This window comes from Pan troglodytes, chromosome 14, assembly GCF_028858775.2.
Source record: "Pan troglodytes isolate AG18354 chromosome 14, NHGRI_mPanTro3-v2.0_pri, whole genome shotgun sequence".
NCBI lineage: Eukaryota > Metazoa > Chordata > Mammalia > Primates > Hominidae > Pan > Pan troglodytes.
In genome coordinates, this window is record NC_072412.2 from 68,341,175 (window position 1) to 68,485,353 (window position 144,179).

General features: G+C 33.5%; 1 long non-coding RNA gene across 1 annotated transcript; it reads right to left on the reverse strand.

Moving 5' to 3' along the window:
* Positions 1 to 54,854: 54,854 nt before the first annotated feature.
* On the reverse strand, positions 54,855 to 120,633 carry LOC104001857 (uncharacterized). Its single transcript, XR_001708941.4, has 6 exons — positions 120,494 to 120,633; positions 118,430 to 118,505; positions 65,353 to 65,535; positions 55,777 to 55,846; positions 55,408 to 55,478; positions 54,855 to 55,311 (listed from the first exon to the last, which is right to left on the reverse strand). It is a non-coding gene; the product is annotated as an uncharacterized LOC104001857 (long non-coding RNA).
* Positions 120,634 to 144,179: the final 23,546 nt, after the last annotated feature.

A 144,179-nucleotide genomic window follows, 5' to 3' on the forward strand; every position in this document is an offset into this window, starting at 1 on the left:
TCATACTAGTTGTATGTGCAACATAGTCAGGATTCAAAGCCAAGTGGTCTGACTCCAGGACTGAAAATATTAATCACAATGTGGAGTTAATTCCCAAGTTGTCAAAATTTGAAAGTTTTTTATTTCTGGTTTTCTAAGTTGTAAAATTTACACATTTTAATTCTGATGAGCTTTTTAAAAATATGGACAATATTTTGATTGGTAGTTCACAGACATAAGGGGAAAATACATATTTTATTCATTGAAAAATGTTTTCATGTTTTTGTTCTTTCAAACATGTATTGTAACAACATGAGTTTGTTGGTTTTATGTCTCAATTTTATCATTTCTTACTTGTTTTCTACATCTTTCAAACCATTTAAATGAGTATCACTATAAAGTTCTCTTATATAATAGTATTTATATAAAAATCTCTTTGAGTATTTACTGTTTTGTATATTGGTTGTTATACTGCCTGATGAATACATTTTTATGGATTAATATTTTATTTGTAAATTGTACTTTTGTTATCACTTAATATATCACTTTGTTCTAAATGGTAATTTAACCTTTAAAACCATCTTTCACTAACTTAATATATTGTCTTGAATTTTAAGAAATATATCTGATAATGCTTTGAGGAGCTACATTAACTGGAATATTTTTCAAAGAAGCCCAACTCTATTTTCACAATATATTCTTATTATTCTATCTTCAATTTTTTTTTCCTTTCTTGCTTTGTGTTATATTTTGGGAGTCAAAATGTTTTTCCTATTAATAAACAAGAAGAGTTTATCTTTAAAAAAAAAAAGCAAAGCAAAAATTTGTCCTCACAGAGAATGCTAGCTGTCATTTATCCTATACTTTTCCATTTGAATTATTTTTTAATCTTCTTCTTATCACTTATTGAGGATGAAAATGTTACGCATAATTGCTAAAACAATCTCCAGTACCTAGCAAATTTGCATTTAATCTAACAGTGCTAAACTAAAATAAATATTTATCTAGCTCCCTGCCAAATCCTGCCCATGTGTGCAAATAATTTTTAGGCCATACTGCCTACATTTCTGATGGTGGGAGCCAGGGTACTTTGAACTGAAGCAAAGAGATGCTGAAGGGATAGAGACTTCTTGTACCAGTGTTCACATAGACCAGATGAAACACTGTTTCCCGGTCAGACAAAAACTCCTCACAAATTTTGGAATTAAGCTAGTCATCAATCTAAATTTCTTGGAAAGAAACTCTTCCTATGTCATTAAAATCATTTTCATGGAAAACTAGAAAAAAATATGAGATTGATTTTTAAAATCAGTGTCATCTTCACACATTTTAATGTTTATATTTTCAACTGATTTATCTCTGCTCTTCTCTTCCCTGCCATTCAAGCTGAAACTATTTTAAAATTCTGATTTTATATAAAAAACACATTCTTCGTTAACTTCTTCATGCATTATACCTTGTAGAACATGTTCTTCTTTATAGATTTTCAGATAAGAGGGCGTGTTAAGAGAACAAGCACAGGTTTGGGATTTGAAAACATTAGCTTCTAGTCCTATCTGCCACTTGTGAGTTCTGTGACATTTTGCCTCAGTTTCTCTATGTCTAAAATAAAGATAAGAATTACTGCAGCATCAGAAGAGTTCTGAGACTTAGAGAAAACATATAGTTATTGCCTGCCACATGATTTGAACCTTTACTACCTAGAGCATTATTTTTAAAGGTATTTACATCTGGAAAATTTCTAACTCATATTTGATAAATTTAAAAATATTTGTAATCATTATTTAAGATTTTGAAAAAAAGAAACATTCACCTCTCCCCCCCTCCAAAAGTTAGGGCAAAGTAAAATATGTTGAAAATTGAGATATTTTAAATTACACTATGTGATAATGAAACAGTGGTATGTTATACACAATGAATAAATTATTAATATTAACTCTGCATCAGACATAAATGCAGTATTTATTATGTTAATAAGTTATTTTAAACTGATCTAACACATTTTTCTTGAGAAAAAGTCAAGAAAATGAAAAGCACTTTAAATATAATTTAAATTAATTTATACTTAAGGAATTACAAAAGTTCTATATTAATTCAGCTATCAGTTCAAAAATTTTAAACGTAAAAAATCACAATGCATTATAAATTACTAAATTGTAATGATGCTGCCAATGTATTTCAATATTAATAGTGCCCTTAGTGTTGGGGCTGAATAGACCCTTTATTCCAAATTTTATTCTAATACTTTGACGGATCTTATAAGATAGCTTACTCCCAAATAATTAGGACTTCTATGAAATTTTGGAAATAAATATGAATACCTAGGCACAAATCGTTGACTTTGAAGATTATATGAAGACTAAATGCAGATTAATGTTAAATTTGTTTGTTCCAAATAGTCAAACACAGTTTATAAACCAAGCAATTGTTTATAAAATAATTTTTAAAAATAATATTTATCAAAATTATTTGAAATACTAACATTTTTTATCCATGTAATAATAGTCTATTGTCTTGAGTATGCTTTTCTAAAACTAATTTTAGGCCTTTCTACAGAATCATCAGCTGCAACCTGAAAGGTAAAAAGAGAATATAGAAGTTCATTTTAACAGATAACCTTGCTGTTTCTATAATTTTATTAGCTACAGAAAAACAAAAACAAAACAATAGTAATTTTAAAAAGCAAGAATAAAACAATGACCTAATTTAATTTAATAACTCAAGTAATAAACTAAAAATGAAACAAGCATGACTTGAAAGGATGTTTCATAGATTCCAAGAGCAAGAATATAGTTAGGCTTCAAGAAACGGACTACCAGTAATCTTTTTTTTTTTTCTTTTCTTCTTCTGATTTTTCTCTTTGCCTTTCTCTGTGTTCTCTCTTCAGTCATTTATCCTTTACTCTTCCTTCAAGGTAGACCACTTCACAACTCCTGAAGTTATACAGGTGACAGGATAAGATGATAACCTGTGACTTTTCTATAATTGTATTTTGTCCAAGGCCCAAAGGCTGAAAACCATAGATTGGATTCCATTCACCTGAACATTCAAATGGCAGAAAGAAATCTTTCATTGCAGATGTGTTAAAACTATGAACGCTTTTTTGCCAATGTGATCCATCACCTGCTTCCAGGCTATTTAGAATTCATCAGGAGAAACTATTCACTAGGAAAGAGGATTCAATAGGGTAGAAGAGATGGGAGAAGAAAAACTTTTGAAAAAGATTCAAGGAAACTCTTCATAAAAGAACCCAACAATGAAGGCTCACTGTGATGATTAATATTGAGTGTCAACTTGAATAGACTGAAGGATACAAAGTATTGTTCCTGGGTGTGTCTGTGACAGTGTTGCCAAAGGAGATTAACACTTGAGTGAGTGGACTGGGAGAGGTAGACCCACCCTCAGTCTGGGCGGGCACCACCTAATCAGCTCCGGCATGGCTAGAATAAAGCAGGCAGTAGAGCCTGGAATGAAGAGACTTGCTGAGTCTTTCATCCTTCAACTTTCTCTCATGCTGGATGTATCCTGCCCTTGAACATCAGACTCCAGGTTCTTCAGATTTTGGACTCTTGGACTTACACCAGTGATTTCCCAGGGGCTCTGAGGTCTTCAGCCAATGACTGAAGACTGCATTGTCGGCTTCCCTACTTTTGAGGTTTTGGGACTTGGACTGGCTTCCTTGTTCCTTAGCTTGTGGCTGGCCTATTGTGGAACTTCGCCTTATGATCATGTGAGTGAATTCTCCTAATAAACTCCCTTTCATATACATCTGTGCTGTTAGTTCTGTCCCTTTGGAGAACCTTGACTAATACACTCACCAAATAATGAGGAGCATCTAAATCCCACAAGGGTCCCACAAGAGAAAGACAATTAGGGGATATAGATTCTAGATAACCACCACATTAGTCAGTCAGACCTTTCTTGATCCTCATCTCCTTTCCCCTGTTCTAGCTGAGAAGACTCCCTTATTTCCTTGTGTATATATAAAATCTTATTAAGGATATATATATAGTGATATATATAATATCTTATAAAATTGTATAAGATATTAATTATATGTAACTTATATAATTATATATAATATCTTATGTATATATAAAATGTGAGATTATATATAATTATAGAACATATAAATTCTATATTTAGGATATAATTATAGAATATATAAATTCTATAATTATACATAAATATTATATAATTATGTTGCAAGAATTTTCCTAGTTCGGCCAAAGGTGGGGTTCTTAGCTATCCCACAATCATGAAAATTTAGCCTTGCAGATGGTTTAAAGGATGAGTAAAGCAGGGTTTTATTGGGTGAAAAGGGAAAAAAAAGGAAAAAAGGGATCCTGTGTAAGGCCAGAGTCCCTGCTAGAGTGCCTCCCACCTGCTGTTTGAATCTCAGTTTCCACACAGGAAGAGGAGGGGCCGGGCTCCTCCCACTGCAAATGGCGCAAATATCCCAAGCCTCCATCTCAGTGGGCAGGCTGGTTGGAGTTTTACCAGGGACTGGGGAAACTCCGAACCCGGCTGTCTAATTCCCCCTCCAAAGAAGTACATCTAACTGCTGGTGATTAAAATAAGGACAAAGACCAATCTTATATGCTTCCTGCTGACATGGGGTGCTGTTTTGGGGAAACCACAATCAGAACTCCCTCAGAGGCCTATCTAAGGGTTTCCAGAAGGAGCCATCATCAGAAGCCCCAGTTGCATGAACATTGAACAAAGCTGGTTATTAGAAAACATGTATCAAAATGAAACAAGGGGAGGGGTAAGGACAGCTCAAAAATTTTGAGGCTTTTTACCAGTTTGCACAGGGAGAGGGAGGTCAAAACTCAACTGGCCAAAAAAATACTTTACCTTTTTGCCGGCATGTTGGGCTCCTGGGTTCCCTTCCTCTAAGCCCAATCCTGAGCCAACCAGTTTAAGGTTTGGGAAATTAACTCTTTCCAGTTTGAATGACGGATCTGAGGGGAGTGTCTCATAATACGGAGACACAGTTACTTATCAGTGAAGAGAGAACTGAGAAGAAACAAACAAAAAAAGAGAGACTTTTTTCAAAGGAGTTCCAGGGGTTTGGGGTGCATTTGAAAGGGGTACAGACTGAGGATGAATGGCTACCCATCTAGAAACAGGGGAGCAGGCATCCCTGGTTCCCTCTTCTTCCTAGCAGATACCTGGGGTATGTGAGGGAGAGAAGGAACAGCCTCCTCCTTCCCTCTTCTGTCCTTGCATCCCCGAGTTCCAGCGACCTTGGCAGGCACCTCCTTAAGTTCAAAAGGGGCTTGCACCTATGAAGCAGGGAGGCCTAGAGAATAGGAGTTATCTGCTCTCACCTATGTCTCTTTCCCACTTACTGTCAGTAGTCATGGAGTTCCCTAGACCTCATTTATGCCACAGATATTAATGTGGCCTTTATCCATAAAACAGGAAGCTTAGGGTTGGCTTAATCATCAGGAATCAGCCACGCTCACCTGCGCTTGGCCTCTTAGCCTCTGTTATCATTTGCCTCTGGATCCCTCAGCTCCAGTTTTCCTTCCTAGGTATTTGACCTGAAGCTTGAAATTGAGTTTGGGACAAAAATATGTTTCGGGAGGTTGCATGGACTCCTTATCATAAGCCAAATGCTAAGGTGAAACTGTGGAACTGAGTCCTACTCCAACAAGGGAGAGGAAAGGATGGCTTGCAATATACCCAGATAACTGGTGTCTATAGTCATGGCTGCTAAGATTTGGGTGCATGGTGCTTGGCTTTGGTTTGCTCCCTTGGTCTTACTTTCCTAAAACGAAACCTCTAAGTGATGGGCATCCTATTTATTCCCATCACCTGGCAGGATTTGCAGGACAATTGCTCAGAACTAGAATATTGATCGGGATTCTACATCACCCATCCCTCGTGTTCTTTCTGAGCTGCAGCCAGAGGTTGCTGTTGGTTCACAGGAACAAGCAGGGTTGGTCTAAAATGTAGGTGAAAACTTAAAAACAAATAGTGAGTTTAGAATTTAACGCGAATATATGATAAGTTTTGAAACATGATTTTCCTCTCTCCAGTCCTCATGTTTGTTAAAAAACAAATCATCATAGGACTGAGTGGTTTGCAAAATAGACTTTAGTTTTATACTTGGCCTGATTATTTGCATAAAGTGCAGCAAGAATAATTAGTTCTACATAGGCCTTTTGGATTGGCTTTTGTGGAATTCTGTTTCACAAGGAATCTCAGATAAGACCTTTTAAAGCCAAACCCAACCATGGGTTTGTATCCTCAAATACCTGTGAGTTGGGTGGTCCTCTCCTCTTAAGGTACCAAGATAAACTTGGAGCTCCTCGACCTGTTAGAAAGAGACATTCATTACTGACCTCAGGTCAGGAACTGTGTACAGGGATTGTGTAGATGAGGGTATGAGGCCAGTTTCCCCCTTGGGCTTTTATTGGCTCTGCAAATCGAGATTGACTCCTTAAAGGGAAGCATGTCCTTCCAGTCAAAGCCTTGATAAAGTAACCATTTTCTCCAATTGTGTCCCGCTGCAACAACAACAAAAAAAAAAAAAAAAAAAAAAATGGACTCATTGCACTGATGCAAGCAACTATATTGCCATAAGTTAAGAATACTCACAGATAGTTTACAAATTCTATAGGAACCAGGCAGGGAAACAAACATTCTCCAAATTTTGATCATAGGGATATATCTTAATCAATTTTTAAAGGCCACAAATAGTTCAAAATAAATTTCTTTGACTCTAAAAAACTAAACAAGGATCAGCAATATTCCAAGCAAAAGTCAAAAAGTTGCTTCAGTTTCCTGAGTTCAGTCCATTCAGTTAACCCTGGTTTTGCTTGATATTGAGCATTTCAGCTCTGCGTTGTTGTAACCAAGTGACTTATAGAGAAACGCCACACTTTGAGACTAATTCAGGAGTCCTTTATTGCTGGCGACCGAAAGACGTCTAGAGCTCGAAATTCTCTTGGCCCTGAACAAGGGGCTAGATTTCTTTTTATACCTTGGTCTAAATAAGGGAGGAGGAGTCTAGCTGAAGCAATTTTTACAGAAGCAGAACAGGCAAAAAGTTGAAAGATAAATGGTTACAGAAACAGTTACAGGAAAATAAACAGCTCTGGGTGCAAGGGCTTAAGCTATCACAAAGTGATAAACACAGGGGCTTTGGGTACCATCAACCGAGCGTGTTTTCAGGAGCGGCTGGTACAGCTTGCCTTAGTATCTTATCAATAAGGGCATTCCTGGATGTGCTTGGAGTCAGTTTGCACCAGTTATGTCCTTAAGGGAGGGGGACAAGGGGCTGCAAGCGAAGGAACCAAAATGGAATCTGTCTGGCTCTCTCAGCTAAGAGAGAGTCAATCAGATTAAAACAAGGTAGGGTATCACAGCATGAGTCCTGTACATCTTCCTTTATTTCAATGTTACAATCTCTAAAGTTATCAGAAGGCTGTATTTGAGAGCACATGCTAACATTTTATAAGTCATTATAAACCGTCTTTGAAAAGGATTCAAACAAGACAACAATTGTCTGTGAATAGCAAAATGTCAAGGGTAGTTACAGCTAGAAACACTATTGACCAAGAAGTTTGGTTATCTCTGTGGTTTACAATAACCTAACATAACAACCTTAATTATGGTTGATAGCATATACTCTGACATTAGAATTTTAGAAATCCCATACAACTTTGGAACATATATTAGCATTATTCACAAAAATATAACCTGAAGAAGATTGAACATCATTTTGGCAATCCCATGTACCTAAATATGTCAAATAATTCTGTTTACCTGTCTTCTGGACACTTCAGCGGCCCTGTGAACTATCTGAAAAGCTGGGTGTCAGAAAAGACAAATTTTGAAACTGAAGTTTGATTTTGGGGAGGCTGTTAAGTGTTCGAGGTTTAAAACACTTGATATTATTCTTATATGTAAAAATGTTTATTTAGAAATGGAATGCTTGTTCCCTGGTGCTTCAAAGAAATAGCACTCGAACATAAATTTAATTCTCTCGACAAGGCCATTTTTACTTTCTGCAGAAAAGGGGCTCATTGTAGATGGAACAATGGTGAGAGCACACCTGAACAAAGGAGGGAAGCAATTTTTATCCCTTACCCAGTTTTTTCCTGCTACTGTATCCTGTCTTCATTGGCTAGGGCCAGACCTCACAATCTAAACTAAAATCCAATTGGCTAACAGTTTAAAACTTTTCTAAATAAGTAAAAGTAATGGAAAGACAAAGGAAAAGAGGAAGTTGCTTATGCCAAATAGGGAAGGGGCCTAGGCTGTGAGCTGGAATGTGCCTGAGCATGTCCAGCACAAACATCTTGGTTAAGGTACAAGGACATAGAATGTACAACATGCCTGTGAGTATGTTTAACAGCTACATAGGATAGGGCTTAACAAAGAGTTATTAGAACAAAGCAAGGAGGCTTCAAGGAAGTTAGTTTTTAAAATGAACTATTATTTTTAACACTTATGATTTATTCTTTAAAAAGAAGGGAAACTTCGAAGAGGAACTTTTACTTTCTACATTATGAAACAGAATTCCAGATTACCTTAAGTTATATATTTTGCCAAAATGATGACTTAGTAATTTTAAAGATGCAAAAACATTTTATGGCCTTTTACAAATTTTGCCAAAGAGCAGAGTAGCACCTTAAGAAAACCTTGTTATGCTTTTATTTCAATGCTCAATTTACAGAAAAGCTATATATTACCCTTTTTTGAATTTATGTTCACACAGAGAACCTTTTCTGCAAGATCAATTTCCACAATTCTTCCATCACTTCTTTGAACCTTCAGCTTTTTCCTAATTTAACTCATAACAATCCTTTAACCCTAGGCTAAAGTTTACATTTCCACGCCTTCTTATAACCTTTTACTAAAACCCACATTTTACTGTTCTTACTCCCCTTGCATGTAAATCTATTTTCAATAGTTTCAATTACATGTTATAAATGGTAACTCCTAGCAATTTTTAACTTAAAGATAAAACTTGGTAAGTTGCTTTAATTGAGTGCTAAGTGTAGCCAAGTTTTGCCTTCTTAATTAAGGGTGTGTTTAGTTCCATATGTCACTAGGCCTTACCAGTTGTGGAGCTGGCAAGTCAAATAGTTCTCAAAACCCCAAAAGCTGTTTGTAACCTCAAAACACTTAGCAAACCTTGCATCTGAACTGCATTTTCCCAAGTCTTTAGGGCTGTTTTTATTCCACAAAGATTAAAGTCATGTGAACTGAAACGTTCCACAGCTTTTAATTTCCCTTTAAAAAATATTAGATCCAAGCACTTGTCTTTAAGTCAAATTAATAAAAGCTCTTTTTACAGACATCACACTCGGCACATACACAGACAGGCAGAAGAAACCCAATCACTGGGTGGGGTCCTTTGAGAGACACAGCTAGGAAAACATGCAGATATCCAAGCAGAGAGGGCTCATCTCCTAAGGCAGGATTGCTAAACAAAGCCTTGCCAAGCATTTCTGGCCATGTCCCCAGGATGTAAAACAAGATGGTGAGAGGTGAAGCCGGCTGGGCTTCTGGGTCTGGTGGGGACTTGGATAACTTTTCTTTCTAGCTAAAGGATTGTAAACACACCAATCAGTGCTCTGTGTCTAGCTAATGGTTTGTAAATGCACCAATCAGCACTCTGTAAAAATGCACCAATCAGCACTCTGTGTCCAGTTAAAGGTTTGTAAGCACACCAATCAGCACTCTGTAAAAATGGACCAGTCAGCACTCTGTAAGATGGACCAATCAGAGCTCTGTAAAATGGACCAGTCAGCAGGATGTGGGCGGGGCCAAATAAGGGATTAAAAGCTGGCCACCTGAGACAGCAGCTGCAACCCGCTTGTGTCCCCTTCCACACTGTGGAAGGTTTGTTCTTTCGTTCTTCACAATAAATCTTGCTGCTGCTCACTCTCTGGGTCCGCACTACCTTTATGAGCTGTAACACTCACCATGAGGGTCTATGACTTCATTCCTGAAGTCAGTGAGACCACGAACCCACCAGGAGGAAAAAACAACTCTGGACGCGCCACCTTTAAGAGCTGTAACACTCACTGCCAAGGTCTGCGGCTTCACTCCTGAAGTCAGCAAGACCATGAACCCACCAGAAGGAAGAAACTCTGGACACATCTGAACATCTGAAGGAACAAACTCTGGACACACCATCTTTAAGAACTGTAACACTCACTGCGAGTGTCCGTGGCTTCATTCTTGAAGTCAGTGAGACCAAGAACCCACCGGAAGGAATGAATTCCAGACACAATGGAGGCTTAGAATTTTGTTAGGAACTATACAGACATGCAAAGCACACCAGACTGGCCACAGCCCAGGACTAGCCCCACAAAGACTTTTTCACAATGAAAACTTTATAGAGCGTACAAACAGTGGTAGTTGGGGGCCTGGCCCAGTAAACATGTCTTCTAAAAGGAAAAAAAAGGCAAAACTTTTAACAGTTAATTGCTGAGTAGAGAAGGGAAGAAAAAAAAAAAACAGTTTAAAAATGCCTTTCCGATAGAGCTGAACCCCTTAGCAGGAGAAGGAGAAAGCTCCCGTGCCTGGTGGGAACCAGCCAGCCGGCTGTGTGGGAGCCTTGAGCCATGTGTCCCAGCCCCAGCACAAAGTGGGGAATGGCTAGGAGCTGCTGCTTGCTGGTCCAGTCTCAAAAAAGGAAGGAAGAGCCTATGAAAAGGCAATTATAGGATATAATAAATTCCTCTTCAAAGGTTTTAGCCTGTAAATTGTTAAGTACAATGAATTCTGAGATCCTCTTCAAAGAAGCAATATATCAGTATGTTCAGCTCTCCTGTTCGTTCTTCATTTCAAAGTTCAAATTACTAGTTCTCTTCATCTCCTTGCCCCTAGTGTCAGTACACAACCTGCTCCTAGCCTCTATTACCTGCTCCATTCTGAGTCACCCCGGTCACCCATTCTGTAACCATCCTTCCTGCCAAACTACTCACCCCGCCACTCTGACTCTACCCCTGCTCTCTTTAAAACAGCCAATTGGAATTAGCTGAGACTGTGGGGTCCAACCCTAGCCAATAGGGGAACCACACAGCAGTAGGGGCTACCTGCGTCAGGACTAAGAACCCCTTCCACCTTCCTTGTTCATATGTGCTCTCGCCATTTCTCCATCCATGAGTTGCACCCTTCTATAGAAGTAAAATTGCCTTGCTGAGAAAATTAAATTTATGTTCAACTTTCTATTTCTTTTGCGGCACCAAAAATTTATTTCCAACACCATGAAAAGGCTCCTGACCCCTGGGAGCAACACAGGGAGGGGGTGCAGTTTCTCGTAAACTCAGAAGTCCGAGAATGAAAAGGCTTAGAAACCACTGTGAGAGGTTTTGAGTCCCCATTTCACTTACTGCTTCCCGAGCCTCCATGTTGCATGCCAAAAATGTTGCAGGACTTTTTCTAGTTCAGCTAAAATGAGGTTCTTGTCCGTCCCAAGCCATGAAAATTTAGGCTTGCAGGTAGTTTAAAGAGTGAGTAGAGTTTTATTGGTTGAAAATGGAAAAAAAAAGGAAACAAGGATCCTTCCTATGGCCAGAGTCCCTCCTAGAGTGCTTCCCACCTGCTCTTTGAATCTCAGCTTCCACACAAGAAGAGTAGGGGCCAAGCTCTTCCCACTGCAAAGGGCACAAACATCCCAAGGCTCCACTCAGTGGACAGGCTCGTTGGAGTTTCTCCAGGGCCCCCTCCCACCTGGCTGTCTCAAATATAAATAATTATATATAATTATATATAATTTGATATATAATTATATTATGCCTATAATAAATATTATAAATAATATATAAATAATATAATATATAATATATAAATAATATCATATATAATATAATATATAAATAATATAATATATATTATGTTGTATATTATAATATATAATATAATATATATTATGTTGTATATTATAATATATAATATATAATATAATATATAATATGTTGTATATTATAATATATAATATATAATATATATAATGTATAATATAATATATTATATAATGTATAATATAATATATTATATAATGTATAATATATAATGTATATATAATATATTATATATAATGTATAATATAATATATTATATATAATGTATAATATAATATATTATATATAATGTATAATATAATATATTATATATAATGTATAATATAATATATTATATATAATGTATAATATAATATATTATATATAATGTATAATATAATATATTATATATAATGTATATATAATATATTATATATAATGTATAATATAATATATTATATATAATGTATAATATAATATAATTATAGGCTATATATATCTAAAATCTGTCAGTTGGAGAAGGAGGAGGTGGAGAAAGAGAAGAAATTCACTGTTAGTTTCTGGCCTATGGTGGGATCAATCCGGATGAGGGAAAGATGTTTAGGTTAGATAATATTTAGATTTTGACATTACATTAGCTTGAAAAACACTTCCACTAAAAATAAAAGTCACTCACTTTTTTTGTAAATCTAATTGAGAGTGATTAGAAAAGCTATAAATTTTCACAAAATTATATCCTAGGGCAAATTTAAACACAGTTAACCAGTTAACCCTCTGTATCAATGGACTCTGCATGTATGGACAACCAATTACAGTTCAAAAATATTCAGAAAAACAATTTATGAAGTTCCAAAAAATAAAACTTGAGTTTTTACATTGCATCAATGAAATAAAATGTACAGGTGAAGTGTATAGGTACTATACTTAATACTATAAATAATCTAGAGATGACTTAAAGTATATAGGTGGATTTTCATATTAATTGCAAATACTACACCATTTTATATCAGGGACTTTGGCACCCACAGAGGTTGGTATCAACCCTCAATGGAAACATAGGAACGACTGTGTAACAGTATCAGGTGAGAAGGTGAGAAGTTTGAGAGTCTCTGTCTGCAGTCAGATGGATTCAGTTTGTTCAAAAAGCTAGTTATGCATTTGAGAACTCTAACCACATTCCATTTTTCATTTGCTGCGTTATAATTTGAAATTCTTGGAATTTGATTGTTTTATCTTGCCTTAAGTATTTTCATCAGTAGTATTGTGTGTGATAAAGATAATATGGCTGCTGGGACTCCCATACTTTATTCAGGTACCAAAAAACAGATACTATCTCAAATATGGTAAGTACATTCCTTTAAGTTATCATTTTACCTTATTTTGCCATATTTACAACTACAAAGCTCATAAACAACATAGTCCTGCTGGTACTTAAAATTAGAAAACAAATAAGCATGTTCCATTTCCCATTATCTTTTCTTATATTTTTGTATTGCTGTTTCCTGATTCTAAATAAAAATAGACTATCATATTGGCAGGAGATAATTAGGACATTGTTATCTAAAATAAATTTGAAAAAGCTATGCTTAATAAAAAAAGGAAAACAATCAAAATGTTTATATAACAAAATATCTGCTTACTGTCTTGTACTTTGCTAAATGCTCCACTTGTATTACCTCTTTTAACTCTGACAACTATCTATGTTAGGTTATGTGTGTTTTGTGTTTTCATACTTATTATACACATGATAAAATAAGACTCAAAGTGATTAAATAACTTGTGCAGAGTTACATAGTTAGTTCAGTCTTTTTCATCACTTGATACTGCCTTCTAAGGGCTTTGCAATGCAGGCTTTTCTTTTATAATTTACCAAACATAACTTGGTCGGTGCAGACATGCCAAGCAATTTTAGCACTCAGGGAACCCTCATTTATCTAGTGTACTACAAGCAGGGTTGTTCTCCTCTCATCTTACTGCTCTGATAAATCACTGCCCAAGGATCCTTGGCAGTTTTTTTCTGAAAAGAAAAGGTTTCACATTCTGGCTAAAGTGTTTAATAGAAATGAAGCACCACATATAACTATGAAGGGCTACATCAACACTTCTAAACCCAAACCTTCTTCTCCTCAGTGCATACATAGGTTCTCATCTGCTAAATAGGGAGCTACACTTGGACTTTTAGCAGCCCTTACAGGCACCCATCACTAAAATAGAAATCTGACTGTAAACTGCCTGATTGTTCCTTTTCCTTAGGACTCTTACCTAATCAAAGAAATTCTTTGACTCCACATCTAAAGTACTATTCAATACCAGCAAGGCAAATTAGAAAGAAAAAAAAAAGTAAATTTACATTTCAAGTGAAAATTTACATGTGTTTTTGTTTCAATCACCTGAAATTTCTTAAGCAAAACTGAGCTCAATTGTCTAAATTCTCTCAGCAATGTAATGCTCAGGCTATCTTTTATGATAGTTCTGACTGTAGAATTTACTTTTCGTGATTCACACAGCATCCTTCAATATATTACTCCAGTGACTTTAAAGTCTCTCAAGAGGATCATGACACATAAATTTGATATTTCATACTGTTTAGAAAATTAGTTTTGCCTGAAAATGTTTAAACTTAATTTCTATGAAAGGGACATTTGTTTCTAGAAAGCCCCCTCGAAGTTTAGCATTTTTCACTTGTGATTCGATAAATATAAATTTATTGCCATAAAAAGCAAGAATTTTCTTCGAGAATTATATTGCTATCACCTACGTAAAAGAAGACAAAATTATCGATTTTGTCAATTGTATCCATCAACACTCCCTATCTAGTTGATACCTCGGTTGCGAAAATTTCCTGTTTATTATTCAATTGTTCAGTAAATACTTCTTAACTCCCAAATGTGTGGTACAGAAGACAATATTAAAGGCTTTGTCTTTGTGAAATGGAAAATACATAGCTCCGGGCCCCACATATTCTCTCTTTTTTAGTGAAATAGTCCACTAAATTTTTATCATTTACAGAAAATCCTTTAATCATTCCTGTCCTTCCTGCATCTTCCCTTTGTTTCATCAGCACATCAAATTGATTTATAAATTGTGCTTATTATATCTCAGGAATTTTCTTGAGTCTAGCCTATTTGATCTGTTCTTATTCAACTGTATGTATACAGTTGTGTATATATATACACTGAGAAACAACTGTATATGTGTTATGTATATATGTATATATGTGTGTATGTGTGTGTATATATATGTGTATATATATATATATATACACACACACAGTTGAAAACACATATACATATACAGTTTCTCAGTATAGGGTGGGGGATTTGTTCCAGTAATCTCTGCATATACCCAAATCCGCATACTCAAGTCCTGCTGTCAGCCTGTGGAACCCACTTATATGAAAAATTGGCCCTCCATATACATTGGTTTTGTATTCTTTGAATACTGAATTTTTCCCTCCGCAGTTGGTTGAAAAAAATGAACATATATGTAGACTAAGGCAGTCCAAACCCATGTTGTTCAAGGTTCAGCAATATTTCTTTCTTACAACAAAATCTTTTTAAAATTGATATCTCCATCTCACCTCTTTTTTTTTTTTTTGAGGCGGAGTCTCACTCTATCACCCAGGCTGAAGTGCAGTGGCATGATCTTGGCTCATTGCAACCTCTGCCCCCTGGGGTTCAAGCAATTCTCCCACCTCAGCCTCCCAAGTAGCTCAGATTACAGGCATACACCAATATGCCTGGCTAATTTTTGTATTTTTAGTAGAGACGGGGCTTCACCATGTTGGCCAGGCTGATCTTGGACTCCTGAAGTCAAGTGATCTGCCTGCCTTGGCATCCCAAAATGCTGGGATTACAGGCGTGAGCCACCGCGCCCGTCCCATCTCACCTCTTAAATTTAATATACATTCCACCAACCACTAATCTTGCTGAAAAAGTTTTAATCACACATTCTACTTGGTGAGAGGCAAGAGACAGGTGGATGTGGGAGGAGGGGGGAAACAGATGACTTGAGAGGTGAGGGTGGGGCTTCCCATTTCAAATGATAAAAAAAAGTCCATCTCTCTCTGTTTAAGGTCATTTACAACCACATTCACTCTTTTCTGTTTTCTACACTTGAGACAGAATGGAGATACCTTCTGAAACTATAATATCAGGATATCTTCTCACTGTCTCACTCCTATATACTATCTCTTCTAACCCCTCTTTTTTCTTTTTTTTCTATAAATCTAATTCTTTCTCTTCTGTTCAACTTTTTTTCATTACGCCAAGCCCCCTTCCTTTCTTTGTGAGACATTCTTAAGAGTGGATTCTAGTCTCCTGTCTACTCACTTCTGAATTGACAACATTTGGTCTATTTTGGAAGTGAAATTACTTATAGTACCTTTTGGCCTTCAGTTCTTGCCTTATTACAGGTTAGTCCGTAATAGCTAGAAATTGAATGAAATGATGCAGGCACAAGACCTTTCCTTTAATTTTGGAAGGTCTAAAACACATTCATCTCTGTACTTCTTTTTTTATTAATTCTTTTTTAAAAATGTAGTAGAGGCTGGGCATGGTGGCCCACACCTGTAATCCCAGCACTTTGGGAGGCTGTGGCAGGCGGATCACTTGAGGTCAGGAGACCAGTCTGGCTAACATGGCAAAACCCCATCTCTACTAAAAATACAAAACTTAGCCGGGTGTGATGGAGGGCACCTGTAATCCCAACTACTCGGGAGCCTGAAGCAGGAGAATCAGTCGAACCTGGTAGGCGGAAGTTGCAATGAGCCAAGATTGGCCACTGTACTCTAGCATGGGCGACAGGGTGAGAATCTGTCACCAAAAAAAAAAAAAAAAAGGTAGTTGAAATTACATACAAATTACTTCAAGATAAATGGTGGTAGCATACAACTTGCACTAAAATATATAAATGCTTGATTGCTCACTGGTTGACTCTTGTTTTCAAATTTTGAAAACAGAAACACTGCCTTTTCTATCAAGGTATACAAAAACTAACAAGATGCTTTAGTTGAATCATAATTTTTTTAAGGCTTCAAATTTATCCAGCAGCTCACTATTTTCTTCATGGAATATTTGTATGCATTTTTTTTTCATTATCAGTGGTGTAACATATCAAGCTTAAGCTCTGTAGTACCATTTTGTATACCTTTTAAAAATATTCATGGTAAAACACTTATTTGTACTTTTTTTACAAGGCCCAATAAAAAAGATAAATCATTAATGGAAAAATTAGAACTATTAACCTGTAATAGTCATTCCATCACTGGCACTATAATTGAATTAAAATATGCATCCATGCATCACAGACTCTTCCATTTACTCAACTAGCTTTTTTTTCATGTAATGGAAAGATTAGGTATTCTCAGGCATTAATGTCGAAATCACTCCTTTGGATAATGAATCTTACAACTAAAAACAGTTAATGTAATACTAAAGCTATGAAATAGAAAGAAGTATATATTTTTTGAAAAAATTTGCTAACTCATAAAATGGAAAATATGATCCCAAGAATTTAGAGCTTTCATTTTAGGAGAACTTTATGGAGAAAATGGTGTTAGGACCCCAGCTGTGGTTTTTAAAAAGACATTTATTTCAATTTAAATTCAATCTATTTTTACTTTAATGACAGTGCCGGTGGCTATTTTATGAACAGTTGCTTAGATTCAAATTACAATGTAACTTTCTAATTGAGAAGTTTAATTTCTTTTTAACTATAATAAAAAATAATTACATTCTGTGAGTGGTTCAAAAAAATTCTTAGTTGTTTCCCATACAGTCACTGTTTGTTAAATTCTCATTTTGAGAAAAGCTTTGATTAAAATGACTCCAAGGGTGTATATGTAGATTTCTTTATTGAATAAAAATTCTCATTTTTTGTATGCTCAAAGAATATTATTTTTGAAATTTTACATTATTTTACAAAATAAAACAGCTTGAAGGGGGATATATGTTCATTTATTTACATACTTTTGGTGATACCATGAGCTGTTATTTCTAGAACATTTTTCAGTATTTTTGAAATTTCCTTGAAGTTGTATTATTGATGGAGCTCAATAAATTTCTAGTAGAAAACTGGCTCTTCTGGAAGGATAACATTTAGTCCTATTAATCGAATATTATCTATCATACTTACAATGACAAAAAATAACATCAATCTGGACTAATATATACAAGCCTCCTACTTCCTAAAGTGTGTATTTTTTTCCTTTGGATTTGAGATCTCAATCTAATAGTATATTTTGTACTTTTAATGAGAATACCTTTAGCATTGCCATTTATTAATAAGCATACTCTCATATTTAGCTGTTAAACTGTATTTTAATTGTATATAGATATGATTTTTCCATTTTTACATGGCAATTATAGTCAATTATGACCCTGATTATTAAATGTGTTGGGGCAGACCAAATGGGTACATAATAAAGAACTGAGGCTGATCGAATTGTGTGAGGTATTCCCTTTATGAGGGCTAGAACTGAGTATAGATAATGGGGAAGTGTTTAAATCCAGAGATTTCACATTATATTTACAAAAACAGGCAACTGCTAGTCTTGACGTGAAATAAGAATATGCAAGATCCAAACCGAAGTAAAAAGGGTATCCGAGACTGCTACACTGTAGCACAGTAACAGTGAGCTAGAAATTGATGATATTAGATTTAATCAGACAGGCAGTTTTTTCTACTATGAATTCATTAGCAATTAGTAGCATACCAAGCAGTCTTAACCTGAAATTGGCTGCACAACAAAACCCAATGTCCTTCAAGTGAGAAGGGAATTGAGGATACCTCTGAAGCAAGGATTCAAGTATTAAAAACAGAGAAAAGGACACAAAGTCATGATAAGCCAGTAACATTTATGGTATTAAGATAAGCTCCATCATAGTGATACCTTACTCTATGGATTTGCACACATACAGTGAGTGGGTCGTAATTCAGTTGTAATTACTTCCCAAAGGCAGTAGTGAGAACTATTCAGCTGTGAGATTCAAAGGATGAATCTGATACAATTCTCCATGCTTTTTACTGAATATAATACTGGACCATTACACCCAGTTCTTACTGGGATTTTTCATTCTCACTGGCCATATTCTTTTTTCCTAAGTACTATTTAGTTACACACTTTCACAGTAATCCTTGTTTTTTATTTTTTATTTTAAGTTCCAGGGTACACGTGCAGGATGCGCAAGTTTGTTACATAAGTAAACGTGTGCCATGGTGGTTTACTGCGCCTATCAACCCATTACCTAGGTATTAAGTCCCGCATGCATTAGCTGTTTTTCCTGATGCTCCCCCTCCTCATGCCTGCCACCCCCACAGACCCCAATGTGTGTTGCTCCCCTCTCTGTGTCCACGCGTTCTCATCATTGTTCAGCTCCCACTTATAAATGAGAACATGTGGTGTTGGTTTTCTGTTCCTGCGTTAGTATGCTGAGGATAATGGCTTCCAGCTCCATCCATGTCACTGCAAAGGACATAACCTTGTTCCTTTTTGTGGCTGCATAGTATTCCATGTAAGCCTTGTTATTATATTTCCTTTTGATTTTGAATAAAAATATTAATATAATAATGTGTCTGTATGTTAAATTAATCTAGTTGTACATGTATAAAACATACCAACTAATCAAATGCAAGTATAAATATAGATGTAAATATTTAAAATTAAACGTAAATATAAATATTTTTGTTGTACTTAGACCATGTTGCCATACTGTTAGTCATTTTGCTTCTTCCTCTGAAAAGTTCCAAATTAAATGTATCTATTTACCTGGAATGAAGTTAACACATTCATTTAGGATTTACAGATTATTTCACATAATTGATGTGCCACAATTTGTTAAAATTTTCCCCTCTGATTGGTATTTACTCTTTAAATGTTTTCATAATACAAATAGCATTTCACTAAACATCCTTTATCATGTATTTACCTTTATGTATTCATGCATTTATTTCTATGGGTGAGAATCCCAAGAAGACTGTTAGGTCAAAAGTTTGTTGTTGTTTTCTTTTTAAGAAATACATATGTTCAATATTATCAAAAAAGTCTAATGTGGCAAGCGAAACGACATCTCTACATTAATGTAATTTGCGCTTTGCAAAACAATAGGAGAGTTGTTTCTTTTATTTGTTAATATCCGTTAGAATTTGTACTCTTTAGAAGTAGCTTTTTAAATTCTTTGTCCATTTTTGATTTCAAGTTGCAAATTTTTAAAAAAAAATCACAGTTTTTTATTAGTCAGAATTCTTAGAATTGAACAATGAAAAAAAATGGCCGAAATTAAACTGAAAGGAAATACATAGAAAGTATATTGAGTAGCCTAGAATATTTAACACAAGTCTGAAGAAACAGGCTAAGAGAGAAGGGAAAGGACAGGAGGAGCTAGACATCTCAGTAGCTATTTCACCATGATCTGTCAGGCAAAAACCACGCTGCCACTGCCTTTAAACGGTGTGCTCAGAATTCGCTCTAGTGCCATATGTGAAACTGGGCAGTGGTCATGCTGCCAGCACAACTTCAGGTACTTCTGCCATAGCTACTAATGAAAATAAGATTTTGATGTCATCACTATCCTCCAAGAGAATCCATGTATTCATTCTTTTGTTAGCTTCTTGATCGGCATTGATTAATTCAGATTGCTCTACTCTAATTCATACTCTTGTATTCACACTTCCTCGTCGGTATTTGAGCTTCCAAGTAGATGGTGATTACATTTTTTAAATATAGTACTCTCTTTACTGGAATACTGGCTTTATGATCCACCAAACTAACTGTATAGGGGAATCTCCAATTATAGAATGTGTACTCAGATACAGTGCATTCGATATTAAAAAATATATGTTAACCCTAGTTATATTAACCTTACCCGTGCTTCTGAATTGTAAATTATTTCTCTATATTCTATGCTAGGCTTCGTTCATGGCATATATCAACAAATTCACTGTGAAAGCCCAATTCAAAAAACTGAAAAATAATCTGTGCGAAAAGAGGCAGAATCATGGCTTCCAAGGTACTTCTAGGTTGTATATGAGCTGCTAGATTGTATGTATCTTATGGATATTATTGACCTTGCACCAATTTATAACTTGGTACTATAAAAACACATACAACTTCAAAATGAGAAAAAAAAAGGTACTTGAGCACTTTGAAAATTTATTTCTTTTCAGTGTATTTTATTACTATTACTATTATTCTAGATATTATAATGCAAAAGACAATTTTTGCTTGGTCATAAATAAACTTATGCAAGTTATTTATGATTTCATCCAAAATAAAGTGGCAAAACTGTGAGAGGCATTTTGGTGGATTATTTAGTGAGTTTAGGAGAATGCTTACCACACAGAATAGAAGAGAATCAAACTAATTTTTCTCTGGCCACTGTCACTTCGAATCAATTTTTCTGTTATTTATGTAGGGCAGCACAATGTTTTAAATTTGCCACTAAAAGGTAAAATCCATATCTTTTTCCTTAACTATTATGGATCACCCTACATACCTGCTTTTAGCAGATACCTGCTTTTCAAAAAGTGAGCATTTGCACATTTGAAGCAATGTGTCACATTTCTGCTCCACCGACTAGCATTGCTTTAAGTCTCTTGGATCCCATCATCTTGTGTTATGTCAAATCACATTGGCTTTTCTATGCGACAAAATATACAGTGATGGAAGGTGACAGAAGAAATGTAATGCAATATGACACATCAGAAATTTAAAGGGTAAAGAGATTAGCTATTTGGTGTCAAATTAGATAGGGAATGTCAAATCCAAAATGAATCTGGCAGTCACTAATGGAGTGAAAGGTACAGTATTCACCCTGTCTATGAAACAATGAATTCTGAACTTCATCAGAACGTATTAAGCTAACTCAGAGATATGGTCTGGAACATCAGACAGTATTTTGGAAGATCATAGGCCTGCACTGCACTTCAAGGTCATAATGACATTGTTTACATAGATTTGATCCATATGATTCTTTTTTATAGAAAATATGCAATATTGAATTTCATTGATAATGTACATGTTGTATTTAATAAATTATGAGTTTTAATTATGATTTTCAAAAGTTAAAGTAATACAATGGCATCCTGCCATGTTATACAGGATGGCATTATTTCACACAAACCAGCAAAAGCATTTTAAACTATATGGAATGGAATAAGAAGAACCCTTATGATCATGATAATACAAATTTCTGAAGATTTAGTTTGTACCTTTTACTATGTAGATTAAAGTTTTAAAATAGACATGGTATTAGAGGATTTTAACTTGGAAAAGAATTGGTAAAAAGTTATATAGATTTATCTTTCCCCCCTCAGTGAGATAATGGTAAGTGAGGATAAAATAAAGGCTAAAAGAAATTACCCATTTCTCTTGTCTCCTGTTGGTAATATTTAGTGATTAAAGATTACCATTTATCTGTTTTTTTCTGCACTTGGCACAATAATTTTCCTTGCTTACCTCAATATATTATTTTTTTAGAAAATTATATTGTTTTCTACTTATCATGTTACAATTTACCATTTGCAACTGTCAGCTCTTTTCACTAGTGCATTTTGGAATAAAGATTATTGAGGAGAAAACTTCCTACTGTTCAATTGACATTCACATTCAAATAATAATTTTAAGAAAAAAAGCAAACAACTACTAAATTTGGGAGAAAGTAGTTTATCCTGTTCATCTTTATTTCTCTTCCCCCTTATCTCTTTCTCCTTTATCATCTTGGGATTATTGAGCCAAAGCAAATGATTCCTAATGTTGACATTTAACCCTTTTTAAAAGACATGAAAACATTGAAGCTCTAATACGAGGCTGGGGCAAACTCTGAACTATTTTAATTTTATATTACTCCATAGATTAAAGGTGTAGGGTTATCTAATGAGAAAAGTAAAAAAAGATCTAAATGTAAACAACACACATGGATTACTTGCAAATAAGCTACTTCTGCTTTCTATCTTTTGTTAATCTAAAAGGTATTTTTTTTTTTTTTTAGCAACCAGTGAATTTCTGAGGGAAGGCAGGAATATAAAGAGATCTAAAGAATAAGTAACTGATTGCTCTGCAACTCAGAGTGAATTATTATTTGTAAGCCTATTAGGATAAATTTATCAAAGATTAATGAAGGGTATTTCGAGAATTGGAGTTGAGATCATTAGACCATTCTAATTTGTCCTCCCTTTCTATCTCAGAGTAAAAATATCCTAATGGAAATAGAATGTCACTATATTATTAAAACTTGTCCTATACATTTTTCTGTTTGTATGTTTTTCAAGGCAGTTTATCAAACAAAATTCACTAAAAGGAGTTTAAAAACTATCACTTAAATGGTCAAATTTAAACATTTTCAAAAAGAAGATAAAAAATCTCTAAGCCAAACTTTTATTTGTAGCACTTCCAAATACATTTCTGCAATTGTGGGAACTGCAATCTAAGCAACTTACTTAAAATTTGGGAAATTGTTAACATACTTTTAATGGAAATTTAAAAAAACACTAAATATCACTCAGTGTTGTAGCATGGCCACTTCTTTCTCAGCCTCAAGTTATAGTGAGTCAGTATTTTTGTTCATGCCCACATTTATAAAATTTTACTTTGAACTTACCTAAATTAACTCTTCAAACATTGTTTTATGATTTTGATATATATAATTAACCTATTCTATTAACATGTACACAAAAGCTATACATCCATTCTTTTAGTAATTTGTAACCAGAAAAATATTTAAATAAAATCCAGTCTTTGGACTATGTTTTGTGTGTTTAAACACTTATGAGTATGCAATGAAAAACAACAAGAGTAAAATTCTCTCGATAAAGTCACATTCTCTGCAATTAGGACTAGGAGAAGCCCCTGGAAAGTCACATTCCTCCACAATATAAACTAGTGTGATGTCTTGATTCTGATTACCGAAGTTTATAGGCAGAGTTATTCAGAAGACATTTGCGAAGGTGGAACACAGAGATGTCCTGGGATACTCACGCTCACGTGATATCCTGAAGGTATTTGGCAGCTAGGTTTGCTTGATTGGTATGCCTCATTCAAGCAAGGATGATGGGCCTACATAATAGAGTTAGGGAGTGCCTCCATGCTTGTTAAATCTATGGCTTTTTCAACCTGTAAGTATCATCTCATCATCTACCCCTGCAAATCAGAAGGGAAAAGAGAAAAGAAGAGTAATATAGACCTACTTTGTAAACCCATAAATTGGAAGAGGAAAAAGACAAGTTGTAGAATGTGAAAGCCCTTCTTAAAATGTACCTCTGGCATACACACACAAAAAGGTACATGTTAATTCTCTTAGCCTTCCTTTGATTAAAATAAATTAGAAGACCACACCAAAGGGAAAAAGAATTTAGAAATAGAGTACCTGGCTGGGCCCCTGGACCTCCACACAAACTGCCTACTGCGGACAGAACAGCATTGCTTTGGTAGAAATTTGGACATCCCTCCTAGACCAAACACATTCATTAGAGAATTATTTCTAGGCTCCACAATGTTATTTAACAAATGCTAATGGAAAATTTTGGATAATTATATTTACACTGATTAAGTAATCACCTTTGTTCTGTTTATCCCTGCTATATTTCAAAAGCTATCAACTAGTGGACCATATATTTATACACAAAATAATTCAAATCAAATAACTGAGCCTGGAATATAGATAAAAATAATATACATATTTCCCACTATGTATACTGCCGTACTTTTAATGTAAATTACATCAGACAAGGTGACAAATAGAATATTTACATACAATGTGCTTTTCATCTAAACCCTTTAAAAATATGCTGGAGGTATTCAATAAATAAGTACTATTTACTTATCTTTCTTTAAACATCATAATGGAAGTGAGAAAGACAACTATTAGCATGAAAGAAATGAAGGAAACTTTTCTTGCAGAAAAAGGAAGCTTTGGGTAGTAAATACTACATAGTAGCTTCTGTATTTCCAGGGACAGTACAAAAGAAAGGATTCTCTTAGGTAGAGCTTTGTTTATAAGGTAATTGACAAAAACTCATGAGACTTTTTAAATTCTACCATATTCCCAATCCTTACACAATGAACTGAAATTTGAAACTTATGGCAATGCTTGGAATTTAGTTTGAAGTACAGCATACAAATCTCAACTGAAAGAGTGAATTCCTCCAAGTATATCATTACAGCTTGATCCAAATTATACACTAGTTGAGAAAAACTGCCTTTCAAATGTTTTAAAAAATACATTATTTCTTTGCTTGTTCCAAGACAGTATATGATTATCAGATAGTATTTGATTAGGAAACTCTGTTAAAATCATTTCAGCCAAACCCAGGGCAAAGTGTTTATAATGTTTGTTCACTGTCATGTTCTATACTGAACATTATTCTCCCTACCCCAGGGTTCTCAACATTTATCACCAAATTTTGAACCATGTTAACAACTTTGAGGTTCAAGGTAAATTAAAAATGAAGAAAGCCAAGTGATAAGTTTTATTTTACAGAATTAAAAGAAACGAATATCAAAGGCCAGGCTTAATGACTCACACCTGTAATCCCAGCACTTTGGGAGGCCAAATTACGCAGATTGCTTGAGCTCTAGAGTTTGAGACCAGCCTGGGCTGTAACATAGTGAAACTCTGTCTCTACAAAAAAAATTAGCCGATATGGTGGCATGTACCTGTGGTCCCAGCCACTTGGGGGACTGAGGTGGGAGGATCGCTTGAACCCAGGAGGCAGAGGTAGTAGTGAGCCGAGATCACACCACCCAGCCTGAGTGACAGAGCCAGACCCTGTCTCAAAATAAATAAATAAAATAAAATAAAATAAAATAGAAAGTCATACAGCAAGTGGTCAAACTAAAAATGGCAACAAAACTGAACCAAAGGACAAAATTCACATTATCACAATGGGAATAATTAGTCCATCTCTGAATAAAAGTATAAAGATAAATTCTTTCTAGAATTCTTGCAAGTCGGCTTTCTATCTAATAATTTAAAAAATGAGAATAAACTAATAAACCCTTTACTTAAGGCTTTAAAGTTTTATTTTCAGAAAAAGTGGGTGAATTAAATTGAAAGTCAGAATTGCAGCTATATTTTAGTGCACAATATATTTTTTATTAAAAAACACATATATTGAAAAATACTGCATGTTTTTGTATGATTATAATCAAAATAGATAAATATAGTTAGGAGGTCATTTGAGGATACCATCTGAGATAATTATAGCAGTATTTGATAGTTGTGATCCATGTGAAGTAGTGAGAAGATTACACTAAAAATAAATATGCTAGAACAAATTTGGCTAAAGTGTGCTTTCAATAGAATCTATCTTAGAATGTATTTTGTGTGTATATTCTAAAATTTATAATGACAGCATCTGCTATTTATTCATTATCAGATTATTTCAACTTGCTTTGAAAAGGTTCTTGAACAGCCTTTATACCATCTGCCAGCAGGATGGGAATGTTTGCCTACAAAATTATCATTTTATGCACTCATTACAAAGTAGATAGTATGTCACCCTTATCACTTGCATGAGGACATAAGAGGCTGTTAAACTAGACTCTGTTGCAAATATATGTAATTTACATAATGTGATAAAGTATAATATTTAAGATACACAGGGCTAAGATGGATTTTAAATCATTTTAATTTTCTATTATTTTGGCCACTGTGGTCATCCTAAAGGGCTTGGAGCCCTTGAAATTGATTTTGATTATAATCATTATGGTTTTACAATGAAAAGTGACTTGGTGTGAGAGCACACCATCCATCATAACTTTAATGTAATTCCAATATACCAGGACAAAGCAATCCTAATTCAATCAAATAGATATTTAAAAATATATTATACAGCATTCAGAACTGCCAACTAAATATATACTAATGGATTTTCTGTTTCCACTGTCTAAATGACATTTATAAGGCTATGGTGAAGATGCAAAAATGATAATTTCTGAGCAATTATTTATTTTAAGAAACCAGTAAATCAATTAAGCTACCTGACACTTTATCATCTGATGAAAAATTTATAAGCTCGTTTGATTGTCATAAAAATAAAAGGATGTTGTCTTTGAAGATTCTAAAAGTCTTCTCAGAGCTAACATTACTGATAGTACACTGTTCAGACAGTGAAAAGGACATTTGAAGTTCACACCAAGGAGAATCAAGGAAAAGTTCAGTGTATACTTCTTGTAGTTATTGGATATACATTTTTTACATTTTTTAATAGAAAGAAATGCAAATATTAATGGTATGACTCTGTAAAAGGGAGTTATATTTTGTTCTTTGCTTTAACATTTCTGTTGTAATATTTAGTTATTGTTTAGTTGATAATTTGTTTAGTTAACCCAAAAGAACGTTCACAAACATATTGTTTTTTACTAAGCCACTTTTAAAAGATCCATTAACAGAATTGCTTCTGGCAGTTTCATCTGCAGATCAGCAATTTTAAAGCCTTAGTTGTCACCAAACAGAAGAGTCCGCAGAAGCTGAATAAAATAAGGAGAGAGAGATATGAGAAAGCAGTTAGAGTTCAACACTGGGATTCAATTTATAAAGACCAAGAAAAGCCAAGTTTTTGTTTATGGTATTTGCACCTAGTTCCTCCTAGACTTAATCTCTTTTAAATAAATTTTCTAAAAAGCTTATGTTGAATTCCTGCCTTCCGTTAGAATTCAGATAGTATTGGATGTAGCTAGTTTTGTTGTGCTATGCAGTGGTATATTTTAATTCATCTTTTTTTAGAGCACTTTTTTGAAAAATTAAGACCTTAGAAAATAAATTTCTATCCCAAGTTTTTGTCTCCAAAGTAAATTTAAATGTACTTTTATAGATGACACATTGCCTACATTATTTTTATAATTTTTTATACAGCAGGTGATACTAATAATTATAATTTATTCAATACCAGAATACAGACCGGAGGACATTTTCTAATATTTTAAAAACCTGTTTATTATTAGTAGATGTGAGATTAACACATATTGCTGCATTACAGAACCTGTTCCATGAACAATAACATTTTAGAACAAATCATAATCTAAAAATGATTCACATTATATTTGTATTGACTGATTTATTTAATAATGAAATAAAATTTATATTTTAAACATAGTTATATTTATTCAAACAATACTCAGTATAATCATCTTTCTCAGAGGAGTCAGCTCCCTTGGTTTGCAGCACAGTAGCAAAAATTATTGCTAATATTATTGAAATCCTCTCATGGCACTAATAAAATGTACAGCTAGTCTTTTCACCAGTACTGTATCTGTTTTATCATATTGTGTTCTGAGCTGAAATATCCCATTACATTTTTTGACTTAAAATATTTTAGCATATACATTCACCATAATGTAAAAAATGTCAAGAAGGTATATATACTATTATTTTTATTTATGGAAATGTTTACTTTTAGGAACAAGTACACTTAAATATTTACATACATAAAACTTAAATTTCAAACTATTTTGTTTTACGTATTCTGATTTCATTGGCTTGGATTTCCTCTTCACATATTTGAATTACAGTTTTCATGATTCATTCATTTTTTTTCCATTTATTTTGTAATATATTCTTTTCAGCTCAAAAACATGTGATAGCATGAATGAAGGTACAGTGTATACATCCATAAGAAACCTAGGCTGCACATTTTTTAACATCAGTGTCCTGAGTTGCATTTTCATAATATTGACAGCTCTTGTTGCCATTGTACTGCACCACACTGAGTGTGCTGACCCTGCTGTGAAAGACCTTCTGTTATCAAAAATTGATGCTAAATCCAAGCTGTTAGCAGCAGCTTTTTATGTAAGTGCAGTAGATTGAACAAACAGTTTCAGTGCCCTAGAGTCATGGAAAGGTTAGAAATAGCTCTGACCATTAAATGATATCTATTAATTTTGCTCTGGAGAACAAGCTGCCCAGTTAGGCAGTGATAGAGATAATTGCTTTGACTGTGAAACCATTAAGCAAGTTTCAAAGAATTTCATCAGTGGAAAGTATGATAATGCCTACTTAATGCTTTAAGGTAAACATTAAGAGTTCAAATGAGAATGAGAAAGACGTGTGTGTGTGTGTGTGTGTGTGTATGCATGTATAATTTTTCTATGAGATAAACTCTCATAGAAAATTAAAGTCCAGCCGTTGAAAATATTTGGATTTATTTGCCTAAGAAGCTATTTTGTTTGGGTTTTAAAAGTGTGAAATAATGAATTAAAAACAATGCCAACTGATTTAAGACACATATTTTCTAATTTAAGGGATCTTTCCATGATCGAACAGAAATAACCTGATGAAAGTATAAATAATTAAAATTTCTTGGGTAAAACTTTTAAATTTTTGAATACACACAAATCAAAATATATAGTTTTTGTCTTTCTCTGAATTTCATGACAGAGCTGTTAAGTTAAAGGGCAAGGACACAGAAAGATGAAGCCTAGCCTACAAATGATGAGAAAATGTAGGGATATATCATCTTGGAGTTTCTCAATATTTTTAAGAGGGAATTAGAAGCCAATGTGCATTGACAAGGAAGAAATTCAGGGCATCATAACCGAAATCTCTAGGATGATGGAAGCTACTGGCTAACATAAAGGCTGTACAGGTATACATATGTGTGTGTGTGTGTGTGTTGGGGGAGTGTACTATGACTTCTAAAACTGAACATTTCTGAAACTGAAATTTAGTCTCTATGTCCCAGTGTTTAAGATGCGCTCTCAATATATTAAATGTTAAAACAAGGTAGTCAAACATATAGGCAACCACATTAAATAACATTCTGTAAAAATGATTGTATAACAAACAAAACACAACGATAAGATGATCATGGAACATGCTACTCCTGATCTAATGAATCACTCTTAGATGAAGGCATATCAGATAAGTGAAGGTAGGAGGTTGTAGAATGAAAGAAATGTGCATTAGAAGCTTTGAATATCCCCTGACAAATGATTCATCTTTTCTACTTCTCTATCCAATCGTGTGTTGTGCAGGTGCATGGAATAGTCATTCAGTTTTCTGGAACAGAGTAAATTGAAATGAATCAGTGTCTATGAATCATCAACAATCAATCAACAAAAACCTTCTGATGTATTTGTGGCTCAAAGCTAGTTGAAGGATTTCCTTCCTCAGGAGCCCATGGAGTGTGCACATTTGTGTGTCTATATTTAATAATGCTCACCATAAAGTAATAGTGTACCTCATTTTTTCTGTTTAAATACAATTTTCAGTTTAAATACAATTTCTCATTTTTTAAATGAGAAAGATGAAGCAAGAGAAAGTTGAAAAATATCTCACTGTCTTTTTAGTCATGAAGCAGTGAAAATTTGATGTGAACAGCTAGTCTGGTTTTAAAATCTATAAATTTAAACATAGTATTATACTGTATAGTGTGAGTAGGTGTCTTTTCTTCCCCCAACTCTTCTCTCACCTTTCGTTCATCTGTTTCCTGTCTCTTTTTCTCTCTGTTTATCCCACACTTTCTCCTTCCACCTCCACCTTCTTTTTCTCTTCTCTGCTTTTCTTTCTCCTTTTCCCCTCTTTGATTAATATTTCTTTTTCATTTTTCTATTACAAATTCCTAATAAATTATTTTAGATTTGTGGAATGTTAGCAAAAGCTACAAAGTAATACATATATACCTCAGAAACTCCAAAATGTAAGACAGGAAATTTTTTTTAATATACAAGTTCCCTCGGCTTCTTTGAGAAAATGAAAAAGAGAGCCCTGAATGTGCTTCAGGGCACAGGAATGAAGACCCTTAACCCAGGAAAGGAGAAAGCTGCCAAGCCCTACAAGAGAACTACCCTAAGTAAGATGGCAAAATACCTCCCAGATGTGAAGGAGACAATAAGGACAATTTACTGAATATGAGGAGGAATAATTTTCAGTGTTCTCCTGGTAATATTGCACTGATTATTGTTTATGAGAGTGGAAGGGACGTAGTGAGAAGAGGGAAGGTAGCTTTTTGTTTGTTTTGTTTTTGTATGCTTAAGAATATATAAACACTAATAGGGGAAATTATTCTCAGTGACATGTCAAACCATGTCACCAAATATGTCAGCCACAAAACTGCTAGGTGGGAAGTAACCCAGTTGGAAGTTACATCCATTAAAATGAAATGTTTGCTAATAACACTCAGTGAGACCTCAGGGACCTGATGGGGAAAGGGAAATGCCTTTTATGACTTGGATCATTAATTTTAATTAATGAGGAACCTTTTGTTAAAGGTGTTTTAAGAACATTACTTGAATGCCTACAACAAGAAAAATGTATAATGGGAAGCAAGACTTACATTGCATAAACAATTCTTCTAATGGGACACATGGAATGAATAAATATTTCAGAAAAATAAAAAATGCAGCATCCCATACTTGTAAGGTTTAATCTCTAGAGAAATCAAAATGTAAAATACCATCTGATAATGTTAAATTCATAATTTGCAAAAATACAATCAACTTTATTCCCCACAGTTTAAATAAATTATCAAATAAATCTCTGTATGACTACTTGGCAGAATGCATTTATCTTAATATTTATGTTATAGATTCTATATGCTTAGTAGCTACATACTTATGCATAGTAATCATGTGTTGTGACTTTTAAGATCATGGTAAGAACAACTTAGCATGGGGTTGACCCGTTTAACAAAATTTTAAATGCCCAATACAATATTGTTAACTATGGGCACAATGTTGAACAGCAGATCTCTAGAACATATTTATCTCACATAACTGAAACTTTTATACCCATTGAACAGTAACTCCCCATTCTCCCCTCCCTCTAGTTCCTGATAGCCACTATTCTACTTTCTGTTTCTATGAGTCTATTTTAGATACCTTAAATAAGTGGAATTATACTGTATTTATCCTTCAGTGACTGGCACATTTTTTCTTAGCATAATTTTCTCCAGGTTCATCATTTTTGTTGCATATGGCAGGATTTTTTTCCTATTGAGGCTCAATATTATTCCAATGTATGTAAATACCACATTTTCTTTATCCATTCATCCATCTATAGATGGTTTTTATTGTTTTCATATCTTAGCTATTGTGAGCAATGATACAATGAGATGGAAGTGCAGATACATCTTAGAGATTCGGATTTCAATTCTTTCGGATATATACCCAGATATAGGATTGCTGGATCATATGATAGTTTGATGACTACTACAGTTACTTTTGAAATAGTTTTTAATTTCTTCAGTGGTTATACCATTTTCACATTCGTACCCACAGTATACAAGAATTCTAATTTCTCTACATCCTTAATAACACTTGTTATATTTTGTTTTGTTGGGGTGGTAGTTTTTGTAATAGCCATTTTAACCAATGAGAGGTGATATGATGGTTTTGATTTGTATTTCTCTTATGATTAGAGATGCTTAGTTAAACATCTCTTCCTATCTCTGTTGACTGTTTGTATTTATTCTTTGTAGAAGTGTCTATTTAAGCGATTTAGCTATTTTCAAATCATTTTTGTTTTTGTTTTACTTTTGTGTAATAGAAGTTCCTTATATAGTGTAGATATTAACCACTTACCAAATACATAATTTGAAAATATTTTCTCCCATTCCAAAGGCTGCCTTTTCACTGTTGATTTTGTGTGTGTGTGTGTGTGTGTGTGTGTGTGTGTGTATGCGTGCTGAAGCTGTTTAGTGTCCTATAGACCTACCTGTCTACTTTTGCTTCGGTTGTTTGTGCTTTTGGTGTAATATCCAATAAATCATTACCAAAACCGGTCATAATTTTTTTCTCCTTTTTTCCCCTAGGAGCTTTATATTTTCAGGTCCAAAATTTAAATATTTAATCAATTTTGAGTTAATTTTGTGTACGGTAAAAGTTATGCATTCAATTTCATTCTTTTACATGTGTATATCCAGCTTCCTCAGCTCCATTTAGTGAAGACACTAGTTTCTTCATTGTGTATCCTTGACATCTTTGTCAAAAATCAGTTTACTGTATATGTGCGCATTTATTTCTGGGCTCTATATGTCTATATTTTTTGCCAGTACAATACTGTTTTAATTATTGTAGCTTTGTAATACATTTCTAAATCAGGAAGTGTGATGCCGCCAGCTTTGTTCTTATTTCTTAAGATTGCTTTGGCTCTTCTGAGTCTTTTATGGTTTTATATAAATTTTAGAAGTGTTTTTTTCTTTTCTGTAAAAAATGGCATTGAAGTTTTGATACACATTGCTGGAATCTGTGATCACTTTGGGTAGTATGGACATTTAAAACATTTTAAGTCTTCCAATCCATAAATACAAATGTCTTTCCATTTATCTGTATCTTCTTTAGTAAATGCTTTGTAGCTTTTTAGCATACAATTGTTTCAACTCTTTGCTTAAGTTTATTACTAAGTATTTCATTAATTTTGAGGCAATTATAAAGGGGATTTTTCTTAATTTCCTTTTTGGATAGTTCATCGTTAGTGTTTAGAAACACAACTGATTTTTGTATATTTATTTTGTATTCTGCTATCTTACTTAATAAGTTTATTATTTCAAATGGTTTTTTGGTGAAGCTTTTAGAATTTTATCTGTGGAAGATCATATCATTTGCTAACAGAGGTAATTTTGCTTTTCCTTGACTATTTTGATGTCTTTTATTTCTTCTTGGCTAATTGCCCTTGTTAGGGATTCCAGTACTATGTTGAATAGAAATGGTAAGAGTTCTTGATGTTAGAGGAAAAGCATTCAGATTTTCATCCTTAAGTGTAATGTTAACTATGGGCTTTTCTTACATGGATTTTACTGTGTTGAGATAAATCCCTTCTACACTTAGTTTGTTGAATGATTTTAATATGAAAGGACGTTGGATTTTGTTAAAAACTTTTCTGCATCTATTGAGATGATAAAGTGATTCTATCCTCCATTCTGTTAATTTAGTGTATCACAATAATTGATTCACCTATTTTGAACCATCACTGAATCTTAAGGATAAATTCCACTTAGTCATGATCCTTCTACTTTGCCATTGAATTTGGTTTGCTAGTATTTTGTTGAGGACTTTTGTATTTATATTCACCAGGGGTATTGGCCTATAAGTTTCTTTTGTTGCTGTTGTTTTTCTTGTAGTGTATTTTTCTGGGCTTGGTATTAAAGTATGTGATTGTTAATTATATTTTCTGCTGACATATTTTATTATTGGTTTCCAGGTATTTTACTAGGAGTTAATTATTCTGTAAAAAGGTGGAAACTTCTTGGATAATACTGAGGAAACTATCAAATGCTAATACAGAAAAAAAATCAGTTTTTGTTCCCCTAATTGAATTCTAGTTGTCACTTGGGGTTATAGATTGCAACATCCTATCTCAGACTATGGTACAATTATCTCTGTGGTGCCACACAGAGTTCCCATGAAAACAAATGAGGTTGTTAAGTTTAGTAGGAAAGAAGAAGAAACAAGTCTTTGTTCTTTCTATTTCAGACTGCAGTACAATAAATGAGTTATCAGAGTTCCCCTATTTTCAGCTTCTTAGAAAAGAAAAACATGAAAGTTTGAAAGAAAAAATGAACTCATTTATTAAAATCTTAACATCTTCTTATAGGTTTATATCTTTGTTTTATTTATTGTTTAGATACAAAGAATTTTCTTAGCCATCTGATTTAAAATTCTCATCTAATAAACTCAATTTCATGAAGCTTGAGCATGACTAAATGCATTTTGTCAGCATCAGGCTACTTTCAAACATGTGTTCAGACTTCTCACCCTGACAGCTGTTCTCTTTGCATTCTGCTTTTTATGTAATACACTTGAGGCAGGGTGACATCAGTCAAGCCATATTTGAACAGAAGAGAGAGTTTCCTGTGTTAGAATTTCTAGGATGCATCATTTAACTTCAAATGATGCATAAAACATAGTTATAAAAAACAATCTTACGTTGTAAAATCTGTGAAATAGTTTCCTTATGATATCAAGGTATAACAGCCATGCCAGGTAAAACTTGGTCTTCTAAATGTTAGCTCTAGTACACAATACTTTTTAAAAAAGAAAATGAAAGCTATGTTTTTTTAAACTATCTATTTTGATCAGCTTATAAAAAATAGGGTAGAATCTCTCTCTCTCCGTTTTACTTTTTCTCTCTTCCTGTTTCTTCTACTCTCTGTGAACTAAGTCAAGGCCTATTTATCTGAGACAAAATAATACATATTAGTCCAAGTTGTACACAGAAGCACTAAAACTCCATTTCAAAATTTATCTAGTGTGTGAAAAATCAATATTATTACATAGGAGTGAGACAACTTATTAATATTTAATAATAATGACTAATCTTGTTTATTTCATTTGTCCTTTATTTCTTTTTTTTTTTTTTTTTTTTTTTAGACAGAGTTTCACTCTGCCACCCAGGCTGGAGTGCAGTGGTGTGATCTAGGCTCACTGCAAGCTCTGCCTCCGGGGTTCACGCCATTCTCCTGCCTCAGCCTCCCGAGCAGCTGGGACTACAGGCACACGCCGCCATTCCTGGCTAATTATTTGTATTTTTAGTAGAGATGGGGTTTTACCATGTTAGCCAGGAGGGTCTCGATCTCCTGACCTCGTGATCCGCCCACCTAGGCCTCCCAAAGTGCTGGGATTACAGGAATGAGCCACCGCGCCCGACCCCTTTATTTCATTTTTAATGTATAAGTTTTATAGTGATAGAAATATTCTGATCAAAAATAGAGATAAGGTCAGAAATAACCCAATATCCATCAATAATGGAATATTAAGATGAATAATGAATCTGCATATTATTAGACAATTGAGATGCAAAGCTGGCTGGGCTTCTGGGTTGGGTGGGGACTTGGAGAACTTTTCTGTCTCCCTAAAGGTTTATAAATGCACCAATCAGCACTCTGTAAAAACGCACCAATCAGCGGTCTGTGTCTAGCTAAAGGTTTGTAAATGCACCAATCGGCACTCTGTAAAAATGCACCAATCAGTGCTCTGTGTCTAACTAAAGTTTTGTAAATGCACCAATCAGCACTCTGTAAAAACGGACCAATCCGCATTCTGTAAAGTGGACCAATCGGTGCTCTGTAAAATGGACCAATCAGCAGGACGTGGGTGGGGCCAAATAAGGGAATTAAAGCTGGCCCCCCAGCCAGCAGCGGCAACCTGCTTGGGTTCCCTTCCATGCTGGGGAAGGATTGTTTTTTTGTTGTTCACAATAAATCTTGCTGCTGCTCACTCTTTGGGTCAGCAGTACCTTTATGAGCTGTAACACACCACGAGGGTCTGCAGCTTCATTCCTGAAGTCAGTGAGAACACCAACCCACCAGAAGGAAGAAACTCTGGACACACCATCTTTAAGAACTTTAACACTCACTGTGAGGAACCAATTCCAGACACACAGTGAAACATAATGGGGTAGATATTTACTGATATAGAATTCACATTTTTAAAAGAAAAATTAAAAGATTAAAAACAAGTATGAGAGCACTTTGTAAACAAAATAAAACAAAAAGTAGATATTTAGGCTTGTGAAGATTTATGCTAAATTGTTGAACATACAGTCCTATAATTGAAGAAAGAGTGAAGTTCTGGCTAGGCGTGTTGGCTTGCACCTGCAATCCCAGCACTTTGGGAGGCCGAGGTAGGCGGATCACGAGCTAAAGAGATCAAGACCATCTTGGCCAACATGGTGAAACCTCGTCTCTACTAAAAACAGAAAAATTAGCTGGGCATGATGGTGCGCACCTGTAGTTCCAGCTACTCAGGAGGCTGAGGCAGGGGAATCGCTTGAACCTGGGAAGTGGAGGTTGCAGTGAGCCGAGGTTGCAGTGAGCCAAGGTTGCGCCACTGCACTCCAGCCTGGCGACACAGGGAGACTCCATCTCAAAAAAAAAAGACTGAATTTCTGACAAAGGTCTTTGCTGTTTTATTTTCACCTTATTCTTTAATGTAAATAAAAATATTAAGAAACAATGTCAGAACTACATCTGCTTATCACTTCCAACAATATAATTGCTGCAGATATAAAAGTTTAGCAAAATCAACTCACGTTTTCCAGAAAAATAGATACATGGAATTCACAAAAATGTTTTACATACACATTATTTGTATCAGTAAAATGTATGATTTGTAGATGTATATTTCTTGTACTTCATGAACCTCCTTATAAAATGAAAATTCAGAGTCACAAGACGAAAGATGGAGTCTCAGGCTCAAATCATTTTATTTTCCTCAATAACTTTAATTGCAATCCTGTTTTTTTATTTTTTATTTTGTGCCTGCTGTTTATTTTTTATATTCAACCCCTCATCACAAAACCAGACACATCCAAAAGTTGTTTGTTTCTGTAATTTCCAATTTATTTTCTACTACCTAAAACATGGTAATGCTATAGTGGAAAGAGACTTCACATAGGATCTCTTTTGCTTTTCACTGTTTGTTGATGAATGTATTCTAGTTCCCATCCAAATCAACCTCATACATTGAAAGAATCCAGGGCCAGTAGCTTGCAGCAAAAATCTTATGTAATGGTCACAATCACTTGTTCTAATCAAACTTAGGTTTTCCTTTTTATCTAGTCAATAGAAATCTACTTAATTGCTTCCTGCAGTTTTCTATATATCTTATCACGTAAAGAGGTAATTCTTCTTGTTAGTATATAGTAAATAACAACAACAACAAAAAACCTGACAACTGGTTGCTAGTTAATTTTCAGTCTGCTAAACCATTTCATTTTCTGTTAGGTAATTGACTTCAGAAACTTTGGACATGTTTGAGCCAATTGTAACTCCTTGGGCTATACTCTAAACATCCTATTAATATAATTTGTATATTTGCTATAATTTATTGTGGCTAATTAATAAATATATCCATATTTTATTCTTCCTTAACACCTTGCAATACTACAGTCACAGCACTTTGCATTTAATTGGAGCCATATGACTCTTTCTCAATAACTGAATTAGCTGAGTTGTTTATTTCGGTGCATGGAGTACAAAGAGGTAAAGACCTAAAACTAAACAATGAGGAACTCTGAATAAGGATTAGCTAATCCTACAAAAGATGACTGAAATTAAGTGGCCAGTTGGGAAAGAATCCAGGTGAGCAGTGTGCATCACAACTCTGAGCAACATATGTTTAAACAAGAGCGTTGTCAACAGTGCTAAACACAATTGAACCTTGAGAAACATGGCTTTGAATTGTGCAGGTCCACTTATGTGTGGATTTTTAAAATAAATATATGGGAAAATTTTTTGGAGATTTTTGACAATTCGAAAACCTCACAGATGAGAGTTTGCCTAAAAATATTTTAAAAATAAGAATAAGGCATGTTATAAATGCATAAAATGTGTGTAGATACTAGTTTATTTTATGACTTACTGGCAGAAAATATACAGAAATTTATTATAAAATGTTAAACTTTATCAAAACTTATGCACTCACATACACACCATTCATGGCTGCATTTGTAATTGAGAAAAATGTAGAGAAACAAAAAAATGAAGTATGAAATTGTAATGGCATAAAATTAATGGTATTACATAACGTACTACTGTGATAATTTCATAGCTACCTCCTGTTTCTACTGCAGTGTGCTCATGTGTTGCTAGTATCTACCAAAAAGGCCATGTGATGCTAGTTGTCTACACGTGAGCAGTTTGATATTACATAATGTACTACTGTGGTACATTATGTACCACATATGTTATTAGATAAGGCAGTACTGTGATAATTTCATAGACATCTCCTATTGCTATTGCGGTGTGCTCATGTGTTGCTAGTATCTACTGAAATGCCATGACAACATGCTAGTTGTCTTCATGTGAGCAGTTTGTCTTTCTAGTAATCATATATTGCAGCAAAAAGGGATCTCTCACAGCACTCATGTATTTTTCATTACGTTTAGTGCAATACCATAAACTTTGAATAACACCATGGGACTCATATGAAGAGCCACTAGTGATGCCGGAAGTCCTCCCAAGAAGCAGAAAAAAGTCATGACATTGCAAGAAAAAACTTGAATTGCTTGATAGGTATCATATATTGAGGTCTGCAGCTGTGGTTGTCTGCCATTTCAAGATAAATAAATCCAGCATAGGGACCATTGTAAAAAAAGAAAAGAAAATTTGTGAAGCTGTCACTGCAGCAACACCACCAAGCATGAAAATCTGATGCTTTTTGAAAATATCTTTTCATCTCATACTGAAAATGCAGCTTTTATGTAGGTATGGGATTGCTGTAAGAAAGGCATACCTATATACTTTAATACAATTTGAAAAATAGTGAAGTCCTTTCATGACAATGTAATGTAAAAGGAAGGTGAAGGATCTAAAGTTGGAGAATTTAATGCCAGCAAAGAATGATTTGATAATTTTAGAAAGAGATTTAGTGTAAAAGATGTCAGTTAACAAGAGAAACATCTTCTGTTGACCAGGAATCAGCAAAGTCCCCAGACACCGTTAAGAAAATGATTGAGGAGAAAGGATGTCTGCCTGAACAGATTTTTAGTGCAGATGAATGTGTGCTATTCTGGAATAAAATGGCACAAAGGACATTTATTAGTAAAGAAGAGAAACAAGCCAGGATTTAAGACAGAAAGGGATAGGCTAACTCTACTGCTTTGTGCAAATGCAGTCGGCTTTATGATCAGGTTTGACCTTACCTTATAGCTGCTGACCTCTGAGCCTTGAAGGAGAAAGATAAACATCAGAGGGAAGTCTTTTGGTTTGACAACAAAAAGCCCTGGACAATGAGAATCTTTTTTCTGATTAGTTTCATCAACACTTTATTCCTGAAGTCAAGAAGTATCCTGCCAGTCAGGGACTTCCATTTAATGTTTTCTGATATTGGACAATGCTCCTGGACACTCAGAACCCCGTGAGTTTAACACTGAAGGTACTGAAGTAGTCTAGTTGCCCCCAAATATAGTATCTCAAATTCAGCCTCTAGATCAGGGACTCATCAGGATCTTTAAAGGCTTATTACGCATGGTACTCTATGGAAAGAATCATCAATGACAAAAAGAAGAAACCTGATAGAGAGAACAGCATAATAATCTGTGAAGATTACCCCATTGAAGATGCCATCCTTGTTATAGAAAAAGATATGAAAGCCATCAGGCCTGAAACAATAAATTCCTGCTGGAGAAAGCTATGTCCAGAGGTTGTGCATGACTTCATAGGATTTACAATGAGATAAGCGAGGAAATCATGAAAGAGATTGTGGCTATGACACACACAAAAAAGAGATGGGGAATGAAGGGTTTCAAGAATGCTGTTAGACACCACAAAAGAGGAATTAACAGAAGATGACTTGATGGAGATGAGTGCTTCCAAACCAGTGCCAGACAATGAAAAAGAAGGTTGTAAAAGAAGCAGTAGAAGCAGTGCCAGAAAACAAATTGATGTTGGACAATCTGGCAGAAGAGTTAAGATTATTTAAGATTGCTTTTGACCTATTTTGGGACATGGACCGTTCTATAATATGGACACTAAAACTAAAACAAACAGGGGAAGAAGGATTGGTGCCATATATAGACATTTTTAGAGAAAAAAAGCAGAAGAGTCAGAAAGAAATCATGATGTATTTCCATAAAATTTCTCCAAGTGTGCCCACCCCTCCTACCTCTCCTATCACCTCCTCCACCTCTTCACTTCTACCACTCCTGAAATAGCAAGACTAGTTCCGCCTTTTCCTCCCCTTTATCATCCTACTCAATGTGAAGACTGTGAAGACACACACCTTCAAAATGATCCACCTCCACTTAATAAATAGTAAATATATTTTCTATTCGTTATGATTTTCTTAGTGATATTTCCTTTTCTCTGACTTACTTTATTTTATACGGTATAAATACATATAACATACAAAATATATGTAAATTGACTATGCTATTGATAAGGCTTCTGGTCAACAGTTGGCTATTAGTAATTAAGTTTTGAGGGAGTCAAAAGTTATACACAAATCGTTGACCCTGCAGGGCATCCATACCCCTAACCCCTATGCTGTCTAAGAGTCAATTATAATGCTTAGAAATCAAATAAAATAAAGTCTAAAAAACTCCCATTAAGAATGACCAAGGAGTCACTAGGATAGGATTTTATACGTTTCTAAGATTCTACCATGTTGCAAACCTTTATTTCCACTGCACTTTGGCTCTTTATCTTGTGCTCTTTTCATCTCTCAGAGTAGAAATGCTTTACTCTCATTAAGGGAAGCTATATTTATCTTTTGCCATATCTTTTGACACTTGATATCCTACATAATCAGATTTTCAATTTTTATTTCAAATTTTATTAAGATGTTTTTGAAGACAAAGTTAATACCCTCAGCTGTTAAATTTTTCACCTACAATTATATCTACCATACCCCATAAAAATTTGAGCTATAAAAGGCATGGCAATTTTTCCTACATAACTTAGAAATGTAGACATAACAAATCAACAATGTGTTTGTAACTATGTTCTTCCTAGAACTGTTAGTTCTTAAACAGAGTCAAAATGTTCAGATATTAGAAAGTAGTAGAACCAGTAGAAACTATTTTTTTCATATAGATGTCAAAATAACTGACTCACACCTTAGCTCCCCTCAATCTATGGCAATTGCCCATTCCATTTCAAAGTGCCTTTGGAAAGTCTACCTCCACAGTGACTGAACTAAATGCCATAATATTTAAAGGCAGAAATTAATTCAATATGATTGTAAAGCAGTAATATTAGCAGAACATATTTATATATGATTCCTTCAAGAGGACCATAAGAATGACTACTATGGGCTCTTATACCATAAATAGAAAGGTATTCTTTTATATTTTCATAATGCAAAGCCTTTAATAATGCTCTAGAAATAGAAAATAAACTTTCACTAGTCAATGTGTGAGAGAAGTTACAGATATATCAGATATATCAAAAGTGTGTTCCTGCTTCTCATATATCAATATATATTTTTTACCTTTAGCAAGATTAACAACATTTTATCAACTTTAAGCCTTACCTTCTCGTGAAAGTCTTCTTTTTTTCCGTTTACTCTTTACTCCCAGTGCAGAGCTCATAAATTGTAATAATTTGAAGTTAAGCAATTTATGATTGCCATTTATTTTCAGGTCTCTTCTTCTATTCCAATACATGTGTAGGAGAATCGTATGTGTCCACCTCAATTCAATATGCTCATTTCAAAAGTCTGAGTTTAAAATGCAACCTCCCCCTTCATTTCTTATTTCTGTTTATCTGAGAAATTACCCTTCTTTACAAATTTGGAATTAAAATATTCCTACAAAAGTCCAGATCTCAAATAAGGAAACAATCATCACTAATTTAATGAGGAGAGAAAGAATACAAATATTCTTTAAATGGTAATTACTATTTATATGTTTCATTTAGAATGAAAAATATGGAATTTAGATTTGAAAACCATAATTAATCTCACTTTTGCCAATTATTTTGTGATTCAGAAGTAAGCTTTTAATCACTTAACCTCAGTTACTAGATCTGCATAGCACATGATTTGCTACAATTTAGGCATAAAGATTTATGGAAAATATTAGAGAAACATATGCTGTTATTGTTATTATTGATCTTTACATATCCTACTGTGTAAAGTATTACTACATTGTGATTTTGTTAAAATTTAATTGACTGCATTAAGTTTTTATTTTTAAAATTATAATAAAAGTGTCTATACTTATGACACAGTCTAAACAAGACTCAGTAATAATAATACTTGCAATGCTTAAACAGCTTACACCATGAAAGACATCATTCTGTATGCCTCATATATAATTTTCCAATTAACATTCGCAACAATTTTCTAAGGTATGTATTTTTGTTTTTAATTGACAAAAATTTTATATATATGGTGTACATAATGTTTTGATGTATGTATACATTGTGGAATGGCTAGATCAAACTAATTAACATATACCTTGTTTTTAAAATGGGCCATGGACCTGAATAGACATTTTTCAAAAATAAAAAGACATATACATTTGACCAACAGGTACATGAAAATGCCCAACATCCCTAATTATCAAGTAATTACAAATTAAACTATGAGATATCACCTTACATCTATTAGAATGGCTTTTATCAAAAGGTCAAAATTTAAAGTGTTGAACAGGATGTGGATAAAAGGGAACCTTAGTATATTGTTGGTGCAAATATAAATTAATAGAGCCATTATGGAAAACAGTATGGGTATTCCTCAAAAATTATAACTACTATGTGATTCAACAATTCCTACTGGGTATATATGCAAAGGATTTGAAATCAGTGTGTTGAAGAGATAGCTGCACTCCCATTTTCACTGCATTATGTACAATAGCCAAAATGTGGAATCAACCTAAGTGTTCATCAACAGACGAATCTATAAAGAAAATGTGTCACATGTATACAATGGAATACAATTCAGCCTTTAAATAAGAAGGAAATTTTGTCATTTGAGACATCATGGATGAACCTGGAGGGCATATGTTAAGTGGAATAAGCTAGGCACAGAAAAAGTAATACCACATGATGTCACTTATATAGTCTAAAAACCACTAACTCATAGAAACAGAGTAGAATAATGGTTCTCTGGGGCTGTGGGCTGGGAGGATTGGGAAAATAATGAGAAAGGGGTACAAAATTTGAGTTAGACAAGAGGGATAAGATTGAGAGATTTGTTGTGCAACATGGTGAACTCACCATGAAAAAATGAGGTATATGTTTTATCATCTTTTTGTGAATAAACCAATGCAAAAAATGTTTAAGTAATGTGCTCAAGACTAGTAATTATCGTACATAGGTTTGGCATATATAGGCTGAAATAAAATTCTCTGCTTTAAGTTACAGCATTCCATTCTCTGACTATTATAAATATTGTTGTGTTTGCATAGGTCATTTCAGAAAAAAAATTAAAGTACAGATTTTTAAAACCTTTTTGCTGCTCAATTGAGAGGAAAAAACAAACTTGTTTTCAGAGCAATTTGTTTGCCTGAATAAATATTTTATTTCACACAGCCAGCTTCATTTTTAAGAGTTTCATAAAATATGTGTTAAAAAATAAAATGCCCTAATTTTTTATTTACTTGCTGTAGGAACAGCAGACATCTTTTAACTGTACCTCACATTATCCTTTCAAGAAATAGATATGCTATTTGAAATAGAACTTGCTAGAGTAATTAAACATTAATTCTAAATTTTAAAACAAATCTTATAATAAAATCTGCTTACAGAAAGGATCTTTAGCCTATTCTGCAAAATTATCCTGCTTTTAATAAACAACAAATTTGTGAGATAATATAATACATTATGGAACAAATTTACTTCATTTTCTCTGCCAAGCTTACATTTACAACTACTTTATTATATAAAGAGAAGAGATTCATAAGAGGAGAGAACTGGCAATAAATTTTCTTCCATAGAAGGGATGCACTAATATGCCATTTAAATGCTGCATTAACATTCTATGAATTGGGACTAAGACAATTATTGTCTGCCAGCCACAACAAAGAAGACAGGCCAATACTGTTTTTTCCCTTTGAGTTTTGTTTTTATTGTCTTGTATGCTGGAGTTGAAAAAACAAGCTTTTAAGAAATTTGTTAGCTCATTAAGCATAGACTATTCTTGTAAATCAGAGTTAAAAAAACCCTGAAATATAAAATTCTTTGAGCCATAAATACATTATGCCCTTAGGAAATTTGCTTTGTACTATGTATACTTCTTGTTTTTAGTGAAAATATAACATGGAGCTATGGTAATTTCAACACCTTAGAAAGGTTTGATCAAAGATTTTAAGAAACAGCAAATAAATCTGAGTGCAGAAATATTCCTAACATGTCAACTAACATTTTATGCTCCCATGCATAAATTTAGAATTCTATATCTTTCACTTTAGACATATTTATCATCCATTCTGAATGCTGGTGTTTTCCCTTCAATTGCCATTTTTAATAATTTACATTTCCTTTGAGTATTACTATATCTATGAATCCACAATTGCAATCTCATTATGAACCAAGCATATTGTTAGGCAGTGGAAAGACAGCAACTCATTAAAGACAAATGTCAAGAACCTAAAAACGTAGAAAAATTGGAAAACAACCATGATTATCCAATTTGCAGTGTTATGACAGAGACATGTACTGAGTGCTTGGCGAACACACATGTTGACTACTCCCTGTCAGCTTATTCAATGATATAATGTGTGCAACTGCATCGATGTCTTTTTGGTCATTTTAATGAATTATGCAAACATGTATCATTATTATTTATTATTCCCTATGGTAAAGATAATTCTGAGATGACTCCTACTGACCCATATCTTTGTGCAACTCACTCCCCTTTAGTGTGGCAAGGACTTGTAACTTTTTCCTAAGCAATAGGACATAGCAAAGCTGATGGGCTATCACTCCTGAAATAATGTTATATTATATGGCAGAGGTGAAAAGATTTTACTGATACAATTAGGACCTCTAATCATTTGCCTCTAAGTTATTCAAAAGGCAGGTTTCCTGGCTAAATCTTATCTAATCAAATGAGCACTATATAAGAGGGTCTGGATATCAGAGATAGAAGATATTAAAGGTTTCTTCTTCCCTGCTGTCCTGAAAGAGCCAAGCCATAGGTTATAAAGCTGCAAGAAAATGAATTTTGCCCACATCCACATAAGCGTGGAATAGAACTGTATTTAGGATCACAGTTTTAGTAGACACCTTGATTGCAGCATAGTTAGACCCTGAACGTAGGAGCACTTAAGCAGTTTCTAGACTCCTGACTATGAAATAATAAATGTTATTTTAATCTGCCAAATTTGTGATAATTTATTAGGTAGTAATAGAGATCTAACACGTTTACCAACTTATTTTTAGTCCATGTTGTAGAGGAAGTGTACACTAAGAATTAAGAAAGAAGAAAGGTAAATAAGGCACAGTTCCCGACCAGGATGACTTTATATTCTAGTTGGGCAAATAAGACAGTACTTGTATATAATGTGATTGAATAAGTGGATACAAAGATTAAAATGGATTAATTTAAACAATGTGATGAATGCTTTAAAAGCAATGCAAATAAAGTGGTTTGATAAAGCACTGGTAAAAGAGATAACTTGGATACCATGGGAAATCAAGTGAGGTATCATTTTAACTAAGCACTGACAGGTGGTACATGCAAAGTCTGTGCTGGGGAGAAGAAAGAGTTCCAGAAGGTCACAGTAAATTGAGGGCACTCTTAGAGATGAGAAATCTTTTCTCAAGCTCAATTGGAGCGGCACTGAATTAGACTAGGTGACCCACATATGTAAACAAGAAAGGTTAATGGTGGAAAGGAAAAGGGCCCCAGATCCCTTATGTTCCTAAGTGAAAACCTAACAAAGATAGCTTTTATTACATAGGTAATGGAGAATATTAGAGTTAGCACTCTCCAACATAAATTGTATTACAGTAGAGTGTCCCATTCTTTATTCTGAAGCCTCAGTTCTACTTAAGAGTTAGTTCACCACCCTTTCCTTCTGGTTATGATATTCTCCTCATTTGTCAAAGTCATGCTGCAAATATATGATGATCAAGTGATTCTATGGTGAGTCTTCCTCCTCTCAATTCCCTTTTCCATTAATTTCACCCTTAAATACATGATTGGCACATAACTTATTTTGTTTCAACATGAAACAACATTACAGTGAATATCTGTACACCCACAATCTAAAATCTAGCATTCCATGATACTTGTTTTATTATGTATCTATCTATTCCAATGTTTATTCACCAATCCGTCAGTTTTTTGATACATTTTAATGTAAATTGCAGCCATTATGACTACCCCACCTCCACCAATATTTTAGCTTCCACGTCTTTAGCTAGGGTTTAAAAATTCTTTGCTGTCTTTTTTCTTTTCATATAAAATATAAAAACAAAAATGCACTGTGGTGGATTTAATTTACATGAATCATTTTATGTGTCAATCTGCCTAGGCCACAGTGCCCAGATATTTGGTCAAATACTACACTGGATGATTCTGGAAAGGTATATTTTTGATGAGATTAACATATAAACCAGTAGACTTTCAGTAAAGCAGGTTACCCTCCTTAATGTGGCTTGGCCTAATCCAATCAGTTGGAGACCGTAAGAGAAAAAAGACTGACATCAACTGAAGAGGAAATTTTGACAGTAAACTGTCATCTTTTAATTCTAGCTGCAATATCAACTCTTCCCTGGGTCTCCCACCTACCAGCCTACCCTACAATTATTTGAGTGTATTCCTTAAAATCTCTCTTTCTCTCTCTCCGATATATTTGTGCATATATTATTCAGGGTTCTCCAGAGAAACAGAACCGATATGATGGAGAGAAATTGGTTTTATTTCTCTGGTGAATCTTGACTAGTCTGTGCACAAATCTTACATTCCTTTGTCAATGGTGTTGAAGATCTTTTCATGCACTTATTGCTCACTTGTTTTTCTTTGAAGTGCCTACTAAAATCTTTGACTATTTCGTTTTCTTTTGTTTTCCCTGACTTTTTATTGAGTTGTAGGAGTCCTTTGTATTTATTGGATACCAGTCATTTGTCAGATGTATATTTTGCAAATAAATTCTTCCATTCTGTGGCTTGATTATTTATTATCTTTCTGGCAATGTGTGATGAGGAGAAGTTTTTTCTTTGAGTAATTTTAATCACTGTTTTCTTCCATTATCTTTTGGTTATGGCACTATGTGACCTAACTAGAATCTTTTCACTAGCCCCAGGCTACAATAATATTCTCTCATGTTTCTTTTTAAAAAGTTGTATGGTTTTAACTATTATAATTAGGTCTATGATCAATATCAAATTATATTTTGTATATAATATGAAATAAGGAGTTCAAATTTCCATTTTTGCCCACATAGACATCCAGTGATTCCAGAAACATTTGTTAAAAATTTTGCCTCTCCCACTGGATTATTTTGGCAACTTCTTAGGGAAAAAAAAATATTGTATGAGATAATTGATATATAATTTCTGAGTTCTCTTCTGTTCATTTCTATATCTGAAATTTGTAAAGCTAATTCTACATTGTAGTAACTATTGTACTTTATAGTCGGTCTTGATGTCAAATAGTTTTCTAAATGTTATTGATTTTTAAGGTTGCAGAGGATATTCTTCAATGCTGTAAATTTTATATACATCTAAGAATATGCTTGTATTAATTTTAATAGATTGTATTTTGCCAGAAATTTGTCCATTGTGACTAAGTACTATTGGCATAAAGTTGTTCCTAATATTGTTCCAGTATCTTTTTAATGTTTGCAGTTTCTGTCTGATAACGCCTCTTTTGTTCTTGATATTGGTGGCTTGTGTTGCCTCTCTTATTTTCTTAATCCGTCTAGTTTTGAGGTTGTTAATTTTGTTGGTCTTTTTTCATAGAACCAGGTTTTGACTTTACTTTTGTTCCATTATCTATGTTTTTGAGATGTTAATTTAAGATCTTATTTTATTAATCTCCTTTCCTATATCTGTTTTGATTATAGTTTGCTCTCCTTTATCTAATCTTTAAATGTGGAAGATTAGTGAATTTATCTTTTTAATTATAAAAGACAAGCTTATCTTTTATAAGACAAAAGATTAGTGAATTTATCTTTTGAAATGTAATTGTAAAAATAAAACAAAAAATATCCTCTGAAGCACTAAATTAGCTTTATATCAAAAACTATGATATTTATTTTCATTATCATTCAGGTAAAACTATTCCTAATTTCCCTTCTACTTTCTCCTAGATCCAGGGATTGTTTAGATATTTATTATTTAATTCCTTAAATGTTTGCTATTTTGCTAACTGTCTTCTCAGTTAGCAACTTGATCATAACTAATCAAGTTATGATGTGGTATCAAAAAGATACTACCTTACCTGAAATAGTTACTAAAATATTCCTCCATTTATAAGCATCATATGTATCTAAGCCAAGTTTTTCTTTATACACAACCAACGAAACAATGTATTGCAACAGATTAAATGCAGAAGCTGATATGATAATCCATTCATCCTTTTTTTTTTTGTTATTGTACTTTAAGTTTTAGGGTACATGCGCACAACGTGCAGGTTTGTTACATAGGTATACATGTGCCATGTTGGTTTGCTGCACCCATTAAGTCATCATTAACATTAAGTATTTCTCCTAATGCTATCCCTCTCCCTGCCCCCACTCCATGACAGGCCCTGGGGTATGATGTTCCCCGCCCTATGTCCAAGTGTTCTCATTGTTCAGTTCCCACCTATGAATGAGAACATGCAGTGTTTTGTTTTCTGTCCTTGTGATAGTTTACTCAGAATGATGGTTTCCAGCTGCATCCATGTCCCTGCAAAGGACATGAATTCATCCTTTTTTATGGCTGCATAGTATTCCATAGTATATATATGCCACATTTTCTTAATCCAGTCTATCATTGATGGACATTTGGGTTGGTTCCAAGTCTTTGCTATTGTGGTTAGTGCTGCAATAAGCATACGTATGCATGTGTCTTTATAGTAGCATGATTTATAATCCTTTGGGTATATACCCACTAATGGGATCACTGGGTAAAATGGTATTTCTAGTTCTAGATCCTTGAGGACTCACCACACTGCCTTCCACAATGGTTGAACTAGTTTACACTCCCACCAACAGTGTAAAAGCATTCCTTTTCTCCACATCCTCTGCCACATCTGTTTTTTCCTGACTTTTTAATGATTGCCATTCTAACTGGTGTGAGATGGTATCTCACTGTGTCTTTGATTTGCATTTCTGTGATGACCAGTGATGATGAGCATTTTTTCATGTGTCTTTTGGCTGCATAAATGTCTTTTTTTGAGAAGTGTCTGTTCATACCCTTTGTCCAGTTTTTGATGGGGTTGTTTTTTCTTGTAAATTTGCTTATGTTCTTTGTAGATTCTGGATATTAGCCCTTTGTCAGATGGGTAGATTGCAAAAATTTTCTCCCATTCTATATGTTGCCTGTTAACCCTGATGGTAGTTTCTTTTGCTGTGCAGAAGCTCTTTAGCTTAATTAGATCCCATTTGTCTATTTTGGCTTTTCTTGCCATTGCTTTTGGTGTTTTAGTCATGAAGTCCTTTCCCATGCCTATGTCCTGAATGTTATTGCCTGGGTTTTCTTCTAGGGTTTTTATGGTTTTAGGTCTAACATTTAAGTCTTTAATACATCTTGAATTAATTTCTGTAGAAGGTGTAAGGAAGGGATCCAGTTTCAGCTTTCTACATATGGCTAGCCAGTTTTCCCGGCACCATTTATTAAATAGGGAATCCTTTCCCCATTTCTTGTTTTTGTTAGGTTCATCAAAGATCAGATGGTTGTAGATGTGTGGTGTTATTTCTGAGGCCTCTGTTCTGTTCCATTGGTCTATATATCTGTTTTGGTACCAGTACCATGCTGTTTTGGTTACTATAGCCTTGTAGTATAGTTTGAAGTCAGGTAGTGTGATGCCTCCAGCTTTGTTCTTTTTGCTTAGGATTGTCTTGGCAATGCAGCCTGTTTTTTGGTTCCAAATGAACTTTAAAGTAGTTTTTCCAATTCTGTGAAGAAAGTCATTGGAAGCTTGATGGGGATGGCACTGAATCTATAAATTACCTTGGACATTTTGTCCATTTTCATGATATTGATTCTTCCTATCCATGATCATGGAATGTTCTTCCATTTGTTTGGGTACTTTTTTATTTCCTTAAGCAGTGGTTTGTAGTTCTGCTTGAAGAGGTCCTTTGCATCCCCTGTAAGTTGGATTCCTAGGTATTTTATTCTCTTTGTAGCAATTGTGAATAGCAGTTCACTTATGATTTGTCTCTCTGTTTGTCTATTCTTGGTGTATAGGAATGCTTGTGATTTTTGCAGATTGATTTTGTATCCTGAGACTTTGCTAAAGTTGCTTATCAGCTTAAGGAGATTTTGGGCTGAGACGATGGGGTTTTCTAAATATGCAATCATGTCATCTGCCAACAAGGGCAATTTTAATTCCTCTTTTCCTAATTGAATACCTTTTATTTATTTCTCTTGCCTGATTGCCCTGGCCGCAACTTCCAACACTATATTAAATAGGAGTGGTAAGACAGGGCATCCTTGTCTTGTGCCAGTTTTCAAAGGGAATGCTTCCAGTTTTTGCCCATTCAGTATGATATTAGCTGTGGGTTTGTCATTCATAACTCTTATTATTTTGAGATACATTCCATCAATACCTAGCTTATTGAGAGTTTTTAGCAGGAAGGGCTACTGAATTTTGTCAAAGGACTTTTCTGCATCTATTGAGATAATCATCTGGTTTTTGTCGTTGGTTCTGTCACTTGCTTTGTGAACCTGGGTGCTCCTGTATTGGGTGCACATATATTTAGGATAGTTAGCTCTTCTTGTTGAATTGAGCCCTTTACCATTATGTAATGGCCTTCTTTGTCTCTTTTGATCTTTGTTGGTTTAAAATCTGTTTTATCAGAGACTAGGATTGCAACCCCTGCTTTTTTTTTTTTTTTTTTTTTTGCTTTCCATTTGCTTGGTAGATCTTCCTCCATCCCTTTATTTTGAGCCTATTTGTGTCTCTGCATGTGAGATGGGTCTTCTGAATATAGCACACTGATGGATCTTGACTCTTTATCCAATTTGCCAGTCTGTGCCTTTTAATTGGGGCATTTAGTCCATTTACATTTAAGGTTAATATTGTTATATGTGAATTTGATCCTGTCATTATGATGTTAGCTGGTTATTTTACTCATTAGTTGATGCAGTTTCTTCCTAGCATCGATGGTCTTTACAATTTGGCATGTTTTTGCAGTGGCTGGTACCAGTTCCTTTCCATGTTTAGTGCTCCCTTCAGGAGCTCTTGTAAGGCAGGCCTGGTGGTGACAAAATCTCTCAGCATTTGCTTGTCTGTTAAGGATTTTATTTCTCCTTCACTTATGAAGCTTAATTTGGCTGGATATGAAATTCTGGGTTGAAAATTCTTGTCTTTAAGAATGTTGATTATTGGCCCCCACTCTCCTCTGGCTTGTATAGTTTCTGCTGAGAGATCTGCTGTAAGTCTGATGGGCTTCCCTTTGTGGGTAACCCGACCTTTCTGTCTGGCTGCCCTTAACATTTTTTCCTTCATTTCAACCTTGGTGAGTTTGACAATTATGTGTCTTGGGGTTGTTCTTCTCGAGGAGTATCTTTGTGGTGTTCTCTGTATTTTCTGAATTTGAATGTTGGTCTGCCTTGCTAGGTTGGGGAAGTTCTCCTGGATAATATCCTGAAGAGTGTTTTCCAACTTGGTTCCATTCTCCCGCTCACTTTCAGGTACACCAATCAAACGTAGATTTGGTGTTTTCACATAGTCCCGTATTTCTTGGAGGCTTTGTTAGTTTCTTTTTACTCTTTGTTCCCTAAACTTCTCTTCTCACTTTGTTTCATTCATTTGCTCTTCAATCATTGATACCCTTTTTTCCATTTGATCAAATAGGCTATTGAAGCTTGTGCTTGTGTCACATAGTTCTCGTGCCATGGTTTTCAGCTCCATCAGGTCATTTAAGATCTTCTCTACACTGTTTATTCTAGTTAGCCATTTGTCTAATCTTTTTTCAAGGTTTTTAACTTCCTTGTGATGGGTTTGAACATCCTCCTTTAGCTCGGAGAAGTTTGTTATTACCGACCTCCTGAGTCTAATTCTGTCAGCTTGTCAAAGTCATTCTCTGTCCAGCTTTGTTCCGCTGCTGGCAAGGAGCTGCGATACTTTGGAGGAGAAGAGGTGCTCTGGTTTTTAGAATTTTCAGCTTTTCTCTCTAGTTTTTCCCCATCTTTGTGGTTTCATCTACCTTTGGTCTTTAATGTTGGTGACCTACACATGGGGTTTTGGTGTGGATGTCCTTTTGGCTGATGTTCATGCTATTCCTTTCTGTTTGTTAATTTTCCTTCTAACAGTCAGGTCCCTCAGCTGCAGGTCTGTTGGATTTTGCTGGAGGTCCACTCTGGATCCTGTTTGCCTGGGTATCATCAGCAGAGGCTGCGGAACAGCAAATAAATATTGCTGTCTGATCCTTCCTCTGGAAGCTTCATCCTGGAGGGGCACCTGCATGTATGAGGTGTCAGTCAGCCCCTACTGGGAGGTGTCTCCCAGTTAGGCTACACGGGGGTCAGGGACCCACTTGATGAGGCAGCCTGTCTGTTCTCTGAGCTCAAACACCATGCTGGGAGAATGACTGCTCTCTTCAGAGCTGTCAGACAGGGACATTTAAGTCTGCAGAAGTTTCTGCTGCCTTTTGTTCAGCTATGCCCTGCCCCCAGAGGTGGAATCTACAGAGGCAGCAGGCCTTGCTGAGCTCCGGTGGGCTCCACCCAGTTCGAGCTTCCATGGCTGCTTTGTTTACCTACTCAAGCCTCAGAAATATCAGATGCCCCTCCCCCCACCAGGCTGCATCCTCACAGGTCAATCTCAGACTGCTGTGCTAGTAGTGCTCAAGGCTCCATGGGCATGGGACCTGCTGAGCCAGCACGGGATATAATCTCCTAGTGTGCCATTTGCTAAGACCAGTGGAAAAGCACAGCATTTGGGTGAGAGTGTCCCGTTTTTCCAGGTACCATCTGTCACAGCTTCCCTTGGCTAGGAAATGGAAATCCCCTGACCCCGGGTGAGGTGATGCCCTGCCCTGCTTCAGCTCACCCTCTGTGGGCTGCACCCACTGTCCAACCAGTCCCAATGAGATGAACCAGGTACCTCAGTTGGAAATGCAGAATTCACCCATCTTCTGTGTCGATTGTGCTGGGAGCTGCAGATTGGAGCTGTTCCTATTTGGCCAACTTGGAATGGAATCCATTCATTTTTTATTAAATTACATAATAGATCTAAAAAAAGTGTAAAATAATACCAAGCATCTAATTTTCTTTTCTGAACAAATAGTTATGTTTTTGTAATGATAAGGTATGTATTTAGCATGTGAGAATTTGTTTCAATAAAATATTAATTAAATAATAAATTAATAATATTAAACTTTTACTCATTTCATAAAATGGTAACATTAGTACATATAACCTAATGAAGAAAAGTTTTAAAAATATAAGTGATTTGAGACCAAAATGTGTAAAAATAGATGGACAAATTTTTCTAGCAATTTATGAGAAGAATATTAAATTGTCCTACAATGATTGTGATAGGCACATACATGTTTGTGACTATTATGATTTCCTGATGAATTGGCCCTGTTATAGTTGTAAAATGGCTCACTTTATTTTTGTAATAGTCTGCCTGGTTGTATATTTTATCTGATATCAATTTAACCACCCTAGACTTCTTATTGCTTGCTATTTGAATGATTTTTTTAATTAATGTATTTTGTTTTTATATTTAATCTTTGTCTTTATATTTAAATTTTTTCTCATACAGGCAGCTTATAAGTCATACATAAACAATATATTTTTGAACATATGCTATAATTATTAAGGAGGACAAGTTAGAGTTGGCCATTATTTGTATTCTGCCTGATCCTTATGATTATTCCTCACTGTTTCCCATGTTGTTTATTCCATTGATTATTTGAATATTGCTTGGAATAAATTTTTAAGTCATTCATTGGCTACTTAGCTATACAGTTATATATTTTTGCTTTTCAACTTAGGAGCCACTAGTCATATATCTTCACTGAGAACTTACAATGTGGCTATTGTCACTGAGGTATTGAATTTTTAGCTTTATTTAATTTTAATTTTAAATATATATTAAACATATTTAAGTTCACTATTGGAAAATTTTTAAATTGTTTGAACAACTTAGGCATGTTATGCTACCTTTCTACCTGTAAGTTTTAGGAATTTAAATGCAGATAAAGTATTTCTACTTAAAAAATTATCAAAATTGAAGTTTGTTATAAGGGTCAAATACAAACTGAATTTCAAAAATTAATTATAAAATAAAAGAATATATAATATTTTATTTTTATCAATTACATATTAAATAGATAATGCAATGATTATATTGGATTAAATAAAATACATAAATTCACTTGTTTCATTTTGCTTTTTCAAACGTGGCTATTATATATTTTAAAATTACATGTATGTCCCACATTATTTTTCTCTCAGATACTGATTCTCAGGTATGATATTTATTCTTAACATTTCTCAGCCTACTTCAATGGATGTTATAGCATTACTTTAAATGTAGAAAACTTGAAACACACATGCCCATTTAACACATCTTCCAAAATCCTCTAGGCTTTAATCATAATATATTTCACAGCCATATACATTATACACTACTTTCTTTAGCATTCTTGTTCAATATTTTTTTGGGGTGACAAATTATTTTGGTTTTCTTTTCATTGACGTTATCATGTCACATTCATTCTTGAAGTATAATTTTGCTAAATATGGAATTCTGGATTAACTGTTTTTTGAAAATCACTTTCAAAATGTCTTTCTTTTCTTTCACCAATCTTCTGAGTGTATTGCTGCAACGGTTCAAGTATGGCCATTAGAATTCCTCTCTATGAGTCTCTAACATCCTTAGAACTTCTATAGTTGTTAGGGGTGGCAGATTATCTTGCAGTTTTACCACCATATTCCTTGATGTGGCGATCTTCTGGATCCATCAAAGGAACAAAGTCTGCTGTTGCTGAATTCCATGCATTAACCAGTGCACATCCAGAAGAGCTGTAAACTGAAAACATTGTGTGAAGTACATCTGCGTCTGGAGCACAGGAAAAAAAGTCTTTAAATATGTAATATCAGCTGACGAGAAAGGAATATGAATTACCTGGCAATCCTGAGTTGCTTCCCAATGTCCTCAGCTTTGCTGATTATCCACATAGGAAAGGCATGGTTTTTCTGGCAATGAGACAAGATAAATGTAAATTACATGGCACTTCGGCTTGCTTTCCTGTGTTGACATTCCTCAGCTTAAAGCCTTGTTTGTTTACCATTTTCTAAACGATTAGAATATCTACTCGCCATACTGCTGTCTTCATATGGAGGTAGAGTATTTTATCCTAGTTCTCAATTATTTCCAGATTAATTATCTTTATCAAATCTGCATTTCAAGTGTATTTGTCTGTTCTCACACTGCTGATAAAGACATATACGAGACTGGGTAATTTATAAAGAAAAAGAGGATTAATGGACTCACAGTTCCATCAGGCTGGGGAGGCCTTGCAATCATGGCTGAAGGTGAAAGGCATATCTTACATGGTGGCAGGCTAGAGAAAATGAGAACCAAGTGAAAGGGTTTTCCCTTATAAAACCATCAGATCTCATGAGACTTATTCACTAGGATGAGAACACTATAGGGGAATCCACCCCCATGATTCAATTATGTACTCCCTGGCCTGGACCCTCCCAGAGCAAGTGGGAATTATGGGAGCTACAATTCAAGATGAGCTTCAGGTAGGGACAGAGCCAAACCATATCACCGAGATATAGGTTGTGAAGGTGTTAGGGAACTCTTGGAGGTGGAATCTGGGATAGCTCTAGAGGAACCTGTAATTATATCCTCAGAGTAGGTAATTTGTTAATCGCCAAATAAGTTGTGATTCCTCATCCATTTTTTCAGGGAAGTTCACAAACAAAGGCAACAACCTATACAAACATCATCACCTCCCTCTTTTCAGGACTCTGTCTGACGGAGAGAAGGAAAGTGGTAAGGGAAGCAGAGGGATTTATTGAAGACAGATGAGAAAGAAGACAAGAATTCTGTGAAAGGGAAAGTGTGTTTAATGGTGGCATTTTCTTTTTCATTTATCTCAGTTTTTTTTAGTAATTCAAATAATTTTTATAATGATATTCATCTCATAAGTGCCAGTAATTCATTTGCTTGGGATAAGCTTCTGCAAACACATTCATTCATCTAAATCAAAAGAAGCACTCTTTAGCCACTGCAAGAGTGGATTCTCATACACATTTCAAATATGACATAAAATATTAGCTCTTTAAGAGAAAGACCTGGAGGCAGCATTCATGGCTTCCCATATTTTCCAACCACATGGTGATCCCAATGGGTTATTAGAGCCCATGTTTTCCACACTTATTCAACAGTAATATTTGGATTTTGAGAAGTTTGTCAGATTCATATTCCCAGAAGCAGAGAGCACTTGGAGGATCTTTTACCTGGTTGTTGTGCGAAAATAAATTTTTAGCTGCTCCATTTAATTTGGGAAGTCCTAGACATCCTGTCCTTGTCACCAGGCATATGGAAATATAAGTGAAAACAAAATCTCCTGTGAACTCAGAAAATCTTCCTACCAAGTTAGAAAAGAAAGTGAATAATGAAACCAGGATGTGATGAGCATCACAGACAATCTGCTTGAGCATCACAGACAATCTGCTAGGAAACTGAAAAGACAGAAATAAATTGTTCCCTTTTATACAGCCAAGCAGACATAACCCATTAAATGTTCTCAAGATAAATAATAATTAGCTCTCAAGAAAGAAGACTTGACAGCATAATTTGTCATGTATAGTTCATCTTAAATTCACTTTTTCTTGGAATGTCTTTGGTTATTCAAGCTCTTTTTTGGTTCCACATAAATTTCAGGATTGTTTTACTAATTCTGTGAAAAACGATGTTGGTAATTTGATAGGAATTGCATTGAATCTGTAGATTGCTTTGGGCAGTATGGTCATTTAAATGATACTGATTTTTCTAATCCATGAGCGTGGGTTGTTTTTCCATTTGTTTGTGTCTTCTGTGATTTCTTCCATCAGTGTTTTGTAGTTCTTCTTCTAAAGATCTTTTACTTTCTTTGTTAAAAGTATTCCTAGATATTATGTGTGTGTATGTGTTGGCTTTTGTAAATGAGATTGAGTTATTGACTTGGTTATCAGCTTAAGTGTTATTGGTGTATAGAAATGCTACTGATTTTTGGATGTTGATTTTGTATCCTGAAACTGTACTAAAGTCATATATCAAGATAAAAAGTCTTTTGGGGGAGTCTTCAGGTTTTTCCAGAAATAAGGTTGCATTATCAGTGAAGTGAAATAATTTTACTTTCTCTTTTCCAAATTTAATGCCTTTTATTTCTTTATCTTACCTGAGTGCTTTGGTGAGGACTTCCAGTACTATGTTGAATAGGAGGGGTTAAAGTGGGCATTTTTGTCTTGTTCCAGTTCTTAAGAGAAATGCTTTCAACTTTTCTCAATTCAGTATGATGTTGACTAAGGTTTTGTCATGTACGGTTTTTATTATTTTGAGGTATGTTCCTTTGATGCCTAGATTGTTGAGCATTATTTATCATAAATGAATCTTGGATTTTATCAAATGCTATTTCTGCATCTATTGAGATTATCATATGGTGTTGTTTTAAATTTTGTTGTGTGATTGGCCACATTTATTGATTTTTGCATATTGAACCATCCTTGCATAAATCTGCTTTAACATTCTTGTTTGCAAGTTTCAGTGTCTGAGTCATCTTTGTATCCATTTCTTTCAAGTTTTAACTATTTCTTAAATATGCCTGCTTTTTATTCACTCTCAGGGACTTTAGGAATGTTGTTTTGCTTGTTTATTTTGCTGTTTTCTAGAGCTCATAGTCATTGTTCATAGGAAAATTTATTTGGTAAGAGCCCACCCTTTCTTATCTGTTTCAGAAGCAGGCAGGATTTTCTCCTATTATTTCAATGTTAGTAAACATTTTGTGTGTTTTCTATTTTCTCAACCAGATAAAAAAACAGAAATGTCTTAATATATGTGCCTGGGTTTCACACAAAGCATTGTTCGTAAGTTATTTGTGAATATTTGTCAAAAGAACTAAATAAATATGAGAAATTCAGAAGCAATTTAATTTCCTATAACAAATAGAAATCCTAAAGTCACCAATTTTTCAGATTCTCCTTATTTAGTTATGTACTTATTCATTCAACAAGCAGACACTGATAACTTGATTAACTTGTTTCCTTATTAGGCCCAAAAATTCAGCTGGGATGGCCACTACATACAAGACCAACTCAACTTGAAATAAAAAAAAAAAGCACAAATATTTATGTAATGATTATTTTCTCAGTAGGTGTTTAATGTCTTTCTCCAAACAGAGCCACATTAATCAGATGGGCACAAGTTGCACTGTTCACACTGCTATCTTCCTACACGAAAGATTGTTTTGAGAAGTATGTAAACATTAATTTTAAATATTATTTACTATAAAATAGCTTAAACATGTAGAAAAATATAGATAATAATAAACAGCCATGTACCCAAGCCATCTTTTAAAAGTTGTTAATGTATTTTACATTTGTTTCTCGCTTTTCTTAACCAAATACATTGAACAAAACTTTCTTTCCTAACATATAGTAGTTTGAGGCAAGAATAAAATGAGAATCCATGGCCTTCAACTCTTATTCCTTTCTTTTTGTCCTTGGCTCTCTCTTTAAGCATTAGGACTATTGTGCACATGTACGTGTCTGTTCACAGCTAATCACTCAGATCCTATCTCTGTCCAAACCTTTTAAAATAGACACCATTTGGCTACTCCTTGAGCCTAGGGTGCACAAAATCAGAACTGTGCCTTTATTTCATAAAAATTGGCCTGGGCAAGTGGCCCACATAAGACATGGTAGGTTAAGAAATTTTAGAGTTACAGAATGTGGTCTAGAAAGAACAGCTGGAAAGGGCTCTAGTGGTTCATGTTCTTTATCTTTGCTTTGTCCTCTGGGGATGGGTGCTGACAAAAGAGGGTCTGACAGAGTCCTCTAACGTGCGGGAATCAGAACAGCAGCTCTTATCTCCCAGCTCAGAATGTAAAACTGAAGCCTGCAACATTATGGACTCAGTTCTAGTACCATTTACCCTCTGCTGCAGATCTAGCCACTCCCCTAAATGTGTTTATAATTTGCTAGACATTATTTTAGTACTATATAGATATGCATTACAAAATGATATAATATTTAGTTTTCTATTTTCAGGCTTTACATATTGATTAATTGTACTAATTAAATTACAGCACTCATATTTAAATGTACTTTTCTTCACTCAAAATTTTGTATTTTCTTTCTGAGTGTAAATGTGTAGATATATGTACTTTTACTTCTTTCATTTAAACTTTAGTATTGTCCACCATAATATGAATATATTGCAATTTAAATATATCCCTTAGCCCAATGAGTTTAAGTTGTTTCCAAATTTTAATATTAGATATAATGCTATAATGAACATTCTTTCCACATTTCCTTGTGAACATTTGCTAAGTTGTATACCCTGAAGTGGAATTCATATGGCTAACTTGTGCTTTAAAGTTGTAGACATTTATGCCTGAAGTATAAATGTTCCCATTGTTTCATGCACTCACCAATAGTTGATATTATGAGTTTTCTAAATGTTGCCAATTCTGGTAATTTGCATTTCTCTGATTACTTGGAGGTCCCAAATATTTTTAAATGCCTGTGACCATTCAAAATTTCTCATCTGTAAATTAGTTAAAACTTTTGCCTTCTTTTCTGTTTTCTGTTTTGTTTTTTCTTGATATGAGATCATTATAAACACATAATATTAACCATTCGTTAGTCATGTATATTATAAATATGGTTTTACAAATGCATGTTTTGCTTTTAATTTTGCTTTCTTATTAATAATTTTAATTTACATTGACTTTTAAGTTCACCTTTTATTTTTAATTGTAATATAGGAATTTTGCTTAATAAATCCCTTTCTTATTTTTCCAAGTGTTTGAAAGTTTTGGTTTTCAGATTTAAGTTTTTTATTAGATAAAATACTAGGTAAGGGTAAATAACTCAGATAAAGGTTTTACTTCTAAATATGATGTAAGAAAGGATTTTAATTTTTTAACTTTGTTAACTAATTGCCCCATTACCAATTTTTAAATAATTAGTTTATTTCATATTTATTTATAAAACAGCTACTGTCACATGTCAAGTTTATGTCTTATAGATTCAGTAGATTTGACCTCTTGTCTATTCTGTGGGAAGACCACAGTGGCTTAATTACAATAATTTATAAGTAGGTTTGATACATGCTCATCTTGTTCAACTTTTAAAATAGGTTAACCCTTCTCAAATAAATATGTTGAGAAGTTTTATTGGTATTGTGTAAAATTTTTAGGCTTCTTTTGGAAATTGTGTAGTGTTATGAAATAAGTATTTTAATCTGTGAACGTGCCATATTAGCCATTAAATAAGTCCTTTTTACATCTTTAATAAAGTGTGTATATTTTCAACATTAATAACTTCCAAGTACTCTTAGATTTAATCATAGATAACACATTTATTAACCCTTTTAATTCCATTTCTAATTATTTTTCCTCGTATGGAGGGATTATTTTATTTGTTGCTTATGCTGCAATTTTCTTGAACGCTCTTCAGTTCATACAGCATGTAGAGTCTCTTGGATTGTAAATGGAGATAATTATGTTGTCTGTAAAGTATGAAGTGTACTAGTTTGCTAGGACTGCTGTAATAAAGTACCTAAGACTGGGTGGCTTCAATAACAGCAACATGTTTTCTCACAGTTTTATAGGCTAGAAGTAAAGAGCAAGGTCTCAACAAAATTCATTTTCTTTCGAGGCCTCTCTCTCTTTGGCTTGTAGATGGCTATCTTCATCCTGTGTTTCCACCCCACAGTCTTTGTGCTGTACATGACTATGTCTTAATTTCCTCTTCATAGAAGAACACCATTTATATTGGATTAGGGTCCACTCTAATAACTTCATTTCAGTTTAGTTACTTATTTAAAGACCATTTCTTCAAATAGAGTCATATTTTGAAGAGTTAGGAATCAAATTTTAGTGGAACTCAATTCAGCCCGTAATAGACGGTATCTATTCAGTTCTTTTTCCTAGCTTTTTTTGTTGTGATATGCTAGTCTGTTATTTGAAGATTAGAAGCATATGACAGAATACACTATAGTTATTTCAAGCAAATAAGTATTTACTAAGGGTTGTAGATATTAATAGAAGACATTAGAAGACAAGACACAAACATTAGAATGACATTTCAGAAATCACTCCTAAAATAATTCTTCTAGATGTAAGCTGTCTTTAAACAGTTAGAAATGATGAAATCAGGATACTGCCCCTCCAACTGGTGACTTCTTCAGAATTTTCCTTCTTGGCACTATTCTTGTAATGATTCATAACATTTAGCATCCTATAAGGATTTTTATAAAACTCTGTATAAATATCCTGATTTAGCAAAACCATGTGGAATCTTAGCTGTAAGGAAGACTGAGAAATAATGAATTTAACTGTTCAGCTTATCATGATAGGAAAGCTGTTATTCAATGCTACAGAATTTCTGCACAATAGTGCACAGACACACACTTATGTACACATACATATACCCTTGTATGTACATAATTTTATTAAAAAATCCTGTTACTTAATTTTGTGTGCTTTGTACACACTACACAGCTGAAAGGTTATATTTTTTTAAATCATGGGTAAGTTAATCTATTTACATTTTTGGTATTTATATATTTGACTTATTTCTAACATCTTATTTTGTTCTGCTTACATTTTTGAAAAACTTTGTGTTCATTTTTTCCTTACTTTATCTCTTAATCTTTTCTTATTTTCTTCCTTTCCACCTGTTGATGTATTTAATTTATTTATTTAGAGTTTACATTTGCAACGCTTAGTAAACATATTTTTAAGAATACTTTTCTATATATTTCTATAAAATAGCCTTTTAAGATCTAATTTGATTATTTTTATCCTCTACCTGATATGACATAGAATTTAGCCTATTGTGATCACTAGTTGAACTCTTGAACACAAACACACATAGATACCCCTTACTGTTTTTGTCAAGGGTTTTATACTTCGTCTTCTTTAAATACAAACATTTAGCAATTAATGCTAACAATTTTTATTGATATGGATTATGCAAGCAGAATATTTCACATAAGTTATCTGACTTACAACAAACAACAGAATGGTGCTACCAACATCCAGAACAAGAAACACACCCTTCTCAGCTTCTTTTTTTTTTTTTTTTTTTTTTTTTTAATTAGATGGAGTCTTGCTTTGTTGCCCTGGCTGGAGTGCAGTGGTGTGATCTTGGCTCACTGCAACCTCTGCTTCCTGGGTTCAAGGGATTCTCCTGACTCAGCCTCCTGAGTAGCTGGGATTACAGGCGCATGCCACCACACCCGGCTAATCTCTTACATTTTTGGTAGAGACGGGTTTTCACCATGTTGGCCAGGCTGTTCTCAAACTCCTGACTTCAAGTGATCCTCTGGCCTCAGCCTCCCAAAGTGCTGGGATTACAGGCATGAGCCACCATGCCCAGCCCTTTCCAGCTTCTTTAAATAACTGCTGTGGAATACACTTTCCTTTGAAAATCTAAATACATAGCCACTAATAAAATGCACTTAGGTTTTTATTTGTTTCTGACTCATAAACTATATCAGCCTTTAAAATTGCATATAATAAGCAGACACATTTTCTTTGTTTTTCTTTCATTATTTTATTTAACAATTATAAGGTTGCTGGATTTTTAAAAATCTCCAGAATTGTATTGTGCTTAGAATAGAAAGAATGATGAAAACGTGTCCTTTATCTATAGTTCTGTGAGGCTACATTAACAAAAGCATGCTTTACTTTTCAGTTTTTAGAGAGATAATATTATATTTCATTACATTTTTACATCACTCAAACACTTTCCTGATATATTTTATATGATTTCCTTTATAAATTTTTATGACGTTGTTTCTACTAATAGAATTTTCTTTTACACATTAAAATTCTTCCTTTTTCTGAAGCATTTTCTTCTATTCTTATGTGTCATTTTTATATATCCAGTAGTTGTTAACAATTATGATTACAGTTTTAAAAAGTCAAACCTCATTTTGAATGCTCTTCTGTCTTAGTCTTCTCATGAATCATAGATTCATATAAAGAGATACAGTATAACTGTGGCAGACATGCTAATTTTGTCTTTAATATCCGTTCCTCTTCCTCATTATTAGGAGATCCACGATCTTTTAGGTGTAGCACTCTGCCCTGGTCCAAGGCAATTACATTATCATTATTTGTCAAGCCAACCATAGCAGTCTTTTTCTCCTCTTCTGGGGACTCAATTTCTCACACTCCTTGCCATCAGAGGTGTCCTAAGACCCAGTTCTAATCAATTACTCCCCAGGGAAAGTGTGTTGAGGCTTTGAGTTAACTTTCTGCTTTCCTAATGAAAGGAATAAACACGACTGATTCTACCTCGCTTTTTTTCAGGCTTCTTGTATTGCCCAGAGCAGCAGCAGCCAGCTTGTGACGATAAACTAACTCTTAAACATGGAAAAAAATCCCTCCTAAGGATGGGTACACGGTGGCATAATGAAGTTGATGCATCAGTTTTTAAATTATTGTATAATAAAAGACTGTATATTTGAGAATTAAATTGCTCTATTAGCTAAGCCACTGTTAGTAGGAAAACCTACTTAACATGACACAATATTTCTAACAATTTAAAACAGTTGGGGGAAACTGTGTGTGTAAACACACACACATATATAGTTCTAGGTATATAGAATACCATATATATAGGTATGTGTATATATACAGAATAGATAAAAAAGAAGCAAAGGCTAATTGAGTCTCGAAGAACAATTGTGAATCAAATAAAAGTGAGAAAATAAACTGAATTTGATTATATCCTCTATGGAAAATATTACTATATTAGTTATGCATAAATTTTTAAAGATTGAAATTTACTTGGATCATTTGACATTTTCATTTTATTGACTGTAGTGATGATTTAAGTCAAAATGTTTCAAATTGTAGACTTTAAACAATTTATATTGTATATAAATTATACCTCAATAAAGTTATTAAAATATACTCAATTAAGGAATTATGTTGTATATGGCTTTAGGTTATGTTCCAAGAAAGAAAATGAGAATGTATTTTATCTTTACCTTTTATTTCTTAATAAAAAAGCCCTTTATGTAAAATCGAAAGATTTTAGTTAATAATAATAGTCAGAATGTTACTAATGATAAAGTCAACTAGCATTTATTAAATGACCATTATGTGGCAAGTCTATAATTACATTACCTCTAATCTTCTTATCACGAATACAAGGAAGGTTATTATTACCTCCAACTGAGAGATGAGAAAAGAAACTCCGAGAAGACAAGTAGCTTGTTGAAACCACCTGGATAATTAGTTAGAACGGCTGTGCTTTCAACACAAGTCATCAAATCCCAAACGTGTCCCCTTTCCAATCTGCTATTTTGTCCCCAGCATGGCTACTCTCCAGAGTATTTATTTTAAAATCTGAGTACTAGTTTCATCATCTGTAAATATGAATAATGTAAGGTATTCTGTATACTATGTAGGCTTATTGTGAAGATGAAATTATATATGTGGATGTATGTTGTAAACTTCAAAGTGCTATAAAATTCTAGTTTTCATAATCAAAATTGTCATATTCCAGTCAATGATATTTATTTACTTTTAGAAATATACCATGAGTAATTTCACAGCTAATTCTAACTAAATGTCTTCTCCAGCTTTCTAGATATCATCTAACCAGTTATATTCTCACTGATTCGGCAGTGTATTCAAAGAGACAGAGAAGGATTGACATGATGTTGATGAAGTTTAAATTTCAGAGGCCCTGTTGCAGGGGCCCTCAGAGTTAGGGGTCCATGTTCTAGCTGGGAGGAGACATGAAGAGGCCCTTTCTCTGTAAGCATTTGTGGCAAAGAGATCTCGAAAGAAACGGAACCAGTTAATGGAATCATTTTGAAATAAATACTTACCTTTGCAACTAATTTTGTATTTATAATCTTTTCTTCTCTTTATTAAAGAGGACCCTCCAAATTTTATGAACTTCCAAGTCCACTAATCATGAGTCTGCCCTGATACAAAGGAAGGCATGTAAAATACTCCTTAGGTTGTATTCTCCACTGTGCAGGTTTTCAATCTATAGAAGAACTCCTGATCTTTAAAAAAAAAAATAATAAAGATTGGGGAAGAGGTAGTAAAAAGATATTAAGTGAACATATTTAAGAATGCTGATTTCATTACATATTTTCCAATACCAAAACATAAAATTTAAAAATCTGGATTTTTAATATATATATATAATATATATATAAAATATATATAATATATAATATATAATATATATAATATTATATATTATATAATATATAATATATATAATATTATATATTATATTATATATAATATATTATATATAATTATATAATATAATTATATAATATATAATATATAATATAATATAAAATATAATTATATAATTATATAATATAATTATATATTAGTATTATTATTTATACATATATTGAAAACTGTAAGGTGATTTGCACCGTAGGTGCAATATAAATATATATATATATATAAAATGGGTGTATATTCAATTACAGATTTATTTTTTGCCCAAATTAACCTCTCTCATGGCTTTGTCAAATACTTATATTTAATCAGATTCTTTGTAACAGTTATAAAGAAATAAAATATATTATTTCTGGTCACAGGTGCAGACTATCACAGGAATAGGAAGTAAATTGAGTCATCAGTATTCACAACATTTTAACTCAGGTTTAGAATTAGTACTTGAGAGCGCTGTGAGAAGGTCCACCAGGAAGAAGAAGTTAACTAACATATGTCAACCTAATATCTTGCTTTCAAAACTTGATGTTGGTTTTAAGATAAAATAGGATCATGTAAGACATGTTGTGTTATCTATTGTATTATGACTCTATGAATAATGAGTGTATCTCACATATTAGAATATTCCTAAGTATTCATGAAATTTTGTAGTATGTCAAGATACAAGTGTTGAGTAACTGAAGTGTTTGACTCCTACTAACCAAAATAATAAACATTTAGGCTTATAACCAAAATGAGTAATTATGTATTTTGAGAAATATTATTTATAGAAAAAGAATACACAAATTTTTCTCCTGGTACAATAAATCTGTGAATTTCCATATGAAAGATTGTTTAGTGATCTTGGAATAAGCATAGAGTGAAATTATGACTTTCAAGGAAGAATTCATTATGACCACACTGAGAATTTCCTTTAGTAATGATTTCATTTATTTATTTTACATGTATTTATTTTGATCAAATGACTTAAAATATTGTGAGGAATACAAGTAAGAAGAAAAAATAAAATAAAACAAAACATGGAACTGGAATTATAAAAAAGCTGTATCCCTCAAAGGAGACTTTAGTCATAATGGCAAGATTCCTTCATTCTCTAATGAAAATACTAGATAAAGACAGCAAATTCTTAATCTCTAGTGTTCATATAGATGTTACATTTACTTTGGGCATTTCTTCAAGTATAATAATACCATTTGTTAGGCTACATTATTCTGTAGTTTAGGTCATTCTGCATAATCTGATTCCTGCCTGAATTCTAGAACTCCATATTTTGCAAATTTTTCACTCTCTCTCTAGGGCAAGGAAGTTTCATTTTCATTGCATTTACCCAAATTTGTAATTACCTTTGATTATTGTATTTATTTCTTTTTTGTATTTCCAATTAAGTAATGAACTTCATTTTATTCAGCATCTAGTAGCTTGGCATCAATAGCCTTTCTATACATATTCAGTAAATGAATGAATAAAGAAAGCAAAAATAAATACATATTATATAATTTTTTATATTCTTTTACTATCAGTCTTAGCATATGGGAAGTAGTTTGTTTTTTAAAATAACTTCTTGATGAAAAGCAAGTTAGCATATACCATTTTATATGCTACTTGCAAGAAGTACTTTTATTTTTTAATTTTCTAATTTATGATGAGCACTTTACAATGTGTTGACTATCTACTCTTCTTTTCTTTTCTTTTCTTTCTTTCTTTCTTTCTTTCTTCTTTCTTTCTTTCTTTCTTCTTTTTTTTTTTTTTTTTGAAACAGATTCTTGCCCTGCCATATGGGCTGGAGTGCTGTAGCTCAGTCTTGGCTCACTGCAAACTCTGCCTTCTGGCTTAAACGATTCTCCAGCCTCAGCCTCCCAAGTAGCTGGTATTACAGGCGCATGCCACCAAGCCTGGCTAATTTTGTATTTTTAGTGGAGACGGAGTTTCGCCATGTTTGCCAGGCTGGTCTCGAACTTTTTACATCATGATCGGCCTGGCTTAGCCTCCCAAAGTGCTGGGATTACAGGCTTGAGCCACTGTACCCAGCCAGCTATTTACTTTTCTTTAGGCAGAAAAGTATCATAATAATGATATATATTCCTTACATATATGAAGAATTTTGTATTGTCCGGAGGAGTTGAAATAAGATGAAATAATACACACTTCAATTTAATCTTTACTGTTCTTGAAATAATTCTCAATTCTAAGTCATTTTCTCTTAAATTTAATTTAATTTTAGATTCAGTAGGTACATGTACAGGTTTGTTACATGGCTATATTGCATAATGGTGGAGTTTAAGCTTTTACTGTATCCATTACCCAAAGAGTGAACATAATACCCAACAGGTAATTTTTCAGCCCTCCACTCTTCCCAACCTTCACTCTTTGGAGCCCCCAGTGTCTATTGTCTCCATCTCTATGTTCATGTGTATCCATTGTTTAGCTTCCACTTGTAAGTGAGAGCATGCTGTGTTTGATTTTTGTTTCTGAGTTATTTCTCTTAGGATAATGGCCTTCGGCTTCATCCGTGTTGCTGTAAAGGACATGATTTCCTTCTTTTTTATGCAGTCATGAACAAAAACGAAATCATGTGCTTTGCAACAATGTGGTTTATATACATCAAACTTGCTTTACTCAGTTATCCCTTGATGGACACTTAGGTTGATTCCATAACTTTGCTATCATTTTATTTGTATTTCCTTTTTTCCACCCTGCTTCCACATGAAATCTGAGTTAAATATGTTTTGTCATTTTCAGTTTAGTTTGCCAAGTAAAAGATAAATGTGTGCTTTTCCTTTAGGGTTAGAAAAAAACTAAAATATACAAAACAGAAAATAATAAAATCAAGATATTTTTAATTTTTGTATGGCTGGTCTTCTCAAGAAAAATTGCCAAAAAAACTGTTGATCATTTTAGTATTATTATTTACACATATATTGAAAACTGTAAGGTGATTTGGGCTTATTATTGCACTGTAGGTCTATTAAGCTTTCAAATTCTCCAGAGTAATGACTCAGATAATATTTAAAGTATAGGGGTCATGACTTTGAGAGCAGCCACCCGTGAAGGATTACAAGTTTTAAAATTATTTGGACATATGGTAAAGAATGTTGGAGATTCCTTAGTATTTCCAAATATAGTTCTTCAGTCAATACTCAAAAAGTAATTAAATTAAATTAAATTAGCCATGCACTAAGCAGCTATAAATGTTGGAGAGGGTGAGTAAAAACAATAAATAATCATACATGATGGAGGTTTCAATAGTGGAATGTATTCAAATTGTGAGGAATCACTTAGATGAAGAGTACCATGAAGTTAGGGCAGAATTTGGTTATTTCTCCAATAATTTTTTAGACCAACCTTTTATTACGTGTGATAGTATTTGGAAAAAGATAGTGATGGAGCCATATCCATGGTCCACTAGGCTTTGCTATACAGATGGCCCTCCATATCTGTGAGATCCACATCCACAATTAAGCCAATTGCAGATCAAAAATATTAATAAAACAAAAAATAATACAGCAATAAAATAATAGAAACCCTAAAACATAGTATAGCAAGTATTTACACAGCATTTACATTAGGTATTATAAGCAACCTAGAAATGATTTAAAGTATAAGAGAATATATTACCCTGTTCTCACATTTCTATAAAGATACCTGAGACTGGGTAGTTTACAAAGAAAAGAAGCTTAATTTGTTAATGGTTCTGTGGGCTGTACAGGGAGCATGGCAACATCTGCTTCTGGGGAGGATTCAGGGAGCTTTTACTCATAGCAGAAGGCAAATTGGGAGAGGTTGTCTTACATGGCAGGAGCAGGACCGAGAGAGAAGTGGGAGGTGCTCACACTTCTAAAACGAGCTCTCATGACAACTCATTCACTCACTATCATGAGAACAGGGAGAACAGCACCCAGCGGATGGTGCTAAACATTCATGAGAACCTAGCCCATGATCCAGTCACCTCCCACCAGGCCCCACCTCCAACACGGAGGATTATAATTTAACATGAGATTTCGGCAGGGACATATATCCAAATGATATTAGGGAGGATTTGCTTGTGTTATATGCAAATTGTACATCATTTTGTATAAGGAACTTGCCCATACTCAGATTTTGGTATCTGTGATGGTTCTGGAATCAGTCCCTCCCATATACTATAAGACAACTGTACTCTATATAATCTAAGGGTTTGAGAAGTGTAAAAACTATATAACCTTTTATAAGGAGGTGGAGACTTTAGAGAAGCCCTTCCAGCATTCAGAGGCATTTTTGTCTTACTTGTGTTAATGCAAGTATGTTAATTACATGTCAAACATTAAAATTTCTATCAAAATTATAAAAATATATGCCTAACTTATTTTAAAAGATATTTGAGTTTATTTAACCCCACAAATTAAGTAATTAATAAATTTTACAAGAATAATATTTCAAGACTTAAGAATGAGAGCTAAATTGGAACATAACTTGATTTGTGAAATAGAGAGCTGCCTTTTTGTTGTTAAACATCTGTGTGGATGTGTAGGCTGTTCAACAGATACCTCCTATTTATGTCTAGATGAGATAGTCGCTCAATGTGGTAGGTAGTCACCCCCACTAAATGTGTATGTCCTAGTCCCTGGAAACAGCAAACATGATATCTTAAATGGATGAGAAAATAAATTTTGTAAATGTGAGAAAGTTAAAGATCTTGAGATGAGGTGATTATCCTGGATTATCCAAGTGAGTCCAGTGTAATCACAAGGATCCTTGAAAGATGGAAGATGGAAGAGAAAAGTCGGAGAAGAAACTGTCATGATGAAGCAGAGTGTGGAAGCAGAGATATTAGATGATGTTGCACTGCTGGCTTTGAAGATGGAGAATGAGGTCATGAGCTAAGGAATATAGTTGGCCTCTACAAGGTAGAAAGGCCCAAGTAATGAGTTCTCCCCTCAGAGCCTCAGGGAGGAAGACATACTTAATGACTCATTTCAGTCTTCTCACTTCAGGAACTGTAAAATTTCAGTTTGTTTTAAGACATTAAGTTTCTGGTAATTTTTTAAAGCAACAGTAGGAAAGCAATATACTGGATAATTTACCTGGGACAACATAAAATAAAACATTATTTAAAGAGTTTAGATTATACTCATGGACAAAGTGATATGTTTTACATAACGGCATTACTGAATTTAAGGCAACATTTTCCTTTGCATCATTTATTTTAAATGTGTGAGATTTTGTTTGTTTAAATCAATGACAGGGATTAAAGCTTTTCCATGTTTTCCATTTAGCTGACTTATAAAATTTTGTTTTTCCTACTTTCCTTTTTCTTCCTGTCTGACACATCAATTCTGTCACTGGAACTGCAGCAGCCACTTTGAGACATGATAAAAACGTGAGCATGGGTGAGTCATGCTAGAAATATCAAAAGAGGAAGACAGAGAGAGCATGGGATGCTAATGATACTTTTAGGTTACTGGATAGCCCCGGGCCACTTGTCTCTGAAGTTCAGTTACTGTAAAAAACATAAATAAAAATGTAAGTAAACTGCCTTATTAAATTACTCTTTTCTTCCTTATCAGGCAAATTCACACCTATCATAGCAATTACAAAATCCATCATACATTGTTCTAGTTACTTTTTGATGCTAATTTTCATGCAAAATTATAAATTATATGCTAAATTCCATGTTTGATTTTTTCTTAAGTTTAAAAAAAAAATTACTGTCTCCTAGAGCCTAACTCCCTGTCTGGAGTAGAAACTCCATATTAGTGCTGTTATTTGAGTAAATCACTAAACTTCTCTACATTTAAATTTTCCTCAACAGGAATTATTGTGTAATAAAATATAGTTCATAGACTGTTAAAACTAAAGATATGTGTATGAACTTTGAAAGATGTAGAAAGTACCATAATAAAGAGACATTAAGGATAAAAGAAAGCAGATATATTGAGCAACTGCTACCAGTAAGGGCAAGATGCTTTGGTCTCATCACCTAGTTCAAGTTTGTGTAACTTTCACAACTCTATATTACAGGTTATTTTATTATTGCTTACAAATGAAAAAAAAATCAGGAAGAATAAATAGCTTCCCCAAGACCACACATCTAGTATGAAGCTAGAGTATAGGATTTGAACTTCACATTGAGTCTAATGTTTATATACATTCTATGGTATCACATTACATACAACCGGTACACATCACTGCATAATCTTTAGTATATAATTCTCAATTTTAAATTAAATTAAATGAAAAATTAGTTAAAAGAAAAAATCAGTTTGTATTTGCTTTTAGTAGTATTTACATTTCTTATTCATTTTGTGTTATAAAAATGTACCCTAAATATTTACATAAATTCCTGATCTTTAGATGATGATTTTTTATCTAAAAGATGGTTTCAAGGCTCTCGTTAAGTAATTATTTATTCTCTAAGTAATTGTCTTGTATTTAGAAAATCTATGGAAATCCAATGTGATTTTGAAATACGACTATGATGAAGGGTTAATGTGAATCCAAAAATATCACCTTGATTACTCTCTGCCTGCAGACTCATTTGATATAGGCATAATTCATATGAGAAATTCATCTCCTTCATTTGTCATATCATTGGCCACTTTGGCTAATCTTAGTGTGGGTGTAGCCCGCAACTGGCACCTCTAAAATTGCCCAGATACTCCTATTAAAGTCAGTGAAAGTTATAATGTGTATGTCTACTCACCATTTTGACAGTTTGGAAACAGGAGATAATGCATCATAAATAACCTACCAGAAAATGTGTACTAAAGAAAAAGAATATAATAGAATTACAATTTATTCTATTTCTTTACTTATCAGCTTTCTGCATGTGGTTGATTTAAAACCTTGTAAAAGAGTCAGAATGTTATTTGTAATTTTTCCTAGTAGAAATGAAAGCCTTTTGAGCCCTGGCAGGTTAAAATATCAAATATGTTAAAACAGTTTTGCTATTTGACCGAGATTTTTTTAAAATAAAATACAATGTGACAAAATATTCTGACTCAAGAAGGTGACCATTTTCAGGGAGATAAAAGCTGACGTTGATAACAAAATGTTTATATTAGTGGTTTGTAATGTAAGAGTCCCATGCATAATTTTGATATTTCTCTAGTTATGGGGAAGTATATTACATTTCTATATTTGACATATGTTCAAGGTGAAAAATATTATTTTTATTCTAATGTTTTGGGCCCAGTAAAAGGGAAAGAAATCAAGTTTGTTGCTATAGTCAGTATGTAGATAACAGCAAATTTAGCAAAATAAAGTTTTAACTACTCAGTTTGAGTGTATGCATTGCATTTTATTAAAATACTAGGATTATTTTTGTGTGTATGTGGAAGATACAAGGTTTGTAATAATTCTCATATTGATTGCAGTTGAATTTTTAAAAAACATGTAAATTCACAAACCACATGCAATCGCCATAATTTCTCGCTTTTCCTATATATGTCTCGAAACTGCCCCAAACCAGAAACAATCTGGTTACCTTATATTCACTCAAATCTATTATTATCATTAATTATTATTTAGCTTCTTGTAAAATAGATGATAATAAAGATAACAAAAGGCACACTGAAGAGGAAAACTATACCATCTTTTACCATAGGATCACCAATTATTAAGGAATTACATAAATTATTTGGTTGAAACATTCCCCGTAGCATAAATTTATTTTTAAAAATACAATTTTCAGGACAGATATCTACAGGGCCTTATGTAACTTATGTACATACATATATTCATTTAAAATCATCAGACTTGTGAGCACAGAAGATAAAATTTTTTTAACAGTGTTTTTAGAATAGAAACCAACTTATCTAAATTAAGGCTAGGATTAAAACAAACAATTTAAATATCTCATTTTCAAAATGAGATCAGTGAAAAAACAAAACAAAGAAATGCTTATGGCCACACTTGCTGTGTCACGAAACACATAAATAATAATGAAAAAAAAAGGACAGAAACATTGTACCATGTAATAGCAATATGCTGCCTTGGAGTACAGGTATTTCATGACAAAGCTTCTATAACCCCTACACCACTGAGAGGAGAGGTAGTTCCTTAACTCATATCCAAATAAGAATTCTCAATGTACATGGTCATCACAACAACACAAGATAAGAGACCTCCAAAAGAGCTTTAGAACTATGTCTTCAGGAGTTTTCTCGTACTCCATGGGTTTACATCAGCTAGTATTGCATGACAGACTAGATGTCCTGTAACAAGTGGACATTGTTGAAAATAATAGATGTTGAAAATGGTAAAGTAGATGTTCGGTTAATATTTGTTGATAATGGACAATGTCAAAAACAAACAAACAAACCCAAGGTGGAAGGACTTGTTCTACCAATATGAAGACCTTTTATAAAGCCATGCTATATACTACACTGCCATACTGAAGCAGGGAACAAAGTATTTAATGTAACAGGTCTTGCACACAGGAACAGATCCACATATACTTGGATATATAACAGAGGTGGTACTCAGAAAAATGGAAAAAGGTTAGACATTTTAATAAATCATACTATGGGGGAATTACACGATGAAAATGAGTCCCTGTTCCAGTCCATAAAAATAGATCACTTTCATGTAAATTGATTACCTTATAGTAATAGGCAAAACATAGAGTATTTAAAAGGTATCATAGTATATTATCTTTATGAAACCATGGTGGAGAAAGAGTTCTTAAATACAAATTTTAAAGAAAAATATAGATAGAACATTAGAATTAAGAAATCAATTAACCACAAGGTACTAAAAAGAGAATAAAAATGTGATGTTGGGTTATAACCCACAGCATGGCAGTAAATGAACTACAGTCTGTGAGGAGATATTTTCAACACTCATATAACCAATTGTGCTAGTTCATTGTCACATTGCTATAAGGAAATACCCGAGACTGGGTAATTAATAAAGAAAAGAGGTTTAACTGACTCGCAGCTCTGCATGGCTGGGAAGGCCTCAGGAAACTTACAATCATGGCAGAAGTCACCTCTTCACAAAGCAGCAGGAGAGAGAATGAGTGCAAGCAGGGGAAATGGCAGATACTAATAAAACAATCAGATTGTGAGAACTCACTCACTATCACAAGAACAGCATGGGGGAAGCTGCCCCCTAATCCAATTACCTTTACCTGGTCCCACCCTTGACATGTGGGGATTTTGGGGATTACAACTGAAGGTGAGATTTGGGTGGGGACTCAGAGCCAAACCATATCACTAATAAATGACAGGCAAATATAGAAACAAGAATACATGAATCAATTAAAAATAGACTCTACATAAATAGGCAAATGACTTGAAAAGTTACTACAAAAAGAGTAAATTGAAATTGCCAATGATCACATTAGAATAATATCATTATATCCCAGGAATTTAAAAGAAAAATAACAATGTGACCATAGTAGATACATGATAGATTTTCAAAAATAAAAATATTTGACAATGCCAAATGAGTTTATAGACCAAGCACATCTCTTATCTTGTGTCATATATTGGCAGAATTTCTTGGAATACAATGTAACATTATCTAGGTAAGCTAAAGAAATCCAAACCTATGGCAACAATTCTGCTCTTAAGTAAACATCTTAAAGAAACTCAGGTATTTATGCAGTAAGGTATGTATTCATACCAACATTTCTATAATGCACCCAAACTCAGAAATATATAATGTTTATACACATTAAAATTGATTTAAAAAAATGTAGTATCCTCATCTAATGGAATGCTATTTAGCAATGAGGAAGAACAAATTCTAGCTGCTATCAATAATTATGAAAATTCACAAATAATAAGGAAAAATGTGAGACAAAAAATAAACACACATTTTAAAGTTATTGTTTTTGGATGTGTCTATAGTTGGTAAAACTATCATTCAGAGCACAAAAATGATTATCATGAATGAAAGGAGAGTGGTTACTTCCAGAGAGAGATGCACCTTTATTCTACCCTCTACAATATACTTCTCTTCAAGTTGTTTTTCCTCTTTCTATTCCTTACTTCACCTTTACTGCAACTTCTAAGTAAATCATCTCTAAACTTTTATCTGAATTACTGAAACAACATTTTTACTCACTCCAGATTTGCCCACTATAATTCTGTCAATAGACAGTAGCTGGAGTGATCTTTTTAAAAGTGTAAATTCCATAGCTGGGTACAATGATTTGGGCCTGTAATCTCTGCTATACAGGAGGCTGAGGCTGGAAGATAACTTAAACCTAGGAGTTTGAGACCAGCCTAGGCAACACAGACCCTTTCTCAAAACAAAACAAAACAAAACAAAACAAAACAAAACACTGTAAATTCTTACTATACCGTTCAAGCTTAAAAGTATTCAGTGATTTAAACTTATAAAATTTGTAATTATTATCGTTTTTAAAAACTAAACATCATTATGCTTCTTCCTATATTTTTAATAACAAGCATATTTCTATTTTAAAATTTTTCATTAGCTGTGTCTATTAATGAAATTCACTTTGCTTTGATCTTCAAATGGCAAACTGCTTCTTAACATTTACATCTGTAAATAAATATTTTCTTTTCCCTGAAAATCTAATCTTAGGTAATCAAAGTCAATCTATATTAAATTATCTTATTTTTATGTTTTTAGATAATTTTTGTCACTTCCTGATTTTTACTTTTGCATTTTGTATATTAGTTTATTGTCTTTTATAGCCCATATTAACTAAAAGGATAGCATGCTGTTTATCTTAGTTATTGTTTTTTGTGGATTACTAAAACAGTGGCAGTTAGAAAGTAGATGTTCAGTTAATATTCACTGATGATTTGCATTTATCTAATGGCCAGTGATGATGAGCATTTTTTAATGTGTCTGTTGGCTGCATAAATGTCTTCCTTTGAGAAGTGTCTGTTCATATCCTTCACTCGCTTGTTGATGGGATTGTTTTTTTCTTGTAAATTTGTTTGAGTTCTTTGTAGATTCTGGATATTAGCCCTTTGTCAGATGAGTAGATTGCAAAAGTTTTCTCCCATTCTGTAGGTTGCATTAGGAGATATACCTAATGTAAATGATGAGTTAAGGGGTGCAGCACACCAACATGGCACATGTATACATATGTAACAAACCTGCATGTTGTGCACATGTACCCTAGAACTTAAAGCATAATAATTAAAAATATATTTAAAAAATTCACTGATGAGATTTGAATGAATTGCCAAAAACCTAAATTTTCCACATGGAAAAAATATGTCAAATAAAATACAAATGAATTGCATAGGGGAACTTATACAACATACGTGATAAGGTTTCACAGTTCTTAATATAAAATGTTTCAAAATCCACCAAAATAAACAGCTTATTAGGGGAAAAATACTAAAAGCAGATGTAGGTAATTAATATTATATTGAAAAATTTCAAACTGTACTATAAATTAATAATACTTAAAATAAATCTAATATATTGTCCAATAAAGGATCTTTTGAGGTTGTTGTAATAACACATTCAAAAACTGTCAGTGTGGAAGTAAATATTACAACCTCCCTAAACAAATAAATTATATATTAAAAGTTTCTACAGTTTTACAATTTTTATCTAACAAGTAAACTTCTGTAATTCATATATGAATATATTCGGCAAAAAGAATACAATGTATATACAAGCATGTTCCGTTCTGTTTTAGCTATAAAACACACACACATACTCATACATTTGAAATCGTGCCAAGATAAAATATAGGGTACTAATTATATAAGTATGTGTTATAACTGCAAATGGTAGCATCATATAACAGCTTGGGAAAAAATGTTTGTTTTGTTTTCCTTATAATGGGAAGAAAAGTCCAGATGTTTCCTGAGACTAAAGAAAAATCAAAATGTTCAAATTTTAAGCAATTAAATACCCATTAAATTTTAGCCTCATTGCCTTCTTTCAATTATTATACTTTCCAAGAATGTTCCCATAGAAATTAACTCTTAATATTAAGAATCCATTTATCCAGTCTCCAAAGTGAATCATGTCCCACTTTCATCCATTAATCATCAAGATCAAAGCTCAGGATCACATTTCCATTCAAGTTCTATGTTCACCCTGTTTCAATATTCAGTAGCCTTTATACTCATTTATATAATTTATCATTAACAATACAACCTTATATACAATAATAAAAACATTGAGATATGGGAAAACATTAATTTGTTTTACACACACACACACACACCCCTAAGATATTTAAAAAATAAAAAAGGAAAACAAATGATTCTAACTTTTTCTCTGCTTATAACAACTTATAAGTGGTTATGATTTTTCTTTATTTCTACTTAATCTTTCCTTTCTGTTATATAAACATCAATTGGTCAGTATTTAAGAATTAATATTACTAAGCCTTCTTTCTTCAGATGTATGACTCTCGTTGATCATACATTATGGAGTCAAGAGTGTTTCATTAGCTTTTATCACCAGATATGACATAGAAAAAGGCACCATAACTTAAATGATTATGTCCCATTCATACTTGTCTTTTGCCCCCACTTTTAGCAGTCATACCATTTCACCTTCATAGTAAAGCTTATTCAAATCAGCAACCACTTCATTTTCACATGTTTTTCTCGGAGGCAGAAACTGAAATATCAATTTGTAAACTGAAGTAATTATTGTACTGTCACTAGCAGAAGAATTTAAACTTTTAATACTATTACCTCTGTATCACTAGACCTTGAAACTCTAAATGGATGAAAAGCAAATATTTTCAATTGGATAAATAGGCATAATAGTGAGGCATGATGTTGACAATTCTCAAAAGAAGATATACAAATGGCCAACAAACACATGAAAAAATGCTCGGCATCACTAATGATCAGGGAAATGCAACTTGAAACCACAATACAATGCCATATTACTTCTGCAAGAATGGCCATAATCAAAAAATAAAAAATCAGTGGATGTTGGTGTGGATGCAGCAATCAGGGAGCACTTCTACACTGCTGGTTGGAGTGTAAACTATTACAGCCACTATGGAAAACAGACTGGAGATTCCTGAAAGAAGTAAAACTAGAACTACCATTTGATCCAGCAATCCCACTACTGGGTATCTACCCAGAGGATGTCATTATTTGAAAAAGATACTTGCACACACATGTTTATGGCAGCACAATTTGCAATTGCAAAATCGTGGAACCAACCCAAATGCCCACCAATCAATGAGTGGATAAAGAAAATGTGGTATATGTATATGTGTATATATATATATATATATATATATATATATATGATGGAATATGTATGTATATAAATATATATATATATATGATGGAATACTACTCAGGCATAAAAAGGAAGGAAATAACAGCATTTGCAATGACCTGGATGAGACTGGAGACTATGATTCTAACTGAAGTAACTCAAGAACGGAGAACCAAACATTGTATGTTCTCACTGATATGCAGGAGCTAAGCTATAAGGACACAAAGGCATAAAAATGACACAATGGACTTTTGGGACTTTGGGGGAAGAGTGTGAGGGGGGCATGGGACAAAAGGCAACATATATGGTGCAGTATATACTACTTGGGTGATGGGTGCACCAGAATCTCATAAATCACCACTAAAGAACTTACTTATGTAACCAAATACCACCTGTACCCCAATGACTTATGGAAAAATAAAATAAATAAATAAATAATAAAAAGTCCATCTGGAAAAGTGTCTGTGTTTAGAGCCACCAACCTAATATGTTTACAATAGTTTACCATTAATTTCAAAGACATAGTCATTTTCTGTATTGTCCAAACTGGAGAATACATTGTAGATGTGATAAGAATAATGTTTTGTGGATCTTTAAATTATTTCATGCTGTCATTAATTTCTGAGATAAACCTAGATATACATTATTATTTTCAATCTTGAATTTTGAATAAGATTAATGTCATTAGGTCATTTATTGTCCCCTTTTGATTGTAACAGATCTTAACCCATGGGTTAGAGAATTAATATGGGGAGTACACTAGCTATGGTTACAACTAAAGGCCAAGTATCCAGAGAATTAATTATGGGATTAGTGCAGGGAGCCAACGAGCCTTCAATAAGGCTTGGTTTTGTTTTGTTTTGATTCTTTTTCCTTTTATCCTCTGTTTTTCATAAAATTCCTCTATGAGGTAGACGACAGTAATTAGTCTTCCCCTGAAATTAGTATCTCAAAATTGGTGTCTAGTAACCCCTCTACACTGGTACATTTCCCTTCTTTTTTTTTTGAACAGAGTCTATCTCTATCGCCCAGGCAGGAGTGCAAATGCGCGATCTCTGCTCACTAAAACCTCCGCCTCCCCTGCTCAAGCGATTCTCCTGCTTCAGCCTCCCCATTTCCCTTCTTTAATGTTGTATTATGATAATGAATGGAAGAAGGTACCTTTGGAAGATTAGGGAAAATTTTGAAGTATAGGTTTTTATACTATTTTAGTATTTCTTTATGTATACACATGGTCTTTATTTAAAGAGGTCTAAATAAATAGACAGTGAGTTAACTGAAAAAAAAAGTTATGAAAGATTAAAAATTTGTTTCTTCCATCAGTCATCTGATAAGTCAATCATATTATTATATCCTGATTATACTATAAGCCCCAAAGATTTTTATTATGACTATTCCCAGTGTGCCTTTGAAGTTAAATTATATAACAACTAAAATTTTTAAAAGCACTATTTGAGGGATTAATTTTATAGCTATTAGTTTATATATGACTAAAGATTTTCCTGAATCTCACAAATTTTTGTATTAAGTTCTCTAATTATTGTTGATTTATAAATAGTTTAAAACCATAGTTTGTTTATTCTATTATACATTGTTAATTTAAATATTTTAGAACAAAAGTTTATGGTTAGCTTAATTTCTTTTTGGCAATTGACCCTAATAGAACATATGTATTTGTTCTGTGTGGTTAAGGCTTTTGAGAGTATAAAAACTAACATATTTAAATCTGTTTGTATGTATCAATAGATGTAACTTTATTTTTGTTTGTTTCTTTAAAAATTCTCAAGATTTTTATATTAATTTACAGGGCTTAGTGTGCTCTGAATTTTTAGTGGTTGCCAGCTTCAAATTTATCTTGGAATTTTTGCTCTGAACTGAATGATCTTTGGTTGAGATAGGATTTTAGGTTCAAAATAGTTGCTACTTAGAAATTAGCAAGTATTCTTTTCTTCGATGTTTATGTGACATATCTGACAGGAATTTTAATATATTTTAAATTTCCTTTAAAGTTTGCCAGTTTTACTTTTGTTGTCTTTTTTGTTTACTTTTGTTGTCTTTTTGTTGTTTTGTTGTTTTACAAACAACCAACAGGTTAATAAAGAAATTAAAAGGGAAATAAAAAATCTATTGAGACAAATTAAAATAAAAACATAGCATTCCAAAACATGTGGGATGCAGCAAAAGCAGTTCTAAGAGTTCTAAGTGGGTGGTTTATAGTAATAAACCCCTACATCAAAAAAGAAGAAAGATTCTAAAGAAAGAACCTAATGTTATACCTCAAAGAACTAGACAAACAAGAACAAAACTAAGCCCAAGTTAGCAGATGGGAAGAAGTAATAAACACCAGAACAACAAGAAGCTAGAAAAACAATTGAAAAGATAAATAAAAACTACAAGTTGGTTTTTGAAAAGATAAAAAAAAAATTAAAAACCTTTACCTATATACTAAGTAAAAAAGAGAGAAGACTCAAAATCAGAAATGACAGATGAGACATTAAAACTGATACCACCAAAATACAAAGGATAATACAAAAATATTATGAACAATTATACACAATCAAGTTAGATGACTTAAAACAAATGAATAAATGCTTAGACACATGCCACTTAGCAAGACTGAGTCATACACAAATAGAAAATCTGAGCAGACCAATAAAAAGGCAAGAGATTTAATCAGTAAGAAAATGTCACTTATCAAAGAAAAGTAAAAAAACTTATGGTTTTACTGCTGAATTCTACCAAACATTTAAAAAAGTAATACCACTTCATTTCAAACTCTTCCAAAAGTTCAAAAAGAGGAAATACTTTCAAACTCATTTTAAAAGGCCAGCATTATTCTGAAGCCAAACCCAGAGAAAGATATTATAAGGAAGGAAAATTATAGGCAAATAACACTGGTGAACATAGCCACAAAAAAAAATACTCAATGAAATACTAATAAACTGGATTTAACAGTACATTAAAAGGATTATTCATCATGATAAAGTGGGATGTATTCCAGGATGCAAGGTGGTTCAACATATGCAAATCTATAAATGTGATATACCACTTTAGCAGACTAAAGGACACAAGCCATATGATCATCTCCATAGATTCAGAGAAAGCATTTGACAAAATTTAACATCTTTTAATGATAAAATTTCTTAGCAAATTAGTCATAGTGGTAAGATACCTTAGCAAACTAAAAGCCATTTATGACAAACTAACAGTTGAAACCATACTCAGTGGTGAAAAGTCAAAAGCTTTTTTGTTAAGATCAGCAGCAAGACAAGCGTACTCACTCTTTCAATACCAGTCAACATAGTACTTGAAGTTCTGCCACAGCAATTTGTCAAGAGAAGGAAATAAAAGGCATTCAATGGGAAAGGAAGAAGTTAAATTGCCTCTGTTTGCAGATGATAAGATCTTACTTATATAAAACCTTAAAAATCCACCAAAAAATTGTTAGAGCTTGTAAATAAATTTAGTAAAGTTGCAAAATGTAAAATCAACATACAAAAATCAGTAGTATTTCTATACACTAACAATGAACTGTATAGAAAAGAAATCAAGAAAACAATTTCATTTAACTGCTGTCAAAAATAAGAATAATTTTAACCAAAGAGGTCAAAGATCTGTACACTAAAAATTATAATCATTCAATGAAAACAATTTAAGTAGACACACAAAAATAAAAAAAAAATCCCAAGTACACGAATTGGAAGAATTAATAATAATAAAATGTTCATTCTACCCAAAGTTACCTAAAGATTCAATTCAATCCCTATCAAACTTCCAGTGACATTTCTCACAGAAATAGAAAAAATGAATTCTAAAAATTTCATGGAAACACAAAAGACCCAGAATAGCCAAACCAATCTTGAGCAAAAACAAACAAACCAACAAACAAAACACAAAGCTAGAAGCACCAAATGATGTGACTTCAAAATATACTACAAAGCTATAGTAATCAAAACAGCATTATATTGACATAAAGAAACAATGAAACAAAGTAGAGTCCAGAAATAAATCCATGCATTTATTGTCAATTGATCTTCAACAAAAGTTCTATGAATACTCAATGGGAAAAAGACAGTCTCTTCCTTGAATAGTGTTTGAATGACTGGATAGCCACATGCAGAAGAGTAAAATATGACTCTTATTTTATAGCATTTACAAAAACCAACTCAAAATGGATTAAAGATTTAAATGTTAGAATCAAAACTGTAAAACTACTAAAAGAAAACTTAGGGAAAAAGCTCCATGATATTTGGTCTGACAGTGATTTTATAGGTATAATCCCAAAAGCAAAGGCAACAAAGCAAAAATGGACAAATGGGATTGCATCAAACTAAACAGCTTCCTCACAGCCAAGAAAGCAATCAACAGAGTGAAGAGACAACCTGTGGAATGGGAGAAAATATTTGCAAACCATACATCTGATAAGGCTTAATATTCAAAATATAGAAGAAAATCAAACAACTCAATTGTAAGAAAACAAATAACCCAATTAAAATGTATAAAGTATCTGAATATTTTTTCAGAGATATATAATTGTCCAACAGCTATATGAAAAAATGTTCAAAATCATTAATCATCAGAAACACACAAATTAAAATCACAATGAGATATTACTTCAGACCTTTTAACATAGCTATTATCAAAATGATGGAAGATAACAAGTGTTAGAGAGGACATGGACAAAAGGGAGCACTCAGACACATTTGGTGGAAATTTAGTACAACCGTTATGGAAAACACTATGGCAGTTCCTCAAAATTTAAAAATAAAACTACCATATGAATAAGTAATTTCACTACTGGATATATACTCAAAGTAAATAAAATCAGTATGTTGACAAGCTATCTGCCATCCTATATTTATTGCTTATTAAACACCATAGCTAAGATGTGAAATCAAATTAAGTGTACATCAATGAATAAACAGATAAAGAAAATTTGGTTTATATACACAATGGGATACTATTTAGCCTTAAAAAAAAAGAAGGAAATTCTGTCATTTGTCACAATAAAGATAAATTTGGAGGACATTATGTTAAGTGACATAAGCCAGGCATAGAAAGACAAATACTGCATGATGTCACTTATATGAGGAATCTGAGAAATAAAAAAAGTGTTAAACTCATAGTAACAGAATGGAATGGTTGGTACCAGGAGCTAGTGTTGGGGTGAAGGGGACAACAGAAATGTAAGTCAAGGATGCAATTTTTTAGTTGTAAGAAGAATAAATTCTGGAGTCCTAATATACAGTATGTTGACTATAGTCATGGTGACTCTAGTTATTAGTACTATACTGTATACTTGAAATTTGCTGACAGAGTAGATCTCAAGTGTTCTTAGCAAACACACAATAGTAACCACGTGAGGTGGTAGATGTGCTAGCTTGATTGTTGAAAACATTCCAAAATATATACATATCAAACTATCATGTTATACACCTTAACTAATTTTTTGTGGACCAAACATCAATAAAGATGTAAACATAAAACAAAGAAAAAACAAAGAGAAAATAAATCATGACCAAGCACAGTGGCTCACGCCTGTAATCCTAGCACTGTGGGAGGCTGAAGCAGGTGGATCACCTGAGGTCAGGAATTTGAGACCAGCTTGGCCAAGATGGCGAAACCTCATCTCCATTAAAAATACAAAAATTACCTGGGCATGTTGGTGGGTGCCTGTAATCCCAGCTACTCAGGAGGCTGAAAAAAATAGAATCACTTGAATCTGGGAGGCTGAGATTGCAGTGAGCCAAGATCACACCACTGCACTCCAGCCTGAGCAACAGAGTAAGACTCCATCTCAAAACAAACAAACAAACGAAAAGAAAATAAATCAAAAATATGTATTAAATATAAGTATGGAGAGGGAATACTGAAAATTTGGGAATAGAAATTAAAAAGTATGTAATTAGAAGAGTGAGAAAATAAATAGAAAAAGAACTATATAAACCTTGGGTAGCTTTAAGAGTACAATTAAGATACAGAAACATAAATTTAAATTGAGATCGGTCACAATGGCTGCCTCTTTAGCTGCAACCATGTTCAGCTACTTGGATACAGCTAGAGTAGGCAGAGAGATAGATTTAACCAGTGTTATTTACTTGATAAGTAGAGATTGCAAAGTTAAGGAGGAAAACATATTTGAAAGTACCTGAAAAAAGAATGACTAGAAAAATAACATAAGGAATTGAGGGTCAATAAAAATGTTGGTAGATCAAATAAACACAGGTAGAAATGACAGAGGGGATATTACAACTCACCACACAGAAATACAAATAACCATCAGATTATATTATGGTCATCTCTATGCACGCAAACTAGAAAATCTAGAAGAAACAGATAAATTCCTGGACACATACACCCTCCCAAGTCTGAATCAGAAATAAACTGAATCTCTGAACAAGCCAGTAATGAGATCCAGAATTGAATCAGTAATAAATTGCTTACCAAAAAACAACAACAACAACAACAACAACAACAACAAACTCAGGACCAGATAGATTCACAGCCTAATTCTACCAGATGTATAAGGAAGAGCTGGTATCATTTCTACTGAAACTATTCCAAAAAACTGAGAAGGGAAGATTACTCCCTAACTCATTCTATGAGGCCAGCATTAGCCTGATTTCAAAACCAAGCAGAGACACAATAAAAAAAGAAAACATCAGGCCAACATTGTTGATGGACATTGGTGCAAAAATTTTCAACAAAATACTGGCAAATCAAGTCCAACAACACATCAAAAAGCTTATCCACCATGATCAAGTAGGCTTTATCCCCAGGATGCAATGTTGGTTCAATGTATGCAAATCAATAAATGTGATTCATCACATAAACAAAACTAAAGATAAAAACCACACGTTTATCTCAATAGATGCAGAAAAGGCTTTCATAAATTTCAACGTTCTTCATATGAAAATTTTTCAATAAACTAGGCATCAAAGGAATATACTTCAAAATAATAGGAGGCATCTCTGACAACCCCATAGCCATCATCATACTGAATGGCCAAAACCTGGAATCATTCCCCTGGAAAACTGGCACAAGACAAGGTTCCCTCTCTCACCACTCCTATTTAACATAGTATTGGAAGTCCTGGCCAGGGCAATCAGGAAAGAGAAAGAAACAAAAGGCATCCAAATAGGATGAGAGGAAGTCAAACTATCCCTATTTGCAGATGACATGATCCTATACCTAGAAAACCCATATACTCAGCCTGAAAGCTTCTTAAGCTAATAAACAACTTCAGCAAAATCCCTGGGTACAAAATCAATATGCAAAAATCACTAGCTTTTCTATATACCAACAACAGTCAATCTGAGGGCCCAATCAAGACGACAATCTTGTTCACAATTTGCACACACACACACAAAAAACCTAGAAATACAGCTAATCAGGTAGGTGAAAGATCTCTACAATGAGAATTATAAAACACTTCTCTGTGAAACCAGAGATAGCACAAACAAATTAAAAAATTTCATGTTCATGGAGAGGAAGAATTAATTCTATTAAAATGGCCATACTGCCCAAAGCAACTTATAGATTCAATGCTCTTTCTATTAAACTACCATTAATATTCTTTTCATAACTAGAAAAAAAAAAGCCCAAATAGCCAAGTCAATCCTAAGCAAAAAGAACCAAACTGGAAGCACATTGCTACCTGATTTCAAACTATACTACATGGCTACAGTAACAAAAATGTCATGGCGCCAGCACAAAAACAGACACATAGACCAATGGAACAGCATAGAGAGACCAGAAATAAGGCGACACATGTACAACAATCTGTTCTTCAACAAACCCGACAAAAACAAGCAATGGGGAAAAGATTCCCTATTCAATAAATGGTGCTGGGATAACTGGTTAGCCATATGCAGAAGATTGAAACTGGACCTTTTTCTTAAATCATACACAAAAATTAACTCAAGATGGATTAAAGACTTAAATGTAAAACCCCAAAGTATAAAAACCCTGGAAGACAACCTAGGCAATAACATTCTGGACATGGTAACAGACAAAGATTTCATGATGAAGACACCAAAAACAATTGCAACGAAAGGAAAAATTGACAAATGGGACCTAATTCAAACGAAGAGCTTCTGCACAGCAAAGGAAACTATTAACAGAGTGAACAGACAACCTACATAATGGGAGAAAACTTTTGTCAACTATGTGTCTGACAAAGGTCTAATATCCAGCATCTAAGAGAAACTTAAACAAATTTACAAGAGAAAAGAAACAACCCCATTAAAAAGTGGGTAAAGGACATGAACAGACACTCTTCAAAAGAAGACATGTGGCCAACGAGCATATGTAAAAAATCTCAACATCACTAATCATTAGAGAAATGCAAATCAAAACCACAATGAGATACCATCTCACACCAGTCAGAATGGCTGTTATTAAAAAGTCAAAAAAATAGCAGTTGCTGACAAGGTTGTGGAGAAAAAGGAATGTCTATATACTGTTGGTGGGAGTGTAAATTAGTTCAATCATTGTGGAAGACAGTGTGGCAATTCCTCAAAGAGCCCAAAACAGAAATATTATTCAACCTAGGAATTACATTACTGGGTATGTGGCACACCTACAGGTATGTACCCAAAGGAATATAAATCACTGTATTTTAAGGACACATGCACATATACATTCATTGCAGCACTATTCACAATAGCAAAGACAGAATCAATCTAAATGTCCCTCAAAGGTAGACTGGATAACGAAAATGTGGTACAGATACACCATGCAATACTATGTAGCCATACAAAAAAAAAAAAAGAACGAGATTATGTCTTTTGTAGGAACATGGATGGAGCTGGAGGCCATTATCCTTAGCATACTAATGCAGAAAAATAAAACCAAATACTCCATGTTCTCACTTATAAGTGGGAGCTAAATTATGAGAACACATGGACACATAGAGAGGAACAACACACACTGGGGCTTTGGGGCTTACCAGAGGATGAAGACTGGGAGGAAGGAGAGGATCAGAAAAAAATAACTAATAGGTTCTAGGATTAATGCTTGGCCAACAAAATAATATGCACAACAAACCCCCATGATACAGGTTTACCTATGTAACAAACCTGCACATTTACCTCTGAACTTAAAAGTTAAAAAAAAAAAGTCGGCAGATCAATGCACTATGCAATTTGGCAAGTCTGAAGAATTACTGGAATGAGATTAGTAGGAGGGCATAGGAAAGGTAACTATGTGGAAAGGATAATTGGATGGTCTGAAATATGAATTGTGGAAGGCAAATTATTCATTAGATAAGGCCAATAAGACCTAGGGAATGATCTTCAGGATGTGTGACCAAAGCAGGGTGATAATAAGATTATTAGAGGATAAAAATTACTTAGGAATGTATGTTTATATTATTTTTTCAGTTTTTTTTTGACAGATTGGTTTTTAGTAGTGACTTATTAGTCCACATGGTATGTACATTTTTAAAACTTTTGATACATGCTTTTAAATACTGTGGCAATTTACATTCTCCATGCAGATATAAATATAATTATTTGTTTATATTATAGTTGACTTTAGGTATTATTATATTTTAATTATTTCCAATTTAAGAGATTACAATACGTCAATATTTTAATAAACATTTCTTGTGTACACATGGGCTTCCAGAGTGAAATAATAAACACTGGAGACTTGAAAAGGTGGGAAGATGAAAGGGGGTGTGGGATAAGACACTACCTCTTGGCTACAGCATTTAGTATTTGGGTAATGGTTATACTAAAAGCTGAGACTCCACAACTATGCAATATATCCATATAACAAAACTGTTTTGTACCCCCTAATCTATAACAACACAAATTAAAGTAAAAAAAATACACTAAGAAAACTATAAAAATAGACACTTTTATTTAGTGTTTTATTTATTATTTAGTGTTGAGTAAAATCTTATTGGATGTCTATTTTTATATGTTTCATTTGCTAATTTCTAATGAAATACAATGATTTTATGACACACATTCTTAAACATTTGAAATTTTATCAAGTAACTATAATAAAAGTTCACTGAACAAAAAATAATTTATTCACTATAATGCTATTTTGGATCCTACTTTCCCAGAAAAAAACTAACTTCTTTATTTTATAATAAATAGGTTATTTGCCCCTCAGAAAGAGTGAGATTTATAATAATAATAGTAGTAGTAATAGTAAGTATCATAGAATAAGGGTGAAAGATAAAAAAAAAGAAATGAGATGTAAACTTCCTTAAGTTTATTTATGTAAGTTTACGGTTACGAAGACATGACAAATGATCCACTATCAAGTTTAAGGGTAATTTGGATCAAAATTAATTTTTGTTGTGCTTTCAATCTTATGGAATTTTAAAATGAGGCTTTAAATTTAGAAATTGCGATTATCACATTGACATCATGTTTGAGTAACTTAATTATATATGAATAAACTTTGTTAGCATCATTCTGGATGATTTATAAAAATGCAGATCCTGAAACTTCCCAGGACTTCTTGATAGTTCCATGTAATCTGCATTTTTACAAAGTCCCAGGTGACACTTCTACTCACAAAAGTTTGAGTATAACTGATAACAACATTCTCTGACATATTTGCAAACTTAATTATGTTAGAAATTGTGAGAATATGACAAACAATCTTTTATATCTCTGAGAAATGCTGTCTACATGAGCACTGATATTTATTCAAAGGGAAAGTTAAAAATAAAACTATCAGTAAAGCACATATATATGATATGTTAGTAACTCTCCATTAACATGAAACAAATGTGCCAGATGGTAAATGCCCTACTTACAAAACTTGGGGAATTGACTGATCCCCAAGCAGAGATCCCTGGGAAATAATTTGTGTCACTCAAGGCAACAAACATATTGATAAATTGTGCTCCGTGTTCATGAAAATGATTGGATTTAACTGAAGAACTTGAACATGTGGCATTATGGAGCAGAGAGCTTTTAGTTGATTAAAGTTCTCTTGCAAATATCCTGTATCAGAGAGCCAAAATCAAAACTGTGGTAAATGACTTTATTTATATTGCTATAAATCAAGTTTTTAAACTTACATTTTGGATTATGAATTTTACATATATATATTACTTTTTCAGTTATTACAGATAACTAGAGTAAGGAAAGTTTATGTGCTCAAAGTCTCCTTGTACCTTTAAATACAGCATTGCAGTAATATAATTTAGAAGGTAAGGTGCATTGTGGCTCAGGCACCCATTTTCATTATTTTAATTTTAAATGGTGATTGTACAATTGTGATAATGCATTTTTTAGAGATATGTACTAACCATGCAAGTAAAATGTGATATTAAACAGGAAATGATATTGTCCTAGACATTAACATAGATTTTCTCATTTACTCTTTGAACCTATTTGGAATTTATTCTTCAAGTAAGCCTATTAAAATCTGAGGTTGGAAATGTTCAAATAATTAAGACCCAAGTTTTCTAAGTGATTCCAAACCAAAAACTTCTCTTTTATACTAAAATGTCAGAATATATTGCTGATCAATATTGTTTTGTATTTCTTTGTATTTAATTTAAATAATATCTACTCTTTTGATTTTAAACTTAATTTTTTTATAGAAATCTGGTAGATAAAAAACCATTCACATGCTACTATCCGGAGATGATCAATTATAAATTTGTTTGTGTGTATTGTGAATAAAATATAATTTTTTCTGAGTCTTGTATGTGTGCGTGTATTTATGTATGTACATGTCTGCATGTATGTATGTATCTATCATATAGCTATATTTGTTTGTTCTTTTTTTTTTTTTTTGCTGTTGTTGTTACTAAGCATCTGTCTTTTTTTTGAGGAAACAACCCTAGTTCTTTGAAGAATTGCATATTCTTCTATCTAGAGCTGTGGTTTTCAGAGAGAAAATATTGTTGCGGGATCCTTGGGGTGTCGCTTTTCTGGTCAAACACCTCTGTGACTGGTGGCTCCTTTGCCCGAGTTTGGCTTGGACCCACTGGGCACGTTCTGCCCACTCGGCCTATCAGGCTGTGCGATGCTCATGCTACCAGCCTGGATCTTACGTCTGCCAAGGAAGAGCCAGGCATGGAGTAGCAAGGGGTGTGTGGGCGAGCTGGTGTGGTGTCCGGCCACTGTGCACAGCCAGGCACACCAGCTGCTGCAGCAGGGCAGGCAGCTCCAGGTGCTGGCATGGTTGCCAGCTCTCTATGAGACTGTGGCTGGACCAGGTACACCACAAACAATTTCCATGACTGCCAGTGGGGAGCATGGTCGCATCTGGAGGCTTGATATGGTAGAATACTAAAATCTTTCAATGTTGTACTCAATTGAATTGAGACTAATCAATAACACCATTTTAAAGGTTTTTAAAGTGAAGAGTAATGATCCTTTCTGGGAATAGGTTTGCTCTACTTTTCTGTCACTTTTGACATTATAATTAATGCTTAAGTATTAGCATTATTAATACATGAAAATACATTAATACTAGTATTTTTTACTGGTTTTTATTAATACTAGTTTTATTAATATTTTACTAGTTTTATTAATTTCCCAAGAGTAAATACAAATATTATTTTACCAGGCATCCTAGATATATTATTATATGTATGTATAAATGCATATTTATATGTTACTTCTCTATGTTTTTACACAAATGCACTATACCCTATAATCCCCAAGTGTTTTTTTTTGTTTGTTTGTTTGCTTGTTTGTTTTGTTTTTCCTGAGACCAAGTCTCGCTCTGCCACACAGGCTGGAGTGCAATGGTGCAATCTCGGCTCACTGCAACCTCCACCACCTGGGCTCAAGCAATTCTACTGCCTTAGCCTCCTGAGTAGCTGGGAATACAGGTGTGTGCCACCATGCCCAGCTAATTTTTGTATTTTTAGTAGAGATTGATTTTGCTATGTTGCCCAGGCTGGTCTCGACTCCTGGGCTCAAGTGATCCACCTGCCTCACCCTCCCAAAGTGCTGGGATTTCAGGTGTGCTTTTATATTTTGGAGGTATTTTTTTCAAAAGTAAACTAAATAGTTGTTGATTTTACTGGGGAGCCAAATTATTCCATTAGTGAATACACCCACAATTATTTAAGCAGCCTTCTATTTTGGATACTTATGTTATTTCTAATATTTTACTATTAAAAATAATGTTGCAAGACTGTAACAATTAATCTTGTACTCATTTCATATGTATTAGAATAAATGAGTAGAAAAATATTTTAGAAGCAATGTTTGTAGAATGCACATTTTTATTGTGACAAATACTGCAAAATTGTCCTTTATAGATGTTACAGAAATTTATATTCCAATTAGAAATGACTAAACTTCCTCTACAACCATACCACCCTGAACATGCCTGATCTTTTCTAATTTTGGAAGCTAAGCCCATTAGTTCTCAGGTGAGAGAGGTGAGTGAGCTTTGTAGTTTCTTTACACCCCTTTCATTCCACTATTTTATGCAACCTCTAGATCTTTGCCATTATAAGAAATATTTGTGACTATATTTTTAAAATTTTATCTCTAATCAGAAATTATTATTTCCCATAATTAAGGATCATTAGCATTTTCTGAAATGGATTCTTTATATCTTCTGTCTTATTTTTCTATTTGGGATGGAGTTTTTTTTTTTCTCAGTGGCCTGTAGGAATTCTGTCAAGAATCAGCATTTTCTGCAGATATTAACTTCACATATTATTATTCTTTTGACTTTGCTTATGACCATTTTTTGCTATGTAGAAAATTTTTAATATACATTTTTATTTATCAATAATTAATTTTATGCTTTTAGAAGTTTTATGTGAAAACTGGATGGAAAGATGTCTTCCATCCTAACTTGTAAAATAATTAGCCCATGGTTTGTTTTACTAGAGTTAAGATGTGCAATTCTTTAATTAAATATGTGGTTTATTTAAAATTTATACTTTTATGTGTTAAGAGGTTTTCTTTTTTTGATCTTCTAGATGTCAGTCTCTTTAAAAATTTAAAATTTCCCCAAATATTTGAAATAGTAAGATTTTCATACACTAGTATGTTTATTTACTTTTAGACTTTGAACCATTGTACATTATCTTTACCTCTATTCATGTGCCAGTATATACTGTTTATATAATGATGCTTTGCAGTCTATTTTAATATATTTTACTGTAAATTAGGACTCCTATTACACTTTTAAAAAATAATTTTTCTTTGAACTTTTTAATATTTCTATGTGAGCTAGACAGTGTTTTTGTTTCAAAATATTATACTTTATATTTATTTAGACACCATAAAAATTGTAGTTTACCTTAGGGGAACTGACATATATGTAAAGTAGTATCAAGGCACATATTATGCTTTCCCATTTGTGCAGGTTTACCTTGAAACTCTTTAAGACTATTTCATGATTTTCTTAATATAGATTAATTTATATCCTACAACTACTTTCCCCAAGAAATATTTTTATTCACATTGTAAAATACTTTAGCATCTCCTAACAGTTATTTAAATATATGAATTAAATTTCTACATGTTAATTGAATATCCTGCCATCTTATTGAAGTTCTTGGTATTTTGATGTTTTCCAGGAATAAAATTATATCATACATAATCTGTACGTTCTCTTTTTAAAATTTGTAGTTACATATATATTTTCCAATATTTCCCATGTTTATCCTTTTGTATCTCACGCTTAATATGTTTGTTACTTTATTTATTTATTTAGAAACAAAGTCTCACTCTGTCACCCAGGCTGCAGTGCAGTGGCATGATCATAGCTAGCGGCAGCCTTGAACTCCTGGGCTCAAGCAATCCTACAACCTCACCTTCCTGAGGAGCTGGGAATACAGGCATGTTCCACGCACCCATCTCTTCTTCATATATTTAATGTGCATTTCATTTTGTTCACATTTTTTATCTCTATTCACAAGACCTTCAGTACTCCCTGGGCTCCTTGATTTTTCTTATTATCAGTAAAACTATGTTGATTATAAATTTATATAATATTTCCCAATACACAGAAATACATAATTCTCAAAATTTGTTCTGTAGAAATCTATAAAGCTACCTACAAAATGTTAGGAATGCTTGTTTTGGCCTTCTGAAATGAAAATATTAGGAAATACAGTTTAGTCTATGACTTAGTTTTGTATCAATGAAGTAACAAGTTAAAACAAACATAACTACTCTTAATTACACAAATTTATTATCCTTCAGTGCTGTATGTAGAAGTTCAACGTAAGTCTCACTGGACTAAAATTAATGAGCTACAAGGCTGCATTCCTTTCTCAGTATTCAAGGGGAAAATCCATTTTCTTGCCTTTTCCAACTCCTTAGAAAATTCTCTCTCTCTCTCTGACTCAAGTAGACTAGGTTCTCCATTTTTAGAAATTCATATGATTAAATTGAGCCCAAGTGAATAATTCCAGATAATATTTTGATCTCAAGGTCCTAAACGTTGATCACATCTGTGAAATGCCTTTTTCCACAGTAGGTGAAATATTCATAGGTTTTAAGGATTAGGAGGTGGTGGTGGTGAGGAAAGTTGGGGAGGTTGTAGTCATTCTGCCTTTCCCCCTCTATTTTAAGTAATATATTCCAAAAGATTTTATTTTATGAAATTTTAGACATAAATGATTACATTTAAGTAAATGTACAGGCAGACATGATTATAAGGGAATAATAAGATTACAATTTGATAAACTATCACAGAGTACAAACTACTGGATAATCTGACACATTGTCTACATTCTGTAAGAGATTTTTGGTGACTTTGATCATGATCAATTTTAATTTACTATATTTGAATTTGATATAAATAACACAATGTAAGTTATCTCTGTGCTTGGCACCTATTGGTCAACATTATGTTTGGAAAATTTATTCATGCTGTTTATGTAGTAGTAATTTGTTTATGTTCATTGCTATGCATTATTCTATTACGTAATTTTATCACAAAGGATTGCTTCATTATACTTTTGATAGATATTTGGATTCTTTCCAGATTTGAGCTATTATGAACAATGCTCCTACAAACACTGGTAAAAGACTTTTTATGTGTATTATTTTGCATTTAATTGAATGTATAGCTAGAAATAGAATTTCTGGAAATAAGGTAAATAGTATTTTTAGTTAGTACAGTCATTTTATTTTTTAATCTATGGGAATATGAATAATAACATAATAGATAAGGATAAATATAAAATAAATGTGATATTAAAAATGGCTGAATACAAATCAGAACAATCCTTAAAATAGTATTTTTTTCTATTTTTTAAGAATTGGAAATAGAGAGAGTGGTAGGATTTTGCATAGTATTACCTAGGCAATATATTCACAAAGGACAGTATGCATTATTTAATTAATGACTTCTTATTTACCAATTATAATAATGCATATTTTGCAACAAACTTCTCATCAAATATACAACTAGACAAGTTAGATGAAAGCTTTGCAACTTCAAATTTCTTGCTTAAAAAAGGTCTAGTCACTGATCAGAATGATGAGAATGCACATGAGTATTATTCTCATTATATTCAGAACTCAGATACAATGTATGCAACTTTGGATTGCCCTTTAGAACCTGAACACCTTTATATTCATGAATTTGGTAATTTAGACAAGAAAAATCAAACCCCTGGTGCTTTAGTGCTTTATTATATTTATTAGAGAATGTTTTTGGAAAATTACCAAGTCATCTTTGTGACAGCATGGGGATATTTCCAACAAGACATTATCCAATTCAAAGTAATGATCATGATTTGTCCACTGGGGGGATCATGACAGAACATTTGTAATTGTATTTTGTACCAATATATTGAGAAGTAGATAAAAATCATAAAAACCAAATTTATATTTTAAATTCAAATGCAGATATATTTTTGTCATAGGAAAAAGAAAACAGAGAGATAGATTTTGTTGTTACAAGATAAGCAGTATCAATGAAGGATCTTTTTGCCTGGAAATACTTACATTCTCTAATACAAAAAAAAAAGTAAATTACACTTGCATACTAACACTAGAATTGAAAAAAAAGAGAGAGATTTAATAAATAACATAGAATCAACAATGTGTAATGCAGATGTGTAAATAAGAAAAACTTACATACTATTTTTAAGTAAACGAAAATTTATAAGCCGGTATCCAATATATGCTAATTATAGAGATAAATATTTTGGCACTAACAGCACAGTGTTTATAGAAATCATAGAATATGACATTAAAATTTGCTACAAGGATGACTGAGCATATAAAACAACGATAAAAATAAACACAATTTTGAGAATGACAGTATCAAAATGAAATTATTAATGGGAAAATTAATAGGATGATATAATAAGTCAGGCAAAATAAGAGAATAAATACTACTCTATGAGGTTGGAAAAATAATGCTAAAGACTTCCTATTTATTATATATTGTTGAACTAAAAGGAAAACAAGTGAATAAAATGTAACATATATGTCATTGTTTTATACCTGTTTAGAGAATTGATATTAACACTTAAGTGAATCATAAAGGAGAAAAGTAATTTAGTGCATTAATTTAAAATATTGTGGAAGTTAAGCCTGTGTTGTTAATGGTGTTAGTGTTGTAAAGCAATAGGTGTATAATCCAGAAAATTCAGAAGCATCTTTATTGTGATTTTTATTTTAATTTGGTCTCTAGGTCTTTGTGTAGAGTGTCGATAAGCCTAGATAGCCACTTTCTAGGAGAGACCTGCTGGAGGGAAAGTTAAGTTCAGGTGTATGTGTCAGATGAAACAAAATGAGGAGGTAAAAGAAAAATGAATGAAACGGAAGTATATTACTTGCAGATTCCAGAGAGGTTAGAGGCCCTGATGGGAGGCCAGTGGGAGAGGAGCAAGAGAGAGAGGTCCTGTGGGACTATGCTTTATTACGACCCATAGATTTTACCTTTTAGGCTTTCCTGTGGAATTGGCTAGTTTAAAGAAAACAAGTACAAAGGGGAGCCTTATTTACGTGATTTTGGTATTTACTACCAAAATTCATTTTGGTTTTATCATGGCCAGTAGCTATGGGTGTTTTGGGTTTTGGGTCAATGGGATGAGGAACAAGCAGGCTATACTGCAAACAACCACAGGGAAAGGAAGAGTTTTAACTAGGCCAAAAATAATGGGGTAAGACTAGGTTTTAAATAACTTGTGTCAGGCCTGAAAATGGATGCCAAAACAGAAAATTTATTAAAAGAATTTACAACATTTTTCTGTTTAATATGTACGTTTGCTACTATAAGACATGGTCTCAGTTATATGTCAATCATATATTCAGAGCAACTCAAATTGAATATACAAAATTTTGATATCAACACAACAAACATCTTGATTAACATTACATTCAACTGTGCAATCACTCAGATATACAATTAAAATAGCCAGTAAGTTTTGTTAAACCAATTAGGTAATTTAATTAAAATATAGTATGCACTTAAGCAACATCTTTGTATAATAAAACCTTATAATATTTGAAGAAATGCAAAATTATTTTTGAATTTTTACTTTTTACTATTCACATTTATTTGTATCTGTTACTTGCTACTAACAATGTTAACAAAAGCTGACAACAAAACCAATCAAATCTGGTTGTTGCTATTTTACTTTTTAACAAATTAAAAATAATTTAAAGGATATTGATTATATGCTATTTATTTTTGATATTAAATATGTATGAAATGCATAATATTCAAAATACGGTTTTGGTGGTTTTTTTGTTTTGTTTTGTTTTGTTTTTTTGAGACAAGGCCTTGCTCTGTCACCCAGGCCGGAGTGCAGTGGTGCAATCATGGTTCACTGAAGCCTCCACCTCCTGGGGTCAAGCCATCCTCCCACCTCAGCCTCTCCAGTGACTGGGACTACAGGCTTATGCCACCACACTTGGCTAATTATTTTTGTATTTTTTTAGAGACTGGGTTTTGCCATGTTGCCCAGGCTGGAATATTCACTATATAGCATATAATTTTTAATATTAAAATAAAATCCTCTAATATTATGCAGATTTGTTTCTCTAAATGGAAATAAATCACATGTGAAATATCAGCAAATGTGACATTAGAGTTAAATAAAGGTAATCATAAAAAGGTAACAAAATTTCTTTGGGAGTATGATGGAGAAAATACTTATGAAAAATTCCAAATGTAATATCTATATTATTTTCTAGCCATTATAGATCAAAGCATTTTTCTCAATTGATGTGATATTTGAACAAATTGAACAATATTATGATCATTTGGCTTTACTTGTAATGTAGCAACCAAAGAAATATTGAATAATTTTAAAATATCTGTTAATTTATATATTTCATTGAGACAATGAAAAATTATAAGAATGAGTTATGTTATGAAATTATAATGTTCTAATATATATAAAAATCTTTATATGTGATTTCTTTATATTTAATAATTGCATGCCAATTTAAATACACATCTTAGAACTCTGTTTTCATTTGTCTCACCAGTTTTGTATTTTTTACCCTTTCTATTTTTTTTGGATTGAATCAGATTTATTGACATATATATTTTCCACTTATTACTTATGCACATTTACATACACACAATATTTACTAATTCTTTCATATTAGCCTACAGCATACAATCTTGACTTTTACCATGACTGAATAATGCTATTAGAAACTTTTCATCTATGGCAGTCTAACTTTAAAAAAAAATTTATTTTTAATTTTTGTGGGAACATAGTTGGCGTTTATATTTATGGGGTACATGAGATGCTTTGATACAGGCATTAATTGTGAAATAGGTACATCATGGAGAATGGGGTATCTATCCCTTCATGTATTTATCATTCGAGTTACAAACCACCCAAATACATTCTTTATTGTAGTAACCTAACTTTCTTGATGGATTTTCAACGTACTTAAAATTTTTTGGTACTTTAAACCTCATAGACATCATCATTATTAATTTTGTTTAATATAGGCAGTGTTCATGTAGAATCAATTATATATTCACCTTTTTTATTGAGCATTTCTGAGTTTTCATTAGATTATTTTTCTTCTCTATAAAACGTCTATACTACATTTTTCTCAGTTTTTGTATGCTTGAACATATTTTTATTTTTATGTAATTTTGAGAAATGTTTTTACTGTATGTGAAATCTTAGATTTGCCCCTATGTTGTTTTGCCTTTTGGAAATGTAATTTCCTTGTTTTTATTAGCTCCCGGTGTTTTAGTTTTATTTTTTACCTTTTCTTCAGAGACCACCCCCTGCAGTGTACATGTGTATGTGTGTGTATTTCAGAATGTTACCTATGTCTCTTATAACCTTTATTTCTCTTTTCTTCATTTCCTGTGTTTTAACTTTATTATATTTTTGTGAAGTGTTTCCCAATTCGCTTAATCTCTTTTAGTCCATCTAATCTTCTGTCAGTTAAGCCACCAACTGAATTATTCATTTCGTTCCAGTGTTTGTACTTTATATCTTCTATACAGTTTTTTTATTCTCTCAAGTCATATATCTTAATTTTCAAATTCTAGAGTAAATTAATTATAACTAATTCAGACTGTCTTGTAACATCATTATCTGTATTTCTGTGAATATGCATCTTCTTTTTTCCTGGTTTACTGGGTAAATTTAAACTACATGTAAGAATTTTTGTGGGAAGAATTATAGAAAAGTAATATGTGATATTGAATGTGTTAATTTTTTTGAGTAAGAAATTTACTTTTGCTTCAGCAGGCAATGAGCATAGGTGAAGGATTGCCTTAATTGTACCATGAATTTGGCTATTTGAATACTGGTATCAATTTTTTAAGGGTTGGTCTCATTATGCTTTGCTCTTACTCTAGGTTGTGGATTTCTGCGTTTCCCAAATGAAAAAGTGTGAAGTTGGCAATACATATGCACACTTCACTCTGGCATTTTCCCTCTCTCCCTGTAGCATGGCTGCTTAAACTCTTAAACCACAGCCACACATAAGGTTCCACTTTTTTCATGGGTGACTTGTTTGGTAACAAACTATTCAACCAATACCAGCAGCACAGATTCTTAGTGGACATGGAACAAACGTCCAGTTCTTCTTCACTCGACTTTGCTACATTGTTTAATCAGTGTGGGGCAGATGGTTGACTCTATTTTGAACAACTTCATTGTCACATTTCATTTTTGTTGATTGGCATTGCTAAAAGAAATATAGTATTCTGATTAGCATAGCAGGTTTCTGAACAAGACCACCGGGGTTTATATCTTGGCTTCTCCATTTACTTACACATGACTATGACAGGTTGCTTCATTTCTGTCTTATTTTCCTGATATGTTAAAGGAGATAATATTTATCTTAATATTAAAGATTATTTTCAGGGGGAAATAAGGTTACTTACATAAAGCATCTGGAAGGTTTATATTCTTGATGTTCTGAGTATTTCAAATTATTTCTTACCATATAAAAATATTTCAATGTTTACATCAGCAAATGCTTCAATTTCTCTAGTGATAGATAGAGTTCTTAGCGATTTACTGCTTAGGAAGATTGTCTCATTCAATATGTGCTTCAAAATGTACATCTCATGTATCACTAATCTGAAATGATCATTTACTGTTGTATTTCATGGACTCCCTGCAGTTCACATGAAAGAGTATTTAAAATTTTGTGTGTATGCACAAATGTACATTACAGTTTTGTAGGAAGGTATTACAGCATTCATCAAATGTCTGGTTGTAAAATAAACTGAAAGTGTTCCAGGACCAATTTATTGTGTATTCTGTGTACTGAAATAAAGGGAGAATTGTGTTGTATGTGGTGGTAGTTCGTGTCATTGTTGTTTGAGAGTGAAAACATTACTCTAGAATAGGCTCTAAGCATAAAGTATTTTCCCTCCATGGCATGATGTTAAGGCACATTTTGTACTATACAAAAAAACACTCTCTCAGCTGCAGAAGATGAAGGAATAATTCTATCTTATTGCTTTATATCCACATATGTGTACTATATTTGTAAATTATATTCTTTATTTCTGATGATGATCTTCCTTTCCATCTAACAAAATCATATGTAACTGTAAAAGCCTTCCTGTAATATGGCCCTATCTCTGAGATTCATCCTACTTAAGGCAGAATTAATTTTTGTGACTGTTTAAATTGTGTAAACAAGTACTATGTCTTCATCATTATTTTGCTTCTATGTGGTACAGAATGAACATGAAGAAAATATTACTGGACTTGGTTGAATTTGTTCGGCGTATGAGAGACAATATATAACCATTAAATTTCACAACCATTTTCTAGTGACAAGATGCCCCTGTATATGACAGATATTGCTAGAAGAATTAAGGTTTTCTTCCAAAACACACTGTGATTGTTTTGGTTATCCTGCTTCATAATTCAATACTCTTTCATTGACAAACAAAAACTAGCACTCTTCTTTTTTTTTTTTTTTACATTAAGCAGCAATCCCATAATTCATGCATATACTCAATAAACATTTATGAAATACATTTCAGGCACTAGGCACTTTGTAGGCCTTTTGTATATGGAATTGAACAAAAGAGACAAGGTGCCTGTCTCTATAGTATTCATTCAACTGTGGAAGAGAACAATAAATAGACAAATGTTACCTTAATCTCAAATTATATCCAATCTCAGACCACTTCCTATCATCACACAAACACGCTGTTATTTTTTCAATTTAGATTTTCCCTTTTCCATCTAGACTGCACTTTCTGTCTTCAGGTACCACACCATTTTTGTTCACCAATTTGAAGGAAAAATTCTTAAAAGAGTTGAGAGTTGCCTTTACTTCTTTTCCTCCTGTTCTCTCAAATCTTAGCACTGGTTTAAACCATCATTATATCTTGTATGGATTATTGTAGTAGCCTTCAAATTATTTATCCAATTTGTATCAAAATAGTCTATGTAGTATTTCAGCATAGTAGCCTGAAAGTTACTATTAAAATGTCCTTGACTTTATGTCACCCCTCTGCTTAAAATCCTCCAATATCTTCCAATTTCTTTCAGAGCAAATGTTGCATCTTCCCAATGTCCTGTAAGGTTCTAAGTAACCGTGCCTCAAATACCAATGACTTCATCTCCTAACACGTTCACTTTTCTTTTATTTTAGCTTTATGCTTCCACTTCAAGCATGCCAGGCATACACCCATCTCAGAGACTTTGCATTTTCTCTCTTTTTATTCTGAAATGCTATTTCCTGTATATAATTCCTTTCTTATTTCAGGGATCCTCTTAAATGTATCTTTGTAGGAAGACCTGCCGTAGCAAACCTACTTAATATTGCATAGTAACTTCAATTCTTCCTCATTCTCATTCTAATCTAGTCGTACCAGCATTCGAACTGTTTCCAAATACACCAATTACAATTCTACTTCAGCAGCTATTTACTTAATATTCCTTATGCATAGAATGTTTTTCTCCTAGACATACAGTTGGCCTTCTTATTCTGTTTGAGTCTTTCTTCAAATGCCATTTCTTAGTAAATTATTTCCTGATGTTCCTATATGAAGTTCCTCTCTCCTTTTTACACTTGGTATCCTCTTTCTTATTTTATTATAATTAATTGAATGTTTCAAATATAAAACTTATTATTTTTACTGGCTTCCTACCTATGCCCTCCTAATGAAACAAGATTTTTATGATAGCTTGAATGTCTACTTTGTTTAATACATGAGCATGTAGTAGACAGTAGGTGAATATCCACATGTAGTATGAAAGTTAGTGTTTAATATCGGATAGTTTTAAGTACTATGGAGAAATAAAGATGGCTAAGTGGGAAAGCTGTTATGGCGGCATGTGCCTACTTTTCATAATGTTGTCAGGGAAAAGATCAATGATGGGATGACACATAAATGAAGAAGCAGGGTGACAGAGCAAGCTGGGGGGGAAGGGTTTCAGACATAAGAAAAATAGCCCATGCAGATCCCCATGAGAGGAGAATTTTTGGCATAATATAGGAACTCAGGTAGACTAGTGATTCAGGAGATAGAATGAAATTATTTAGGCCGATAGTGAGGGCAAAAGAGTCCTCAGCAAAACTTCCATCCCAGTATAACGCAGCCGAAGAAATCATTTCTTTGCTAACAAAGAGCAGCCTGAGAGATGGAGCTGCAAACATACATAAGGAAGCTGGAAGCTTGCACAGGGGAATGCCGGCAGCTGCACCAATAGAAAAGGGCTCCCCAGGGGTCAGGAATGTCCAACATGGAAGCTCTATCTTTTCTTTTTTGTTAGCACATGTGCAGTAAGAAGGAAATGGGCAACATGGAGAAGCTCAGGCCGAGAACCCATCTGCATAATAAAAGATTGGGGTGGGGAGATTTGCACCCTATGTAGATGGCACACCTGGTCATAACTGGTATTTCACACCCTATATAGATCAGACACCACTTCCCCACTAGCTCATCTATAAAATCCACTTCATTTCACTGCGGATCGCCAATCCACTTTTCCAGGACCTCCTATATAGCAGAGAGCTATCCTTTCTTTCGCCTATTAAATTGTGGCTCATAACCTCACTCTTTGTGTGTCCATGTACTTAATCTCCATGGCCGTGAGACAATGAACCTCGGGTGTCACCCCAGACAAGGAGGCCACTTCGCTAGTGTATCTGCATCAGAGTGAACCCTGAGAAAATAGGAAATAAGGAAATAAGGTCAGAGGGGAAATGGGGCCCGTTCATATACACAGTTAAGTTATTAAAAGAACATTGGATTTGCTTACAAGTGATTGGAATTACATGAAAGTGTTTTGAGCAGAGTGATGGCATAATCCAATTTACATCTTGAAAATGATCTTTCTGGCTGAAGGGGGAAGGGCTGGTTGGGATAAAAGAGTGAGATCAGTGAAAAGGCTACATCCATAAAAGGGATGTTTGTAGCTTGGCCAGGGTGGTAGCATTAAAGGTGACAGAAACTGCTTAGGTTCTAGTTATGATTTTAAGATAGCGGTAACAACATTTTCTGATTGACTGAATGTGGAGCTTGAGAGAAAGTTGGTCTTCAAGGATGATTCAGTGTTGGATAGGTTGAGTTGGAATAGTCTATTTGACATCCAGTTTGCAAGTTAAGGGGAGAAATCTAGAGTAGAGAATATGTATGAATTAGCTATTTTTATTTAATCCACTTTAAGTTTAAAAGTAAAAGAGATGAGGAGCAAGAATGAAAACAATTAATATGAGAAATAGATGAGAAACCAATAGAAAGTATTGTCCTGGTAGCTGGGCATGGTGACTCACGCTTGTAATCCCAGCACTTTGGGAGGCCGAGGCAGGCGGATCACCTGAGGTCGGGAGTTTGAGACCAGCCTGACCAACATGGAGAAACCCGTCTCTACTAAAAATACAACACTAGCCGGGCGTGGTGGCGCATGCCTGTAATCCCAGCTACTCGGGAGGCTGAGGCAGAATTGCTTGAACCCGGAAGGTAGAGGTTGTGGTGAACCCAGATCGCACCATTGCACTCCAGCCTTGGCAACAAGAGTGAAACTCTGTCTCAAGAAAAAAAAAAAAAATAACAAAAAAGAAAGTATTGTCCTGGTAAAAACAAAGAACTATTTAAAGAAATGAGTATGCCACATGACAATGATAGATCAAGTGACATGAAAGCTGAAAATTGGTCATTGGTTTTATGAGTAGGGAAATTACTGGAGATCAAATCAAAAATCACTGATTGCACTCAGAGAAAGTACAGCTTGCAACGTTTCTGAATGTCTATGACTAACGTGCAGTAGCTATTACAGCAGAACATCTATCCTCCATTCATAATTCTCCATAAACCGACAACACACATTATAACCTGATTATGACCTTGCAATTAAGAAATGTGAATATAATGATATTAAAATTTTCATTTAATTGAGAGAGGGACTTTCACAAGAATTGGTACTCTTGGAATCCATAGCATTATATGAGGTCTGATAGTAAGAATCGAAAATATTTTTAAGCCTGAGGGTGAAGGCCTAATATTTTAAAGCCAGATATAATTTCTCAGGTTGCATAATGATATCAGTTTACTAAAAATAAATAAATAAACCTCAGGTATCTGAATTCTCTAAGTTCTTTACAATGTCTTGGTATTATCAAAATGTACTGGGCCTGCCAGAGAGAAATTATTTGATTTGGCTATACCAGGTCTGAAATGTTATAAATGCTCTCTACCTTAAGAAATTTAGTGAGACCATAATTTATTTTATAGATATCTCTTATTTATTGTTCTAGGATATTAATGGAAGATAGCTTAGATATAGAAGAGAAATACAAAAAATCAACAACACTTTATTTCTCTTGACAGACATTAATCTGTGTTAAATTTCCATGCAAGGTATTACAAAATTAAGACAAACTTAAGCTATTATAGAAGGAGCATAATTTTAGCCATTTACACCTGGCATTATAAAATACGATGTAATATCATTTTGCAAGCAGTAAGATATAATATCCAATCAGAAACTAATTAGAAATGTAGTATTTTATCAACTATATCTTCTGTCATTTCAGCTTCCTTTTGAATCAGAATTGTCTAAAATTAAGATATCTTAAATATTTTAGATGAATGATCTGTCCTCCTGGCAGAATTAATATAAAAATAAAAATGATTTGCAAAGGGAAAGCTTTGAAAAGTTTAATAACCTATATTTAAAATGTAGCAAGACTTTTAGTACTTTCATCAATTTTGATATTAAAGTCTTCCCAGTCATTTCTCAAACTATAATAATGTGTCCTTAAATAATGACTTTCAACTTTAAAATGTTGGTGATGATCTTTGTATGAGAACAAGTATGTATTTATGAACTTTAGTTACCCAGTGAAACTCATGAATAAGTTTAACACTGTGTTTAGAGAATGATTTACTTTATAAGTTAATCTGGTGTCAGACATGTTGAAATTATAGGAATACCTTTTTAAAAAGTCACGTATACTACAGCTTGGTTTGTGAGTCACCAGTTTGTGGCACTGCAGAAAGCTACATTAAATAGAATTGATTCTGAGTGGTTGGATGAAACTAATTTGTATAGTTATTTATTTTATTAATATTTTAAAGTAGACTTTAATATATTGTTGTAAATTAAATTTATTTTCTATTTTTCAACCAGTCAATGTTTTAGAAATAATATTTATATTTGACTTAGAAATAAAAACTTTAAAATCACATAGAATTAGGTATTTTTTGTTTATTTATTTATTTACATTTAACATCTGATTCCAGAAATTAATACTATGAGGAAGTATGACTTAAGGAGAGTGATAGGAGATTATTTCAATGCAATGTTTTATTCACCTAAAATTATATATAATTCATCTAATTTTACCCATAAATAAAATTCTACTATAAAAAAGTTTTCTCAATTGTTATTAATGCCAGTTATTGTAATAAGGTAAGAACACCTTAAACATTCCAAATATATTTTAATGTAACTTTGTTAAATCAAAATATGAGAAAAATATTTATGTTCACATAAGGTAAACAAAATAATAAACATACCAATTTATACATGATTAATATACTAAGTACTAATGACTACTAATGTATTCTAGTTGTAAGAATTTAGAATATTTTATATAATAATTTATAGTTTAAGTATCAATAGTTTATAACTAATTTATAGTTTAAATATTATTTTATTTTATAAATAAGTAATATGGTTCAATTAAGCTGTATGATCATGTTTACCCGGTTTTTCACAATAGGTTATTATAGCATATGTTCTTAGAAAATCAAAACAGTAAATGTATATTATAACTGAAATGTATGAGCAGGACTGTGATGGTTACTTTTGGGTGTCCACTTGACTGGATGAAGGCACACCTAGATAGCTGGTAAAGCATTATATCTGGGTATGTCTGTGAGGTGTTTCCAAAAGAGACTGGCATTTGGCTCAGTGGACTGAGTAAAGAGGATCTATCCTGACCTAGTGTGGATGGGTACCATCTAATCAGCTGAGGGCCCAGATAAAACAAAAGGAAAAGGAAAGTTGGATTATCTTTCTCTTCTGAAGCTGTGACACTCTTTTTTCTCCTGCCCTTGGATATCAAAACTCCAGGTTCTTGGCTTTCAGAGACTGGGACTTGTACCAGTATTCCCACAGTTTCTCAGGACTTTAGTCTTGTACTTAGAGTTGCACCTTTGGCTTCCCTGGTTCTGGGGCTTTTGAGTTTGGACTAACTGATGCTACCAGCTTCCCTGATTCTTCAGCTTGCAGATGGCTTATTGTGGAGCTTCTCAACATCCATAATTAGATTAGATAATTCCACTAATAAATCCCCTCACATCTCTCTCTTTCTAGAGAACCCTAACTAAGGATCTATTCCTATTATTAATAGAGTTTAAACTTGAAAACAGGAATGATTATTTTGCTTTGATAACTCAAAGCTATAAAGGTTCACTGGAAATTTTCAATTTTTTAAAATATAGGGAATCAAATAAATTACTTCATCGTACTTTGGGGTTTCATATGCGTCAATATTAGCTGGCACTGTAGTGAATCAGTCTAATCTCAATGTTTGGCTAAATTATACTGAATTCCAGGCATAAAACTTTTCCCTGTATTTGGACCTGGGGTGCTTTTCTCTAGTGGATTAACCATTGTAGCCAGGATCCTATGAGTATGCATCTGAGAAGATGGGATGAGGGAGTTCAGAGAATAAAGGAAGTTGGTAAAGAGGATTCTCAAAAGACTGACTGACAGTACCCTCAAACTGGGTATCTGTGCCAAAAATCTTACCCACTACTACAGAAGAAAGATAATTGGCTAACTAGTTTAAAACCATGGAAACTTGATAAGAGTTAGAGAAACTCAACTAACCCTTGAAAGATGAAAATTCTAGAGATGAATGTCTTACAAAGATGATTTTTCACATTATTGGGACCCTAGCTGGCTTGAAATGGCCTTGAGAAAGGCTTGGCTTTCTATGTTTTTCTGCTGGGTACGTGCACCAAAGGTTGTGGTGAGTTTTTGTTGTTGCCTGTGTCATTGTCAATCATATTACTTGATTGCTCTTATTTCTTCCATCTAAGGACATAGGTATACATTTGTTTTGCTTCTTTTTAAAACATTTTAATGAAATAAGATGGGGAGGAAAAGAGGAGAAAAGAGAACAAAATGAATGCAAGTGATTACCTTTTTTATTTCTCAGAATAGTACTTTTAAAATGACTTATTTTAGCAAACTAAAAGATGATGTCTGACTACTGAGGAATAATACAAATCACTGACAGCTTCTTTCATTTAAGTTAATAACTGTAATCCACAATTTGTATAAACATTTTTCATTGAAATTGGAATGCCCCTCTGCCATAGATAATGAGTATGTTTCCTTTATTTCACTTCAGTATTTTCCGAAGAACATCATTTTACATATCACTAAATAGAAGCTATGTCTCCACTTTTGAAAACCCTCAAACACCCAAAAGAAAACTTTAAAATGACAGGGAAGAAATATTAATAAAACATGCATTGAAAACAGATTGCACTTTTATATTAGTAAACGTAAGTTAAAATTTACACAAGACAGTATCACTGATAAAGAAGACAGAGTATACGATGACCATGGTTTTACCTTTTTCTAAAGCAGTTTTTTTTAATGTCTCAGCTTAGACTATATCGTTATCTCTTTTATTTACATAGTGACCTTACTTGGATAAAGTTCATAGAACTATGTTAAATAAGTGTTTTCATATAATAAAAGCACAGTTCAACATTGCAACTTAAAAATTAGAAAAGATGATAAGTAAAAAGTCAGGAAATTTATTTTATATTACTATTAAAAACAATCTCTAACTTGTATTTAAAACAAAATTATTGAAAATACAATTTAAATTATAATGTACAACATTATAAATTTAGCACATTAATCAGATACAACAGATTAATGTTTGTATTTGGAATTACCTAAAAACTAACTATTGAATTAAAGAATCAGTAAGATCATGACCCCAGTAATTTTTGAAAATGTATACGCAGATTACTTCAAATAAAAAAATTATCAAAAAAGAGTAAATATATAATTAAAAATGGTTACTAATATGCTGGGATGCACCTTATTATTAAATCACTAACATTTAAATATTGCCTCTTGCATATAATTGATCTCCTACATATATATTTTTTTCACAGGTAACCAAAGAATTTGAATAACCTGGTCAATTGCCTTATGTGCTAAAGACCATCATCTTGTGGTTGTTATTTATTTCTTTATTTTGCACTTAACACTTTCACCACAGCAACTAATACATTCCTTTACCAACAATTATTGCAGTTGGAAGCAAAATTAACTCCTTCAAGTCATTGTGTTGCCAAATGACATACTCAAGGGATATTGTCTCCAGAAACTATTGCATTTTCTTTGAACCACACTTTGACCCAAATAAATAAATACGTGTATTTTTGTTTTCATTTGCAACAAGTAGATATCCCTGGTTAGATATCCAATAGAGCAACTAAAATATTCATATTTTGGATAGTGGAAGGGATAATATCTTTTCATTTACTACATGTACTTTCACATTAAAATGTTTTTATGCAGAGAACGGTGGCTCATGTCTGTAATCCCAGCACTTTGGGAGGCCGAGGCGGGTGGATCACCTGAGATCAGGAGTTTGAGACCAGCCTGGCCAACCTGGTGAAACCCCGTCTCTACTAAAAATACAAAAATTAGCCGTGTTTGGTGGTGGACTCCTGTAATCCCAGCTACTCGGGAGGCTGACGCAGGGAGAATTGCTTGAACCCAGGAGGCGGAGGTTGCAGTGAGCCGAGATCGTACCACTGTACTCCAGCCTGGGTGACAAAGTGAGACTCTATCTCAAAAAAAAAAAAAAAAAAAAAAAAGGTTTTCATTAGTTATTCATATAAAATGCTAAAATATGACATTTTGATTTAAATAATTGGGTAGAAGGAAATAATGTAAATACACTTTGGAGATGGGAAGATTTCTATTTTGAAACAATTATTATCCTGAAACGTTGAGTCACATATTCATGCAATTATTTCTTATAATTTTATTGTAATTATCCAAGTTAAAGATATTGGATATTCCACATGATGCATGAGTTAAAGAATTATTCCAGAAGGAGATCTTTCCAGAAAGAATCCTTGATAGAACATAAACAGATTGAAAGTAATCAACACTTTGCAGAATAATCCCCACATTTTCACTTTACTTATTCATGGTAGACAGTGAGGTTCTAAGAAAAACTTAGAAACTTAGGTAGTTGGAGGTTAATAACACTTGCTCTGTGCTGATCCTGGCTAAAATTGTGACTTGGGACAGTTATTACTTGTACTTATCTATCAAATTTTGGTTCCCCTCCTCTTTAAAATTGTATCTAGAAATGTCATAGCATTGGAGTGTGTACAAGTTTCTGGTGAGGGCCAAGAAAGAAATTGTGATTGTCTTCATTTTGCCTGGTAAATCAAGTGGATATTTTCTCCCAATCCTTTTAATACTTATTCAAATCAATCTCTCTCTCTCTCTCACATGCACATACACTGTAGACAGATACTTAGATATTTGCTATGTGTGTGTATATATATATAGAGAGAGAGCACGCTATATATACACACCAAAGTATGTATACATTTCTATATATGTATATTTATTTTAGTATGTATTTGTGCTATATATATTGACACAACTATATATACCTGTATCAATATTGATATCAATATTTATATATTTGTATCTATTAACTGTCTATGTATATATGTATATATGATGTGTATGTATATGTGTGTGTGGAGAGAGACAGAGAACTATAAATATGTGTTCATAAAATTTTTGTTGAATGAAGAAAAATCCTAGATCTTTTTTTGAGCACATTAAATCAAAGTTAAAGAACTTGCTCAGTGATTAGAGCACTGGGAGAGAAAGCATAATTATCTTCTTTTGTGACGAAGTAACCATAATGGCTTGACATGTGCCCAGGCTTGTGTACTTGCATGGAAGGAGTTAGAGATTAAATGGATCTTTTACATTTTCTGGTGCTTAGAAATATTTTTGTGGTTTCTGACTTTGCCTTAGAAGAAAATTTTTGTCCAAGAACTCTGCCCATTTATAAGGTTACATTTGAGCCTCTAATGCTGTTGTGCTGTTTTGATGACAGTTGTTCATTCCCAAATGCGGCTGTACATTCTTTCTATCTACAATGATTACAACTGAATTGTGCTTACCTGGAACTATCAAAGGACAGAATAAAATATTTATGTTCCAGTGGACAGTCACTGAGGTGTTTGTCCCAGCAGGGTGATTAGAAACCTTTCTGTGAAAGATACTGATTGTGACACATATCACTATCTCCATCCTTTTTCACCATCCCCTGTACTGAAAGGGAAGTGCTGGCTGAAAAGTCTTGAGGGTTTGGTTTGAGTTTAGCCATTAGAGATACTTGTAAGACATTTGGAAGACGAAAGAGAGAGGCTGTCCTTTTAGAGTAGTAGTTGCTGAAAAGTGTGGGCATTAACATATGGTAAAGTTTTTCTCATTACTTTCAAATGTCCTTTTAAGAATCTCCTGTTTCAAGATTTCAAGCAGCCAAGATTCCCTGGCTGAACTGTTTTTCTCCAGTTTGTCTTCTTGCCACTCTTGATACCCACATGAGAGAATGCAAGATATTACTAAAAGCCTGGAACTCCTGGGGGAAAACAGGAGGCACCATGGACCCCATTCTGCGAAAAACCTGTTTTCCCGTAGAACCTCAGGAAATGACATGAAATAAACCTTTCTCAAAATATAAGGCTCCAGAATGGAGCATCCAGAATCCCTCCCTGGGTGTCATCCTGGAGGCAGTCTCTTTGGTTTTGCAGGAAGCTAAGATCACTAGTTGTAGCCTCTATGACCCTGTATTTTCTATTACTTCTACAACCTTCCAATGGTAATTGTCTCTAATCACCTTATTAAAACTCATTTTATCATAAAACAAATAACAGCAATAAAAAACTTGAGAGATGCACTCGGTTGGATAGTGTCCCCTGCAAAATTTATGTCATTTCATGAACCTCAGAATGAGACCCTGTTTGTGTAACCTCTCAATGGGGTCTCTGGGAGTTATCTAGAATCTAATGCTCCACAATTGTTAAATTGAACAATTTTCAAAAGACAAAGAAGGCAAATTTTATATTTGACCTTAATTTAGACCAAATGTTCAAATTTTGAAGACATTTTCATTTTACCAATAATCTTTAAAGTTGTCTTTATTTCCGAAAGATTACTAAAGTCACATGAACAAAAAATCATCAGTTTCTACTTTTCTGACATAATATGATTTAAGTGTTTATTTTTCTGATCCAATTAATCAGATATCTTTTATATAAACATCATACATACAACTCATATAAGTATACAGACAGACAGAAGATCCAGTAGTTGTTAAGATTTTTCTTTTGCTAGTTTCTTAATTAGATTACTGGTTTCAGGGTGGAGCCCTTGGAGGAACAGAACCAGGAAAGCTTGCAGTATCTAGAGCCTAATAAGCAGGCACAGCTAGAAGGCAAAAAAGAGATCCCCCAAATTAAGAGTGCCATTTTATATTGGATCTTGGATCCCCAAAATAGAGGGAAATACTATGGGAGGAGATAGTGCAGTGCTTCTACCATGCATTTCATTGCAAGGCAACCCAAAGCAATCAGCCCCATCCCCCAAGGGTCTCATCTCTCAGCAGGGGGTAGGGATACTTCCATGTCTTCCAGGTGGCCAAGAACATGCTTCTCTAATCCAAGTGTGCAAAGAGGCAAGTATTTCTCCACAATTGCCTTAGCCATCTTGTAAAGTATATTTCCTCCCTAGTTATTTACACACCAAGGCTAATACACAGTAATTTTTGATACTCACAAAAGTCAAAATTGTCAGCTAACACAAGACAAAACAGAACAAAGTCTTAGATTTTGAGAAAGGTTTATTTCATGTCAATTCCTGGGGTTCTATGGGAAAACAGAGGTTTTTCGCAGAATGGGGTCCATGGTGCCTCCTGTTTTCCCCCAGAAGTTCCAGGCTATTAGTAATATCTTGCATTCTCTCATGTGGGTATCAAGAGTGGCAAGAAGACAAAATGGAGAAAAACAGTTCAGTCAACTGAGAAGGGAACTTTTTTAATTAGAAAAACATGATTCAGGAATAGAAGAAAGATAAAGCCCTTTTAAATATATATGGCTTGGATATCTGTTTTTAATTAAGCCAATTTTAACCACAGAGTTCTTTTGTTAAAAACAGAAAATCTTAAAAACATCTCTTATTACCACACTCCAGCCACGACAGCCAATATGTCTGGCCTTTGAATTCTACCCCAGTTAACCTCCTACATGAAATTAGTAAGTTTTAATTAAGGTTATAACTTAACCATAGATGCATAAGGTATTTTAAAATTACGGTAAGCAGTTTTGTTTTTTTGTTTTTTTTTTACAAGATTTAGAAACTCCCCAAAGGGAGTTCAGAGAAAGGAGAATTCAAGACAGGAAGTCAAAAGCTATCCATGGGGGTTGTAGAAGGGCAACCTCAATAAATGGCAGTTACAGAAATAACAAGCCAGAAAGGAATCATTCCAGATGCCAAGAATTGAACCTGGGTCACCACAGGAGATAAAGGCTTAGCTACTGAGTTACACAGCATTGAGCAGCTTCGACTGGTTTTCCCAGAAGAAATCTAGAGCAGCCAATGTCAAGCTTGCAAAGCCTTTTAACTCCTCAAGAAAATTTTTAGGGCTAACTGTGACATGAACCCCAAAATTTCTGTCCTGTGGATGGTAGAGACCAAGATAAAGTGTCTTCACATGGTCACAAGGTTAAGCTCTTAAGGACCAAAAGCAAGACAGAAATGTCATCTGGTATCAGTTTCAGAGACCTGCAGCAAACTTGTAACTGACCAGCCTACTGAGTTGGCTTGAAAAGCAGGCTTATAGGGGTCCTAAACTCATGTTCTATCCTATGATACCCCTCTCTCCATTACAGAAAGACAAATTATTAGCACAAAGTGCAACAAATTTGCTACAGCCTAAGACTAGTGTCACAAATCTTTTTCTTTTTTCACTATTAATCAAACCCTTCCAGAGGAGACACACAGTGAGGCTTATCATTTACCCTCCATGCCCCACCTCTCCCCCCGACACACAATGCAGAAAGAGAGAGAGAGACCAGCATCTCAGCTGTAAGAATTTCTTACAGCCAAGCATACCCGGTTTCCGGGTTCCCTTTCTCTGCAGCTTCCAGAAGATTGGAGCAGGCTTTGATGGCCCTGTTCACTGTGACATAGCTGTGAGGGACCAAGCCCCATTACAAAAGAAAGTCATCTTTCTCTGTTTTATGGAACCACAGACAAAAGCTTCTCAATTTCTCAAGATGCTCCCCGACAGGCTGCATGGGAAACCAAATTAATATTTTCCATCCCAGCGGAAGCAAAATACATGTAACCCAACAGACACTGGTCACCTCATTCAATACCCAACATCGACCTGGCAAGGCTCAAAAACTTTTTCCCATTGGTTCCTGTTGTCTTTGATCCACTCAGAGTGGGGAGGGGTGACCTCTTTTTGGGAATTCAATGGGTGGTCTCTGAGCAAGATGAAGAGCAGTAACCCTGAATCAGGCTTGTTAAATTTCTTTCAGGACTCGCAGAATGTGACCAGATAGATAAGGAGAGTTCTCCAAGTTAGGCCTGCTGGACTTCCGCCAGCAATTCCTTCAGAGATCCCCTCCACATACACAAACATACACACAAAGACAAGATGGACAGAAGGCCTTCCAAATCAAGATTCCTAACCAAGAACTCCAGAGTATCCCTTCCAAACTACTCACCTATACTTTGTCTGAGAAATCTCTGTGAAATCTTCCTGATTGAGGAGAAGTCTCCCAAACCAATACTTTTTCTACTAGTTAGGGAAAGCCAACCAAGACCCCCCAGGAGCCAAACCAAGACAGACACCCCATGGTGGAGCTACAGACACCCTGCAATGGGGCTACAGACATACACACCATGATAAGGCTACAGAAACAGTCGGCAGAAGGAAGGAGGCATTGGCAGTGCCTAGGATACTCACCAACCCAGACACCCAGAAATGGGGCTACAGACAAACACTTTACCAAGGGGCTACAGACAGACCCCCTGTGATAGGGTTACAGTGATGGGACATCTCCCCAGAACTATTTCTCTATTATAATTAAATTCATGCACATTGGGTTGGCAGCACCCCGCCAGTAGCAAAAACTACCAGGGTCAGCCCCCAGTCCAAGAGAACTAGACAGCTGCTTGGGCTAATCTCTGAATCCATTGCTGGAGGGGGGCTACTAAACCTTGCATGGGCAGGTAGCCACAAGGGCAATCCCTGACGAGCCCCCAGATTTGTAACTGCCCAATGGATTCACCTTGCCCGCTGCCTAGGCAGAGCTGATTTATGAAGACAGAGGAATTGGAACAGAGAAAGAGTAATTCACATAGAACTGGCTGTGTGGGAGACTGGAGTTTTATTATTACTCAAATCAGTCTCCTCGAAAACTTGGGGATCAGAGTTTTTAAGGATAATATGGTGGTAGGGGGCCAGTAAATCAGAAGTTCTGATTGGTTGGCTCAGGGATGAAATCATAGAGAGTCCAAGCTGTTCTCTTCTGCTGCATCGGTTCTTGAGTGAGGCCATAGAACTGGTTGGCAGGTCCAGGTGGGGCCATCCAGTTGTGAGAAATGCAAAGCCTGAAAAGACATCTCAAAAGGCTCATCTTAGGTTCACAATAGTGATGTTCCCTTAAAGAGTAATTGGGGAAGTTAAGAATCTTATGACCTCCGGAATAATGGCTGGTAATATTTAGAATTCTAGCCCCCTCATTCTAACTTGGTGGCTGGCGGTTTTTCATTCCGTTTACAAGATCAGTTTCACTTTTGGAAAGGGCTATTATTTAAACCATAAACTAAATTCCTTCCCAAGGCTGGGTTGGCCTACACCCAGGAATGGATAAGGACAGTGTAGGGATTAGAAGCAAGATGGAGTTGGTTAGGTCTGATGTTTCTCACTGTCATGATTTCCTTAGTTATAATTGTGCAAAGGTGGTTGCATTCAGAAACAGGGGCTTGCTATAATATATAATAATAATAGTTAACTATAATAATAGTTAAGGTGAGATAATACTAAAGTAGGGTATACCCTTATTTCAATATGACTGGTGTCTTAAGAAAAAAAGAGACACGAAGAAAGACAGAATGCCATGTGAAGACAGAGGCAGAGACTAGAGGGATATAGCTTCACACCAAAAAACATTGCTGATCACCATCATAAATTAGAAAAGGAAAGGAAGAATTCTACTCAGCCTGTCTGAGGGATCATGACCCTGCTGACAGCGAGGTTTCAGTTGTCTGTCTTCCAGACTGTAAGGGAATGGATTTTATTTTTTTAAGCCACCCAGTCAGTTCCTGGTACTTTGTTATGGCAGTCCTCAGAAATTAATACAATAGATGGTTCCTATTTCTCTGACTAAACTTTCAAGAACCAGGCATTTCAGGAAACAGAAACCAAAACAAGATTCCTTGGCACAATCTTGCCCCAGTATTTGAAGTGTTTCTGTGTTGTTAGAGACAGAATCAGTGAAAATTTCAGTGCCATATAAAAAGCCCATTTATTTATTTATTTTTACAATGTATCTTAGTGAAAGTTAGGGTCTGAAACACTTGAGTGTAGGATTAATGATTCCTATGACTCAGAAAACTTGGGACTAGAATAAATATCTTTTAAGAAGTTGGAGAATAGTAAGGTGAAGTTTGTGGAGCAAATTCAGACAGCTGAATTTAACCTGAAAAAGTAAGGCAGATACTATAAAGACAGTAGACAATGGAAAGCAAAGCAAAACAAATTTCCTTTAATAGCATGGGCGAAGATCAGCTATTTGAAGTTCTTTGCAATAGAGTAAATGCACATAATAATGCTTATTTAGCAATTAGAGAGGGCAGTATTCTAAGAACATTCTGCCAATTTTTATATTTAATCCCCATAACAATTTTATGAGGTAAGTACAAAAACCCCCTTTGGAAAGATTATTACAGTGAGAGAAATCTAACATATCTAACTCTATCTTGTGTCTAAACTCACAAGCTAACCGGGATTATTCATTCCTGGGCATAGGCCAAGCTAACTATGGGAGAAATTTAATTTATAGTTTAACCTTAAAATAAGAATGATAATAGCTCTTTTGAAAAAACTGCCTTCCTACTTGTTCAGGGACCAAAACCACCTTCATAAAACTAACAAAAGGCCACAAGGTTAGAATTCTGGGAGGGGCTTGAATTCTGCTAAGACCTATGCATAAGACTTAACCTGTGCAAAGGTTAGGCAATAACCAGCTGTGGTTCTATAGCTTGCTTACTGCTCAGGAGTCATGAAGCCTGAGGTCATAAGATTCAGAACTTTCCCAATTGGTCCTATAGATAGCATCACTATTATAAAAAACCTAGGATTGGTCTTTGAGATATTTTTCAGACTTTGCATTCTAGTGGACCAACTGATACCATCTGGACCCACCTGGCAGAGTTGGTTATGTAAAGTCTTTGAAGAATTGGTCGGTGACACCCCCACCCAGAAACTGATTCAATGTGTGAAGACAATTTGGGCATTCTTATGATTTCCTCCCCAAGCAAGAAGCCGCACCGATTCCCTAACCCCCTGCCTGTCAACCCCCTAGGCTTAAAAAGCCTAGCCTCCAAGATCTCAGAAAGTCAGATTTGACAAATATCTTCCATATTTCTGTTTGACTGTCTTGTAATAATTAAAATCTCTGCTGCAACACTCCTGCTGTTCTCAGTGTATTGGCTTTTCTGGGCAAGAAGAATCTGTCAGGCTATAGCAGTACTTGCATTATCTGTATTTTACAGATGAGGAAACTGTCATCTCAGCATTTGTTGACTGAGTGAACTTGGCATAGTGGGTTATCTAAAGTCAGATGGTTTGGGTCAGAGCTGTTTTCCTGTGCACATTTATCCTCTTATATTAATACAGGTGGGAAGTTTTAGCCAGCTATTCATTTTTTTTTTTTTAAGACCACACTCGTTTTTATTCCTGAAGTTCATTGGTAAGTTATTTCTGCTTTGCTGTGTTTCAAGTCTTTTTTTCTTTAGGCATTAGCTACAATTGTGATATTGATCTCCAATAACATTTAGATTATCTGACCCCACATAAAGAGGGACATGGATGAAACTGGAAACCATCATTCTCAGTAAACTATCGCAAGAACAAAAAACCAAACACCGCATATTCTCACTCATAGGTGGGAATTGAACAATGAGATCACATGGACACAGGAAGGGGAATATCACACTCTGGGGACTGTGGTGGGGTGGGGGGGAGGGGGGAGGGATAGCATTGGGAGATATACCTAATGCTAGATGACGAGTTAGTGGGTGCAGCGCACCAGCATGGCACATGTATACATACGTAACTAACCTGCACAATGTGCACATGTACCCTAAAACTTAAAGTATAATAAAAAAAAAAAAGAGTTTTTCCTTTATAGTAAGAATAGGTCATACTAATTTCTTATTGTTTGTTAAGAAACAATCATAGAATACAGCTTTTACAGTGTATCATTTTACCAGTTATATCACATTAATAATAATGGATGAAAAAGATGAAGCAAATAAATTTGACTTACAGAAGATTTCCAGCATTTGTTTTCGATTTTCAGTGTTTCATATTTCTCAACTGAAAGGCTATAAAGCTCTGAGGATCTAAAAGATAAAAATATCTTCAAAACATTAGATTCTAACCTCCCAGACCAGCACTGGCATTATTAACTTTTAATAGGACAATAGCAGAAAACAAGATTTTGTTCTTCTTTTATCCAGTAATGAAGATTTTATTAATCAATAAGATGAATTATAGTGTCAAGAAATTTTTTTTATTAAAGATTTTTTCCTTTTTTTCTTCCCTGGGAGCTAGGCCTGGGAATTCCGCCATCTATCTGATAGAATGAGGTTTTTTTTTTTTTTCTTGTTCAAATATGATTCCCTTATAACCTACAGCATTTTTTATTCATGGTACAAATATTAGTGGTAGTGTTGGGAGATAAGATTAAGTTATATTCACTAATATAATGAAGTATGGGGAAGAGACTAGAAGAATCAAGTTTAGTGTTTGAAAAATCAATAAGCTTCCCAGTATCTGGCAAATCCAGAGAGAATAATGATTGGAAGAACCACAAGAAAGTAGATCGTATATGTATCAGCCTTATTTGTAAGGAAAAAAATGTAGGAGAAAGAATATCAAACATAATTTGATATACAGTTGTGGAAGAAAACACTACATCCTCCAAATTTTACTATTTTTATTTTTTAAGCATTATATAAATAAGCTAGTACTTTGTTAGAATCAGACAATACTTTGACCTTAAGAAATTAACAGTTTAGAGGTAATTCTTTATCAAAATCTGGTAACTCAGGAAATCTTAGGCAATATTTGTTAGCCCTTTTGAGCTGAGAGAACAATTGTCTTAATTGCTGCTGCTGAGAACCCTGAGATGACTTTCATGATGAAAAAAAGTTATGAACCACTCTGGAAAATAAGAGTTCATGAGTTGAAAATTCTGCTGTAGGTAATGAAACAATAATGGAAGCAGAAAGGTTAAATAGCTTTTCTAAAGATCAACAACCAGTAAGTAGCAGAGCACAAATCAGTATAAAATTTTACAACCTCAGGAGCTTTTAACCATATCACTGATTTTTTCTAGAGCCTTTTGTTAATGAAGTAACACTTTCTATAGACATGATGTTGTAGCTAAAGGGATAGCTCCCAATATTAATACTTAATTTTTTTTGGCTATACATTTTAAAAATTATTACCTTAAAACAAAGTAATAAAATCTCCTTGCATGCAATGGATTCCAAAATGGGTAAAGATAATACTAAAGTTGTCTAGTTGTCCTTTAATGTACTGTACTATAATTTCATTATAAAATCTGTTAAAATATTGAAAAACACTTAATATTGCATTCTACATGAGTTAGATTTTATAGAATTTTCTGAAATAAATACAGCCATAGCAATGTATAATAAAAGAAAGATATGAACATAGAAAAAAAACTTCAAAAAATGTTAAAACTTGATTTTTTATACTTTTCAGAATGAGAGAAACAAGTTTTTAAGTGAAAATGCATTATCAGGTAACAGCTACAAAAAATTACCAGCCCCTCAGCTTGCAAAGATCTCAAGGCCAAGTGCCTTTTCCATCATCAAGGATAAGAGCACTAACCTCAATACTGATTTACAGGAAAGTTTTTATTTCTTTACTGCATTTATGAGCATTTATATAGTTTTCATACCTTAGGCAACAAAATGACAATGGCAGAATTGACCTTTTGAAAAAAAAATATTTTTACTCATTTCAAAAGATAAATGAGTTCAGACATGGAGCTACAAAGTTCAAAAAACAAAAAGATAAAAGATGCTGAAAATGAATGGAATAGGTACATGTATTTTTAAATGTATATAAAATGTAATATATTAAAGTAAAAAATATAATTAGAGGTTAAAGTCTAAAAATTTTGAGTAAGTTGTTTGGATTTAGAAAATGTATGCTTTACTGAATACAGATGATTAATTTCTGGCGTGTAAGGGAAACATTATCTTTCTCAATAATATATTGCCCTAGTCTGTTTGGGCCGCTATAACAAACACAACATAGACTGGCTTGCTTATAAAAACAAAAATGTATTTCTCACAGTTCTGGAGGCTGAAAGCCTGAGTTCAGGGTGCTAGCACAGCTGGGTTCTGGTGAAGACCTGCTTCCTGGTTCATAGACTGCCATTTTCTCCCTGTATCCTCACATGGTGGAACTTGCAAGGGATCTCTCTGGGGTCTCTTTCATAAGAGCTCTAATCCCATTCATGAGGGCTCCACCCTCATGCCATTATCACCTCACAAAGGTTTCACTTACTAATCCAATCACATTGGGGGTTTCGAAAGAAGGCTTCCCAGGCACCCAAGAGTGCAGAGATGCCTGGGTCTGCAGTCGCAGCTTGGGAGGCTGAAGCTGGACCCAGGAGGGAGGAGCTCCTCCCTGCTCCTGGTCCCCAAGAGCACAGGAATGCCTGGATCTGCAGCCGTGGCTGGACAGCCGCAGCTGCGCCTGGGAAGCAGGAGGCTCCTGTCCTGCCAACTCAGAAGTGGACTGGGCTTCTGCTTACTCCTGGCTCCTCCTGGCTCTGTGGAGCTGCAGCCACGGCCATGCCTCCCCCATTGCAGCCTCCTTCATGGCAATAGCCGCTCCAAATGGACCACCGCTGCCATCAATATAATTGCAATGTAATTGCATATCAATTTAAATGATTTTCATGTGTCCTATGTTTATTGCTTGTATAGTTGATTCATTAAGATAACTTTGAATTCACTGATTTACTGTTGCATTTCCGTGGAATCATTCTAGTTTTGTTTTGTTTTTGTTTGTTTTTGTTTTTTTTTTTTTGAGACAGAGTCTTGCTCTGTCACCCAGGCTAGAGTGACAGGATCTCAGCTCACTGCAAACTCTGCCTCCCGGGTTCACGCCATTCTCCTGCCTCAGCCTCCCGAGTAGCTGGGACTACAGGTGCCCACCACCATGCCCGGCTTATTTTTTTTATTTTTAGTAGAGATGGGGTTTCGCCGTGTTAGCCAGGATGGTCTCGATCTCCTGACCTCGTGATCCGCCCTCCTCAGCCTCCCAAAGTGCTGGGATTATAGGTGTGAGCCACCGCGCCCAGCCGGAATCATTCTTAAGTGACAAAAATTTCAACAGTAAAATTCGAAATAAATCACAATAAGTTTCGAAAAATTCCTGGAGAATTTCCAAACTACTAAATATAGGAATATTGAGTAATGCAATTATAGAAATAGCGATATTTTCATGAACAATTCCTTTATGCAAGGTTTGTTGAAACAAGGATGAAACTTTTATTATCAGCCAAAAATAATCTTGGCATAAAAGCGTTGGGATCCACTATATTATTAAATGGACAATACAGTATTTATATTTCATAATTAGATTTCAAATTTATTCCAGTAGTATATAAGAGGCTAAAATTCATCATTAAAGTAATTATCTTTACTTTCCTGTTTCTCTTCAATCAGTTTGGATATAGTGGGAAGAAAAGATGTTGTTTTTAGGATAAAGTCTTATGCAATATACACATGAAAACTGGAAAATATTGTTGAGAAGATTGTGTAACTATTTGTGTATTTATAAGTATGGAAAATATATAGTGTTTACAATATTTAGTTCTGGAAATGAAAGAAAATATTTCTTTGTAGCTTATGGTACATTCAATTTTAACGAGGAGTATTTTAGGAGAGAAATTATATAAAATAAAAATTTTGAGTATAGGCGAGAAAAATTCCAGTGAGAATAGTTAGAATAAATTTAACAGTGAATGCTACTATTTACAAATTCTAGTGTTCAGTAAGTAACAATCTAAAATCAGATGCTTTATTTAGCAGAACATAAAACCAAAGTCACTTAAATACGTCATTTGGTCTGGCAAAAAGCATATTGAACTAAAAATGTATAATTTTATATTACAGAGAAATAGCAACACTTTCACCTCCTGAAAATAAGAAAAATTATCACTGGCCTCTGGGTTTCTTTCCTCAAAATCAACGTTGTGGAACCCAAGATGTAAAGGTGAAGGTAAATTACAGGAACTAACTTTTGTACATTAACCTTAGTTAATTTGGTTGTGCAGAGTTCTTAGTTCCTTTTGATAAATAATTGTAGCCATTGGTAAAATTTGAAATAGATGGACTTATTTATAAAGTCTAACAATGTTCTAGTTTGCTATATCTTAAATATTGTCTAACACTGACTTGCAAGAAAAGCTCACTGAGGCTTATTTTTGAAGGCAGGTTTCATTTACTGTTATGTCCAACTTGAAGCAATAATAAGTTAGCCATACCAGTAGTTGGACTTGAGATCATTTAGAAATTAAACCTCAGATGACTTCATTAAAGATATAGGTTATAGGCATTGTTAGATATGTAGGGTGTTGAGAGTATTTTAATCAATCTAAAAACTTGAATACTTTAAATTTTACTAATAAGAATTTACATCTAGTGTTTATAATGCTAATTAAAACATTAATTGTACCAATACAAAACTATTTATGACCTTCACTTTAATAATTTGCAACATTTCTGGACTAGATCGGAGATAAAGGTAGCTGAAATATTTGTAGGAACCACCTCTGGAGTTTAGACTTTCTGATAAAATGATAATTGACCACTCCTGAAATGTATAAAGTATTTTATTATATTGTGTATGTACTGTATTGAATGTATATTGTATTGGCTAGTAAAAGACTAGCCAATCTGAATTATAATTGAATTTATTTGAAAAAACACACAGACACGCACACATACACTTGCATATATCATACTATACTGTCTTTGGGAAGGATTTTAGAGTACTTTAAAATATTAACTGTAAAAATGTGAGAAACTCTGGAGAAGTTATAAACAATATTGGACTGCTGTGCATTTGTTGAAGGTAGGTAGGGCTAGACAGGAAAAGGTAGGTTAAAACCTGATAAAGAAAGAAGTCAGAGGCAGTTCTGAAGGAATAGCAGAAAAAAATATTTTTATGTTCTGATAATGCTGGTACACATTTCCATAGCTTTAAAGCAATAAAGGCCAAGACATTTATTGATGAAATCAGCAACAACAAATTCAGAACTACCAGTGCCAGTGTCAAGCAAGTCTTTTTGTTGAAGACTTACTGTATTGAAATCTGTACTTCCCTTTAAGAGGATAAATGTGAAATTCTGACTAAATAAATACCTGGCCAAGTGGTCTCGGTCAAGAGTTATCAAAAGTGTCTCTGTGAGGACTTCTGGTTTTAGCTCTTGCATGTAAAGCACGTGGAAGTTGCAATCCAATTCTTCAAACAAGAACATGTTAAGAAAATTGAAAATAAATGACTTTCCTTGGATCCATCAATAATAAGCTACCACTGTAGAATTATTAGAATGGTTACAATCCATAAACCTGACAGCACCCATTGCTGGTGAAGATGCAAAACAACAGGAACTCTCAATCATGGTTGACGGGAATGAAAATGGTACAAACACTTTGTAAAATGTTTGGTACATTCTTTTACAGAGTTAAACATAGTCTTATCACATAATACAGAAAGAACTGTCCTGGTTTTTACCCAACTTATTTGAAAACTTTTGTCTACATAAAAACTTGCACATAAATGTTCATCACAGCTTTATTCATAATCACCAAGAACTGGAAAGAAAAAAAGATGTCCTTCAATAAATGAATCATACAGTATATATAATTTAGAGACTGGCTTATTTAGCTTAGCAATAGGTATTTAGGAATTTACCATGACTTGATAATTTGTATAAGGTGTTTTCCACCAGAATATAGATTAACTATTCTAAAATCTTTATACCTGCATCCTGAAGTTGATTTATTAAACAAATGATGACAAATGGTAGAAGCCAGGCATTCTTACTATTAAAGTAGAATGTTACAGATAAGCAAGGGGTTTAAGTTAGATTGTGTGGTAGTAGACTAGATTTGGAAACATAAATATAAACTCATGTTTAACTTAATATGAATAGACATGCTTACATATAGGAATATTTATAGATATGTGTACATACTTTGGTTAGTACACATGCATATTTCTTTATTCTGTCACATGAGAGGTTCTAGTAGCAAAGACAGTCCATTAGCAACAAGCAAACCAAGCAGGCTGATTATGGTTTCTAACCGCAATCTCTAGTAAAAGAAACTAGGTTCTCTGTGGGAAAAGGGATGGTTGTTGGGCTGGGCAGAAAATATATAATATGAACCTGGGGTATTTTGTAGTGCCAGAATGTAATAACATACTCAAAAAAGAAAATAAAACAAACAAAAAAAACCCCCAACAATAATAGCATGTCAAAAGGACACAAAGCCAACTAAAAGAGCTTCCAATAGTCAAGGCTGAAACAATTTGAGCAATGACATACATAAAGTAGTGTTAGATTTTAACCGAACATAAAATAAATATTCATGTGCCTATGTTGACATAAACATATAATTTGAGTTGATCAATGGCAAGGAAGGTACAAATGTCCTCTGCAGAAAAATCTGAAATAATTTAGATAGCTAGCTACTCTGTTATGAAGGAGGTTAAACATAGCTCCTCACTTCTTAACTGTGGGCTATACATAGTGATTTCCTTCCAACAAATACAATACGGAAAAGGGAAAAAGAGTAAATTCACAGTGAAGAAACCTGATAAAAACTACCTCAACCAGATGATCAAGGTTAGCATCATCAGTGATAACTCATTTGCATAGTGTCTACCCTCGATATGATGTACTGAGAATTGTACTTTATCTATGTAGTCTTCTGCCCCAACACCCGTAACTTTGACCCTGAAAAAAATTGCAAACAGATCCCAATTGAGAAATATTCTATGAAATATCTCACCTGTACAAAACACTGTGAAAGTCATCAAAATCAAGGAGTGTATGGAAAACTGACATCAAGAGAAGCTTAGGAGACATTACTACCAAATGTCATGTGGTATCCTGGATCAAAACTTGAAAGAGAAAAAGGACTTGTATCAATATGGGTTTATACATTTTAACAAGTGCATTATCCTAAATGTAAGATATTAATAATAGAAAAAACTGGGTGCTGAGTATATGGGAACTCAGTAGTATATTCACAACTTTTAGTAAACCTGAAACTATTCTAAAATAAAAACGTTGATTTAAAATAATAAAACAGCAATGACCAAAAAAAGTGTTTCTTTGATGCATGTAGATAATTACTTTTCATGTTTTCCACATTCATAAACTCATCAGGATAGCTATAACTGGTATCTAGGTATTTGGCCATTCCTAAAAACATATTAATAATAGAAATATATAAAATTTGTATAGTCATTGTTATGTGTTAGTCATTTTTCTAAGATTTACATATAAACACATACATACAGACAGACCCAAATACATATGCATATGTTCATATCTGTGGAGTGTGTGTATGCAGCATATCTGTGTGTGTATATATGCATGCATACACACACATTTTATGAATATATCCATATATATTCAATATATATGTTTGTTATAAACACATACATAAATTAAATTAACCTTATAACAACTGTTGCTTTTACTACTATTCTCAGCTTACAAGTTAGAAATTTGGAGAAATACTGGAGATATATATTCCAATAAAAATTGTAATTTGCTCAAGTATATCTTATAATTTTTTATTAGCATAGGGACATTGATAAAACCTATAAGTGATTTATGATAATTGGCATGTAATTCTCAATAAGCTACCCAATGAGTTACATACTAACATTTTTCCTTTTTTACATATGGGTAAACTGAGGCACAAAAAGGTAAATTTTCTACATGCCACACATCCTTTGACTAGTAAGTTGTAAATATTACCAGCAGTGTACTTTGAATATAAGGGATCTGATTCCAGAGTAATGTGCTTAACCTCTTTTCTATCATGGCTCCCAGGCTCCACATTAAAAATTCCATAAAATCACAAATAGGAGAGGAAAGAAAAGGCACTCCTATATATAGTATATAAAATTTAAGAATATCAGAGGCCAAAATTAAAATTCTAAAATTTTATAGAAGAATAGAAACTCATTCTAAGAATTATACTAAGAATCAGATTTTTCACCTGCTATGTTACATGCAAGAAGACAAATAAAGCATTTTGGTTTTTGCAGGAAACTATTAAATACATTAGCATCCAAATTTCACATTTACTCAAACTTTTACTTAATTTGGGGAATAAAGAAACCATTAGATAAACAGGTTATTTTTGTTCTACCATACAAAATGCAGGTTGAAATATTTTGAAGGTTGTATATTAATATTTACAGAAATAAATCAAGGAAATGCTTGAAGACATAGAAAACGGAAATGTTCAAATAGCTTGCCACTTAATAGTTTCTTACACCATCCTATTATTTTTGAGAACTAAAGAATACCTAATGTTATTACAGACTATGTCTCATTTTTATGCTAAATGAGAAAATAAGAGCATTCTGAAATACTCCTTTTGTGAGATTATATAAATATATATATATATTACTACTTAAACAATCAATTGGTACATATTAACATACATGATTATCTAGTAGTGGAACATCATGGACATAAAAATAGAGTGCACATGCATGACTATTAATCCAACAAAGAAAATTTGGCCTATGTATTGCAAAACACAAAAGTGGGGCAGGAGGATTAACAAAAGAAATTCTGTAAATAAAAAGTATGAAAAAACATGGTAGGAAAAACCTGAACAATGATCTGCTAAATGTAGTGTAAATGAGTTAAACTCACAAAGTAAAATCCAAAGATCTTTTTGCATATTGGCTAAAGCAACATCATTCACCAGTACACTATCCGAAATTGACAATAAACACAATTTCCAACACCTCTCTTCCACACACAAATACACACAGAAAGACTGGGAGATGGGAATGATATTCAAGAAAAACAAAAGATTTTAGTAGTCAAGGCATGGAATTATGTATTGTGTACTGGTAAAAGTAACAATGGAACAAGAAAGTATATCTATCATAAGCATTTGTGAACAGACCCATAACATAAATTAAATAAAGTGGACAAACTGTATGGAGAGTTAAATAAATCAATAGTTGTGGGATGTAGGATATGTTAGAATTTTCACACAAATTATGAAAAAAGTTTTTAAAAATTAGCAGATGCATCAAATATTTAAATAACACAATTTGTTCATTTGCATGGGCACATAAAACCTAAATATATCATTAGGCAATAATACAATTGAAGAAATAAATAACATGGTAGATTAAAAATGGTTACAAAACATAAATAGCATTGAGTCTATATTCTCTGAGAAAAAAGTGAGAAAATAAAAATTAATCTAAAATGGATAGATTCAATATGATTGACATATAACATATTGTCAAACAATTTTTAGGCCCCCAAATAACAAAAGAATCTAAAGCAAATATAAAGGAAAACATTTAAAAAGTTCAGGACTGTTAAAATTATAAAGCAAAACACAGATAAGGGATTACTTAAATAGAAGTCACAAAGGATTAGGCTATAAAATTATTCATCACAGTTATTATATATAAAAATATCTTAAACATACCAAGTGGGAAAAAGTATATAAACATTTTTTGATTTTTTGCCAATAGCTTGTGAAACATTATTGTCCTTTCATATTTTAAAATAAAATTTAGTATAATCAAAATTATTTTAATTTCATCTTTCATAATATAAATTACATGTATATTTAAATTTCAATAACACACAAAAATGTATAAATATTGGGTGATTTTATAAATATTTATTTATGCTTTAAAATTTTTTTTCCAAGTTTGTATAAACTTAAGGGGTACAAGTACAGTTTTGCTACATGGATATACTGTGTGGTGGTGAAGTCTAGGCTTTTTGAAGAATTATCACCAGAATAATGCACATTGTACCCAGGAAGTATTTTCTCATCCCTCACCCACTTCCCATTCTCCCAGCTTTTAGTCACAAATGTTTATTATTCCACACTCAAAGTCCATTTGTATACATTACTTAGCTTCCACTTATATGTGAGAATTTGATATTTAACATTGTTTCAGAATTGTTTCACTTAAGGTAGTAGCCTCCAATCCCATCCACGTTGCTGCAAAAGACATGATTTCATTCCCTTGTATGGCTAAAAAATTATTCCATGGTGTATATATACCACATTTTCTTTATCCATTCATCTGTTGATGGACCCTTAGGTTGATTACATATCTGGTTATTGTGAATAGTGTGATAAACAAACAAGTACAGTTATCTTTTTCTTCTTATTATTTTTTTCTTTTGAATTGATACCAAGCAGCGAGATTGCTGAATCAACTAATAGTTCTACTTTTAGTTGTTTGAGAAATCTCCATACTTTTTTGATGGAAGTTGTATTGATTTACATTTCTACCAACAGTGTATAAGCATTCTTTTTTCTCTACACCTTTACCAACATTTGTTATTTTTTGACTTTTTAATAATAGCCATTCTGACTGGTATAAGATGATATTTCATTGTGGTATAATTTGCATTTCTTTGATGATTAGTGACGTTGAGCATTTTTTAATATACTTGTTCATTTGTATATCTTCTTTTGAAAAATGTCTATTCATGACCTATGTGCACTTTTTAATGAGATTGTTTGTTTGTTGTTGTTGTTGTTGTGTTATTTGAGTTCCTTGTAAATTCTGGATATTAGCCCCCTACCAGATTCACAGTTTGCAAACATTTTCTTCCATTGTGCAGGTTGTCGGTTCACTCTATTGTTATTCTTTTATTCTATTATTTATTTTGCTGTGCAGATTTTTAGTTTAATTAAGTCCCATTTGTCTATGCTTGTTTTTGTTGCTTCTACTCTTGAGGTCTTAGTCATAATTTTTTTTTTGCCTAATCCAGTGTCCTGAAGAATTTTGCCTAGGTTTTCATCTAATATTTTAATAATTTCAGGTTTTACATTTAAGTCTTTAATCCATCTTGCCTAGATTTTTATATGGTGAGAAATAGGGGTCTAGTTTCATTTTTCTGCTTATGACAGTCCCATTTTCCCAGCACCATTCGTTGAAAAGGGTGTCCTTTCCTCAGTGCATGTTTTTGTCTACTTTGTCAAAGATAAGTTGGCTGTAGGTATTTGGCTTCATGTTGAGGTTCTCTATTTTGTTTAATTTATCTATGTGTCTATTTTTACAAGTACCATGCTCTTTTAGTTACCAAATCCTTGTAATTTATTTTGAATTTGGGTAATGTGATGTCTCTTGTTTTATTCTTTTTGCTTAGGATTGCTTTGGCTATTTGAGCTTTTTGGAGGTTCTATATGAATTTTAGGATTTTTTCCTAATTCTGTGAAAAATGATATCAGTATCACTTCATAATAAAAACTTTAGCAAACTAAACATATAAGAAACATAACTCAAAGTCATAAAGGCCATATGACAAACCCACAGCAAAAGTCATACTTAATGAGAAAAATTTGAAGGAAATCCCCTTGAGAAATGGAACAAGGATGCCCACTTTCACCACTCTTATTCAACAAAGTACTGGAAATCCTAGCCATAGCATTCAGGCAAAAAAAAAAAAAAAAAAGAAATAAAAAATCCAAATTAGAAAAGAGGAAGTCTATTTTTGTTCACTGATGATATGATCTTATATCTGGAAAGCCCTAAAGACTTCTCCAAAAATCCGTTAACTTTAATAAATGAATCAGGCAAAGTTTCAGAATACAAAATTAATGTACAAAAATCAGTAGCATTTTTACACACCAACAACAATCAAGTTGAGAATCAAATAAAGAAGGCAATCTCATTTACAGTAACTACAAAAAAAAGTTAAATAAAATACTTGGGAATATGCTTAACAAAGGAGGTAAAAGTCTCTATAAGAAAAAACGGCAAAACACTGATGAAAAAAAATTGTAGATGACACAAACAAAACACAAATAGAAAAATATCCCTTATTTATGGATGGGAAGAACTTATATCATTAAAATGACCATACTGCACAAAACAATCTATAGATTCAATGCAATCCCTATCCTAGGTATATTTAAAAGTTCAGTACAATAAAGATAATTTTTATCTGAATAAGTCATGTTATGTCAACTCATTAATTTTCATAATATTTAACTTAATTTTGGTTTTTGGTCATTTTTGAAATAATTATATCAATTGTATGTTATAAAATTTCTCTGGAATTTACAGGATTTTGAGAAAGTATGAGACTTGCTCTTTTAATTAAACACATCTCTACATAGCAGTTCTTTCAACTGTGTTTCTTTTTATGCTCTCCAGTGCTCACACCCTTAAAAGTTCTTTTCTGAAAAACAACTTCCTACCAATTGACTCCATGGGGTTACTGAGTAAGAGCAACAAGAACTAAGAAACAATCTTTTCTACTTACAGAAGAGCTTACTACTATAAAATAAAAAATTGAGGATATAAGGCTCTCTGATGTCTTATTTATATTTCTTAAGCTTTTTCTGTCTTGTTTGAAGATATATATTTGTGTTAGATATTATTTGATAATGCTTTGCTGTGTTCAAATATTTGTCCCAGACCACTTTATTTCTGCTGAAGTCCTAAGTATTCAGTAAATGATGGTGGTGGTTTCTTATAATTTCCACCTCTATCTTTCCTTCTTTTTTTTTTTTTTTTTTTGGTTATGTCAATTCTATAACACAGGGAAGAGAAACTGATTTGGCTCATTTTTACTGAATGGGAAAATGACTGATGAAGAAGAAAATGACTGTGTGAAGAGGGTTTCACACAGCTGATGCTATTAATTCTACCTGGTTGAAGAGGTAACAACAGCACAAACTAGTTATAGCTGGGAGAAAATTATACTCCTGCTGAAAACAGAAAAGGGTTTCCTGGAATTTTTTCTTACAAGATTAATCCATCTGGTGTCAAAGATTCTAATTAGCTCTTGGTATCATTCCCACTACTGAGCTCATTTAGAAATTTATGAGGGAAAATTACCTACAAAAAGCTTTCAAGGAGCAAAGACATTTTCAATTCTTTCAGGAATGAGAGGGTAGCTATGGCCACGGAAATAGAAGCTGCAGTAAAAGTCTCATAAGTTTGTGGACAATTTCAGGGATATTAAGGCAAAAATGAAATAAGATATAGTGAACAGATATATGGCATCTTCAAAGACTTAGAAAATAAAATTTATATTATTCCCAAATTAATTCAAATTCCTATCAATTAAGATATCTCCAAAAGGGTATAAATTGTATTAGCCATCTAAAAGCATCATTTACTAGAAAATATAATAAAAGTCTATACAATGCCTTAATTTATAACAATTTCATATTTATCCATTAACTATTCCAGGGCTTATATGTTTGAAACAATATTTCTCAGTATGTGTTTTATAAGATAATAACTTGTTAGATGATAATAGGGAGTGGGAACATAAAGCATTTGTGATCATGTAAAGTCAAAATGTATTGATTTAAAAAATTATTTTATTTATTTCAGTATTTCCCTGAGCCTTCAATAATTAATTCATTCAGTAACTGATGATTATGACAATTTTATAAAAACTGTCTATGGCCTCTGAGCACTTCCGCCTCAGGATATACTCTGATAATTTGTGACTTTATTCTACTTTTCTTATTGCTCACGGTAGTCATTTTCTTGTATTTTTGTTCAAATAGAAAAGATATTTTACTTGTAATGATCTACACGTAATTGTATCTTTTATATCTTTCCCTTTTCAGTCCTCAATTTAGCAAATAAATGAACTCACCTTGTCTAATAGACAAATGTTTGGGGTTATTTGAGTGTGTGTGTGTGTGTGTGTGTTTCTTTACTTTTTTAAATTGATACATAATAGTTGTACACATTTAGGGGGTAATGGTAGATATTTTGATACGTGCATACAATATGTAATGATCAAATCAGGGTATTTAGGATATCCATCACCTCAAATATTTGTCATTTCTTTGTGTTGAGGACATTTCAAATCTCTTCAAGCTATTTTAAGATATAAATTATTATGAAATATAATTTTTCATATGCCCTGCTATGCTATTGCCCTACTGTGCTATTCCTAGCTGTATGTGCCCATTAACCAATTTCTCATCCCTCCCTGTCTTTACCCTTTCCACCCTCTAATAACCATCATTCTACTCTGTGCCTTTAGGAGATCAACATTTTTTAGTTCCTACATAAGAGCGAGAATACGCCGTACTTATCTTTCTGCGCTTGGCTTATTTCATGTAACATAATGACTTCCAGTACCACCTATGTTTCTATGAATGACACAATTTCATTTTTTTTTTGGTGACTAATATTCCATTATGTATATATACCACATTTTCTTTATCTGTCTATCTGTTGATGGACAATTAAGGTTGATTCCATATCCTGGTTATTGTGACTAGTGCTGCAATAAATACAGAAATGCAGGTATTCTTTTGATGTACTGATTTTCTTACCTTTGAATAAATAGCCAGTAGTGAGATTGCTGGATCAAGTGGTAGGTTTATTTTTAGTTTTTTGAGGAATCTTAAATAATGTACTTTGTACTTTTTTTTTTTAACTCTGTAACTTGCCAATGGGTTATTTAGCAAAGTAACACAGTCCTCACTTATTCTTTCATTCTTCATATGGTGGACCCAAATAATTTTGTGTCAGGCATCCATTTCCAATTTCCTATTTTTGAACAGACTTTTATTATTATTTTTTAATGTATTCACTACATAAATAAAACACATAGTTTTTGATAAGATAGTTCGGGGAGAAGAGATGGATAAATAGGTGGAACACAGGAGATTTTTAGGACAATGAGATAATTCTGTATGACACTGTAATGGGGGATACATGATATTATGCATTTGGCAAAACTGACAGATCTGTACAATGTAGAAAGTGAATATTAATGTAAACTATAGACTTGACTTAATCATAACATATTAATATTGGTTAATCAATTATGACAAATGTGCCACACAAATGCAAGATGTTAATAAGGAGAGAAATTGAAGATGAGGAAAGTGTATGAGAACTATCTGTGCTTTCTGTTCAATTTTTCTATAAAGTGAAAATTGCTCTAAAATATAGGCTATCAATAATAAAATAAATGTGAAGCAATAGTGCAATTATGACATGGGCTCTGGTTAGTTTTAAATTGCTTTACTTTGATGACTGCTATAGATCCAATTGACATTGTTTTTGTCAATCAAAGGGAAAAGGTAGTGTTTCTTATATTGGAAAATATATAGTTGATTTTTATCATTCATTATGAAAAAAACTATACTTTTTAAAATTGCTGTGATAGGTATCTAATGACCATAAGAAGAATCAGACTTAGGGTAAAGGCAATGCTTTATTTATGTGTCAAGTCACTGAGCAGAGAAAAAAACCTGGTCTCTGATGACAATGTTTGACAGCTGAATGAAACAACCACAAATAATGCCCTACATCTAATTTCATGTTTTGTATCACAAAAATCTATTGCTTAAGCCACTTTAGTTAGAGGCTTCAGTTTCCTGCAGACAAAAGCATCCTAAATGATAGTACAATCTAAGTTTTTCTTACGCCTTTCTGAACATACTAGAACCATCGATTTCTATTCCCTCTTTCCTTAACTCTCATTCTCTCCACTGCTCCATATAATCTAGGATCTGAAAGAAACACAGAAAAACAAAAACAAAAACAAAATAAGCTAAATGAATGTCAAATGTAAACCAAAAAATAAAATTCTAAGCGCCCCCAGCAAACTGAATGGACCCTTCTATAGGTCAAGGGGACCCAAACAAACCTGAAAATACTAGTTCAGGCCATGACAGGAAGAGGAGGGTTGGACATGTCTCATTTTGCTCTGTTTCTCTTGGAGTTTAGACACAACTGACAGGCATTAACTTTAAAATGAAGATCTTAAGACACATCTATCCTCTTAGAAGCCTGCTAACTGGAGTCTTCATCTCTTCATCTACATGACAAGAATCTTGGCTTCCACAAGCTCCCCTCTTCTTACCTTAGCTCAAGCTAATTTCAACTCTTCAAGCAGAGCTTAATCTTTTTAACCAATTGCCAATCAGGAAGTCTTTAAATCCACCTATGACATGGAAGCTCTCCTGCTTTGAGATGTGCCTCTTCAGGCTTAAGAAATGTAGAAATGTATCAATACATGTATTGATTTATGTCATTGCCTGTAACTTCTATCTTCCTAAAACGTACAAAATCAAGCTGTAAACCACTCTTCTTGGGCACATGTTCTCAGGACCTCCTGAGGCTGTGTTCTGGGTCATGATCCTTAACCTTTGCAAAATAAACTTCTAAATTGATTGAGACCTGTCTCTGATACTTTCTGGCTTATACCAATAATCCAGGCACCAGAAATCTACATTAATAGATCTAAGACCCAACACTTGTATGTATATGATATAGTTTCAATATTTGTCTCCCAATCTCATGTTGAAATTTGATCCTCAATGTTGAAGGTGTAGGATAGTAGGAAGTATTTTGGTCATGGGGGCAGATTCCTCATGAGTGGCTTGGTGGCATGGGAAGAACTACTGTTTATAAAAAGATCCCTGCACCTCCTCTTGCCCTCTCTCTTGCTTTGTTCCTCTCCCCATGTGATGCCTGCCCTCTTTTACCTCCTGCCATAAGTGGAAGCTCCCTGAAACCCTCGCCAGAAGCAGATGATGGTGCCATGCTTCTTGTACAGGTTATAGAACTGTAACCCAAATAAACCTCTTTTCTTTATAAATTACCCAGCCTCAGATATTTTTTTATAGAAATGCAAAGCGGACTAAGACACAATATTAAAGACTGTAGTGTGAAATTTTCATCATTCTGCTCAACTAAGTGCTTGCATATAGTGAAGATATCTTTGGACTTTCTTTAAATTATAAACATCAATATTAAGATGATCAAGTCTCATTGGAGTGAATTCATAGAAGAAGTAAAAGCAAAAGACTATTTTTTCTTCATATCCTTTTTATCTTGTTATTTATGTTTATATGGAAATAAAGTATACGTGAAATAACTTCACAGTACATTTTTGCTCAACATTATTGTTGTGACATATGCTCTTGTTAATTACTTCATGGATACTGTATATACACCAATACGTTAATGTTATAGTTTATTATTTTTCAGAAACAATTTGCTGTTTTTGTTAATCCAACTATTTATAAACACAATCACTAACATTTTATATTTTATATTATACATCTTCCAAATTCATTTTTTTGTGAAATTGTTTATATATGTGTGTGTATATATATCTATAGTAACATCAAATATCGACATAGAGAAGTACATATGACTATAACGAACAAATATACATTTAGTACTATAAATTTTACAGTAAAATTCATTAAATTATTGTGCTATAAAACCATTGTAAATAGTATTGTCATATTTTTAATCTAATTTAAAATGAATCTAATTTTTGCTTTTATCTTTTCCATGTATTTAATTATATTTTGACTGCCAGATTATTTGCACTTGCTTGTATCCAATAGGAATGTTTTCTATCAGTATATATACATTATTTAGGATATTTTTAGGATTGTAGTAAAACTCAATTTTAAGACTGGAAGATGCAGACATGAAAGAAGAATTGTTTTACTCACAAAATTTTCCTTTCATAAAAAGGCCTATTGATTTCTTAGTGGAGTGAAACCTAAGTTAAATAACTCACTGTCAGGTAACAGATGTTGAAAAAGATTAGCACGGTATTTGAATACACATTTACTAAAAACATATACATAAAACGCTTAATGATTCAATGTTTGTGCTCTTTTTGGTTTAAGATTCAAATACTTCTAGTCAAACTAGTTTTAAACAGAAAACAATAAAATGAATCATCTGAGAAAATAAATAATTTCAATTGACAAAGAATGTTTCATAAGTGTATTCTTTTCTAGAGTATAAAAAATTTTAATTATTCTGCTGTTCCTACAGTATAATGACTACTGCATATGGTGGGCAATGAAGGCCAACTTTTCAAACTAATAAGAATTACTGATTTTAATCTCAACTAGGTCTGGCATCTAAACTCAAATTTCCTATCTTGAGATTCTTTTACTCCTTTTTATGAAATTAAGAACTTTATCAATTAGAGTTCAGTGCAGTAAATTAATATCCCTCTAGTTTTATAGCAACAAAGTGATTTAATACATGCAAATATAGGGTTATAAAATAACTAGCAAAACTTGAAAAGTGGGTTTCAAGAGGTGATGTCCAAGAATGCCTGTAATGTTAGTTCATATTGGACATTGAAATGCTGTTCCAGATATTTCAGTTATCTCTGGATAATCACACTTTTATGAATTTTCTTTCCAGCATGAAAGTGGCCAAAAGGGGCAAGGAAATACCCTCCTCTTTACTTCTACCTCTCAAATATTTGCAAGTGTACATGATTAACAACCAAATTAACTTGGAATACTATAGCCACAGATTGGTCTAAAAGGCATAGTTTTGAAAAATTATAAAAACATCAAGTATATTTTTAGGTAGCAAGATTAGTAAAATATTGTCCATGTACAATCGCCCAACTTTATCAAAGGTATCAATTTTCTGCTGCTCTGTGAGAAACCACCTCAGAATCGTGCCTTAAAACAACATTCATTTGTTTGTTCATGATTCCGCTATTTGAACTAGATTCAGGTGGGCTGTTTTTCTGGGATTGTACCTGTAGTAACTAATATGGATGCAGGAATGTTATAGTCACCCTGGAGCAGGATGTTCCCAACAGTTTTAGCTTCAAGTCTGATAGTTATTTTTTTCTAGTCCCTTTATTTTCTGAAAACTGTTAAATAGGTCCATAAGCATGATTAAATATAGTTTTAATATATTTGGCAAAATTTTTAAAGATGATGATGTTTACTGCTGTTTACTTCATACCAGGAGGCACAAAATGATTGATTCTCCCACTTTTAATAATGCTATATTTGATCAATAGAGTTGAATCAAATGTGAGCCTGACCCCTCCATTGTAGTGGCTTTCATCAAAATGAGGTTAAATAGCAATTTCCAATTGTTTCCAAAAGCTGTTATTTTATTTGAGTTATATTTGGTATTTCTCACTTCCTGGCACAAACATAAATATATGCATTATTGGTGGGCACATTAAAATATTGAGTACATCAATTTTTGTTTCATTAAAAATTCCAATTGATATTCAAGGGACAGAGAAATGATGTCATACATAGCATTGCATAAGTGAAAGAGAGGTTACAGGATTTTAAAAATACATAACTGGAATATAAGAATGCTAAACAATACCTTTCTAAATATATAGATATATAATTACAAAAACACACAACCCAAGTTGATATTCTTTTGGAAACACTTCATTCATGAGATAAAAAAAAAAAAAAAAAAAAAAAAAAAAGACAATGGGAGTTCCAGGAAGGTTCGGCAAACTTTTACTGAAAGAGCTAGATAGTAAATATTTTGGGCTTCAAGAGCTCATTGTCTTTATCACAACTACTCAGCTATGCTGTTGAAGCCTGAAAGCAGCCATCATCAATGTGTAAACAAATAATTGTGCCTAAATTCTAGTAAAATTGTATTTCTGAAGCACACCACAAGCAAGATTTGGACCACAGATGAAACTTTACTGACCCATGATTTAAAAAATAGAAATAAAGGCACAAACAGAATTATAAGATGCATGGCCCTAGACATTCCCTTTACACTGATTCTCAGTAAAGTGGATGGGACCAAGGGCATTTACTTCCCCAGGTGGATGCTTTATAACTGAACTCAACTTCTTATAGTACAAGGAGTTTCCCACACCACAATAGTTGGACATGAGCTTGGTCCCATCTTCCCTTAGGTTTTCAGTTGCCCAGTGGCAGCAATTCATTAAGCTGGATGGGATTGATTCTCAGTAAGATGGATGGGACCCAAGGCATTTACTTCCCCAAGCGCATGTTTTATAACTGAACTCAGCATCTTATAGTACAAGGAGCTTCCCACACCACAGTAGTTGAACATGAGCATGGTCCTAACTTCCTTTAGGTTTTCAGTTGCCATCTGGCAGCAATTCATAGCAGTTGTATAATAAGTGGTTACCAATAAAGCTTAGACTCTCTGGTACCTAAACATTTATTTTTGCCCCATGACCTAAAATTCTATTCTCCTATTGTCATATAGAGGTCAGTCCACTGGAGCAAGGCACTCTTTGAATGGGTGGTGGAAAGCAGAGGATCTCAAGAAGCACTTGGATCCAACACGTATAAAGTTGTTCTTGCTAACTGTTGTAGTAGCCACACCCATTGTCAGACACAATCATTTAAATGTTCTATCATTTAAATGTTCCATGTACATCTAAATGTACATGGATATTACTGATGAAGTGATTTCTCTTAAAAATTTAGAGTTTTTTGGATATATTATCTCTATAAAATTAACTTTATGACATTTTCTGGCATACATTGCTTGTTCAAAATCAGTAATTTTCATATACAGTATGCCAACAGTATGCATCAAGAATGTGAGAGTTAAGCAGAAAAAAAATGAGCCATCAGTTCATGTTACTGCAATTAGTCAATCAACTTTCAATAGAGATTGACTGCATTTAAATATTAAGCAATGTGTATTATTCAGGAGACATATATCTTTTATTCTAAATCACAGTCATGTGCTGCATAAAGACCTTTGGGTCCATGACCAACAGCATATAAAATAGGATCCCCTAAGATCATGATGAACCTAAAAATTTTCTATTGACTTGACATTGTAGCCATCCTAAAGTCATAGTGCAACACATTACTCATGTGTTTGCAATGATACTGGTATAAACAAACCTATTGTACTCCCAGTTATATAAAAATGTAACACACAATTATGTACAGTATATAATACTTGAATATAATAATAAATGGCCATGTTACTGGCTTATGTATCTGCTATGTGATTCTTTTTATCATTAAAGCACACTCCTTCTTCTTATAAAAAGAAGTTAACTGTAAAACAGCCCCAGGCAAGTCCTGCAGGATGTATTCTAGAAGAAGGTATTGTTATCATAGAAAATGTCTGCTCCATGCATGTTATTGCCCCTGAAGACCTTCCAGTGGGATAAGATGTGGAGGTGCAAGACAGTGACTTTGATAATCCTGACCCTGTGTAAGCCTAGGCTAAGGTGTGTGTTTGTGTCATAGTTTTTAACAAAAAGGTATAAAATGTAAAAGAAAATAAGATTCACATATAAAAAACTATATAGAATAAGGATATAAATAAAGAAAATATTTTATACAGTGGTACAATGTGTGTTCTAAGCTGTGCTATTACAAAAGAGTCAAAAAGTTTAAAAAATTAAAAAGTATAATAAAATAAAAAAATTACAGAAAGCTAAGGTTAATTTTTTACTGAATAAAGCAAATATTAAAAAATAAATTCAGTGTAGTCTAAGTGTACAGTGTTTATGAAGTCTATAGTAGTGTACAGTAATGTCCTAGCCCTTCACATTCACTCATCACTCATTCACTGAGTCACCCAGAGAAACTTCTAGTCCTGCAAGCTTCATTTATAGTAATTACCTCATACAGGTAGTTACTGCTTGTCTTTAAAAAATCTTTTATACTCTATTTTTATTGAACTATTTCTATGTTTACTTATGCTAAGATACACAAATACTTAACATTGTGTTACAATCACCTTTAGTATCAGTACAGCATCATGCCTAGTTTGTAGCTAGGATCAATAGGCTATAGCATACAGCCTAGGTGTATAGTGGGCAATACTATCTAACTTTGTGTAAATACACTCTATGATGTTTGCACAACAAGATCACCTAATAACACATTTCTCAGAATGTATTACCATTGTTAAGGAATGCATGACTGTATTGAATTTAATTGTGGCTAACTGAATTATAGATCATGCAGACTCTTGTATTATAAGAAAATATAAAAGGCACTAGCATAGACATTAACAAACGAGTGATGTCAACAAATTTTAGAAGAAAGTATAAAATGTAGAACAGAAAAAATTCATGTATCTCTGATATGACAATTATGATGTTTTATTTTTACGCCCTTTATGCCAACATATTTATGTGTATATTACATAATTATAAATGTACTCGGTGTACAGTTGCACAATAATTTTTAATATTTCATTTGGGTATTCAGTGATGTGTATGCTAACAAAGACAGCAAAATTTAATAAAGTAGCTATAAACAAAATATTTTATCCTCATTTCATAGTTCTGCTATTTATAATTATCTCAGTGTAAGATTAAACTTGCTAACATTTAATACATTGCTCAATACATATTAAATGCATTCTGTAATTAATTTTTGTATTTCTTCTGATCAGTAACATGTAACCAGTTTACCTTAGGTTAGGAAATTTTTATGACTGAAATAGAACAGTTAGAGTACTCTTTGTAACTTATGTTTTTAAGTTTAAATACTATTTGTATGTGAATCCTGGCTTTACCACTCACAAATGATGAGATGTTGAAGACATTAGTTCATTTGTTCATTTAAAATATCTTGATGATAATTCCTACCTCAGAGTATTATATTAAAGACAAAATATAACAATATACGTGAAAGTTCCTCCCCTATTGCCTAATACTAAATCTAAATTCACAATTTAACATTCACAAAATGCTAACTCTCATTATTTTTGAATCTAAAATAAAGTGGGAAAATATTACTAATTAAACAAAACACACTTTATGTGTCAGAAATATATGTGGTTTCTAAGGACTTGTTTATTTTATTTATGTTGGTAAAATGCTTAGGACAATTTTGATCATAGTATTTCCTTTTTGTACTTCTAATGTTGGTAGGAGTTATGGTGATTACTGGTACTGTCACTGGTACTTTATGTGTGTGTGCACTTGAGTGTGTGTGTTTCTCATTTGTCTTCATTAATCTTTACATTGTTTTAGCTATCTTGTTAACTGTTCCAAGATCTAAATTTTTTAAAAAATTGTATTTACCTCTACTTATTTTGGTTTCAATTACCTTTTTTTTCTTGTTTTTAAAGTTACCATTTGGATAACAGATTTTAAACTTTTCTTATTTCTCAAGATAGAGAACCTTATAATTTCCCCACCAATCATATTTTCATAGTATCCTCTTAGGTTCCACCAGGGGCATATGAAGGGTTAAGGCATAGTGAATGCAATCTCTACAGGAAAGGCAGAGTTGGAATATTGAATCCTGTCAAGTTAAAAGACTAGGATAAGTACCTTGGGCACCTCACAGATTCTCCGTAAAACAGCATAAATTTAATGTGATTTTCATTATCTCTGTTTTATTCTCAACTCTGTAGTGGCCAATTTCAGGTAAGTCTTCTGTAGTCTCACCCTGCCAATATATCAAACAGTCCTCTACCAAGGACTGTCAGGAAATAACCTTACAGTCGCAGCTCCTTCTTCTCTGGCATCTGTCTCATGTCACAGACATGTCTCTGTTCCTAACTTTGATCTGTACCTTCTATATTCAGTGGATTTCCCCAGCACCCCATTTGGTTTGGAATTCAGCACCCTTCATCGCAGGGTTGGAATTTCCCCTGTTAGTAAACCAGGGTAAAAATGGGATTCATCTCATGTGTTTTCCTCTAATAATTTTATAGTCTCTGTTGCCTCAAAACAGCTACATATTTTGCCCAGTGTTATGGTTGTTTAGCCTAGGGTGCTAGCCCAATACTAGTTACTGTATCATAGTTGGAAGTAGATGTTTCCCTAGACGATTTTTAATTATGCAATAAAAAGACTTTCCAAAGAAACAAGATAGTGAAATCAATTGTGACCTATTAATAGACATGGTATGAATGTTTAATAAGAATATTATAATTCTAATTTGTTTTCTAATTTCTAAATTTTTACATCATTCTCCAATATGAACAAATAAAGTAGCATTCTAATGAATTTCTACATTATCTGTTTCACTGTATGTATCACTTAGGAAAACATATTTTCAAGGGGAAAGAAAACTTTCGTACATTTAGAGGTACACTAGTATGAAATGTTACAACTTGTATGAATGGTGACTTTAATTTATAAGCAGGAATTTGATTCACCTACCAAGGCACTAAAATCTCTAATAGAACGCGCTCTGTCATTATTATTTATTATTCATAAAGTGATGCAAATGGAATTAGAGCCTCAGAAAGGTTAGGATACAGATAAATCCATGCCCTAAAGAACTTGTAATTTAAAGACCCTTTCAATTAGCTGCCCATCACCCAACCCCTGGGCACTCATTAGAATAAGACAGCTTGTGATCACTATTCCATTTGGCATTCAAAACAGAAGTTATAATTCAAAAGAATATTTTAAAATTTGAAAACAAAATGTATAATACTCTGCTAGATCTACATTATCTTCTTAGGTTTAAAGTATAATATAAATATTACCTGAATGATTTATGGTATAGCAGAAGGGTAATATTTTATTTCCAATTTAATGTTATGCCAGTTTTTTTTCTATGGCAACTAGAACTGGGAACAGAGGTAGAACTACTCCTCCAGTATTTGAACAATTTGACTTAAATAAATAAACTTAATTTTCACCTGTACTTCATAGCTTAATGAAGATCATTTTCCCTGATTCTGATCACTGGGCACATGTCTACATAGTGATTTGCTGTCTTAGTTATTGCTCTTTTGTGACTTACTGTAATCTTCCGAAGTAAATGAGATAAATCAGAATAGTTCAAAATTTTATAGAAATTAATATCTTAACGAATATTGGAATCACTACAGCAACTTCATTTAGAACTTACCTTTCAGATTAGGGTGGAATGAAGAAATTCCTTATATAACATTAAGAATGTAGAAAATCCTTTTCTTAGGTTAATTCTGTTCGATAGATGTTCTAAAACAATTCTACTTAATACTTTATCAGTTGAGAATAATACGGTTTTCTTTTTAAATAAGCATATAAGTGGAGAATCTCATATTTTTCTACAGCTACATGAAAAAGCTCTGTTTCAAAAAAAAAAAGCCAAACTATTTTTATGAGTTTCAAAGAGAGAGCAGAATCATCTCATTCTATGGAATTCTGAAGAGTTTCTTGGCCTAATGCTTCTGACAGGGTGGATAAAACTCCATCCCAAGGAACCCAGGGAGAAGGTAGAAAAGGCAGGGTTCAGGAATCAGTAGCTGAAAGCAGACATCCTCTTGCTTGTAGGAAGAGTCTCTACTCTTGTTTCTGAGGGTGTTCCAGTCTTCCACCCTCCTTATTCCACACCTAGGAGGCATGGAACCAAAAATAAGGACTCCAGCATCACTGACTAGAGTAGAAGATAAAAGTTTGGTGATCAAAGAAGTTTAAACTCTTCTGTTTCTCTATTCTGTAATGTGTGATCTCTTTAGAACACTTTTATACAATTACTTTGTATTCACACTTTCTTGACTTTAACCTTCTTTCGGAATTTTCCTCTCTTCCAACTGGCATGGTAAATGGAGACTAAAGCTTCCTCTATCTCAGGAAGGCTCTTCCATATAAAGGTGGAGAATTTAGGCCAGCTGTGCTCTGTGCTAGGTTTCTGGGGGGAAAAAATCATTTTATTTTGGTGCTATCTTTCTGAGAGACTTCCCCCAACTTGTTTTTCTGATCAAGTTGTAAAAGTTCAGGGGCCAAGATTAAGATGGGGCCTAATGGGATGCTTGGAGTGTCAAGGTCAAATCTAAAACTGACCACATTTGGGGTTTTAATTTCAGGCATAGGAGACAAAGCACTCTCACAACTAACAGTATTCTTTTGTTTGGAACATCCCTTACATTGTTGAGTTTTTAAATCTGTGGTGGAAGGAGTCAAGTGGAGAATTCTGAGAAGACAAGAGATCCTGACATTGCTAACATTCTTTACTACAAAAAGGAGATAGTGCAAGTTATTAATTTTCAAGTTTACAGACAGT